Source organism: Bos javanicus, chromosome 12 (assembly GCF_032452875.1).
Source record: "Bos javanicus breed banteng chromosome 12, ARS-OSU_banteng_1.0, whole genome shotgun sequence".
Lineage (NCBI taxonomy): Eukaryota > Metazoa > Chordata > Mammalia > Artiodactyla > Bovidae > Bos > Bos javanicus.
The window spans coordinates 60,482,842-60,627,020 of NC_083879.1; the positions used below are offsets into that span (position 1 = coordinate 60,482,842).

Sequence of the window (144,179 nt, forward strand, 5' to 3'; positions counted from 1 at the left end):
CTCAACAGTCTTCTCCAATACCACAGGTCAAAAGCATCAATTCTTCTGTTCTCATCTTTATAGTCCAACTCTCACATCCATACATGACCACTGGAAAAACCATAGCCTTGACTAGATGAACCTTTGTTGACAATGTAATGTCTCTGCTTTTGAATATGCTATCTAGGTTGGTCATAACTTTCCTTCCAAGGAGTAAGTATCTTTTAATTTCATGGCTGCAATCACCACCTGCAGTGATTTTGGAGCCCAGAAAAATAAAGTCAGCCACTGTTTCCACTGTTTCCCCATCTATTTGCCATGAAGTGATGGGATATGATGCCATGATCTTACTTTTCCAAATGTTGAGCTTTAGGCCAACTTTTTCACTCTCCTTTTTCACTTTCATAAAGTGGCTCTTTAGTTCTTCTTCACTTTCTGCCATAAGGGTGGTGTCATGTACATATCTGAGGTTATTGATATTTCTCCTGGCAATGTTGATTCCAGCTTGTGCTTCTGCCAGCCCAGCATTTCTCATGATGTATTCTATATATAAGTTAAATAAGTAGGGTGACAATATACAGCCTTGAGGTACTCCTTTTTCTATTTGGAACCAGTCTGTTGTTCCATGTCCAGTTCTAACTGTTGCTTCCTGTCCTGCATACAGATTTCTCAAGAGGCAGGTCAGGTGGTCTGGTATTTCCATCTCTTTCAGAATTTTCCACAGTTTATCATGATCCACAGAGTCAAAGGCTTTGGCATAATCAATAAAGCAGAAATAGATATTTTCCTGGAACTCTCTTGCTTTTTTGATGATCCAGTGCATGTTGGCAATTTGATCTCTGGTTCCTCTGCCTTTTCTAGAACCAGCTTGAACATCTGGAAGTTCATGGTTCACGTATTGCTGAAGCCTGGCTTGGAGAATTTTAAGCATTACTTTATTAGCCTGTGAGATGAGTGCAATTGTGCAGTAGTTTGAGCATTCTTTTGCATTGCCTTTCTTTGTGATTGGAATGAAAACTGACCTTTTCCAGTCCTTTGGCCACTGCTGAGTTTTCCAAATTTGCTGGCATATTGACTGCAGCACTTTCACAGCATCATCTTTCAGGATTTGAAATAGCTCAACTGGAATCCCATCACCTCCACTAGCTTTGTTCGTAGTGATGCTTCCTAAGGCCCACTTGAGTTCACATTCCAAGATGTCTGGTTCTACATGAGTGAATCAAGGCAAATTGGAAGTGGTCAAACAGGAGATGACAAGATTGAACATCCACCTTCTAGGAATCAGCGAACTAAGATGGACTGGAATGGGTAAATTTAACTCAGATTACCATTATATCTACTACTGTGGACAGGAAGCACTTAGAAGAAATGAAATAGCCATCAGAATCAACAAAAGATTCTGAAATGCAGTACTTGAATTCAATCTCAAAAATGACAGAATGATATCTGTTTGTTTCCAAGGCAAACCATTCAATATCACAATAATCCAAGTCTATACCCCGACCAGTAATGCTGAAGAACTGAAGTTGAACAGTTCTATGAAGACCTGCAAGACCTTCTAGAACTAACACCCCAAAAAGATGTCCTTTTCATTATAGGGGCCTGGAATGCAAAAGTAGGAAGTCAAGAAACACCTGGAGTAACAGGCACATTGGAGTGCCTGTTGGAGTACAGAATGAAGCAGGGCAAAGGCTAATAGAGTTCTGCCAAGAGAGCTGATTTCAATAAAAAAGTGAATATTTATCTTTTATATTACTGCATCAAGTATGGTTTAAAATGTGTAGCACAGAAGTTAAAGATGTATTAAATTAATCTAAATCATTTCAGAAAACACAATAATTTTTGCTGAAGTAACATTTTTATTATTGTATCTGCTAAGTCGCTGCAGTCGTGTCCAACTCTGTACGACCCCAGAGACGGCGGCCCACCAGGCTTCCCCGTCCCTGGGATTCTTCAGGCAAGAACACTGGAGTGGGTTGCCATTTCCTTCTCCAATGCATGAAAGTGAAAAGTAAAAGTGAAGTCGCTCAGTCGTATCCGACACTTAGCGACCCCATGGACAGCAGCCTACCAGGCTCCTCTGTCCATGGATTTTCCAGGCAAAAGTACTGGAGTGGGTAGAAGTGTTAAAATCTGGGGAACTCGCTGGTAGTCTAATGGTTAGCACTTGGCACCTTCTCTGCCAGGGTTTGGGTTTTGTTCCTGGTGAGAGAAATAAGATCCTCAAGCCAAGCTATGAGGCAAAAAAAAAAAAAAAAAGTAAAATCTCTAAAGTTCAGCAAAAGTTTTATACACCATTATCTAGCATACACACTATTTCAAGTTCTGATGAGGTGGACAAAACTGGAGCCTATTATACAGAGTGAAGTAAGCCAGAAAGAAAAACATCAATACAGTATACTAATGCATATATATGGAATTTAGAAAGATGGTAACAATAACCCTGTATACGAGACAGCTAAAGAGACACTGATGTATAGAACAGTCTTGTGGACTCTGTGGGAGAGGGAGAGGGTGGGATGATTTGGGAGAATGGCATTGAAACATGTATAATATCATATATGAAACGAGTCGCCAGTCCAGGTTCGATGCACGATACTGGATGCTTGGGGCTGGTGCACTGGGACGACCCAGAGGGATGGTATGGGGAGGGAGGAGGGCAGAGGGTTCAGAATGGGGAACACATGTATACCTATGGCAGATTCATTTTGATATATGGCAAGACCAATACAATATTGTAAAGTTAAAAAATTAAATTAAATTAAATTAAATTAAATTAAATTAAAAAAAAGAAAATCATATAAGAAAACATGATTGACATTTTTTAATTTTTCTGCATTAAATTCCTTAGAAAAATGTCCAAAAAATATTGTAACATCAGAAATGTGTACTTCTGTTATAATAATGAACTCAACAAATTAAGAACAGAGCAATGATGAAAAGTAGTTTTTTTATGAAAGTCAGTGGACAAAGTAAAAGTGATCAGGAAATCTTAAAGGACAGTATTACTTTCTCCTTCACATGAATTTTAAAGTACGGTATAAATTGTTCATGTCAAAGTATACAGAAATCACATTTTAAAAAACTTCATTATAAGATCATTGATTTTCTTTGTCATAAAGGAATTGATTAATGAAAAACACTTCCGGATTTCTTCTTACTATCTTGAGACTTTCCATTTCAATATATTTAATAAATGCTGACCACGGAGGCTAACACTGAAGTTAAATCACTAAACCTTTTAAAATCTAATCACTAAGAAGCCTTAAAGATTTGCCCCAAATAGTTTCTTGTGCTATAGATTTTACTAAATGCACTGGTAATTCGAAACCTAAGTGTCAATTTTAAAGACAGTCTGATTTTTTTGCATTTTGATTAATGACTTGTATTATCTCATACTATTAAGTCAAATGCTTTATAGTCTGGAAACGGCTTTATGTAAAAAAAAAAAATAAGTCAAATGCTTATGCTTTAATTTCTTAACATAGTTAGTTATATATTTTAAATAAATTAACCAAAATTTTTACTTATGATAAACCCCTGGACATTGACTGTAACCTGGTTATAATTCTGCAAGCATTACCTATTGTTTATATTTATCATAGAGCAAACATAATTTAAATACACTGGAATTCCATTTCTCACATAGCAGATCAGCAAAAATCCTAAATTTGGCAATACAGACTAAAGAACCCTGACTAATACAATTTTGAGACAAGATTGTGAATAATTCACTATAATTCGACTATAATGTTTCTAACATTTTCAAAAACTGTGATAGTTGAAGGGTCTAGACTTTGTAACTATGTTCCAGGTATCTCCTGCTGGTGGAGCACTGGTGATTGCACTAAACTGACTTTAGATTCAAGACATGAAATTCCAAGTATCTAACTAAAAAAAATTTTTTTTTCCAGGATGATTTCTGCCCAGCCTATTCCCTGGTTTGAGGGGATGGAGAACTGAAGTATCATGAACACTGTGCTTCATAAAAATCTGTGGAAAAAATGGCTACTGTTTAAAAAATTATATAGGATTTAGTTTAAAAACCATATTAATGTCAAAAGACACATTTTCAAATGTAGTAGAATGTAAGTATTTCTAGTATTCTAAGGTGTAAATGTATCAATATATTTTTGCCAGAAAATGTATAAAATTTGTATATACATTGTATATACAAGTGTATAAAATTTGCTTACAGCTACATTTTATTCAAGGCTACAATACAAAATAATTTAATAAGCATTCTTGGTAAATTTGGCCAAAATTAAGCATCAGAGAATCTGGGTGTTGAAAACAGATACCAAGAAGAAATAGAAGGGCAGTAGGTTTAATGGTGAACTTACCTATAAAAAGATAAAAATGAGAGCAGGAGTATGCTGGGAAAGCCTTCATAAATCATCCAAGTCTGTCAGTGTTTGCACTGAAAGGGGAAAGGAGGACAAATTGGGAAGCTAAGCAGATGAGCATCAGACTTCAACACAGCTCTGAGGAAGTCTCAGCCAGACCAACTGGGATGCAGATGCAGTTTGCCCATGGAAGACTCACAAATTGGGCACAAATGTCAGTCACAGACTGAGGGCACCTTGGAAAGCTTGGCCTCTGATCAAATGTATTGGGAAATCCTGAAGACATAGCAGCTGGGTAGCTGTTGGATATGTGTAGTCTTCAGAGTTTATTGGCAATTTCTTGTAGAGAACTGAATTGCATTCTACTATGGCTGTGAAACGTTTACTCATTAGTATGTAGAAACATAAAGCATCTGGTAGAGATGTGTAATGAGTGCCATGTCTCACCTTAACGGCAGCTGAGTTGGTTAAAAAATGTGTAACTATTTGATTTTTTCACATTCCTATTATACAAAGCAAGGGTTCTCAAGGTTTTTTTTAGTTGTTTCTTTGTTTTTAATTTTATAGACCACCTTTGAGAGGCAATTGATTCCATGAACAACCACAGATGTATTTATTTTTACAATATTAATCACATGACAACTATCTTAGTTTTAACAGTTCAAAAAATGCCTTTTGTGAGGAAACAACTGATTGAGTATGGTCTGTTTTATATTAAGTATCTTAAATGTATTATCAACTCCTTCAGTATACTAAAATATGAAAAATTATGTGTATTAACATAACTCTGCATTATGCATAACTAGCATTAACGTAACTTTGCTAATCATCTTGTGAATCTTTGTCTTGATAATTATCTTGCTTACATAGATATGATCATTATTGTACCTAATGAAACATTATATTTTTTTTAGCTTAAGGAAAAATAACTAAATTACGGCTAGTATTATAGTCATCATGTGATAACTGTAGGTTTTCCAAATGCTTAGTAGTAAGGCAATGAATATTTCAGTGTATTTTCAAGCATTAAGTTTTATGATAATTTTGTTTACTTTTTAAAAATATGTCTCTAAATATAGAATAATGAAACCATTTCATTTTGCCTGCTTGAAAGGTTAAGGGTGCATTTCTGGCATAATCTAGATGATCAAGTTAGTTCAGAATACTCAGTATTTGCTTAATGCTGAACTAGTTTTTCTTTAAATTTCAGTTTGCATTCTGTAATTCTATAGATCAAAAAAGTAGATGTTCTTAGAATGTAAAATATTAAAATCATCTTTTCTTTTTTTGATACCTAAATGTTTTTTTTTTAGTTGCTATTATTCATAGTTAAATAGCAAATTGAATAGTTGCTTTACAGTGTTGTATTAGTTTCTACTGTATAACAAACTGAATCAGCTAAATGTTTACATATGTATGGGCTTCCCAGGTGGCACTAGTGGTAAAAAACCTGCCTACTAATACAGGAGATGTATGAGATGTGGTTTGATCCCTAGGTTGGGAAGATTCCCTGGAGGGGCACATGGTGACCCACTCCAGTATTCCCACCTGGAGAATCCCCATGGACAGAGAAACCTGGTAGGCTACAGTCCATAGGGTTGCAGAGTCAGACACGACTGAAATGACTTTAGCACACACACACACACACACACACATACACACACACATACACACTCCCTCTTGGGCCTCCCTCCTACCCCCCCATCCCACCCATCTAGGTCATCACAGAGCACCAAGATGAGCTTCCTATGCTTTATAGCTGGTTCCAGCTAGCTATGTATTTTATACATGGTGGTATATATATATTGATCCTAATCTCCCAAGTTGTCCTTCTCTCCCTTCCCCAAGCCCTGTTCACATATCTGTTCTCTAAGTCTGCATCTCTATTCCTGGAAATAGGTCCATTTGTACCATTTTTCTAAAGTCTACATATATACATTAAATTACCCTTTTAAGAATAAATTGGACTTTGCTTATGTCATATCAGTTACTTTACTTTTGATACTTCCTAATATCCACTTTGGTCTATTAATGTTTAAAATCTAATTAACAGCATTTTGGTTTTTTGTAATTATGAAGAAATAGTAATTTTATCCGTAATGTGTGACTCATAATTAAAATACTACCTCAACAGGAATGAGCCATAGATTTATCCAAGTCCCATCCCACTTGAACTTTCATGTTAATGTCAATAAAAACCAATGCAATACTGTAAAGCAATTATCCTTCAATTAAAAATAAACAAATAAATAAAATGTTACCTCAATCCAGTAGAAACTTGATATGGAGCACTTAGTATCATAGGTGATATAAATGAATTACATAGGTATGTAATTAGTATATATTATAATTATAATTACAATATAAAATTTGATTATAATTATTACTGGTATAATATATATATGTATGCATTTATTCCCTATATATGGATCTATGAGATATACATGGATCCATACCTAAGACATATCATCTCCTCACGTAGTTATAATCTTTTTTGTTTGGTGAGAGAACCAGAAATCTAACCTCATAGGAAATGTCCAGTATACAATACGGTACTATTGACAGCAGCCTTCATGTTGTACATTGGATCTCTAGACTCACTCATCCTGTATAACTGCGGTTTCACACCCTTTGACCATGCCCCCATTTGCCCACCTCCTAACCGCTGGAGAAGGCAATGGCAACCCACTCCAGTACTCTTGCCTGGGAAATCCCATGGACGGAGGAGCCTGGTAGGCTACAGTCCATGGGGTCGTGAAGAGTTGGACTCAACTGAGCAACTTCACTTTCACTTTTCACTTTCATGCACTGGAGAAGAAAATGGAAACCCACTCCAGTATTATTGCCTGGAGAATCCCAGGGACGGGAGCCTGGTGGGCTGCCATCTATGGTGTCTCACAGAGTCAGACACGACTGACGTGACTTAGCAGCAGCAGCAACCACTGGTAACCACCATACTATACTCTACTTACTTAACTTTTTAAGATTCCACATATATGGCTTATTTCACTTCACCTAATATCTTCCAGGTTGTTTAAACAAACAACCTAAATTCTGAATATAGTATGATTATTATATAGATTGACTTCAAAGCTTAGTAGGACATTATTGGACACATAACATTAACTCTTCTGATGGGACCACCTTTGATTTGTGTGTGTGTGTGTGTGTGTGTGTGTGTGTATAAATTTTTTTTTTAGGATAATGGTTCCCAAATCAAAACAGACATTGTCAAATTAAGTAGGCAAGGCTTAACCAGACATTTTATCCACTTCTTCCCTAAAATAAGTTATTTTAATGCAAGAAAGAAGAAATGTTTTTCACTTTTAAAGATATGAATGTTACTTGGAAAGAATATTATTATTCCTTAGGAAGTGACCTTATTAAAAAAATCCCACTTTCCTTTCAGACTTAAGTACTCCATGTTGTCACTTTTTTGTGTGGGGATGAAGAAACGGGGGAGGTATTGTCTTTAGCAGTGTACATGTGGTCTTAGTTAGAATGCAAATCTTGTCGACCATTGTCTCATATGTTGATGCTGTAAAACTGAGAGTTCTGAGTTTAGTAACAAAATCTGTCCATGAAGGAAAAAACAAAATATGGGCACTATTATTAAGCACTCACTCTGGCATAGTCCAAGCTTTGTTTCTATTTTGTTGATAGATTTGAAAACATCACAGGCTGCAAAAACAATAGGACTAACATTTTCATCATGCATATTATATTAGCCGCATTGTTTAAAACAACAAAAAGTACTGCTTGGAGGCCAATTATGGAGATCACAGTCCATACAAACTAACTAATTGCAGCATACTCTTTAGATCTCACTATTTCCAGAAATAATAAATATGCTGAGAGCAAATAGAAAATATAAATGATCAAAAGAAAAAGATAAAAATAATAACCCCAAATCCTCATCAGACATCTAAAATTTTCTCCTGGAAAAGTGCAGTTTGTATATAATTGTATATACAAAACCTAATAACCAAAAGAGATTGGAAATGTATTCTTTTGTTTTAAAGTTCAGTTCAGTTCAGTCGCTCAGTTGTGTCTGATTCTTTGCGACCCCATGAACTGCAGCACGCCAGCCCTCCCTGTCCATCACCAACTCCCGGAGTCAACCCAAACCCATGTCCATCGAGTCGGTGATGCCATCCAACCATCCCATCCTCTGTTGTCCCCTGCTCCTCCTGCCCTCAGTCTTTTCCAGCATCGGGGTCTTTTCCAATGAGTCAGCTCTTCGCATCAGGTGGCCAAAGTATTGGAGTTTCAGCTTCAACATCAGTCCTTCCAATGAACACCCAGGGCTAATCTCCTTTAGGATGGACTGGTTGGATCTCCTTGCAGTCCAAGGGACTGTGAGATGGATTAATTTTGATATTTGGCAAAACTAATACAATTATGTAAAGTTTAAAAATAAAATAAAATTTAAAAAAAAAAAGTCTTCTCCAACACCACAGTTCAAAAGCATCAATTCTTCAGCGCTCAGCTTTCTTCACAGTCCAACTCTCACATCCATACATGACCACAGGAAAAACCATAGCCTTGACTAGATGAACCTTTGTTGGCAAAGTAATGTCTCTGCTTTTTAATATGCTGTCTAGGTTGGTCATAACTTTTCTTCCAAGGAGTAAGCGTCTTTTAATTTCATGGCTGCAATCACCATTTGCAATAATTTTGGAGCCCAGAAAAATAAAGTCTGACACTGTTTCCACTTTTTGCCCATTTGCCATGAAGTGATGGGACTGGATACCATGATCTTCGTTTTCTGAATGTTGAGCTTTAAGCCAATTTTTCACTCTCCTCTTTCACTTTCATCAAGAGGCTCCTTAGTTCTTCTTCACATTCTGCCATAAGGGTGGTGTCATCTGCATATCTGAGGTTATTGATATTTCTCCCAGCAATCTTGATTCCAGCTTGTGCTTCTTCCAGTTTTAAAGTAGCCAATGCCAAAACTCATTTTTTTTTTTTTTGCTGTCTTGTTTTGACCCATTACATTCTTCATTTTTATTGCTAAGCATTTTACTGGCTGCTTTTGTGTTCGTCTTTGGAGTATTTCAAACATATGGGGTTAGATTGTGTGTTTATTACTATTAAAAAACAGTGTTATCTGTTAATATTCTTGAAGTATTCATTTATATCTTTGCAAAAGGATTTTTATCCAATAAATTTTTCATATTTGAAAATATTAAATAGGCTGATCATTTCAGAATCGTTGCTTCATTGTTTATTAACCAAATTGCTTTTGTGTGTTGTTGTTGTTGCTAAGTCATGTCTGACTCTTTGCGACTCCATGAAGGTTAGCATGCCAGGCTTCCCTGCCCTTCACCATATCCCAAAATTTTTTCAAACTCATGTCCATTGAGTGCTGATGCCATCCAACAATCTCCATCCCTGTCTCCCCCTTCTTCTGCAGCCCTCATTCTTTCCAGCATCAAGGTCTTTTCCAATGAATCAGTTGTTCCCATCAGGTAGCCAAAATATTGGAGCTTTAGCTTCAGTATCATTCCTTCCAATAAATATTCAGGGTTCATTGTGTTTAGGATTGACTAATTTGATTTTTTTTGGTGTCCCAAGGGGCTCTTAAGAGTCTTCTCCAGTACCACAATTTGAAAGCATCAGTTTCTCAGTGTTCAGCCTTCTTTATGTTCCAACTGTCAAATCTGTACGTGACTACAGGAAAAACCATAGCTTTAACTATACAGACCTTTGTCAGCAAAGTGATGTCTGTGTTTTTTAATACGCTGTCTAGGTTTGTCATAGTTTTTATTCCAAGAAGCAAATGTCTTTTAATTTCATGGCTGCACTTTTAATTTCATGGCTGCAGTCACCATCTGCAGTGATTTTGAAGACCATGAAAATAAAATCTGCCTCTTTTTCCACTTTTCCCCCATCTATTTGCCATGAAGCGATGGAACAGATTCCAAAATCTTAGTTTTTTGAACGTTGGGTTTTAAGCCAGCTTTTCTCTCTCCTCTTTCACCCTCATTACTGAATTTTCATCAGCTAGTGGGGACTTTCTGAGGCTCCCTCTATCAGCCTTGTGGCCTTACCCACAAGGTAAGATCTTTCTTATATCTGAAATCTCCACCAGGCCACTGTCTTCATTCCTATCCTCATCTTCAGATAACACTCCATTTTCCCCTTTCTCATGTAAACTCCTGTTTATTTTGTGAGACTCATTGTTAATATCTGGTTACTGAAAATTTTTCATCCATTTTGGTCTAGTCAACTGTTATTTCTTCATATAATCACTGAGATATGTTCACTCTTCAATTTTATCATTATTACACTGTATGTGTATTTGATCTGCTCTTCATAGGAACACGAAAATATCCTAAGTGCAGGAATCATATTATTATTCTGAAATCTCAGGGCTTAGCACAATTCATTCCTTGAATACAAGAAACAGAATAATAGAGCATATCAATAAATAGAACTTTTACATAGCTTCAAAGTGGTTGTCTCATAAATAATATCAGTAAGAGTTTCCAAGATTAGCCATAGAGATGCCATTTCCCACCAGCCTCATTGTAGGAACAGTATCTCATTGTAGATGAAAACTTTTACTTCTAACCACACATGATGGTCAATAACCATTGACAATGAAAGTGCCCCTTGTCATCTGGGGGTATCAGTCTGAGCACAGTGGTTAATTATAATGTCACTGAATAATCAGAAGTATGTCCTTGATCTTGGGCAAGAGCTCTTCTCATTATTCTTGGAGCCATGTTGAAAAAGAGAGTAGAATATGATTACCCTCTCACATCCAGGATTAAACTATCTCTATGACATAGTTCAGATAGTCCACAAGTTTATACCATTATAAAAGCCTCCACTCGGTCACCCTGATACCATCCCTCTATTGCATTTTGTTTTTATGTATGATGAAACAAGTGGTATTGGATTACTGGTATATCCTGAGAGAGAGATATCCTGATGTTTCTAAGAATGCTTCATTCAATATTTTTGCTGTTGGAGTGATAGGTTAACTAAGGAATATTAGATTCAGACAGAGTTTAAGAGATAACTGTAAAATAGTCAAATCCCTTCATACTCATTTTGGAAATAGGTGAAATAGACTATTCTATTTGGTTTCTATGCCAGAAAGTTACCACAGCAATGTAGAACTGATAGAAATACATTTCTCTAAAAAAGTGTGTTTTATGCTGAGATGGGAGTTACTATGACAAGTAATAATTTATTTTCTAATTATCATTTATTTACATATAACATATATCTTTAAAACACAGAATTTTTAATGTATAAAACAAAACTGAAACACTGTCATCTAAAATACATTTTAATAAGTGTATACTAGTAAATAATAATAGCTAAACATTGTTGCATGCTAGTATGGGTCAGGAATAGATGTTTTAGATAGAGTCTCACAATTAAAGTAACAAGGATGCCATGAACTGGATTTTACTTTAATTTCCACTGTGTTTAAGGCCATTATATCACTTTTCATTTCTACAAGTATAATTATAACATTACCCTCACTCCATTTTTCCCTTTGTAGAATAATACAAATAATATGACTTATTAAAATTTTCTAAAGTGACTGGTGCAAATACTAAAATCAATTTCTTTGGAGAATTGAAAATAATTTAATGCACCTCACACTATATTAGTCTTTCCATCATATCGGAGCTAAGTTGTAAAAGGAACATCATGGGGAAAGTAGGATTTGGGGTGTGGTCAGAACAAAATTGGAGCTGTTTGCAAAGGAAAAATCCCAAAGAGTATTTGGGGTTATTTTGGGTGCTTGATACCATTAGTATTAATAATATTATTATTTAAAATGTATTAATAATAGTTATATTAACAGCAAGTAATTTTTGAAGTTGTTCAAATAAATTCAGTTTTTACAGAGGAATTAAAATCAAAAGAATATGAAGTCAGGAGTGAGTCATCTCTTCTTAATACTCAGACATTTTGGCATATCTGGAATGGCTATTGGGAGAGTATTGATGCCTCTGGCAATACTTTGATACATATTCTCACTTTATTACAGTGGATACACAGCGTTTAATCAGATAATAAACTAGCTTTCTTCTGTCACCCTGCCAGCCACTCTCTGCCTCAGTTTTGTTCTTCTTTACAGAATTTAGAATTCTCTGGAAATATTTCATTGTAACATTTTGTTTGTTGTTGATGTCTCCTCAAATATATGTAAGGTACATGGGCATTAGAATTATTCTGCTCTTGTTTACTACTCTATCCTTGGTGCCATGGCCTGACATGTACTTGGTGCTTCATATTGAGATGTTACAAACATGTTCAGTGTCACACAGCTGTTAGTGGCCACCAGGATTTTAATAGCAGACCTTCACCTAGAGTTACTGGATCATTGGTTCAGGACACTAATCTGTATCTCATTCTATGTTGAGAGAGTTTGAGGATATGTCATATCTCAATTTAGGCCTGCTTATGTTATAACTTCTCTTATTTTGAAATCTATATGTTTCATTTTCTTCTCTCCCTCTCTCCACTTCATATTTCACTGAGCTCTTCAAAGAATTCAAGACAGCTATGTCTGCATTTTCCATTTCTGGCAGGGCTTTACTCTGATGTGTCTATCACATGCTTCTAACAAGTACTCTATTTTCTATTCATGAAATTGGGTGACAATGTATTTACTTGAGTCTAGACAGGGTTGTTACTCGGTTTTGAGTTATTATTGGTTTCCCAAAGAGTTTCTCTAAGGGTAGTTTGATTTGAATGCAGAGCAAGTAGCAGATATTAAACAATTTTCAGTCTTAGTACATAATATAAATATGTAATCCTTGGTCACTGAATTATTTGAACTCATGTTTATGAAGAAAATATAATACACTTAAAGACATAATTTCTGTGTTAGGCCATGTTTATGTGATCTCTGAAACTTCCCACTTCAAAGACTCAAAGGGTCCTTTGTGAGTAGAGGCAGGCAGATCATTTCATTATCAGGCAATTACATCAACACATCAGGATGCCTTCTGAATGCAGACTGTTCATGTCCTTCTGTCTACTTTCCAGCTGGCATTTTTGGACACTCCACTGAATTTTTCAGTTTTTCATCACTTCAACAATACAGTCTATTTACCATCTCACATTTTTGAAATCTTTCCTGTATTACAGGCTCAAATGGCATAGATACAAATTCTCTCAATTTTGTATTCCAATAATACTGTTGGCTTTTCATTGAAGACAATTAAACATGTCATATTATCATTGTAATGTCATTGTACCAGTGTACTTTCCCTTAAAAAGGCATTTTTTCTCTTAGGTAAAGAAAATGGATTATTGTTAATATTTAGTTTGATATACAGGCAAGGCTGCACACAGAGGATATTTCCTCTTTGACTATAGATATATTATTGATGAAATAAATAAGGTTATTATTTTTTAGATATTATAATAAAAAGATATTTGTTTCAGCTATATTTAATACTTTATTACAAAATAAAAGGCATTGGAAAGACAAAAAAATGGTGTTCTAAGCTTCTACTTTGGATGATAATATGATTCCCTATTTTTGTTTTATCTTGTCGTGTTTGCATTTTGTTTATCTTGTTTGGAAGAGGAAAGGATTGTTTCTAGAAGTCAGAGATCAACACATATTATAATGTATTGTATCTCATTGAAACCAAAAGTTATATGTCACCTATACATGTAATACAGAGAAGGCAATGGCACTCCACTCCAGTACTCTTGCCTGGCAAATCCCATGGATGGAGGAGCCTGGTGGGCTGCAGTCCATGGGGTCGCTAAGAGTCGGACACCACTAATTGACTTCACTTTCACTTTTCACTTTCATGCATTGGAGAAGGAAATGGCAACCCACTCCAGTGTTCTTGCCTGGAGAACCCCAGGGACGGGGAGCCTGGTGGCCTGCCGTCTCTGGGGTCGTACAGCGTAGGACACGACTGAAGTAATTTAGCAGCAGCAGCAGCAGCAGCATACATGTAATAGCAAAGAGGTGTCAAATAAAGGTCAATAAGTAGTCTGAATTTAGTGTAGACTACAATTAATTGCCTTTTTGAATGCCACTCCTAAAATAATTTTATTAAGATGGAAATTATACTTTGAATGGAATCACCAGATATTTTTTAAAGTGCCAATAATTAGAAAGTATCATATAAAGTGTTTAACTAATATATTTTTTCATATAATATAGAAGAGCTATCCTTGTCCTTTCAAGATGACATTACTGTCATCTTGAAAACAAGACTGAAAAAAGCTATTCAGTGGTAAAATCTGGAGCACCTTTTATCATTTTATAAGGGTAATTTCCTAAAGGATAAACTCAAATGGGTACATTGTTCCTAAATATTGAACTGAGTGAAAGAAATAACTGAATGTTAATCTTAGTACTGCTGCTGCTGCTGCTAAGTCGCTTCAGTCGTGTCTGACTCTGTGCGACCCCAGAGACGGCAGTCCACCAGGATCTTCTGTCCCTGGGATTCTCCAGGCAAGAACACTGGAATGGGTTGCCATTTCCTTCTCCAATGCATGAGAGTGAAAAGTGAAAGTGAAGTCGCTCAGTCGTGTCCCACTCTTTGTGATCCCATGGACTGCAGCCCACCAGGCTCCTCCATACATGGGATTTTCCAGGCAAGAGTACTGGAGTGGGGTGCCATTGCCTTCTCTGCAAATCTTAGTACTAGGGTTCATTAAAAGCCCATTGTTTATTGATTATCAGTATTTAACATCATTTCTGGAAAATTAAATAAGACTTATTGGACAATCCAGTCATTAAAACATGGTTGTTTCTCATTCTTGTTCCATAGCCACAGCCTTACCACAACCATACTGAGTGTTCTTCTATTTACTTGATTATCCATTTATTTGTTTTATAATTCATTTAGTATTTCTGGTAAAAATCACCCACATCTTTCTCAGGAATTCACTAGAAAGAGTAGTATAGAAGCCACACATACATCTCTTTGTTGTGTTAACATGGCTGTCATTTTCCTGTGGTTAAAGACTATTGTGTCATGGTCATAACACATAGTTACTGTTCAACATATAATTGTACATTTGGATTTATATGAAATTAGCTATGTTTAGAGTACGTCTAGATGTGGTGGTTAATTGCTAATCTATGGCCATGTTAAGAGGGATTCATGATAGCCATTGTCTACATAAAATGAAAAGAAGAATGTCAGAAATGCCATTGTGATTCTCAGGAAACAGACCCAATGGGGTAGGATGGGTCATTTCTTTGTTCTTCTGGGAGTAGGGACAGCGTGGGGTAGGGACGAGCAGTTTCTTCCCCACATGGTTCTGATTTCCTTCTATATAGTGCCATCAATAATTTAGTTACTGAAAATTTCTCCTGGATTCTGTCATGGGAATACTAGTCAGTAGTCTCAGTTTCCAGAATTACTACCTCTATCCATTCCTTTCTGTGATTCTAAAATATTTTCAGTGAAAGAGAAGCCATCAGATATGCTAAACTGCTGATACCTACAATGAGGACTTGCATTATTTTATAAGATATCCTCTCAGTCATCTAATTCTAAACAAGCTGTACTGCAATAAAGTGTTTATATAATGTTGAACTACCCCAACATCCTATGTATATATTAATATTAATTTCCTTTTAAAATCAATATTTATAAAAATCAGTACTTAAATCTGTAAGTCCAAGAATGGTAATAAATGTACAGCTTGCATAAAAATAAAAACTATGCCCAAGGTTGGAGATGAAATTATTTTTGTTTCTAAATAGAAAAGCTCAATATAAAAATATATAATCCAAGTTTTGACTTCCAGTTTGAATAATTCAACAATATCAGAGTGCATAATTCCTGTGGAGAATAGTGTATTAAAGTTTGATGTCTTTGAGTTAAAAATCATGCTCTCAAACCATTAAGTGCAACAATGTTCCATATATATATATTTAATATAAGAATACAATGTTTAAAGGTGATTTTTTTTTCTATTCCAATAGAATATTTGCAACTCTTCATAGTTTCACTCTCAATTTTCCCTTTTTTGCCTATTTATTCAAATATGTCTTTAGTATATACCTTACTGCTATGATGTATTAGTTATCGGATATATAGTAGTGAAACAAAAATATCCTGTCCACATTGAACTTACATTCCTTCATTGAACAATTTTTGAAAAGACTATTTAATGGGACTTCTAATCAGGTATGTTTTGAGTTAATAAGTCATAATTATTGAAAAAATTTATTTTACTGCTCTGAACTCATATGACATTAAATAATCCTTAGGTATTTGTATAGATTTGAATCTCAGACTTTATGTGTATCTGGTACTTTAATAACAGTTTCTGAATATGAATTTCATGAATGTATAAAATGAAGAAAGTAATTAGGAATAGTACTCTAAAGTTCAGACCTACAGTAAACATTTGAATCATTATAAAATACATTATTTGAGATTAAATCCTAGTAGTATTTACTTTGATATATCTATTTCTTGGAAGAAAGATTATTTATAAGTATATTAAGTATGATATTATTCTTTCCATTTTAGAATTTCTGGAATCTTATAGCCCTGGATTTTACACATTCTCTGACCAGTGAGCTTAATTTATAATCGATATCTAATAATGATTCAATTTCTTGATAATCTCTGCCCACTGATATTGACTCTATCCACTGTAACAACTGAATTCATAACTATGGTCAAGTGTTCAATACTGGATGATTTTTTAATATATATTTCCATTATTTTTGAACAGTGCTTTATCTATCTTCTTATAGAGGGCAAGAAAAGTCACTTGATACATTTTCTGAATAAATTTATTTTAAATATGCTAAAACCCTGGAACATATTTTATTATCTGAATGAAAATGAAATAAAATAGTTTTAAACAAGATGACATATATTATTTTATCAAAGTATAAAAATATATATGGCGTGAAAGTTTTACAAATACCTCTCATGTTATCAGACAGGTTTAGCATGTAAAAGTTAAGGCTAAAATTGGAAATTCAGTAACATTCCTAAGAATGGCATGTAAACAAAATCTAACTGAAGGTTTGAAAGTTCTACTGATAAATACATGCCAGATTAAGATTGAGAAAAGATGTTAGAATAAGAGATTGAAACTACATCAACTTCATACGAGTGTAATAACACTTCAAGAATCCGAACAAATATAATAAAACAAAAATTTTTGTTAAAAATTAATGTTATTCAAATTAAATCTAAGGATTAGGCTAAGGTAGTTTTGAGTGAAAATGATATTAAAATTGGTGATTATGTTCAAATTAATTTCTTAGATGATCAAACCACCAGTTCTTTGGTAGGTGCATATTGTACATAATAAACTGAGTGTAGTAATTTCTAGAATGGATGTTGTTCAGATGCTAAGAAGAATGCAAAGCAATTGTATCATCCACATTTCTAAGATGTAGATCTTATGTGAAGTGTTCTGATTACAAACTAATAATAAGTGAGGGATGGTATGGGGAGGGAGGAGGGAGGAGGGTTCAGGATGGGGAACACATGTATACCTGTGGTGGATTCATTTTGATATTTGGCAAAACTAATACAATTATGTAAAGTTTAAAAATAAAATAAAATTTAAAAAAAAGAGTGTGGGAGGAAATTTTGGAATTGATGGATATGTTTATGGTGTAGATTATGGTGATGATTTTGTTTATCTCCAAACTTATCAAGTTGTACATATTAAATATGTACAACTTTTTGTATATCAGTCATACTTAATATAGAGGTTAAAGCAATTGGCTCTAAAGGAATGAAAAAAGTGTGCATAAGGATGAAGAATATGCTTTGGATTTCTGTAGTTACTTTTTAAATGGTGGAATATATTTGTATGATGATGGAAGAGTAAGCAAAAATTAAGACATGATAGCTTAATGTTAGGTAATTCAAATAAAATTATAAGTGCTAGGTTTTATAAATCACTATAGAAGGTTACCAGACCACCTGACCTGCCTCTTGAGTAACCTGTATATATGCAGGTCAGGAAGGAGCAGTTAGAACTGGACATGGAACAACAGACTGGTTCCAAATAGGAAAAGGAGTACGTCAAGGCTGTATATTGTCACCCTGCTTATTTAACTTATATGCAGAGTACATCATGAGAAACGCTGGGCTGGAGGAAGAAAAAGCTGGAATCAAGATTGCCAGGAGAAATATCAATAACCTCAGATATGCAGATGACACCACCCTTATGACAGAAAGTGAAGAAGTACTACAGAGCCGCTTTATGAAAGTGAAAGAGGAGAGTGAAAAAGTTGCCTTAAGGTTCAACACTTAGAAAACTAAGATCATGGCATCTGGTCCCATCACTTCATGGCAAATAGATGGGGAAACAGTGGAAACAGTGGCTGACTTTATTTTTCTGGGCAACAAAATAAGTGCAGGTGATGATTGCAGCCATAAAATTAAAAGACGCTTACTCCTTGGAAGGAAAGTTATGACCCACCTAGACAGCATATTAAAAAGCAGAGACATTACTTTGCCAACAAAGGTCCATCTAGTCAAGGCTATGGTTTTTCTGGTGGTCATGTATGGATGTGAGAACTGGACTGTAAAGAAAGCTGAGCACAGAAGAATTGATGCTTTTGAACTGTGGTGTTGGAGAAGACTCATGAGAGTCACTTGGACTGCAAGGAGATCCACCTAGTCCATCCTAAAGGAGATCAGTCCTGGATGTTCATTAGAGGGACTGATGTTGAAGCTGAAAATCCAACATTTTGGTCACCTGATGCAGAGAGCTGACTCATTTGAAAAGATTCTGATGATTTGAAAGATTGAGGGCAAGAGGAGAAGGGGACGACAGAGGATGAGGTGGTTGGATGGCATCACTGACACAATGGACATGGGTTTGGGTCGACTCTGGGAATTGGTGCTGGACAGGGAGGCCTGGCGTACTGCAGTTCATGGGGTCATAAGGAGTTGGACAAGACTGAGCAACTGAATTGAACTGAAGTTAACTGATGGTAGGTTAATTCATGGATAAGAAAATTGAGAACTTTTATTATTTATGCGATTTAGAAAGTGCCAAAAATACCATATTTTGGTTGACAAAATAGATCCAATAATCTCACAAAGGAAGTCCAGAACACAGTGATGACTATGTATATAAATAAATAGATGAATCTTGCTGCTGCTGCTGCTGCTAAGTCGCTTCAGTCGTGTCCGACTCTCTTCGACCCCATAGACGGCAGCCCACCAGGCTCCTTTATCCCTGGGATTCTCCAGGCAAGAATACTGGAGTGGGTTGCCATTTCCTTCTCCAAAATAGATGAATAAAGGTGAACAAATCTCAGAGCTGTGTAGCTTATATTTGAGTAATATTTTGAGCATAGAGCAACAATACATAACAAGGATTTAAGTGTAAGCAAAGTTTGGATGAATCATTTCTCTGGAGCCATCAGTTTAGTTCAGTTCAGTCGCTCAGTCGTGTCCAACTCTTTGCAACCCCATGAATCTCAGCACGCCAGGTATCCCTGTCCATCACCAACTCCCGGAGTTCACTCAGACTCACGTCCATCGAGTCAGTGATGCCATCCAGCCATCTCATCCTACGTAGTCCCCTTCTCCTCTTGCCCCCAATCCCTCCCAGCATCAGAGTCTTTTCCAATGAGTCAACTCTTCGCATGAGGTGGCCAAAGTACTGGAGTTTTAGCTTCAGCATCATTCCTTCCAAAGAAATCCCAGGGCTTATCTCCTTCAGAATGGACTGGTTGGATCTGCTTGCAGTCCCAGGGACTCTCTTCTCCAACACCACAGTTCAAAAGCATCAATTCTTCGGCACTCAGCCTTCTTCACAGTCCAACTCTCACATCCATACACGACCACTGGAAAAACCATAGCCTTGACTAGACAAACCTTTGTTGGCAAAGTAATGTTTCTGCTTTTGAATATGCTAGCTAGGTTGGTCATAACTTTCCTTCCAAGGAATAAACATCTTTTAGTTTCATGGCTGCAGTCAACATCTGCAGTAATTTTGGAGCCCCAAAAAATAAAGTTTGACATTGTTTCCACTGTTTCCCCATCTATTTCCCATGAAATGGTGGGAACAGATTCCATGATCTTCGTTTTCTGAATGTTGAGCTTTAAGCCAACTTTTTCACTCTCCTCTTTCACTTTCATCAAGAGGCTTTTTAGTTCCTTTTCACTTTCTGCCATAGGGGTGGTGTCATCTGCATATCTGAGGTTATCGATATTTCTCCCGACAATCTTGATTCCAGCTTGTGCTTCTTCCAGTCCAGCGTTTATATGCTTTAACTGCATGTAAGTTAAATAAGCAGGGTGATAATATACAGCCTTGAGGTACTCCTTTTCCTATTTGGAACCAGTCTGTTGTTCCAGTTCTAACTGTTGCTTCCTGACCTGCATATAGGTTTTCAAGAGGCAGGTCAGGTGGTCTGGTATTCCCATCTCTTTCAGAATTTTCCAGTTTATTGTGATCCACACAGTCAAAGGCTTTGGCATAGTCAATAAAACAGAAATAGATGTTTTTCTGGAACTCTCTTGCTTTTTCCATGATCCAGAGGATGTTGGCAATTTGATCTCTGGTTCCTCTGCCTTTTCTAAAACCAGGTTGAACATCAGGAAGTTCACGGTTCACATATTGCTGAAGCCTGGCTTGGAGAATTTTGAGCATTACTTTACTAGCGTGTGAGATGAGTTCAATTGTGTGGTAGTTTGAGCATTCTTTGGCGTTGCCTTTCTTTGGGATTGGAATGAAAACTGACCTTTTCCAGTCCTGTGGCCACTGCTGAGTTTTCCAAATTTGCTGGCATATTGAGTGCAGCATTTTCACAGCATCATCTTTCAGGATTTGAAATAGCTCCACTGGAATTCCATCACCTCCTCTAGCTTTGTTCGTAGTGATACTTTCTAAGGCCCACTTGACTTTACATTCCAGGATGTCTGGCTCTAGGTCAGTGATCACACCATCGTGATTATCTGGGTTGTGGAGATCTTTTTTGTACAGTTCTTCTGTGTATTCTTGCCACCTCTTCTTAATATCTTCTGCTTCTGTTAGGTCCATACCATTTCTGTCCTTTATCGAGCCCATCTTTGCCTGAAATGTTCCCTTGGTATCTCTAATTTTCTTGAAGAGATCTCTAGTCTTTCCCATTCTGTTGTTTCCCTCTATTTCTTTGCATTGATTGCTGAAGAAGGCCTTTTTATCTCTTCTTGCTATTCTTTGGAACTCTGCATTCAGATGCTTTTATCTTTCCTTTTCTCCTTTGCTTTTCACTTCTCTTCTTTTCACAGCTATTTGTAAGACCTCCCCAGACAGCCATTTTGCTTTTTTGCATTTCTTTTCCATGGGGATGGTCTTGATCCCTGTCTCCTGTACAATGTCACGAACCTCATTCCATAGTTCATCAGGCACTCTATCTATCAGATCTAAGCCCTTATATCTATTTCTCACTTCCACTGTATAATCATAAGGGATTTGATTTAGGTCATACCTGAATGTCTAGTGGTTTGGAGATAAGTGGAGAAATAACTCCAGAAAGAATGAAGGGATGGAGCCAAAGCAAAAACAATACCCAGCTGTGGATGTGACTAGTGATAGAAGCAAGGTCCGATGCTGTAAAGAGCAATATTGCATAGGAACCTGGAATGTCAGGTCCATGAATCAAGGCAAATTGGAAGTGGTCAAACAAGAGATGGCAAGAGTGAATGTCGACATTCTAGCAATCAGTGAACTAAAATGGACTGGAATGGGTGAATTTAACTCAGATGACCATTATATCTACTACTGCGGGCAGGAATCCCTCAGAAGAAATGGAGGAGCCATCATGGTCAACAAAAGAGTCTGAAATGCAGTACTTGGATGCAATCTCAAAAATGACAGAATGATATCTGTTCATTTCCAAGGCAAACCATTCAATATCACAGTAATCCAAGTCTATGCCCCAATCAGTAGTGCTGAAGAAGCGTTCTATGAAGAACGGTTCTATGAAGACCTAGAAGACCTTTTAGAACTAACAGCCAAAAAAGATGTCCTTTTCATCATAGGGGACTGGAATGCAAAAGTAGGTAGTCAAGAAACACCTGGAGTAACAGGGAAATTTGGCCTTGGAATACGAAATGAAGCAGGGCAAAGACTAATAGTTTTGCCAAGAAAATGCACTGGTCATAATAAACACCCTCTTCCAACAACACAAGAGAAGACTCTATACATGGACATTACCAGATGGTCAACACTGACATCAGATTGATTATATTCTTTGCAGCCAAAGATGGAGAAGCTCTATACAGTCAGCAAAAACAAGACCAGGAACTGACTGTGGCTCAGATCATGAACTCCTTATTGCCGAATTCAGACTTAAATTGAAGAAAGTAGGGAAAACCACTAGACCATTCAGGTATGACCTAAATCTGTAGCCATATTTGTGTTTTAATCTCACTGTTTTATAATGGGTAAGTTACTTAAATTTTAGTATCTACTTTCTTCTGTTTAAAATGCAAATAATAATTGTGCGTATATTGCAGATCATTGTAAAATATAAATGACATTGGACCTTGTACATTGTGCGTCCTTAGTCGATCAGTCGTGTTTGCCTCTTTGCGACCCCATGGACAGGAGCCCTCCAGTCTCCTCTATCCATGGGGATTATTCAGGCAGGAATAATGGAGAGGGTTGCCATGCCATCTTCCAGGGCATCTTCCCAACCCAGGCAGGGATCAAATCCCAGTCTCCTGCATTGTAGGTGGATTCTTTACCAGCCGAGTTATCAGGGAAGCCCTTGTACAAATTAAGATCTCAATATATGCTAGTTGTTTGTCATTACATACTTTTCATACCTGCTTTAATCTTTTTATATATATATATATATACACCATCTTTATTGGTTTTCATAAAATGTCTGCTGTCTTCCTAACAGACTCCATGTTCCCAGTACTTCTATTGCTACTTATGTGAGAAAAATTATATTTTACAGCTATATCATGCTACCAAACAATTTGTTATGTTAGGCTTTTTGATAAGGTGTTGCAAAGTTTTATTGTCTCCTCTCTCTTTCTTCCTAAGTTCACAAATGATGGGAAATTCCACTTATTGTGAAATGTCCAGTTTCCCTCTTGGGGATCTTTATGGCAAAGAAAATAGAAACACAAACCATGACCTGTCTAATACTATGAAGAATCTTCCAACTATATCAGCTTCAAGCATCTCATCAATGCAGTCTAAATATCTAGCAATTAGATTTTAGAACTGATATTTCTCTCTTTTCAACTCTGGGTTTACAACTCCACAGTCTTAATGCGAAGCATTTGGAAGTTTGGCTCTATGATTTTTCTTCAAATTAACTTTCTATAACAATGCTGTCCAATGAAACTGTCTGTGATAATGGAAATGTTCTATAGTTCTGCCTTTCTATATGACAGCCACTAGTTATATGAAAATATTGAACATTGAAATGACTAGTGTGACTGAATAATTAACTTTTAAATATTATTTAATAGGGAAATGGATGGGGAAACAGTGGAAACAGTGTCAGACTTTATTCTTTTGGGTTCCAAAATCACTGCAGATGGTGACTGCAGCCATGAAATTAAAAGATGCTTACTCCTTGGAAGAAAAGTTGTGACCAACCTAGATAGCATATTCAAAAGCAGAGACATTACTTTGCCAACAAAGGTCTGTCTAGTCAAGGCTATGGTTTTTCCTGTGGTCATGTGTGGATATGAGAGTTGGACTGTGAAGAAAGCTGAACGCTGAAGAATTGATGCTTTTGAACTGTGGTGTTGGAGAAGACTCTTGAGTCCTTCGGACTGCAAGGAGATCAAACCAGTCCATTCTGAAGGAGATCAGCCCTGGGATTTCTTTGGAAGGAATGATGCTAAAGCTGAAACTCCAGTACTTTGGCCACCTCATGCAAAGAGTTGACTCATTGGAAAAGACTCTGATGCTGGGAGGGATTGGGGGCAGGAGGAGAAGGGGATGAGATGGCTGGATGGCATCACTGACTCGATGGACGTGAGTCTGAGTGAACTCCGGGAGTTGGTGATGGACAGGGAGGCCTGGCGTGCTGTGATTCATGGGGTCACAAAGAGTCAGACACGACTGAGCTACTGAACTGAACTGAACTGAACTGAATATTGTTTAAAAGATAAGTTTAAAGCAACACACATACCTAGTGACTACTGGATTGGACTTAAAAGTTCTAAAGTTATGGTCTTCAACTTTTAAAATGGTACTTCTAATATATCATTTTTTAAGCTTGACTGAAATAGAGGGTTATTCTCTAAATTGAGAATCTTTCTACTTGACCATCATGGTTATTGATTCTATACAAAATAACTGATATGACTGCTAATCTTTTCCCACCCTTAGCAAACACTTGGAATTTTATTGATGATATTAGCTCATGCATAAGCCCAACTGTATTACAAGAGACTCTCAATTTCTGTATCTATGCTTGATGTTTTGAATGATTTTAGCCATTTTGAAGTGTGTGTGTTTGTGTGTGCATGTGTATGTGTATACATGTTCAAGACATGTTGAGGGGCTAGTGATGATGACAGTCGAGGAACAGAACTAGTCTTAAGACTGACTTTACCTGCAGAGATTTCACAGACTATTAAGCAGAGATTCTGAGGAAATTGACAAGGAAATTATCCAGGCTAAGGACATCCAGGCTAACATATACATGACAGGGATATCCAGGCTAAGAGAACATCAATTTCATGTGCTTTTCACATTTCAGTGCTTATTTAGTAATGCCTTTGTTCTTTGCTAAATCAAAGTTTCTGAACATTTCTGAGGGAAAATAAATAATACAGCTCGTTAAAGTTATCTTTTATTGTTACATATTTTTGTTTTTGTTTCTTTTTTAGAAATGTGAGATGTATATTTATGTGTTAACTTCCTAAGATTTAAACAACCCAACTCTTTTGCCTGTTTTTAGGTCATTTCCTCTATTGCAGTTGCTATTGCCTGCACTTTAGACCATAGCCAACTTCTCATGTGTATCACACGTTGCAGAAAGAGGTACACTTATGCTATAGCTGAGGATGGTAGATTTACAAGTTTTGTGAGAGAGTTGCCCACGGTCAGCATAGAAAAAAGACAGTAAGAGTGGAAACCCTAGCACTTTGCTCTTTAAGATCAATTTAGATAATAGTGTGAACCAGCCTGGGCTTCCCAGGTGGTTTCTGCCAATGCAGGAGAAGCCAGAGAGGCCAGTTCAATCCCCTGGGTGACGAAGATCCCCTGGAGGAGGGCATGACAACCCACTCCAGTATTCTCGCCTGGAGAATCCCCATGGACAGAGGACCTTGGTGGGCTACAGTCCAAAGTTTAGCTAAGAGTCAGACATGACTGAAGCTACTCAGCAGGCAGGCACACATGACCCAGCCATATTTATTTAGTGGGTGTCCCAACCTAGTTTATATCCAAGGCAGTGAGTCCCTAGTTATTGTATCTGATTTATAATTATTTTGGAAAGTTATCATTTAAACAAACTAGATAGTCACTTGGCCTGTTAACTGAGAATCTGGACAATAAAAATGAGTTTACAAGGAATTATTTAAGGTGATTCCTCCAAGGAGGCCTTTACCATTTCTTTGGTTCATAGAACTGGACTTCACAGAATGATAGTAGAAAAAAATAAGTGATTAAAGCATAAAATGCAAAGTGATGACACTGCTGCATAGAATAAAATAGGTTCACAAATGGGGAGTTACAAATCACTGATTCTCTGCATCCCTGAGGATGAATTGAAAAGTACTATGAACACTTGTCAGAATATAGATTAGCTCTTAGAATAATTTTGTATTTATATTCTACACTTCCAACTTTTAGCAGACCATAGTAGCAAAAGCTGAATAATAAAGACAATAATGAAGTACATTTGTTTTGTAGGTAACTAGAATATGTCAAATATAAGTGGAATTAGATTCAGGAGCACTAATACATGCTGTACTGTGATGTATTTTATGGAGACCTGTAGAGTGGCAGATCCTCATCAAGGAACAGAGGCCAATTCATTCTCAACATCGTGGGTCTGCAGGAAGCGTCCATTAAACCAATATTGAGTTTGCCTGAATAAAAATGAGTAAATTTGCCTGTTTTAAAATGTGATAGACAGACTTCTTTTTTTTTCTTTGGTCTAATTTCAACATGGTTGCTTTTACAGTATATTTCAAATAAACCTCTGATATTCTTAGGTATATTTGTTCACAGATATTCCACATATATCCACTGCAAGTGTAAAATATGCTAAAGAAACTGCATCATTTGGCATTTTTGTCTTTTACTCTCTATCATCTCCCTTCTCATCCTAAGTTTGGTTTTTACCTATTACAATTCTCCATAACATAAAATTATAGAAAATGATTGTAAAGATTATCATTCGTCTATAGTGAAGAATGATTCTTTATATACATTTGTAATATTCCATAATATACAGGATAGAAATAAAATACAGTATGCTCTTTGCAACCATAAAAGTCAAACAGGAGGGATATCATCCATCCTGCTCCCTGTGTATGTAACAGGATAATGCCTTTTGTGCAGGATTATCTGATAATTATTTTTTCAAAGATGCTCTTGCTTTCTCTCCTTATTGTCTAATTCTGAAATATGAACATATTTTTCCCAGAAACAAGTTGCCAAGTAAAGGAGGATATTTACATTTGAAAATCCTTTTAAACTTTTTGTGAGTTGCTGAAATTCAGGAAAGTATGAAGCCTGTTAAGTAGCAGCAGGAGGTGAACCAATTAGGATTAATATATTGAGTGATGCCTAATTCAGGCATGTTACTAAGGACCATACTTTTCTCTGTCATGTCAAACCAATTATTTCAGACATAGTGGGATCTTTTACTTTATAAATGTCTTTGCTAGCCAAAATAAAATGTTAACAGATACCTATAATTAATGTTTTAATTCACTGTGTGCAGTAAGAAAATAGAACCTATAAGAAAACATTAAGAAGAAAGTTATCTAACAGAAGAGCACTTTGCAGTTTCTCATTTCTCCATGAATTATGCCCATTGATCTGGAATATTTCTACACAAAGAAGTGGAAGATATTATGTAAAATAGCTGGTAACTTTTCATAGAGGGAAATGATAGCAAAGAGAATTTTATGATACCATTCATTTGTAGTTGAATATTTAAGTTGCTGTATAATTTATTTCACATGCTTTCCCTTTCTCCTCTACACTTATTCAAAGCTTTAGAAAGCGTCGACACTATTAGAGAATAAAACAAAAGTGACTTTAACTTGAGGATTCCTTTATTGATTTCTCATACTCTTCCCCCTCAGTTCCACCTACCTATTCAATTTCATAATTTTAGGGTTCTGGGATAATATCCACCCACAGCCTCACTTTCCCAATATATCACAAAAGTTCAGAGAGACAAAATGAAGCACACAGACATACCCAAAGCAATCATTATCCCTGTTTTAACTCTTCTTTATGAAATAAAATTAATAAATATGAATATTTATAGCCACATCACTTTACTAAGATGTAAGGGATAAAAGTAAGAGGATAAAAGAGTTTGTGTACATCACAAACTGCCCGTTCAGGCAGAAATAAAACCTCTTAAGATTGGGTGCTGGGAGCAAGGGCATGAGGGTTTGTTTACTTGTCTATAAATTATCTTTCCCTAATATTTACCTGGGCTTCTCCCATTTCTTTGATTAGCAGATTTATATAGTAAGCTCTATATTAAATTTCCAGAGTATCAACAGCCTCCTCAAATTTAACATGTTGCAAATATTTCATATTCCACTGCACTTGACAGCCACATGGTACAAATAGTCTGTATTGATTATCACAGCTTCATGCAATCATTTTATTTTTCTAGATGGGAAAGTGAGAAGCTCCAGATTGTCAGGCCTCTGAGTATAAAACAGATTTTGATAATTCAGGCCATCTTTTAATCCTTGTTGGCTGCTTCTGTTTCCACTGAGTGTTATTAAAGTGTAATATTCTTGACTGCAATATGCCCTTCTTCAGCTTCATGAGTGTGGAAGAGCAAGGGCAGGTCAACAGCATTGGTGATGGCTTCTCCATCTGGCTTCCTAATCACTGTTTTGCATCTAAGCATGTCTGTACTTCAGCTTCTAGAAACCAAAACAGTTGTGCTGGTCAAAACAGGGGCAGAATTTTTTATTCCAGCAATGATTGAAGAAAGAATATTTCCTCACAACAGCTGTAAATAGGTAATATCCTAATAGTTTTAGGAGTCATTCCTAGAGGCTCAATCTAGCACTTAAATTTAAGCCCTTCCGATACACTCTGGCCTGTTAAGTCCCTTTCTGCCTGAAGTTCTATAGTGTAATTTCCATGTGCTGCTTGCTGTTGTTCAGTTGCTCAGTCATGTCCGACTTTGCAATGCCCATGGACTGCAGCACACCAGGCTTCCCTGTCCTTCACTATCTGCCAGAGTTTGCTCTAACTCGTGTCCATTGAGTCAATGATGCCATCCATCCATCTCATCCTTTGTCTTCTTCTCCTCCTGCACTCAGTCTTTCCCTGCATCAGGGTGTTTTCCAATGAGCTGGCTCTTCACATTAGGTGGGCAAAGTAGTGAAGCTTCAACTTTAGCATCAGTCCTTCCAATAAATATTCAGGGTTGATTTCCTTTTGGATTGACTAGTTTGATCTCCTTGCTGCCCAAGTAACTTTCAAGAGTCTTCTCCAGCACCACAACTCGAAAGCATCATTCTTCAGTGCTCAGCCTTCGTTACGGTCCAACTCTCACTTCCATGTGCTGCACTAGACTTTCTCTTCCTCAACCCAGACTTCAATGCAATTCAACTGTTTCAGTTGCTTAGGTATAATTCTTAGAGTCATACTTGACTCCCTTTTTCTCTTCCTCATATACATATAGCTATCCATCATATTGGCCAACATCCCTCTGAAATCAGTCCTGAATCCCACCATATTTTGCCATCTCTACCTTCACTTCCAGTGTTAAAACCAAACTCAGCTCTTTCCTTCATTATTGTAATGACTATCTAACTGGTTTCTTTGCTTCTAATCATGCCTCCCTAAAGTCTCCCTTCTATTCATCATGTGCTGCTGCTACTGTTGCTAAGTCGCTTCAGTTGTGTCCGACTCTGTGTGACCCCATAGATGGCAGCCCATCAGGCTCCCCCATCCCTGGGATTCTCCAGGCAAGAACACTGGAGTGGGTTGCCATTTCCTTCTCCAATGCATGAAAGTGAAAAGTGAAAGTGAAGTCGCTCAGTCGTGTCCGACTCTTAGCGACCCCATGGACTGCAGCCTACCAGGCTCCTCCTTCCATGGGATTTTCCAGGCAAGAGTACTGGAGTGGGGTGCCATTGCCTTCTCCGATTCATCATGTAGAGTGGTACAAAAATACCAGTCACATGCCACAAATGTACATAAAACAACACCCTCTCACCACAGAATTAATTCCCTAGCCACTTTATCTTGTCTTGTTTTTCTCCATAGCATGTATCACCTTCATATATGAGATGTTTACTCAGCATCAGTCTATTGACTAAGTAATCTTTGCACCCCACCCCAAAACTACAAGCTATATGAAGTAAGTAGCAGTTTAATGTGTATACTGATCTACCTCAGCATCTAGAGCAGCTGCTGATTTATCTTTTATATTATTGAAGTTTATATTCATTGAATAAATGAGTAGCAGACTTCCACTAAATTCTTCTAATGACTTCTCATCTCCCTAAGAATGAAGTACATGGTGTCTTTATTTCCTCCCTACAATGACTTATGTGTTCTTGGCTTCTCCTAACACTCTTACTTCATTCCTACCTTGTTCACTCTGCTGCAGCCATATGAGCCTCACTATTTGTCTTTGATAGGCTGGGCAATGGTCACTTTTGCCTAGAATTCTCTTCTTCTTGGTATCCATGTATCTGACCCTCTCACTTCTCAGTATTTTAGTATTTTCTGTTTACAGAAGACAGCACTTTAATATATTCTTTGAATCCTTAGTCAGGGAAAACATATTCTGATTTTAAATATACTTTAACTAGAAGCATGTGTAATATTATGCTTATCCTATGTAAGCATATGGAAACCCTCAGATAGGCTGAGAATGATTGTTTAGGGCAATATTTTCTGCAACAATGCAGACAATATATCAAATGGATTTTTAGCTTTGTAAAATGCCAAAGGAAGAGCTGAGACATTTGATAATTGCCAGAACCTTTCACTGAAAGCTCACCAGGACCATGAGTCATTGTTTAGGTGACAAGATGTCAGAATATGACAAGATATTCCTGTTATATAACATGACAAGGAGCTTAACCCAGTTCTAATGCTGAAAAATATGAGTCAAAGTAAAAATAAAAATGAATAGGTCTTCCTTCATTTCTTTGATGAAAAGATATCAAAGGACTCTATAAAGTACTTCTATTTTCAAAATGCACAAACTCAGAACCTGAGCCAAAAAGTAGGAGACTTTATAAATGGAGAGTCAAATGTTCTTTTAGTAGTGTAACAGCAATGTTAAGACAAATCTGGAAGAAGAACATAGCTCTGTTGAGCCATGAGGAAATTGCATTTATTAAAAACAGAATGATTTTGTGGAATAAAAATTAAAAGTTTAGAAATAAAGCATCTTTAATAGATTTACTCAATTTCTTTGAATTTATTTAAAACGATGTTACTATGGGAGAGGAATACTTGCCTGCAGAAAATAGGGCATTTCTTATATACATTTAAGCATACACATTTAGCATGTACACATTTTTCAAAATATAAGCCTTATGATGAAAAACTTCAGTAAAGACAAATAAGCTTGTTAATGAAATGAACTACATGATTTGTTAAAAATGACTGTGGCAGATCAACTCATGTTAAAGCTAAGACTTTCAGTTTTTACTATTAGATTCATGAATTAATAAGAATATGTATGGCTTACTAAATCAATGTTTTGCGGTAATTATGAGTTTAAAGTCATTTTCTGACCATTAAACAGCTGCTTCCATTACCTAGTGAAGTAAAGGATTAATTTACATTATATACCAAAACTTCCTCTGCCTCTGTTAGGATAATTCCAGATAGTCATAGGGAAAACACCCTAAGATTATAATAATAATACATGTGAAAGCAAAAATGATCAATTAGATGAGTATTTGAATATTTTAGAAAACCAAAGGGCTTTTGTCTATGTATTCTGCATTACCCAATCTTCCAGATTTAAGCTTGCTTTTTAAAATATAATAATGTCCTCAGCTTTGGGGAGTTTAATGCTCATTGTGATGCTTTTCCAGTCATTTACCATTCATAGAGAATTTGATATCAACAACCACACTGTCCTCACAAATCTGTGTGTGCTAAGTTGCTTCAGTCATATCTGATTCTTTGTGACTCTATGGACTGTGGACTGCCACGCTCTTCTGTCCATGGGGATTCTCCAGGCAAAAATACTGGAGTGAATTGCCGTGCCCTCCTCCAGGGGATCTTCCTGACCCAGGGATCTAACCCATGGCTCTTATGTCTCCTGTATTGGCAGGTGGGTTCTTTACCACCAGCACCACAAGGGAAGCCCCCTCACAAGCAAGGTCTTATTTAAATGTTATAGGGCAGACACGACTTTTCAAGGGGTCTAATCTTCTGTCACTAAAGACTTTATATATTCCTTCAGGCAATAAAAATGTTATCTTTTGTTTATACTAAAATTTCTTTTTTTTTTTCCTTCAAGACATTTCTAGAGTCTCCTAGTAAAATTATAGCTACTTGATTAGGTAATACCATAAATATTTTTCAACTGACACTTTTGTTTGAATTAGTTTACAACTGAATGAGAGAAGGAAGAGAGAATAAAAGAATGGAAGGAAGGATACGAAATTGTCTGATTTTTATTTTTTTAATTTACTTTACATTGGAATATAGTTAATGAACAATATTATGATAGGTTTAGGTATATGGCAAAGTGAGTCCTTTATACATATCCTAGTATCTACTCTTTTTCAAATTATTTTCCCTATTATTTTGTTACATAATATTGAGCAGAGTTCCCTGTGCTATCAAGTAGGTCCTCATTGGTTATTCCATTTAAATAGAGCGGTGTGTACATGTCACTCCCAAACTCTCTAACTATCCTTTCTTCCTACCCTCCCTGCCCCTGGTGCTGCTGCTGCTGCTGCTAAGTTGCTTCAGTTGTGTTCAACTCTGTGGGACCCCATAGATGGCAGCCTACCAGGCTCCACCATCCCTGGGACTCTCCAGGCAAGAACACCGGACCTAGTAACCATAAACTCATTCTCTAAGCTTATGAGTCTGTTTCTGTTTTGTAAATAAGTTTGTTTGTATCATATATTTTAGATTCTATATGTAAGCAATATCATACAATATTTCTCTGTCTGACTTACTTCTTTTGCAGTTCATTCATTCAGCAAAGATTATTTGTGATCACCATAACCCTGTCCCAGGCTAGAAGCTGGTGACAAAAAGCTGAACGATATATGATACCTGCGCCCAGGTCCTGAGAGGACAAGTGTCACATGAATGTAAATACAAATGTTGGGTGGTCGTACATCATCTGAAGTGTTCCTTAATTTTCCTTTCTCTCCTAGGGTGGTCTCTCTATCCCTACCTCACCTAGATACTTACTCTGTGTTTTAATATTTTTACTAGCCTTTCAAAATCTTTCACTTCTATGCTACAACCAGCACATTAAATATCCCTATCATTTCAAATCCACTCAATACACCATTTCCATTTAACTGCTTTGGTTTAAAAGATTAGAAGAAGAACATGTGATAAAATCCACAACTAAAATGTTATGAAAGGATGCAAGAGAGACATGAAGTGTTTCGTTTTCCGTATTAGTTCATATATTAAAGAAGACACTTGGTCTAACACAATGGTGATGAAATATCAGGAGATTTATCTGAAAGTATGTATTTCTACACCTCAGTAGTTATAGTACAGGAGCCTGATTCCCATCCTACTTTCATCTCCATCACAAAATTATTGACCTAAATCAGCCAGAACAATGAGTTCCACACGTGAAAATTCAGATCTCCAAAGAACTGTCTAAAATGTTCATTTCTAACTATATCTAGCACTAGAAACACTAGAAATAAAAGTGAATTAAGTAAAACACAGATTATTTGCTTATGCTAACAATACTGTGTATGCTCTTTAAAACTAAATCATTATACCAAGCATAAGTGACTGGCTAAACCACTAATCTATCTTACTGAAACAACCCAAATAGGGAAAATGAACTTAAATCTTTCAGGGTGCAACAGAAAACAAGCAAAACTAAGACAACAAAATCAAGCCAGATAATTCAATAGAGGGAATTTAACAGGAGAATTAGATTACAAGATTTGCAAAAAAGATGAAAGGGCAAAGATGGTGAGACATAGAAATCAGTAACAGTCTAAAGGCGATGGCAACCCACTCCAGTACTCTTGCCTGGAAAATCCTATGGACAGAGGAGGCTGGTAGGCTGCAGTCCATGGGGTTGCTGAGGGTCGGACATGACTGAGCGACTTCACTTTCACTTTTCACTTTCATGCATTGGAGAAGGAAATGGCAACCCACTCCAGTGTTCTTGCCTGGAGAATCCCAGGGACGGGGGAGCCTGGTGGGCTGCCGTCTATGGGGTCGCACAGAGTTGGACACGACTGAAGTTACTTAGCAGCAGCAACAGTCTAAAATCCTACAGGCACAGAACTCAAGACTCAGACAGTGGTGTGGGTATTATCAGAACTCAGAATCGCTAACTATCCTGTAGATTTCAGATCCACACAAAGACTTCTCTGAGGGGAGGTGAAGTCACTGTCAGAGATGCTATCTGAAGTGGAAAGGGAGAGGGGACCTTGGCTTCCCCTCATATTCTGTCCTCAAATCTCCTGTCAGAGCCTCCCAGAGGTGGAGTTTAACTGAAAGCTAGTTGCTAGGAATCCAGGAAATCTAGTTTGCAAGGGTCAGCTTTAGAAACAGAGCAGAACAAGGGTTTCACAGCAAACAACAAGAGATTATCAAATTATCATTTTAAGAAATGGTGACATTTTCTTCTAATTTTTGAAATCTTTCAGGATATTGAGCTTCTTTTTTGTTTTTTTAATTTTATTTTATTTTTAAACTTTACATAATTGTATTAGTTTTGCCAAATATCTTTTGTTAATACTATCATAAATGAGTTAACTCATATTCTGAAATGAATTGTGTCATTTTTAATGAAACTTTTTTGTCAGCTTGATGATTTTATTTGTTAGCTAGTCATCAAATACTCAAATTATTACCAATAGAAGTACATATTGTCTACTGGCTTGAAACTCAGAAAAGCCTCCCAGTTAATTCATAAAGTAGGACATTGGTGCTCTTTACACTAGGTCTGCACCATTCTTATTTTACTCTTATGAATTCTTGTCTTGTTATACTCTCCCAAGCATCAGTCACTGGATTGCTCTTGCCCTGGTTCTTTCCCATTCTAAACCTCATCAAACTTTTACTCTGAAACACACTTAAACCTGATTTTCACTTTGGAACATTTTCTCCACAAACATTCTCTCTGGCTTAGGACTGAGTCCTCAACTGAACTTCCACACCCTCAGAGTAGGCTACGTATCTGTCCTTCTCAAAGAAGTATGTTGATCAGTCTTTCCCCTAGCAAATCATTTTCTATATAGCTAGAACCAGTTCTTAGTTTCTTCTTTTTTTGTTGTATTTTGTTTACTTTGCTAGAATTACAAAGTTCCCCAAAACAGAGACTGTCTCTGTCTTGAATTCCAAGGAATCCATCCTTAGCACTTAGGAAATGCTCAGCATCTAAGGAGGCTCCATAAATATTTATCAAGTGAATAAATAAGTGAATGAACAAATTGCCTATGGTGGAATTTTCAGATCCTACATTATTTCCCACACCTGATCTAGCTCTGCCTGCTCCCTTAAAGTCCTGCCATCACTAGCAATGAAAGACAAGTTTTAAATTGATTGTTTTACTAGCAGACCACTATCTGGATCATGCACCCTCTCCTTTTGTCTCTGAAGTGCATAAGATCATCTGACTCTCTGCATTCTACTCACACAGATATTTCAAGAAAAGTTCTGAAGATCTTTTCCATAGAACCAGTAACTTAGACTCAAGCTGGTATCATGAACTCAGTCAATTTTCAGATCAAATTTTTTCCAAAACTGAGACAAGTATTTAAGCGGTTATTACCTATTTATGGGTTTCCCTGATGGCTCAGCAGTAAGAAAAACCCACCTGCAATGCAGGAGACACAGGAGATGAGAGTTCGTTTGATCCCTGGGACAGGATGATCTCCTAGAGGAGGAAATGACAACTCACTCCAGTATTTTGGACTTCCCTGGTGGTTCAGATGGTAAAGTATCTGCCTGCAATGCAGGAGACTGGAGTTCAATCCATGAGTTGGGACGATCCCCTGGAGAAGGAAACGGCTACCCACTCACTCAAGTATTCTTGCCTGGAAAATTCCATAGACACAGGAGCCTGGCTACAATCCACGGGGTAGTAAAGAGTTGGATACAACTGAGTGACTAACATTCTCTCTCTCATACCTGTTTATATATTGTTACTTGGCTTCTTTTGGGCTTTTCATCCAGGTTTGTCTAACTTCTAAGGCATGCATTCTCCCCTTAAGAAAGGATGAATGGTAAGATCAAATAATTCCAACATTTTCCTCTTGTTATTGTTTAGTTGCTCAGTTGTGCCCGACTCTTTGTGACCCCATGGACTGCAGCATGCCTGACCTCCCTGTCCTTCACTAACTGCCAGAGTTTGCTCAGATTCATGTCCATTGAGTCAATGATGCCATCCCACTATCATCCTCTGTCGCCCCCTTCTTCTGTCCTCAATCTTTTTCCAGCACCCGGGACTTTTCCAATGAGACAGTTCTTTGCATCATGTGGCCAAAGTATTGGAGCTTTAGCTTCAGCATCAGTCCTTCCACTGAATATTTAGGGTTGATTTCCTCTAGGATTAACTGGTTTGATTTTGCTGTCCAACGGACTCTCAAGGGTCTTCTCTAGCACCAGAGTTCAAAAATATAAATTATTTGGTGTTCAGCCTTCTTTATGGTTCAACTTTCACATCAGTACATCACTCCTGGAAAAAAACATTTTCCCCTAGAGTTGATTTTCCATTGAGCTATCATCCAGAACATTTTTTACATTTTTAAAAATTTAACTGCAGTAATAGTACTGATTTAAAGACAGAATTCAAGTTGCTAAAAGTGGTTTCCCTCCAAAAACAAACAAACAAAAAATAATTATGAAAAGACAGGAAACCATGCCAATATTAAGGAGAATAAAGCTATGATGAATGAACAGTAGACTTCTATATTTAGCTACTGCATGTCTAGTTTATATAATAAATAAAAGTATGCCTTTTTTTAACTTATGTGACATGTATCTTTAATTTCTGCTTCTTGGAAAAACAAAACTCCTGTGGATTGCATAGTAGTAGCTTGTTGCTTTCCCACCCCTTTCCAGTCTGTAGTCTCTCATGCCACATGTGGGTCCCATCTCAGGTCCCTTTCCATCTCACTGAAACTTCCGCCCTGCTATCTTCCTAACGGGCTTGGCTCATGTCCACTCTTCTTTAAGCTCTGGCTTGTGTCTTACTTTCTTCTTGGCTCTAAGCCCTGTTCCCACCATCTCAGGCCTTCCAACTTCGGCTCCTACAATAATCCTCAGTACACTTCACCTCTAACTCCAGATTTACATTCTCTTCTGGCAAGCAACTACACAATTCTCTGCCCAAACCCAGCTTTCTCATATATAGCATCATTTAAATCTCAGAAATTGATTTCTAAAACTTGCAGCTCTACAGAGAATATTCCTTTCCAAATTATTTTATTACTGAAACTACTCAATACAATTTTGACTTCCAAATACAGTTCTTTGGGCAAGACACTCAATAACCTCAGAGATGGCTAAATCCCATATTTTTCCCACTTCTTTCCCATATTGTTCCTTCCTTTAAATGCTCCATTTTTTTCTTGACCCAGACACTTTTAATCACTTCCAATATTAAACTTTAAACTTCTCAGGCATACATCCTACCACAATTATTATTCAAAATTGAACTCTTTTCAACACCTATCTAATCCAAATTGTACCTTGTTCCTTTCTATTTTCAAGTTCCCAAGTCCTTGTAACACATTTCCCCCTCTCACAAATTCCATTCTTCTTCCCACAGGCATTCTCTGGAACCTGGTATCTTCTTTTCTGTTATTCTGATTATTATTTTTCACTTGCACTGTCCAAAAAAAGCAGCCAGTTTTATACTCTTTGTTTGGTTTCACAGAAGAGCTGTGGTTTCCTTTTCCTGCTCATTTACTTCTGTGCTCTTAATCCCACAACCTGGGTTCAGTTCCACTCACACAGCCATCTCAAAAAAAAAAGAAGAAGAAGAAGAAGAAAAAGAAAAGAAAGAAAGAAACAAAACACCCAGATGCTTAATGGTTACCAAAAGTTGCAAAAATATTGTATATGGACTCCCAAAGAGGGGTAAAACTCTTTGGGGGTTTGTGATATGCAGTGTTCTCTGAAGAATGGAGGTTTCCCTGGTGGCTCACTGGTAAAGAATTCACCTTCAAATACAAGAGACAGAGACCTGCAAGACATTCATCTTGCTTGGATCTAAGGACAGAAGCAAAGTTCTTCATTTCAAAACAAGCAGAAGACTTGCCAGAGGACATTCTCTGGATGAATGGGCATGTCCACACTGGGGCAAGGTGGAGGTGTTGGGGAATTACCGCAACACACAGGTGTTGGGGACACTGATGCAGGAACTCCATAGATACTGCAGATCCTTCACCTCTCACCTGGGATAGCACTACATTGGTCTGTGTGTGAATTTTTAGAAGGTGAATCAGTTAACAGCAGCAGTACCTTTCCCAGTGTGGGGTACCGTATTTCTCTCTCTTTTTCACCTCACTTTTTCACTATTTGCCTTCTGCCTGTTGACTCATATTAAGTTGTCTACAATAAAATCTGCTTCTGAATTCAAAGAGGACCACTGCCATTCCATTCTTGGCTCCATCCAAGTCAGCACTGAAGGATTGACTTAAAGTCTGAAAAAAAAAAATCAGGTAGCATTAGAGACTCATAATTTTGCTGGTAAACTAACAAAAAAATGAGTATTACTATTTTTTTTCTTATGGCATAAAAACGCTACTACATATATTATGTTCATTATCCTACATTGCTTAAATCCATTGTTATTGTTATTTGCGGTCATATTTATAGTCAGCCTTCTTTCTATGCAGGCATTCATGGCCATGTTTGCCGTATTTAAATGAGAATTTTGTGTGTGAATGGATTTTGTTAAGATAGAATTTCTCATTAGACACTTTGAATACCTGATATGTATCAAATATCATTCTAAGGACTTTGAGCAAATTTCCACATTTGATCATCAAAACAATCCTTTGAGATAGATATTGTCATTATCCTAATTTTGCAAAAGAGTAAACTGAAGCCAAGAGATAATGAATAGCATGGCCAAGGGATGACAGCAAATGGTACAGCCAAGAATCAGTGACCCACTTTTCTGCCTCCTAGGTAACACTCTTCCCTTAGTACCACGTGCTCAACCATGACAATGTGTACTTATATATTTTCCAGTAAAACTCTAAGATATCCAGGGGTAGAAATCACCCAAGTAAAGAGATTGTTTTTTAACATATTTAACAAAAACACCAACAAAATTCCTATTTTTCATATATTCTATTTCATGTTTTTTATATATATATATATTTATATCATATACTATTTCTTCTTTCATATATTCATCTATGTGATTTGCAACAAAATGCATAGCATTTAGCCCTTAATTGGTTTCATTAAGAAATCCCAACCTTACAAGCATTTTCTTTTTTTTTTTTAATTCATTCATTTATTTTAATTGGAAACTAATTACATTACAATATTGTGGTGGTTTATGGCATACATTGACATGAACCAGCCATGCATGTAACATGTTTCTCCCCATTCTGAGCTCTCCTCCCACCTCCCTCCTCATCCCCACACCCTGGGTTGTCCTAGAGCACCAGTTTTGAGTGTCTTGCTTCATGCATTGAGCTTGAACTGGTCATCTATTTTACATATGGTAATATACATGTTTCAATGATATTCTTTCAAATCATCCCACCAGCACCTTCTCCCATAGAGTCCAAAAGTCTGTTCTTTACATCTAAGTCTCTTGCTATCTTGCATATAGGGTTATTGTTACTCTTTCTAAATTTCATATATATGCATTAATATAATGTATTGGTGTTTCTCTTTCTGACTTACTTCACTCTATGTAATAGGCTACAGTTTCATCCACCTCATTGAAAGTGATTAAAATATGGTCTTTTTTATAGCTGAGTAATATTCCATTGTGTATATGTACCACAGGTTCTTTATTCATTCATCTACCAATGGACATCTATGTTGCCTCATGTCCTACATATTGTAAACAGTGCTGAAATGGACATTGGGGTTACCTGTACCTCTTTCAATTCTGGTTTCCTCAGTGTGTATGCCTAGCAGTGGGATTTCTGGGTCATATAGCAGTTCTATTTCCAGTTTTTTAAGGAATCTCCACACTCTTCTCCATAGTGGCTGTACTAGCTTTCATTCCCACCAACAGTGTAAGAGGGTTCCCTTTTCTCCACACCCTCTCCAGCATTTATTGTTTGTAGACTTTTTGATGGAAGCCATTTTGACTGGCGTGAGACGGTACCTCATTGTGGTTTTGATTTGAATTTCTCTAATAATGAGTGATGTTGAACATCTTTTCATGTGTTTGTTAGCCATCTGTATATCTTCTTTGGAGAAATGTCTGTTTAGTTCTTTGGCCCACTTTTTGATTGGGTTGTTTATTTTTCAGGTATTGAGCAGTTTGAGCTCAATATTGTATATTTTAGAGATTAATTATTTGTCAGTTATGTCATTTGCTATTATTTACTCCCGTTCTGAAGGCTGCCTTTTCACCTTGCTTATAGTTTTCTTCATTGTGCAAAAGGTTTTAAGTTTAATTAGGTCCCATTTATTTGTTTTTGCTTTTATTTCCATTACTCTGGAAGGTGGGTCATAGAGGATCTTGCTGTGATTTATGTCAGAGAGTGTTCTGCCTAAGTTTTCCTCTAAAAGTTTTATAGTTTCTGGTCTTACATTTAGATCTTTAATCTATTTTGAGTTTATTATTTGGTTTCCTTAAGAAATCCCAACCTTGCAAGCATTTTCTAATTTCTTTTTATCATTAATGTTTTTTAAGGTTAAAAGGAAATGTCACGTTGTAGAGTACATAGAATTTATCTGGAAAAAATATTCTATGTTGGATATCTTGAAACCATCAGAGATAGTTTCCCCTGTATGTATATAATCACCTGGATTCTACCTATTTCAGCCAAATCCCTTCTGGATCTCCTTGAAAAAGTACCCTTGAAGCCTCTCATTCTTCCCATAGAACATTAACGTAATACATTGATGAAAATAATGTTTCTTCCAAATGAGTTTGGTTAAAAAATAAATCAATTATATTCGGAAAAAAAGTACAAAAACAACAAAATTATTCAAATTAAAAAAGCAGAAATATATGTAGAGTGATAAATATAAATGGTACCTACTATGTGCCACATAGTGTCCTATAATTTTACACAGATTACCTTACTCAATGCTAATGAAGTGTCTTTGAGTTTGGCAGTATTGCTTACAACTTCCAAGAGTGGAAATTGAGAAATCTGAAAGATTTGCCATAGTATCTGCCACTTTATATTCTATCTCAGGGGAACAAACTCTGATACCTATAGTGTAAGGCACACAGTAATTGTCAACTAGCCAACTAATTTTAGACTATTGATTATGATCAAGTAGTTTTACAAAAGCAGTGTACCCAGTTATTCTCATTTTTATTCTAGACTTTTCCCTCTATATCACAATGTCTTATCCTATCTTTGTATTTTATAAACAAAAAATGAAAGCCCTATATACATCAGCTGATTACATGATTGTTCATAAAATAATTCTTGAAAATTAATAATCAACAGAAATTCAAGGGAATGACAATAGAAATGACAAGTAATCCATTCATTGATGTAAAATTAGCTATAGGAAATTAATTCAACCCAGCTAATAAAATATGATATTTTATTATGAATATATAAGAGGAATAATTAATGTTCACAGACATTCATCCATGCCAATATAAAGGGTTTTAATCTTTTTTCTTTTTCTTTCCATCTTTCTAATATTTCTTTAAACATAACTCTGCAATATAATGAATTTACTTTCAAGTGGATATACTTGAAAAATAATACATCAGGTCATGCATGGTCCATCCTGAATAGAATTAGGATTTAGCATATTTTTTTTAAATTAAAGTTGTCAGGAAGAAACATAATTATGTCCCAAATGAGAAAAATTCAGTATAGGAAGCAGAGTAATGGGAGAAAAAAGTAAGATTTACTATTATGTGATAAATACTTGCAGATTGGCAATAAAGACCCAAACTGTCAGAGTGAAAGAGAAGAGTAGCAGAGCAGGCAGTCAAAGGCTGTTGCTTAAAAAAGAAAAGTAAATGTTACAGTCCAATCTTAATGATATTCTTGTGGCCTACATTTTGTGCTGAATCGTGTGCTACTGAAGCTTGAAGGAAGATGGTCTTTCCTTGGCAAGTTCTTCCCTGAATGACTGTTAGACGTAGATGTGACTGTCCGTAGATCAATGACTTAGAAAGAATTTATACATGTAGTACATCTACATATGGTACTTTATTCTATTTAGAGAACTCAAAGACTGGTTTTAGTGTTTTAAAAAAATAGATTTCACTCTGCATCATAGTGGAATGTATCAAATATGTAGCAAAATTTAAAGTATGTATTCTGCACATATATATCTGTGTGTTTATACATATATGCATAGTCATAACTTTAGAATATTTAATTATTATTGATAATTATACCCCCACAATAATAACTCTAAGAATATTATCAGAAAACATAGTTTTTGTTGTATCTAAAAACCTACAGATGGTTATAGCAAACATAAGTACTTTATATTCACATTTACTACTTAAGAATTGTTTAAAAATATAGGCCACTTTTCCCCCTACAAATTGGTTATTGCTATTGGTTGTTTTAGTTATAGTGCAAAAATTAAAATCACAGCCCTTCCAGAGCTGTGTATCTCCTGTAGCTGAATTTATTGTTGACAAAGTAATCTAAAGGTTTTGTGAAGCCTCATTGTCTTTCTGGGCTGGCCACCTCCAGGTCATTGCTGTACAGACAGGGAAATGAGAACAGAGAATGGAGATCCTGTTGTCCAGGGATGTGGCTTTTGGGGTCCATCCAGTGGTCCTATTGTCCCTGACTGGAACAGCCTCTGTTGCTTGCCAGTATTTCCTGTGCTGGTTCAGGGCTACCCTTCTCCAGGAATGGGGGAAAAATAGGGTGGAGTTAGTATTGAGTTCGGAGAAGGCAATGGCAACCCACTCCAGTACTCTTGCCTGGAAAATCCCATGGATGGAGAAGCCTGGTAGGCTGCAATCCATGGGGTCGCTAAGAGTCGGGCACGACTGAACGATTTCACTTTAGCCTGAATAAAATATAAATTAAAGGACTTATATATAAAAGCTCCAACCATTTGTCTTCAGTGAGCAGGCCCAGACTGAGCGTAGTATTTACATAGAAAGTGTTGCAACCTGGTTGATCCAGGAGACACTTTCAGCAGGTGATTCCCTGTGATGCTGTAGTGAAGGAAGGAGAGTCAGAGTCACCTTTGAGACAATTGTGTAGAGTCTTAACTCATAAGAAAAAGTGAGAACCAAGCAGCAAGATTAAAGCTAGAAGGCCCAGAACAAGAGTTGAATCCATTTTGGTGACCTGAAAAGGCTATGGATGGCAAAAGTCCCTGAGCTCTCATTATGAGAAGCCCAATGCCTCTCCATTGAGAAGCAATAAATCAGGCCAAACACACACGATGAAAGAATTCCCTCAAGGGTGGACACTGTTATTTATGTGACATGGTTCTGATTTTTTGGAATAGCCTCACAAACAGTTCCAGACAGATAAACGATTTTCCTATCAATCACAAAACTGGGCATCTATTTAGATTTTGCCTTCTAGCTTAACTATGTCTAATAACATATATGATCATTTATTCAATATCTGTGACCTCAAATGAATAAACATGTAGTTTTTTTCCATAAATGATTTTTTTATTTTTCCCTAAGCTTCTGGAACTTCAGGTCAAAATTTCAAGAATTTTCAAAAGTTTCCTGAACTTCAAATAAGATTAATGTTTCAGGAAGCTGTACCTTAACCTCATATCTTGACTATGCATTTCAGCTGGCACTACATCATAGAGCTGAGACGTGTTTGCACCTTACTTTGAGAAGCACAGCCAGATGTGCATGGTAGCCTAGCAGAGTGAGGGCTTACGCTTAAGCAGGCTAGTGTTCCACTGAACTATTATGACAAATGACTGGGTTTTTGATATTTCAAATATTTTTATCTTGTATCAAATATGCAAAATATAGGATATCATTTATCCATACTTACTTTTGATTATATTTATACAATTTATTCTCAATACCATTTCAATATTTCAAACTTGAATCATCTTATACTTCTACTTCATGTTTTTAGTCTATACTCCATGCTTTTTAATTAGATGTAGTTGATATTCATATCCTATGCTTCCCCAATAGCTCAGTGATAAAGAATCCACCTACAATACAGGAGATGTGGGTTCAATCCCCGGGTCAGGAAGATTCCCTGGAAGAGGAAATGGCATCCCATTCCAGTATTCTTGCCTGGGAAATCCCATGGAGAGAAGAGCCTGGCAGGCAACAGTCTATAGTGTTGCAAAGAGTCAAACATGACTGAAGCAATTGAGTACACACACATATGCTCAAATACAGATTCCTAGGTTCCATTCCTTGAATGATTTTCCTTTCCCTCATTGGGCTTAATCCTACTCCGTTTTGTAGGAACATGGTTTCCAAAGAGATAATTAGTGGTGTTCACACTCAACATCTACACAAGTCACCAACACACATATACTCCTATACATGACACAGGCACCCACATGCATACTCCCTGTGTATAACTTGCAGATGCACATGTGCCTAGTCTCACAATCGCACATTCATTGTGTGACACATACTATTCTACATACCCACTTGCTCACAGGCAGACAAGTGCCTGAAGTACATGAACAGATACCCAACCACACACATGAACATGCACATACTCGATACACCCTGCCAAACAATGAAGGTTTGTAAGGTCTCAGTAGATTCTTAGGACTTTTTTTGTTCTATCATACATAGTGGGAACCCATGTAATATTTTTCTTGACTAGCATGATGGTCATTTTAAAATTTTGAATTAATAGGACAGACTAAAGTTTTTTTGTCATAAATATGTAAGTATTACCAATTTAGTTTTTTATTATATCTCTTTTTCATCTCACATTTTTGCCATCCGAATCCCAAGATAAACTATAAGACAGTCTATTATTCAATTTGACAACATATGAGTGATTTTCTTACTCTTTTTCCTCGGCTTGTTATACACATGTTTTTTAACTGCATTAACACATTTTCAAAACTGAGTTCAAACGTCATTTCTGTGACGTTTTTACTAACTTCCCTAGATTCAATTCATTGATTTATCTCTTTTTTTTGGCTTAGAGTTTGTTGATTCTTCACTTACAACTCTTGCGATGTTGAATTTCAGTCAATTTTGCATATTTGTGTCCTTTGCAAGATTTTAGACATCTTGAGACCCAAAATAAGCATGTTTGTAACTCCTGTTGCTCAGAAGAATATTTGAAAGGCATTTAATGAATATTTATTAAAATAATGGAACATTTAAAAGTTTGCAGTTTAAACTGTATGTGGGTTTATTTATTAAATATATCCCCCTTTTCAGAAGATACTGTATTGAGTAGAGACATTGTATTTGTTCACTCGCTGTGGTAAGTCCTAATCTAAACATGTCTCGTTATGTCAATTATATAGTTTCCTCATAGGAGTCATATTTTTATTGGGACTTAAACACTAAGTCATAGAACAAAGGGTGTGTCTCTATACTCGAAAAACAGATAAAATTAGGGTGAAAAATAGAATGTTTCCTAAATGTGCATATCTGTGATCCAGGCAATAGTTTTACAAGTAAGCGTGGTATTTTTAATCCCTCAGTAGAAGATCACCTTTACAATCTGTCTGTTTCATTATAGTTTTCAGTTTTTGCCTTCAGTTCAGTTCAGTCGCTCAGTTGTGTCTGACTCATTGCGACCCCATGAACTGCAGCACAACAGGCCTCCCTGTCCATCACCAACTCCCGGAGTTTACCCAAACCCATGTCCATTGAGTCGGTGATACCATCCAACCGTCTCATCCTCTGTCATCCCCTTCTCCTCCTGCCCTCAATCTTTCCCAGCATCAGGGTCTTTTCAAATGAGTCACCTCTTTGCATCAGGTGGCCAAAGTATTGGAGTTTTGCCTTAATGTTTACTAAAAAAGAATAGAATTAGTGACATTAACATTAAAATTATAAAAACCGAGAAGCAATAATGAGACAGTGGAATAGAAATTGGACAAAAGTAGAATTGTGTTATGTTCTTAATAAAGATTCCCTTACACATTTCTGGGCTTCCCTGGTGACGCATATGGTAAAGAATCTGTCCACAATGCAGGAGACCTAGGTTCGATCCCTGGGTCAGGAAGATCCTCTGGAGAGGGGAATGACTACCCACTCCAGTATTCTTGCCTAGAGAATCCCATGGACAGAGGAGCCTGGAGGGCTACAGTCCATGGGGTCACAAATAGTTGACAGGACTGAGTTACTAACACTTTCACTTAACACATTTCTACAATAGCAGCAATAACATCTTCACTCTAATAGGCTGTCAGGAAAAAAAAAAAAATCAGTTGCTTTGTGCATACTTGATAGCCCTATTACATTTTTCTGGCACAATTTTGTTCAGTTAAAATAACTTTCAAGAATTTTAATGGAAGTTAATTGCAATCTAATTTATACTTTTAAAAATTGAATTATGTTCCTACATCTATAATTCTACTGGACACTGTAGAGCTTTATAAATGTGTTACTGTGTGTGAAAGCCATTTGGAGACCTTGATTCATTGTTAATTATCTGGCATAAAGTATTTATATTCAACAGTCAATACTTTATGGTTTTCTTGCCCTCTACAAAATACACTTTCAAAACGGAATTGCTGATGCTACAAACAGGCTTCATATATTCATCTTTTTTTAATGTCATTTTGTGAATAGTAATGAAAATCCCCCCAATCAGTATAAACACAGGCTTCAGAATGCCTTGTAATTTCTTAAACTTCTGTGAGGCTTAGATTTTTTATCTAGGGAAAAGTATTTAATGAGTTGAGTTTCATTCTAATTGAGGTAAAACTAGAGTAATAACTGGTGACTTCCTGCATGTTTCTTATGTTCCTTGGGCATCAGTTATTTTTATGTAAAGTGCTTTAGAGATGGCTGCCCAAGACTTAATTCCAGACTTTAATGAAATAGGAAAATATCATACTGAACTGAACATCTCACACTTCAGTAAATTAACATTTCATTCTCTTTTCTTCCTGGCTGCAGGATAAAATAAAGAATTTTGTCTAACCATATGATTTTCTGCAAAGGATTGAATCAATGAATTACCACTCAATAACAATTGACTTTAAGCAGTTTTCTGTTTGCCACTTACCAATCATTGTCCATCTTTAAAAGGATAATTGTTTTTCCTCAAAATAAGTAATTCTGAAAAATGGAGAGAAAACTATAGATTTTGAAGTGATACAGAAAGGGTTTGTATGTGAACTCTGTCATTTATGCTAGATGACAACTTTGATTTTGGGGAGATAATGTCTAAATTTCAATTTTCTCACTTATAAAATATTCCTACTAATGAATTGTTAGTGAAGGACTTCGCCATTGGCTCAGCAATAAAGAATCCTCCTGCAATGCAGGAGATGTAGGTTCAGTTCCTGAGTTGGGAAGATGGAAATGGCAATCCACTCCAGTATTCTTGCCTGGGAAATCCCATGGAGAGAGGAGCCAGTGGATAAGACTCCGCACTTACCTTGCAAGGAGCACCAGTTCAATCTCTGTTCAAAGAACTAAGATCTTGCATGCTGTGAGGTGTGGTCAAAAATTGAAAAAATTAAAAATAATGACCCAGAAATTACACAATGGGATCCACTACCATCTCACTGGCCAGAGCTCAGTGATATATCAATATTATCGAAAGAGACAACTGGGAAATTCAGTGTACAGCTGAGAGATGATTTGAAAAACTGTAACTGATATTCAATTATTTGGTCTAAATAGCAACACTTAGGCCAAATGTAAGGGGGTAAGAAGTCTTTCCCAAAGCCTCTCTACATTTATTATAAGTGTATAATTTCATTTTTATCCTGTTTCATATATATTCATGTTACAGTGCATTTGTTTTTCTTCTCCTTGTGCATACCGACTTGATAAAATTATTTTATATTTCACTGCCATTTATACTCCGTGTAATCTCAATGTACTCAGTTGTCCCTGCTGCTAAGTCGCTTCAGTCATGTCCGACTCTGTGCGACCCCAGAGACGACAGCCCACCAGGCTCCTCCGTCCCTGGGATTCTCCAGGCAAGAATGCTGGAGTGGGTTGCCATTTCCTTCTCCAATGTTCCTTCTCCAATGTTGTTCCTAGTAACAGTCATTTTCACCTTCATTCTTCCTTGTCACAGTGAATGTGAATGCACAGGTGGTCCTGTGAGCCACTACAGCCCCATCTCTCTATGCAGACATCTCTTCCTTTTTTCTCTTTTTATATATGTTCTGATATAGTTCAGCAAGTACATCTAGAAATTTTCTTGGAAATTCTGTGTTGATTTTATATATCAAAAAATCTTATACTACATGTCACAATGTGCCTACCAACAGCTCATGTCATACAATTTAACCTGAAAACAAAATCAGCAGAAAGAAAAATCTTTCTCACTAGGGACTGCACAGTTTCAGGTCTTGTCCTCCTTTGGCTTATCTTGGATTCAGTTCAGTTCAGTCACTCAGTCGTGTCCGACTCTTTGACCTCATGAACCGCAGCACGCCAGGCCTCCCTGTCCATCACCAACTCCTGGAGTTCACCCAAACCCATATTCCTCGAGTTAGTGATGCCATCCAACCATTTCATCCTCTGTCATCCACTTCTCCTCCTGCCCTCAATCTTTCCCAGCATCAGAGTCTTTTTCAAATGAGTCAGCTCTTTGCATCAGGTGGCCAAAGTATTGGAGTTTCAGTTTCAACATCAGTCCCTCTAATGAACACCCAGGACTGATCTCTTTTAGGATGGACTGGTTGGATCTCCTTGCAGTCCAAGGGACTCTCAAGTGTCTTCTCCAACACCACAGTTCAAAAGCATTAATTCTTCGGCACTCAGATTTCTTTATAGTCCAACTCTAACATCCATACATGACCACTGGAAAAACCATAGCCTTGACTAGACAGACCATTGTTGGCAAAGTAATGTCTCTGCTTTTTAATATGCTGTCTAGGTTGGTCATAACTTTCCTTCCAAGGAGTAAGCATCTTTTAATTTCATGGCTGCAATCACCATCTGCAGTGATTTTGGAGACCATAAACATAAAGTCTGACACTGTTTCCTCTGTTTCACCATCTATTTGCCATAAAGTGATGGGACTGATGCCATGATCTTAGTTTTCTGAATGTTGGATTAAACATTGGCAAATAAGTCAATGAGCTTTGAACCATAGGCTGTATGGGTTATATAGGCAATTCTCTATCTACACACAGGCAGTCATCTCCACATAGTCCATGTATATGTCTGTTTTTCTATCAGCATATTTAAATGCATATACATAGTTTTATTTTTGGTTTATCTCCAGTAGAGAGGGTTAAGGAATTTTTTCGCCTGAGGTTCATACTTCTGTTCAGATTTTCTCAGCTTTTCATTAATGTATCTTCTCTCTCCTCGTGAAACCTCATCACATTTTGTGGACATGTGTCTTTAGGCTCTTCTTTGTTGTCACAGTTTCTCAGATATTCCTTGTTATAGATGCTGTTATGAATTTCTCAAATTAACACATGTTAAGTGGATTACAGAGTGTTGGATGGTGAGATTGGTTTAACAACCGACCATAAGGGAAATTGAAATAGAGAAGTTTATTACTCACAGGCCCTGGGGATAGTTCCCTGTCATGCCTTGAGGGGCCACATGGGGAATCAAGGAAGAGCGCAAACACAGAGAGAAGACCTGGAGCACATGACTTTATTAAGGTTCCTGAGTAAAGTGCTTTGTCTCCTGGACTAAGACTGGATTGGTCAATTCACATCCAAAATGCAAAGTTTTGGTAGCCCTAAGGGAATCATGGGTTTCCAAGGTGGTGCTAGAGGTAAAGAATCCACCTGCCAGTGCAGGAGACAGAAGAGACATGAGTTTGATCCCTGAGTTGGGAAGATCCCCTCAAGTAGGAAATGGCACCTTACTTCAGTATACTTGCCTGGAGAATCCCATGAATAGAGGAGCCTGGCGGGCTACAGTCCATAGGGTCGCAAAGAGTCAGACATGACTGAAGTGACTTAGCATGCACCCATTCAAGGGAGTCTTAAGATTCACAGTAGGGAAAAGCATTTGTAGGTAGAGAGAGGAAACTGTGGACATGAAGGGCTGTTGAAGAAATGCTATCAGGGCTTACATTTTCTTGTGACTCTGCAAGCTTCTACAGAGGGCAACTCAAGTATAAGTAGGTGGGCAGCTCATTTGGGCTCTTTATGGGCAGCTTGGGGCTCCCTGGTAACTCAGTGGTAAAGAATCCACCTGCCAATGCAGGAGACCGGGTTTGATCCTTGGGTTGGGAAGATCCCCTGGAGAAGGAAATGGCAACTCACTCCAGTATTCTTAACTGGGAAACCTCATAGACAGAGGAGCCTGGTGGGCTACAGTCCATGGGGACACAAAAGAGTCTGACATGACTTAGTGACTGAACAGCAATGGGCAGCTTGGCTAAAAAAAGTTGCAGCCAAAACAGCAATACCAAGGAGTAGCTTAGCTAAATTCTCAACAAATGACCTTTTAAATGATGGTGATTAAAGATTATTAATGATGGTTTTAAAGATTACCTATCAGATATTTTACAGAACCCCCCTCAATCTAGAGTTAAAATTTAATCTTCTTCAGTTTAATCTTTTTTTCCATTCTTTTTTCCATTCCATATCCTTTGTCTCTTAAAATTGTCAATTCTGATGTGACCAGTGTTCATTTTTGTTTAGATATATTCTTGTAAAGTGTGTAAATGTTGAACATTTTATATTTGATTAAAGCACCTTTTTCTTTATTTGCTTTAGCTTGATTAATATCTACTATTTTCCCATATGGTTTTCAGTTGTTTCCCTCTGTTAAATTTCTGTTAATATATCTTGTGTGTGTTTAATATTAGTAGCTGCTTTTTTTTCCAGCTTGATTGAGGTAAAATTGACAAATGCATATTGTATACTATTAAGGTAAAATATGATGATCTAATATAGTATATATTAGTGAAATGATTACTGCAATAAATTTAATTAATATCGATCACCTCACAGTTACCATTTTTGGTTTGCAGTAAAACATTGAAGATCTACTTTCTCAGGAATTTCAGGTAAACAATATTCTATCATTAACTATAGTCATTATGCTATACATTAGGTCCACAGAACTTACTCATCTTATTACTGAAACTTCATACTTTTTGCCTATTATCTCATTTCTCCCACCCCCTAGTCTTCAGCAGCTACCACTCTGGTCACTGCTTCTATAAATTCAACTTTTTTAGATTCTACATATAAATGGGATCATGAGTCTTTTTCTGACTAATTTTACTTAACATAATTTCCTCACTATTCATGCTGTCACAAATGGCTAGGTTTTCTTTTTTTTTTTTTATAGCTGAATAATATATTATACTGCAATATTATGTATATATATACACACACATTATATATATACTATATACATATATACATTATATATACATGTGTGTACATATATGCATACATTATATATACATTCTATAGTATAATATTTTCTTTACCTACTCATCCATCAATATAGGTTGTTTACAGGTCTTGGCTACTGTGAATAAACATGAAAGTACAGTATCCAAAAAGTGGGGTTACTGGATCAGATAGTAGTTCTGTTTTCAGTTGTTGTTCTAGAATATTTATTCAAAAAAGTTTCCCTTTAGATTCCACTGTTACTGACATTTTATAACGTGCCTTCTATTTTCTTGAACATATTAATCACGGATATTTTAAAGTCCATGCTGATAAGTCAATACTAGTAACATAGGTTTGTTTCTATTTTTTAAAATATTTCTCTTGATTCTTTATGTATCATTCTTAGTGAGCTTAGCTTTAAAAAAAAGAAAAAAAAAACTGTATTTCAGAAGGTTTTATGTTTCACCAAAGATGATTTTTTGTTGTTTCTGATATGCAAAAAGGACATTTTATCTAGTCAAAAGTTTTGAGCAATTTTGAGGTTATATTTCTGTCTTTGTAAGGTCTTATTCATCCTTATGCACAGAGTAGAGCAATCTGGTCAGTCCAATGGAGGTCTGAGGTATTTGCCAATGCCTCTTACATCTTGGTCAACACTTTCTACAAAACTTCCTACCTCAAATCAAGTGTTGACTACAATATATATAAGCAAGGCAGAATATTGGGCTAAACTCAGACTCCCCTTTTCTTCTGCAGTCCTAATGCCTTACTGACCACGACTTCCCTTGAATCCATGACAGGATTGAAAGTTCTGCTTACCTACTGCTTTGTACACAGCTCTCTACTCAGGAACTTCTTGCAGAGCATTACAGACTAATTGAAAAATGTCTGGAATAAAAAGTCAGAGTAGCAGACTAGACCCACCTCAGTGTTCCTCCTGTCTCCAGAGGTACAGATCCTCAAGTTCCAGCTACATTTGTAGCCAAACATCTTGTTATTTTTAGACAAGAGTTAAACTTTTGTAACCAAATTATACCTTCCAGAAAAGGAAGTCTGTTCCCTCACATTATTATATGTCCTAAAATCTTTATATATACTATTCCTTCTATCTGGAATACCCTGTCCAAGTCATTCATTTCCCTGGTATTTTCTAGACTATCAATGATTGTTAAAGTGTCATCACTTGGAATTTCTTTGACTTCATTTATGAATAAGTGCCCTATCCATATGCTGTCACAAAATGTTGCAGACATCAGATCAGATCAGATCAGATCAGTCGCTCAGTCATGTCCGACTCTTTGCGAACCCATGAATTGCAGCACGTGTTTCTCATATATCTGACTGTAATTACTTATTACCTTTTACTTGAGACCAAGGTAATATGTAAATATACATATGCATGTGCTGTGCCATGCTAAGTCACTTCAGTCACGTCTGACCCTTTGCTATGGACTGTAGCCCACCATGTTCCTCTGTCCATGGGATTCTCCAGGCAAGAATACTGGAGTGGTTTGCTTTGCCCTTCTCCAAGGGATCTTCCTGAACCAGGTATCAAACCTGGATCTCTTACATCTCCTGCTTTTGCAGGCAGATTCTTTACCACTAACACCAGCTGGGATGTCCATGTATATATACAAGTATATGTAAATATATATATAATTATATTTATTATCTGTAGGAATATATATATTTATGCATTGCATATAGTTTATTTCTACAGTTATTATATATTTATATATAATGCTACACTCAAGTAAAAGATGAATACAGTCATGTATCATTGTAATATAACATCATATATAAATATAATACATATAAAAATACACATGTATCTTTATTTTAATTATGCTATCACATTGCTTAAAATAAGGTGTGTTTTAAAACAATGTCTTTGAATCTGTGATGAATCTGTGATGATTAAAACCATCATGAAAATAGAAAAATGAACATAGATATCATTCATAATGTTTAAATAATTAGTACAATGGACAAAAATAAATTGATATCCACAGAGGCTTCATTAACTATTGGGGAACATTTTCAGACTGAGAGATTAGGATATTAATAGTCATAGACACATAATGTTGTTCATTAAACATTGCACCTGAACAGATATTTCAGATCACCTGTAGACAATAAGACCAATCATTCTCCAATTTTCAAGAAACCCAAGGAGAAGTTACAGCAGGAGCTAATCAACTGGTAGAAAATTATTCTAATGAGCTTCAGAAGTGTTGTTTTCATCTCTTTTGTGGCTTGATATATTTCATCTCTTACTTCTATCTAAAATAGAATCCATCTAGCAAGTTTTTATGTTCTTTATATTTTGTGATCTCATATTCTAGTTCCTGGGGATATAAGAGTAAATAAACTATGATAGACAAAATATATGTTTAGAATATAACATCATACAAAGTGATGTGGATTTGGGAAATTTTAAGGAAGGAAGGAGAAAAGGAGTTGGGAAATTTTATTTTAAAATACTGAGGGGTGGGGAGAAGTGTCAATGAAAAAAAGTCACAGTTGAATAAATACCGGTAGAAGGCATGAAAGTGAGTGATAACAGTGAAAGGAGGAAAGAGCTTTCTAGGCAGTGGGAACATAGGAACATACCTTTAATTCAGTCACTCTGTCCTCCTTTAGAAACTCTGATCCCTTACTATTCAGATAATAGATGGGAAAATATAGCATGCAGAAGGCACTTCTGCTTCTTAAACTTTTATGAACTAAAATGACACATCATTTCTGTTCACTTTTAATTGGTGATAAGTAGGCACATGGCCACTTATGTTGCCAGAGATGTGATTAGACTTGGACATGACTGAGCGACTGAACTGAACTGAGAGATGCTGGGAAATGTACTCCAGCTCTGTGCCTGAGATGATGGAGTGGGATTAAAAGCTTGATGTAGTAAAAATGGGCTCCTCTGCATTGAGAGAGGTATTGTTATTGTCTAAATTTAATACATTTATTGTTTTCATTTTTACTTTCTAGAAGAGATTTTTATTTAGGGAAAAAATTGCAAAGATAACAGTTGCTCTTTTCAACCTCATGGACAGCATCACGCCAGGCTTCCCTGTCTCTCACCGTCTCTCTGAGCTTGCTCAGACTCTTGTCCTTTGAGTCGGTGATGCCATCCAACCATGTAGCCCTCTGTCATCCCCTTCTCCTGCTTTCAATCTTTACAAGCATTACAGTCTTTTCTAATGAGTCGGTTCTTCACATCAGGTGGCCAAAGCATTGGAGTTTCAGCTTCAGTCCTTCTAATGAATCTTAATCTTGATTTCCTTTCAAATTGACTGGTTTGATCTCTGTACAGTCCAAGGGACTCTGAAGAGTCTACTCAAGCACCACAGTTCAAAAGCATCAATTCTTTGGTACTCAGCCTTCTTTATGGTCCAACTCTCACATCCATATATGACTAATGGAAAAAAAAAAAACAGCTTTGACTATATGGACCTTTGTTGGAAAAGTAACGTCTCTGCTTTTTAATATGCTGTCAGGGTTTGTCATAGCTTTTCTTCCAAGGAATAAGTGTCTTTTAATTTCATGGCTGGAGTCAACATCTGCAGTGATTTTGGAGCCCCCAAAAATAAAGTCTGTCACGGTTTCCCCATCTATTTGAATGATGTGATGGGATCAGATGCCATGGTCTTAGTTTTTTGAATATTGAATTTTAAACCAACTTTATCACTCGCTTCTTTCACCTTCATCAAGAGGCTCTTTAGATCCTCTTCACTTTCTTCCATAAGGGTGGTGTCATCTGTATACCTAAGGTTATTGATATTTCTCCCAGCAATCTTGCTTCCAGCTTGTGCTTCATCCAGACTGGCGTTTTGAATGATGTACTTTGCATAGTAGTTAAATAAGGAGGGTGACAATATGCAGCCTTGACATACTCCTTTCCCAATTTGGAACCAGTCTGTTGTTCCAAGTCCGGTTCTAACTGTTGCTTCTTGACCTACATACAGGTTTCTCAGGAGACAGATAAGGTGTTCTGGTATTCCCATCTCTTAAAAAAATTTCCACAGTTTGTTATGATTCATACAGTCAAAGGCTTTAGCATAGTCAACGAAGCAGAAGTAGATGTTTTTCTGGAATTCTCGCTGTTTTTCTATGATCCATTGGCTGTTGGCAATCTGATCTCTGATTCCTCTCCCTTTTAAATCCACCTTGAACATCTGGAAGTTCTTGGTTCACATACTGTTGAAGCCTGGCTTAGAGAATTTTGAGCATTACTTTGCTCGTATGTGAAATGAGTGCAATTGTGCAGTAGTTTGACCATTGTTTAGCATTGCCCTTCTTTGGGATTGGAGTGAAAACTGCCCTTTTCCAGTCCTATGGCCACTGTTGAGTTTTCCAAATTTGCTGGCGTATTTAGTGTAGCATTTTAACAGCATCATTTTTTACGATTTGAAATAGCTCAGCTGACATTCTATCACATCCACTAGCTTTGTTTGTAGTGATGCTTCTAAAGGCCCACTTGACTTCACACTCCAAGAAGTCTGGCTCTAGGTGAGTGATCACACCATTGTGGTTGTCTGGGTCATTTGATTTAGGGAAAAAATTGCAAAGATAACAGAGATACTCTCATATACCCACACCCAGTTTCCTCATTTTTTAATATCCTACATCACTGTGTTGCATTTGTCACTATTAATAAATAGCTACTAATAGATTAACTAAAGTCCATATTTTATCTGGATTTCCTAAGTTTTCTATTGTCTTTTTTTTTCCACTATTGCAAAGTACCATATTATATTATGTTGTCATGTCTCCTTAAGCAACTGTTGGCTGAATTTCTCAAATTTTTCTTGTTTATGATGACCTTGATAATTTTCAAACATCTTAGATAGGTATTTTACAGAATATCTGTCAGTTGGGATTTGCCTGCTATTTTTCTCATGATTTAATCAGCTAAGTTTTGAGAGAAAGACCAAAGAGATAAAATTTCATTCTCATCCCTTCATACCAAGTGTACACATTACCCAGATGGCTTGTTATTGTTATGTGAACTTTGGTTATCTGATTGATTAACCTTCATCATTTGGCCTGTTATTTTTAACAAGATAAATACTAGCATATGTGCAAAATTTGGGGGAAAATAGGGAAGAAAGTGGAAAATGGCAAAGGTAAGATAATTAGGGAAGATAGTATTAACTTAGACCACATTTTAAATTGTGCTCTTTATAAGCAGCAAGGACAGGTCGCTCATAGAAACTGGGGGAAAGAGAGGATAGGCAACACATTTCTCTTTTCTTAGGGAAATGGAAACAAAATCAGCAGCTGAGTGTGTGGATCGTGTGGCGTATGCTGAATGTTTCTGGACAAATGAGAAAGAATGTGGAATTTTAAGTCATCTGTCTTTATTTATCAGAGAGTGTACTGATATCTGTGTGTCTTGTATTTGTCTCACACAGATATGTTCATGTATGCAAAACTGAAAGTCAAAGTGAATCATGAATGTATTATACTTATTTCAGGTATTGTTTTCAACTGTATGGTGCCTATGTTCACAGGGTGTGTTTGTGTGTGCATCTGTCTTTATATATATTCATTGTAATCTAATGGCCATTACTTAGATATTCACCTATTCACTTGATTGAAAATGAGTCTGACTCACACCATGAGGGTTCACACCTATAAGAGAAACAAAATATTTTGTAATAAAGAAATAAGCCAATTCCTACATTACAACACAGATACTGAAATCCAAGTGCCATGAATAAAATATCCTTTTTGTTGTGATTGTGTGCATATAACCCATGGCATCTTATATATAATTTATGCAAATATATATTTCCACATTAATATTTTATCTGAGAAGTAGGTTTTGGTAAGCCTTTTAATGGAACTTCCCAGGTGGCGCTAATGGTAAAGAATCTGCCTGCCAATGTAGGCAATGGCACCCCACTCCAGTACTCTTGCCTGGATAATCCCATGGATGGATGAGCCTGTTAGGCTGCAGTCCATGGGGTCACTGAGGGTCGGACACGACTGAGTAACTTCACTTTCACTTTCACTTTCATGCATTGGAGAAGGAAATGGCAACCCATTTCACTGTTCTTGCCTGGAGAATCCCAGGGACGGGGGAGCCTGGTCGGCTGCCGTCTATGGGGTCGCACAGAGTCGGACACGACTGAAGCGACTTAGCAGCAGCAGCAGCTTATGTGGAGACATAATAGACACAGATTAGATCACTGGGTCAGCAAGATCCCCTGGAGGAGGGCTTGGCAATTCACTTCAATATTCTTGCCTGGAGAATGTCATGGACAGAGAAGCCTGGCGAACTACATTCTATGGGGTCGCAAAGGGTCAGACATGACTGAAGTAACTTAGCAGCAAGCAGGCAAGCCTTTTAATGGTGATATATCAAAGTATCTTGAAATTTATATCTAATCCTAAATCATAGCTTTAATTTAAATATACTTTCACTTTTGAAGAGAACACTTTTATCTAATATCAAAATGAAAACGTATGGTTATTATAACTTATGGAAACCCTTGTTTTTTCATGTGGAACATCTGTTTACAAATGAGCCTCTGTTGCCATATTCATTGTAGTTTTCCTCTTTTATATGAGAGACACTGTGAGAAATGGGAATTGTCTGAAACTGGAGGTGAATGTAACAACCAAAAATGTCACGTGAATTTGTACAATCAAAATAGATTTCAAGGACATGACAGCTTGGCTTTAGGACAGTTGACTACGAGGAAATTAATTTCATTTTTATATCTTGAATCATTGACAGTCAAGTGAAATTTTCTCAAAGGTTATATATAGTTTTTGGTTGTTTTTATCCATATAACACCTTTATTCTAAGAAAGTAAAAGTTTCTTTGATATCTAACTCACATAACTCTCTTTGAAACATAATAATATCATTTCAAATGATTTATAATGATAAATATTTTTCATTATTTATATAAAATTTTTCATTGACTTACTAATTTGAAAAGATGAACAGATACGCCTAAAATTGTTTATTTTGCATTTTTATTTTGAAATTATATTTTTTCAAAAGTAAATTGTTAATGTAATACATAAGAATATAATTCTGCTAAATTAAAGGAAAGATAACATTTAATTTATAAGCAGTATGAGTATGAGACAATAGTGAGAATTAGTACTTTCCTTCCAATTAAAGAAAAGTCTGTCCCAGTTACACAGATATAAGTAACACAAAGAATATTTTGGTTAATATTTTGAGAATACTTAAAACTATGCATTCTTAGTATATTTATGTTGTTCAAGGAGACATATTACAATTGCTCTTGTGTACTTGAAGTATCCTTGAAACCATATCCACACAATTCTATCTTTAATATAACCTTGGCTTTCACATTTTTAAAAGAAGATATTTTAAGCACTTTTTACACTATTTGGCCACATTCTTAGAAATTTTGTCAGGATTCTTGAAGCCAAAAAATGCTTCAATAGACATTATGTAGTCTGTATTTTCTCTTCCTCTCTACTTTCTTTTTATTTTCTTTCTTTCTGTTTAACACATAAACTGACACCCTAGAAGTATAATGTGTAACATTAGATATGTTATCCTGACTATATCAGGCAGATTCCCAACAATCCAAGCCCTAGACAGAATGTTTAAAGAGACAAACTACTTACATTTCCATTCCACAATGGAAAGCTGAGACAACTTGAATGACCCTAAATATCTTATGCCATGTATCACTGTTCAACTAGCTCTATCATTTTTTTTTCATTGAATTATGACCATTGAGCACCCTAGTAAAAATAAACACATAAAGATTTTATTTTTTCTTTTTCACAGAAATTCTGTGATTTTGTTTTTTTGTAGTTCTTCTTTGTATCCTTCAGAAGGACTTTGCTTCCTCTTATTCAAATCCAAGCCCCTTTCCATTTTCCTTAGGGATGTGATTTACATAGAGAATTTGATTATTCTTTAAATAGTATCAGGGTAATGCAGACATACTCTACTGCTCTTTGAAACAAGGAGTGTGTTTATACTCTACACTGAGTAGATTACTGAGCTAAAGATAAGAGATACTTGCAATTCCGATATGACAAAGACCAAGTTCTCCCTATCCTTGGAGTCTCAACATGAAGCTGCCATATTTTATGCTACCATGTGGCATGGTTCATTTTACTACTCTGCTTACAGGAGTGGGGATAAGTGAGAGAAAGTCAAATAGGAAGGAAATTGGAATCCTTCATGGTCTTCTGGGTCCCAGGCACTATAGTAAGTGCATAAAATGACACTTTTTATACAATAGCTCTCATGTAAGGTGGGCTTCCCAGGCAGTGCTAGTGATAAAGGACCCACCTGCCAATGCTAGAGACATAGGAGATGCTGGTTCGATCCCTGGGTCTGGAAGATCCCCTGAAGCAGGCCATGGCAACCCACTCCAAAGTTTCAGACACAACTGAAGCAACTTAGCACACATGTAATTACAATAGTCATTCTTATATTGATTTAATTTTGAGAAAGTGTTAGGTTTATACATGGTAGTTATTTCCCAGATGATGCAAGAATTGATTAACAGATCCAGAAGGCAAATCTAGGTTTTACTGGATTGGCAACAATCATTTTTCCATTATATCATCATTCAGAAGGTAAGGCATAATCAGAGTATGATGAGGGTGAGTATTAATGTCCAAAACTATGCTTACTAAAGCTGTATGTGTTCAACAATTTCTTATATTAATATCTACACATGAACATGATGTCAGTTAAGAACAAAGTAAATGTTTGAGCAATATTTGAGGAAATGCTGTAAGAGTAGCCAATGAGAAATTTAGAGAGGTAAGCAAATGCAAATGATAGCAAATAAGTTTCATTCCCTTACCCCCACAGAGCACTTGAGAAGGCTCCAGCATCAAAGGGCACCACACCCTGGAACACATATTCAGCCAGCTGAATGTTGGAAGCTGGTTATTCCTGTGAAGGGACAGGGAGATGAGTATTTCCATCTGTTTTGTATAGCACACTTACTTGTGCTTAAGGTGGAAAATTGACCTCAGTGTGTGCAAAATCCAAAGTTCTTGAATGGGATGATTTATTCCATTTAAAAAGAGCAATGAAGTAATTGATGCATTTTAGTGATTTACTCCTTAAAAATCCAAATTTATAACTACACATTGACATATTCTTTCTAGTTTGATTATCTCCTATAACTGCTCAAATGCATGCAGTAAATTACTGATGTTTCCTTAATTTCCCCAAGTACACAATTAAAGAACAGCACATGCACAGAGATGCACACACATATACAAATTAAAAAAAAAAAAAAGTTGCTTAAGGCAATATCGAGGACACAATTTGTGCCAATGGGATTTCTTGTCATCAGTCACTACAAAGCAATATTGATTGTTTTTTGCTGTGGGAACCACAGAAGATGAGATCCCAAAGTTATCCTCTAGGAGAAAGTGATAGTTTATATTTTCCAAGATCATCTTTCTTTAGTTTTTGGTATCATAAATGATAAATTTGAAAATATAATGGTAAATAAGTCACAATAATTTCAGTATACAATATAATTTTTAATTCTGATACTACTTTGTTACATAAAAAGTCCACTGATTTATTTTCTGAAAATAATCTAGGCAAATTTAGGTCAGTTGGTGCATGAATTAATTCATTCAATAAACACTCATGAAAAAGTAATTAATGCCATACACTCTTCCAAGGACTGGGATACAGCAGTGAAAACAAACTCTGTTTCTTGAGCTTATGTTTTACTTGGTATGATAGAGAATAGACATATATATGACATATGTTGTGTGATTAGTGCTATAAGTAATTTTGCAAACAGATGGGGATGAGGTTGTACAGAGGGTGCAAAGATGTCTTGTAGTCAGGGATAACTCCTCAGAGAAAAGTATATTAAGCAAATTCCTCAATGGTGTGAGTAAGCAATGAACCTCCCTAGAAGAGTAAGGTGAACATGCTGTCTTCCCTTGTCTTCCTTTTCATGGTTGGAGACAGTAAATGATTCTAGTGATTATATTGTACTTTGTCAGTGTTGTTGTCCTGAAGAAGATTGTTAGACAGTATTGTGGAATGTTCTATCATATTGCTGAGCACTCAGTTATGTCTGACTCTGTGCGACCCTATGGACTGTAACCCACCAGACTCCTCTGTCCATGGGATTTTCCTGGCCAGAATACTGGGTTGGGTTACTATTTCATCCTCCAGGGTATCTTCCTGACCCAGGGATTGAACCCGAGTCTCCTGCGTCTCCTGCATTGGCAGGCAAATTCTTGACCACTGAGCAACCTGGGAAGCTTAGTATATAAAGAGTATCTATTTGTTGAATGGTCCAAAGATCCTCTTTGAAATCTTCTGGGACAAAATTACATCTTTCTTCCTTTAAGCAGCTGTTCCAGTTTGAGCAGATCCAAAGAGTCTTCCTGAAGGCAACATTTGCTTCATTCTTAAGCTGCTGTGTCTGGGAAGGCAGAGATAGTTTTCCCCTCAGTATCTAAAAGACTCACAATGTTTTCATTTTATGCTTTGATCAAATTTGAGCACATTCATTTAATTCTTCACAATTTCACTTTGAATAAAATATGTTTCATTATTCTTTTAGCTTTTGTTAAGGAGTTTCATAATACATAGTAACACAATATTTAGCACTCTAGTTTATGTAAAGTTGATTTTTGAAGATATTATTTATTACTTCAGTGTTCAAAATATAAAAAAAGTTTGTGAAATTTTTACTTTAGAGCATATTTTTAGTTTTTAAAAAAGTTTATATTTCCTAAAGCACTAGTGTGCTTCCTCCATTTATGATCAAATAGACTGCATAAATAATACAATTTCTCTTTTTTTCCTTTCCCACTAACATCAAAGCCAAATGCGAACTTCAGGCATGGTAACTTTTCCCTTTCTCCTGATTTACCATTTCTATTTATTTATTTTTTTACTTAATTGAATCTTATTTTGCTTTAAGCTGTCTCAGAAGTTTTGTGCAAAGAGTTGGGATAGTGCATGCATACATAATAAACAAATTAACCATTTCCATTTGTTGTTGAACAAAAAACCTAAATTCTGAAACTTATTTTTCTCATAAGCATGTATGTTTTTAGTTTACTTTTCAAAACATTATTGAGGACCTATGAACACATATTTAGCATGCTACCTATTTTCCATATGAAGATTTATTCAGAAGTTGGTATAAGTTAATATTAAAAAATGATTTAACATAACTTATAGTGATAATTTGAAAGCTAGTCAATCAAGTATTTATTAAATAACCATGAGCAAATAATGGTAGTATCTCCCTTTTTATTAATTAAATAAATTTATTTGATTTCTAAAATTTAGATAGTACTGTTTTTCGAAGTGCTAAAAATCCAATTAAATCTAACATAGCATGTATGTGAAACTCAAAAAGTACAGACGTTTGGAACTATCATGCTACTGTTATGGGGAAGAAAATGAGGAATTAAAAATTAAAATGAGATCCATTACAGAGTTGCATATAGTATTTCTTTGTCAGAATGGTCACTGTCCATGAGTAACTTCAATTAATTATGTCATATAATATATACTATATATATATATATATATATATATATATATATATATAGTGGCTAAGAACATGGACTTTAGATACTGGAAGTTCTGGGTTTGAATCCAGGTTTGCCACATGTTAGCTGTACGATAGAGGTTCTGCTTCACTGTCTATGCTAGAGCCTTTGAATGTGTGGATCACAACAAACTGTGGAAAATTCTTCAAGAGATGGGAATACCAGACCAACTACCTCCCTCCTGCAAAACTTGTATGCAAGTCAAAAAGCAACAGTTAGAACTGCACATGGAAGAATAGACTGGTTCAAAATTGGTAAAGAAGTGCATCAAAACTGTATATTTTCACCTTGTTTATTTAACATATGTGCAGAGCACATCGTGTGAAATGTCAGGCTGGATGAAGCACAAGTAGGAATCAGATTGCTGGGAGGAATATCAGTAACCTCAGGTATTACCTTACCTGCCTCCTGCAAAACTTGTATGGCAGGTAAGAAGCAACAGCTAGAACGAACATGGAAAAATGGACTGGTTCAAAATTGGAAAAGGAGTATGCTAAGGCTGTCACCCTGCTTATTTAACTTACATGCTGATTAAATCATGAAAAATGCCAGGATGGATGAAGCATAGCTTCATCAAGATTGCCAGGAGAAATATCAATAACCTTAGATATGCAGATGGCACCACATTTATGGCAGAAAGCGAAGAGGAACTAAAGAGCCTCTTGATGAAGTGAAAGAGAATGAACAAGCTGGCTTAACACTCAACATTCAAAATTCTAAGATCATGGCATCCAGTCCCATCACTTCATGGCAAATAGATGGGGAAAACAATGGAATCAGTGACAGACTTTATTTTCTTGGGCTCCAAAATCATTGCAGATGATGACTGCAGTCATAAAATTAAAAGACACTTACTCCTTGGAAAAAAGCTATGATAAACCTAGCAAGCATATTAAAAAACAGAGACATTACTTTGCCAGCCAAAGTCCATCTAGTCAAAGATATTGTTTTTCCAGAACTTATGTATGGATGTGAGAATTGGACCATAAATAAGGCTGATAGCCAAAGAATTGATGCTTTTAAACTGTGGTGTTGGAGAAGACTCTTGAGAGTCCCTTGGACAGCAAGAGATCAAACCAATCTAAAGGTAGTCAACCCTGATATACATTGGAAGGAGTGACGCTGAGGCTGAAGCTCCAAGACTTTGGCTGCCTGATGCAAAGAGCCAACTTATTGGAAAAGACTCTGATGCTGGGAAAGATTGAGGGCAGGAGGAGAAGGGGATGACAGAGGACAAGATGGTTGGATGGCATCACTGACTCACGGTCATGAGTTTGAGCAAGCTCCAGGAGATGGTGAAGGGCAGGAAACCTGGAGTGCTGCAGTCCATGGGGTTGCATAGAGTCAGACAGGACTGAGTGACTGAAAAACAATAAGAGGTAATTTATTCAATTTCCTCAGCTATATAATAGGGACAATATTAGTCGATTTATATGGTTTTTATTGTTTAAATGGAATAATTTATGTCTATTCGTAGTAGAGGCCTCCAAATTGGTTCTACAGAATGTAGATATTGGTAGATTTTACTGTCAAAATAAAATAAAATATCTGCAATATGCTGCTCCCCATGAGCTACTCAAAGTACAATAAAGTGATTTTTTTTTAATTTCTTGAATGGTGTCTTAAGCTTCTCACATGCCCTCATTTGTGAGGCAAATGTCATCAGCCTTATTCATCCTCTTCCACGCTTTCCCCTATGACTGTCCTCCATTCCATAGCAGCCAATGATTATGCCTGTTAACTGGATGCAGGTCATTCCAGGAAGAGATATAAAATATAACCTGAAATCCAAATTTGTGACAATAAGTAACCCTGCATTTCATATATTTCCAATCCTGACTAAAAATGTTCAAGTATTATTTTATAGAATAATTTATTTCTTTCTCTTTCTAGGAAGGGCAATGTATTTTGATTTATTCTCAAAGCCCTACGTATAAGTAATATTCCAGGTCTTGGAGTATCATGAGTACATTTATACACAACTGATCTTCAGGGGAGAGCTTCCATTGTAGCTGAGACAGTAAAGAGTTTGCCTCCAATGCAGGTGACCTGGGTTTAATCCCTGGGTTAGGAAGATCCCCTGGAGATGGAAATGGCAACCCACTCCAGTATCCTTGCCTGGAGAATTCCATGGACAGAGGATCCTGGCAAACTACAGTCCATGGGGTCTCAAAGGGCCAGATACAACTGAATGACTGAGGGAAACCACATTTGAGTTTGTTTCAGAACCCTACCTCCCTTATATATTTTAAAACAATATTAAATATTGTATTATATATTGTAATAAGCTAGATATAAAAGCAATATACTGTTTTCCCCTCAAATAATAAGCCCTGTTGAGAATAGCATTCTGATGAATAAACTCAACTGATGAATAATGGGCTATCAATTTCCCATGACTAATCCTTTCTTAATCATATTTAAAATCTAATTTGTAGCTTCTCAGAAGTTGATAATCAGAGAGAAAAAGGTTTGGTTTAGTTTCTTAGGTTGTTCGCTTGGCACAAGTTGGAATTTAACTGTCTTTTTTTTTTTTTCCAATACTTTGAATATATCGTGCCATTCCCTTTTGATCTACAAAAATTTCTGTCAAAAAAATCTGCTGATAGTCTTACAGAAGTTCCCTTGTTCTTAACAATTTTTTTTTCTTACTGCTTTTAACATTCTTTCCTTGTCTTTAACTTTAACATTTTTAATTATAATGTATCTTGGTGTGGGTTTCTTTGGGTTTATTGGTTTTGAAAATTCCTGTGCTCTATGAACCTGGATGTCTGTTTCCTTCCCCAGCATTAGGGAAAATTTTTAGCCATTTTTTATTCAAAGAGTATTTCAGCTTCTTTTTTTTAAATTATTTTTTATTGAAGGATAATTGCTTTACAGAATTTTGCTGTTTTCTGTCAAACCTCAACATGAATAAGTCAAAGGTATACATATATCCCTTCCCTTTAAACCTCCTTCCTGTCTCCCTCCCCACCCCACCACTCTCAGTTGATACAGATTCCCTGTTTGAGTTTCGTAATGTAAGTTTTCATGTTACTCTTTCCATACATCTCTCCTCCCCTCTCTGCATGTCCATAAGTCTGTTCTCTATGTCTGTTTCTCCACTGTTGCCCTGTAAATAAATACTTAAGTACCATTTTTCTAGATTCCATATATACAAGTTAGAATGTGGTATTTATCTTTCTCTTTCTGACTCACTTCACTCTGTATAATAGGTTCTAGGTTCACCCACTTCGTTAGAACTGACTCCAATGTGTTCCTTTTTATAGCTGAGTAACATTCCATTGTGTATATATACCACAATTTCTTTGTTCATTCATCTGTCAATGGACATCTAAGTTGCTTCCATGTTCTGGCTATTGTAACTAGTGCTGCAATGAGCAATGGGATACATGTGTCTCTTTCAGTTTCGGTTTCCTCAGGGTATATGCCTAGGAGTGGGATTTCTGGGTCATATGATTTTTTTTAATTTATTTATATTAATTAGAGGCTAATTACTTTACAATATTGTATTGGTTTTGCCATACATCAACATGAATCCACCACGGGTAAACACGTGTTCCCAATCCTGAAACCCCCTCACACCACCCTCCCCATACCATCCCTCTGGGTCATCCCAGTGCACCAGCCCCAAGCATCCTGTATCCTGCATCGAACCTGGACTGGCAATTCGTTTCTTATATGATATTATACATGTTTCAATGCCATTCTCCCAAATCATCCCCCCCTCCCTTCCCACAGAGTCCACAAGACTGTTCTATACATCTGTGTCTCTTTTGCTGTCTCGCATACAGGGTTATCATTACCATCTTTCTAAATCCCATATATATGCATTAGTATACTGTATTGGTGTTTTTTTTTCTGGCTTACTTCATTCTGTATAATCGGCTCCAGTTTCTTCCACCTCATTAGAACTGATTAAAATGTACTCTTTTTAATGGCTGAGTAATACTCCATTGTGTATATGTACCACAGCTTTCTAATCCATTCATCTGCTGATGGACATCTAGGTTGCTTCCATGTCCTGGCTATTATAAACAGTGCTGCGATGAATATTGGGGTATACATGTCTCTTTCAACTCTGGTTTCCTTGGTGTGTATGCCCAGCAGTGGTATTGCTGGGTCATAAGGCAGTTCTATTTCCAGTTTTTTGAGGAATCTCCACACTGTTCTCCATAGTGGCTGTATGGTGGTTTTATTCCTAAGTTTTAAAGGAATCTCCATACCATCTTCCATAGTGGCTGTATCAATTTACGTTCCCACCAACAATGCAAGAGTTGTCCCTTCTCTCCACATCCTTTCCAGCATTTATTGTTTATAGATTTTTTGATGAGGGCCATTCTGACCAGTGTGAGGTGATATCTCATTGTAGTTTTGATTTGCATTTCTCTAATAATGAGTGATGTTGAGCATCTTTTCATGTGTTTGTTAGCCGTTTCTATCTCTTCTTTGGAGAAATGTCTGTTTGGGCCTTTTTCCCACTCTTTCATTGGTTTGTTTGTTTTTCTGTTATTGAGTTGTATGAGCTGCTTGTATATTTTGGAAATTAATCCTTCGTCAGTTGTTTCATTTGCTATTATTTTCTCCCATTCTGAGGGGTGTCTTTTCACCTTGCTTATTGTTTTGTTTGCTGTGCAAAAGCAGCACAAGAAGTTTAATCAGGTCCACCTGTTTACTTTTGTTTCTATTTCCATTACTCTAGGAGGTGGGTCATAGAGGATCTTGTTTTGATTTATGTCACCAAGTGTTCTGCCTATGTTTTCTTTTAAGAGTTTTATAGTTTCTGGTCTTACATTTAGGTCTTTAATCCATTTTGAGTTTATCTTTGTATATGGTGTTAGGAAGTGTTCTAATTTCATTCTTTTACATGTAGCTGTTCAGTTTTCCCAGCACCATTTATTGAAGAGGCTGTCTTTGCTCCATTGTATATTCTTGCCTCCTTTGTCAAAAATAAGATACCCATAGGTGCATGGGTTAATTTCTGGGCTTTCTCTCTTGTTCATTGGTCTATATTTCTGTTTTTGTGCCAGTACCATACTGTCTTGATGACTGTAGCTTTGAGTATAACCTGAAGTCAGGAAGGTTGACTCCTCCAGCTCCATTCTTTCTCAAGACTGCTTTGGCTATTCAGGGTCTTTTGTATTTCCATATGAATTGTGAAATTTTTTGTTCTAGTTCTGTGAAAAATGCCATTGGTAATTTGATAGGGATTGCATTAAATCTGTAGATTGCATTTGGTAATATAGTCATTTTCACAATATTGATTCTTCCTACCCAGGAACATGGAATATCTCTCCATCTGTTTATGTCAATTTGATCTCTTTCATTAGTGTCTTATAATTTTTGGTGTACAGCTCTTTCATCTCCTTAGGTAAGTTTATTCCTAGATGTTTAATTCTTTTTGTTCCAATGGTGAATAGGATTGATCTCTCTTCTTCTGGGACACCTATAATGTGAATGCTAGTTCATTTGATGTGTCCCATAGGCCCCTGGAAATGTGAAAGTGGAAGTCACTCAGTTGTGTCTGAGTCTTTGTGACCCCATGGAATATACAGTCCATGGAATTCTCCAGGCCAGAATACTGGAATGGGTAGCCTTTCTCTTCTCCAGGGGATCTTTCCAACTCAGGGATCAAACTCAGGTTTCCCACATTGTGGGCAGATTCTTTACTGCTGAGCCACAAAGGAAACCCAAGAATACTGGGGTGGGTATCCCTTCTATCCCTACCCCTTCTCCAGTGGATCTTCCCAACCTAGGAATCGAACCAGGGTCTCCTGCACTGCAGGCAGATTCTTTACCAACTGAGCTATCAAGGAAGCCCAAACTTTCCCTAAGTCTTATAAAATATCAACATATAAAGGGAGCAGAGAGAACTTAATAATCATTTTGAAATTGTCATATCATTAACATGATTTTCTCCAAATAGTGAATATAAGAACAATAGAATATCAAACCAGAATTTGTACTTGTTTTTTCCTTTTAGATTTTGTGTGTATGGATGTTTATATTTGTTTCATTCTGGGTAATATAATTTTTTTTTCTCTAACCTGCCTTTATCACCTGGCTAGATAATTTAACATCTCCAGAGAACTGTTAGCTCTGGAAAAAACTTGCTGTCATGATAAATGCAAGGAATTGTTCCCTAAATGGTTAATCAAGGAGACAAGTCAAGCCAAAAATTGTTAAATAAGTGACAATGTCTATTTAAAATATGTTAGCCCCTAAAGTTATCTTCATGTTTGTCTTTCCTATTCCGATTGGATGAGTTCTACTGCCTTGTATTTGAGCTAACCAATCCTTTCTTCTGCTTCTTCAAGCCTGCTGTTGAACTCCTCTAATGCAATATTCAGTTCAGTTATTGGATTCTTCAGTTCTGTGACTTTTGTTTGGCACTTTGTTATATTTTCTCTTTGTTGAGGTCCTCACTGTGTTCATCAATTCTTTCCCCCAGTTCAGTTAGCATCTTTATGACTATTGTTTTGAAGTCTTTCTCAAAATTACTTACCTCTATTTCACTCTAACTTTTTTCCTGAGGTTTTATTTTGTCCTTTTATTTGGAACAGATTCCTCTTTTCCTTCATTTTGCTTGACTCTCTGTGTTGACTTTTTTTGTTGTTTGTTTTTTTCAGTAGGTGAAACAACCACCTCTCCCAGACTTGAAGGAATGGACTTATGTGGGAGATAAAACTTGTCATTCAACCCTGCCTCACCCTTTTGCTGTTTTTTATGTTTTTTCAAATTTTTATGTTTTTCCAAGCAGTATATTATATTTTTAATAGCCACTAGTGGCAACAGTTGAAGGTGTACCAAAACTTGTCGGTATCCCTAAGGGAAGTGTGTTAGCACCTAGATCCATGCTGTTTGGGAGACAGATCCTCAGGCAACAGCTTTTAATAGCATGTAAATATATACAGTTCTGTGGGACTGTAAACATAAGCTCTGCTGGCCAGGGGATCTGGCAGTGCCTCCCGGGTGGCAGTCACAAAAATGTATAAGCTCTTTTCAGGGACAAATGCATAATGCTGGTGAGCTGGAGTAAAACAGAGGGAGAGGATCATAGCCTAAAACCCTTGAGAGCAACCTTGCAGTCCAATGTGCTGTGTACTGTGCTTAGCCGTTCAGTCTTGTCTGACCCTTTCTGACCGCATGAACTGTAGCCCATAAGCCTCCCCTGTCTGTGAGGATTCTCCAGGCTAGGATACCGGAGTGGGTGGGTTGCCATGCCTTCCTCCAGAGGATCTTCCCAACCCAAGGATTGAACCCAGGTCTCCCACTTGCAGGTGGATTCTTTACCATCTGAGCCACCAGGGAAGCCCTTGTCATCTAATAGATGTGAGCCAAACCTGAGACCTGCCCATCAAGCTAAAGCTCCGGGACAGGCAAAGAGGTCTTCACAGAAAGGCTGAGGGATGTGCCTCATCTGCTGTGTGAACAGTTCCCCAGAGCTGATAGCAATTGCCAGAATCCCAGGGAATGCAAGCAAACCCATCAGCCATCCAAACCTGGTGATCTAGGAGCATCCTCTGGGTGGCAGCTGAAAAACAGGGCATGAGACACAGAAACTCAGGGCACCAGACATAGAATCTCAGGGTACCAGACATGTGTATAGCTTCCCTCCAGGAGACACTGGCACTCTAGGGTACAAACTAGAGAGAGTGTAAGGATAATGCCTGCCATCCAAGGTCTCTGAAAAGGATTACAGTCAGCCCCTGAATGTGTGTTTAATTAGAAGCCTGAGGGTTAGTTAATAGATCTTCTTCTTAGAAAAACTGAGCCAGTTGCCTCTTGTTGTGCCCTGGAAGTATAGCTGGTTAAGAACTCTGTTGGTCTCAGTCTTGCAGGATGACAAATGTAAGCCCCACTGGCTGCCAGAGCCAGGTGATGTAGAGGTATCTCTTAGTAGAAGCAGCAAAAATTGGGATGTGCGACAGGGAAATGAGCTGTTTTCTGGGTGACATCAATTATTAAAGTCCTGTGGGACCAGAAATGCAAGCTTCTCCAACCTCCAGATCTATCCCTTGGGCAACAGCCACAGATATTGGGACACCAGATACATGTTAAACCTCCCTCCCTGGAGCTGCTGGTGCCCTAACAAAGGGAAAGCATGAAACTGGCACCCACCAGTCTCTAGTCCCAGAGAGTTTTCCAGCAGGTTTGTAAATGTATGTGTTAAATTAGATACCTGCTAATCAGAGGAGTGGGAGAAGGAAATGGCAACCTACTCCAATATTCTTGCCTGGAAAATCCGTGGACAGTGGAGCCTGGAGGACTGCTGTCCATAGTGTCACACAGAGTTGGACACGACTGAAGTGACTTAGCATGCATGAATGCATTAGAGAAGGAAATGGCAACCCACTGCAGTATTCTTGCCTAGAGAATCCCAGGGACAGAAGAGCCTGGTGGGCTGCTGTCTATGGGGTCGCACAGAGTCAGACACGACTGAAGTGATTTAGCAGCAGCAGCAATCACAGGAGTAGATCTGCTCCTCAGATCCACACCTGAATATAGGCAGGTGAGCCTTCACTCAAAGTCTATGCACGATCAGTTGCCTCTGACCTGGACACTGGGGCAGGGTACATTTGAGCTGGTGAGCCCATTAAGAGCTTCTTCCAGACTGCTAGTCTTGTGAGTCTCAAGAAATCAGCCTTGTTGGTTTTCAGCATTAGATTTGGTGGGCTCATCTCTCAGGGGCAAGTCCTAAATGCCCAATATGGGGTTTGAACCCTTCACTCCTTCAGGAGAAGTGTGGAGTTTTGAATCTCTGCATGTGGGTTTTTGGTGAGACTCCCTTCCAGCTTCTCCTACCCACTTTGGCATGGTTTCCTTCTAATTGGCTTGATATGTAGTCATCACCCAGCCAGGCTTTTTTTTTTTTTTTTCTTAAGAGGAAATTGTTCTATATGTAGCTGCTTGACTCAGTGGTTATAGATGGAGTTGAGTTCAAGATCTTTCTCTGTCACCATCTTGAATCTCATTGACTTTGAATGTTTTGTTCTATTTTTTTAATGAATTGGCTAATAGGAATTTAATACATATTCAATTGTGTTATTTATAAGTGGACTTCCATGATGGCTCAGATGGTAAAGCAGTCTGCCTACAATGAGGGAGACCCGGGTTCAATCCCTGGATTGGGAAGATCTCCTGGAGAAGGAAATGGCAACCCACTCCAGTACTCTTGCCTGGAAAATCCCATGGATGGAAGAGCCTGGTAGGCTACAGTCCATGGGGTTGCAAAGAGTCGGACACAACTGAATGACTTCTTTCTCTGTCACCATCTTGAATCTCACTGACTTTGAATGTTTTGTTCTATTGTTTTAATGAATTGCCTAATAGGAATTTAATACATATTCATTTGTGTTATTTATAAAGTACTCAAATATATTCAAAAGAGTGAGTGAAAGCATTTCTTAATTCTTTTAAAGAGTAAAAGCTTTAACATTGAATTAAAATATATGTTGTTTCTGAGGTTAATTTCACTTCTAAGATATGTAAAGCAGTAATTGTTGAAAGAGATTTAGTATTATGCCTCTGTTCTCCAAAATCTTTATGTCCTAAGTTTAGGGATACCACAGAAAAGAACTGAAAAAAAAAATATTTAGGTGAATATTACTGGAAAAAAACTTTCTGATTTGTAGTGTTTGTCCATTACTACAGTATAAATACTTCTACAATGGCCAATGTCAAGTTACTGACATAATGTCCTAAAAGCGGAATTGGAAACAAAAAATGTTGGACACAAGTATCTATTCCACCCAAAATGTGCCTATTAACTAGAAATATGATATATGATACAATTGTTTTTGTTTTAATGTAATTTTATTTCAAGTAAAAATATCTGATATTTCATGTCCATGTTTTTGAAAATCAATATATCAGTGTTTTATAATACTATGAATTTTAAAGAGAATATATAGAGAGTAGTTCATATAAATCTCTGAAGCAGCTTTCTGAGGTTTCAGTGACAAGTTGATTTGCTTTTTTCTTTAAGCAAAGTTACGCCAGGAACCCAAGATTATAGGGATTTTTAAAAAAAATATTTATTGTGATATATATTTATCAGTTACCATGTATTATCCATCTGGTTTCTTTTCAGGTTTCTGCATATATCTCTAAGGCACATGTGATCGAATCTTTTCCATACATGAGATATTAAGATATATAAGGAAATATTAAACATATTATATGATATCTTAGAGATCACATATAACACACCTGTTCAAAATTTTAAAGATGAAATCACATGAGAGTTCATGATATGAAACCACTGACATATAGACAGAAGTTGCATCCACTTCCTCGCTCAGATCAGTTTGTATCAGCCTAAAATACCTAGAAACCAAAGTATAATTAGATTTGAACTGACTTAACACAATGGTATTTAGATAAAAAGTTAAGCGTAGAGGGCTTTGCTCATCTGTAGTAGCAAGTACCTCACATTTTTTAACACTCCTTTTTGTTTGAGGGTTTGGGTTAACATTTGCAGCTCGATCATTTACGCAATTACTAAATAGCTTGGCTCAGAAATTTCACTTCCTCAAAACAGGCTGAATCAATTAAATAATTTCCTCAAGCTCATGTGGCATTTTATTATAAATCCATTATTCAGAGCCACATGATCCTAGCTTTTTTTTTTTTTTTTTCCAAAATGGTTCTTAAAATCCAAGTCACTAATAGAGAAACAAGTCCTACAAAGTCCTCTGGAAGCTCAAACCATTGTTTAATAGCTGACCTCACTGGTGGATTTCACACAATTGTTTCTACCATATATACTAATTTAAACAGAACATATATATAACTATTTTTTAATCTTTAAAACATGTAACATGTCCCTTATCAAAGTCATTCTTGAAGTTAATCTGTGCATTTTATTTATTTTTTTCTATATGCTCTGTGCTTTTCTCAACAAGTAAATAAGTGTGGTTTTACCTTTTTTCTTATTTTTACTTGAACTTTGCTTTAAATAGTTCAGCTCTGGCTTTTATTCATAGAGAGTAGATTGACTAAAAGTACTATTTTGGACCCACTTAAATTATCAGCAAATTAATTTGACTAGAATTTATAGTCAGAATGGTTAAAACAAATAGCTTCAGTCAAAATAAGGACATTATAGTTTAATCATTTGCATGAGGTAAATTAACTTAGAGAAATAAATTGAAATAATGTGTATTTATTCTGCAAGTGTATGTATGGAAGTTTTATATTGGTGGATTGTTTAGAGACTGTTTCTGCCCTTTTTGTTGTTTTTTTTCGATCCAAATATTATTTCTTTTAAGAACTTAGAATCAGATTTATAAGATCTCGCTGCCTTTCCTAATAGGGCAATCCATCTTAAGATCTCTAAAAAAAATGTATCCTTTATGTTAACAGACAAAATTTTTCCCAAATGTATCCATGTTCTGATCTGAGAAATCTGTTAATATCCTATCTTACATGGAAAAAGGGGCTTTGCAAATGTTGTTAAGAATCTTGAGATGGTGAGCTTCTTCTGTCTTATCTAGGGGCCCAAAATAAGCATGAGGATCCTTATAAGTGAAAGAGCAAAGTGAAAGAGATTGCAAGATAGAAAAGCAGATGTGAGGATGGAAGTAGAGCTTTGAGTATGAACAGCCAAGGAAAGTGGTCAGGCTCTAGAAACTGAAGAAGACAAGGAAAAGGGTTATCCCTGAGAGCCAGAAGAAGGACTCAGTTTAGTTCAGTTCAGTTGCTCAGTCGTGTCCGACTCTTTGCGACCCCATGAATCACAGCATGCCAGGCCTCCCTGTCCATCACCATCTCCTGGAGTTCATTCAAACTCACGGCCTTCGAGTCGGTGATGCCATCCATCCATCTCATCCTCTGTCATCCCCTCTTCCCCTTGCTCCCAATCCCTCCCAGCATCAGAGTCTTTTCCAATGAGTCAACTCTTAACATGAGGTGGCCAAAGTACTGGAGTTTCAGCTTTAGCATCATTCTTTCCAAAGAACACCCAGGGCTGATCTCCTTTACAATGGACTGGTTGGATCTCCTTGCAGTCCAAGGGACTTTCAAGAGTCTTCTTCAACACCACAGTTCAAAAGCATCAATTCTTAGGCACTCAGCTTTCTTCACAGTCCAACTCTCACATCCATACATGACCACCAGAAAAACCATAGCCTTGACTAGATGGACTTTTGTTGGCAAAGTAATGTCTCTGCTTTAGAATATGCTATCTAGGTTGGTCACAACTTTTCTTCCAAGAAGTAAGTGTCTTTTAATTTCATGGCTGCAGTCACCATCTGCAGTGATTTTAGAGCCCCCCAAAATAAAGTCTGACACTGTTTCCACTGTTTCCCCATCTATTTCCCATGAAGTGATGGGACCAGATGCTATGATCTTAGTTTTCTGAATGTTGAGCTTCAAGCCAACTTTTTCACTCTCCTCTTTCACTTTCATCAAGAGGCTTTTTAGTTCCTCTTCACTTTCTGCCATGAGTGTGGCCAACCCAGGTTTGACTTCCAACCTCCAGAACTGAAAGATAATAGATGGCTATTGTTTTAAGCCACAAAGTTTGTGGTAATTCCTTAAAGAGTAACTTTAAATAAATGCATCTCTGCTGCAAACATTTCTGGTAGTTCCCAGAAGAGGGGATAGTTAGGTAACATTACTGAGTCAATGGACATGAATTTGAGGAAACTCTAGGAGATAGTGAAAGACAGGGGAGCCTGACATGCTGCAGTCCACTGAGTCACAAATAGACACAATTTAGTCACTGAAAAACAACACCTTAACTGGTGCTTATAGAAAAGGTTCTCATTTTTGGTTTCCTCAACCCTCATTTTATCATTTCAGTTGACTCTGTTTGGTACCAGTGACATTCTTCTATTGTATAAAATAACGTCTACTGGGCAACAATGCTGTTTGGGTTCATCATCACTGTCATTTGAACATTTAAACATCTGTTTTACATCATAGACTTGCCCTGACACTGCTAGTACTTTCTTTATGTCCCCATTGAGTATTAATTCTTGCTGTATCAGTACTCTTTATAAAAAATTGTCCTTCTCCTGTGCATAAATAGACAGATACACAGAGTCTCTTTATTTTACTCATAGAATTACTACACTCCTCCAATGGATACAGCTGAGCTCAAGATAGGACTGATTGCAGGATATCCTACCCTGAACTTGCTCTCATTTGGACTTTTATCTGGTGCCACATAGAATAAATACAATGCTTCTTCCTTATGAGAGCTTCCATCACACCTGATGATATGATTTCAAGCACTCACATCAGCATGACTGCTCCCACAGAACATCCTTGACTATCCGTCTTCTTCAAGCAGGACAACTGCAGAACCATACAGGTAGAGTCTGAACCACACAAACCAGAAAAGTGCTTCCATCTCCACTGTTCTGAACTATATAATCCTGTTAATACTTCAAAATTGCACATTAAGTTATATAGATAATGAACTTAAAACATCAATCAAGAGGACTTGAAGTCAACTAAATCATTAATATTTTTTATAAATATTCAGATTTTACTAGTTCTGTTAGAAATCCATGTTTTTTTTCTTATCCCAATATTTAAAATTGTGTGCTATATATTAATAAAATATTTGATGACATTTTTTTCTGTTGAGGAGAAATGCCTTAATTCTCCCAACTTCCTTCTCTCTCACACAATCAATTCATTAAATGTCAAATGATTACTAATGAACAAGAGTGATTATAAAGATGATATCCAATTTACATTTTGCCTTCCCAATTACATTAAATATAATTTAATTAACTAATTAAATGAATTAAATTGTTTCATAGAATGAGAGATTATTAAATAGTAAGGATTAAGAAAAACCCTGATTTACAGGAATACTGGAAATAGAAATTTTTATAATTGAATTGTCTGTTTAAATTATTGAGTTAAATACTCTATTCACTGAAAATATTTGACCAATATATTAAAAAAATACATAAATATGAACTTATTGAAATCAGTAAGATAATTATTTAAAATATTATTAAAAATTTACACTTTTGCTTTAATTTTTCAGTTTATGAGTTTAAAAATTTAAACGAGTATAATTTTTTACAGTCTATATAAATATATACATACTATTTTATAAGTTTTTTAACTTTATAACTTTTTTATAACTTCTAGAAAAGAAGACTCTGGAATGAATATCCACATTGGATGAAGAATTTGAAATTCAGGTGAGTTAAATGCCTTTCTCAGATAATACCATCAGAACAAGTTCTCAGAGCTTTTGAGTTTTAGACCTATGTTCTTTGAGCAATATGTTACTGACTTTCATTATTAAGCTAAGCCACTAACATGAAGTTACATTCTTGCTTCATTTTCATTTTTCTTATATGAGAAGTATAAAAAATTTCTAAGTGATGAGAGATTTTTATAATTAGAATTCAGAGTAATTGAGATTGTATGTGATTAACAGTATTCAATGATGTATTGGATATTCAATATCTATATCTATATAGATATTTATATGTATATGTATATCTATTGTATTGGATATTCAATATGTATATGTATACCTATATCTATCTATCTATATAGGCCATGCCACATGACTTGCAGGATCGAAGTTTCCAGACCAGGGATGAATTCTGGGCCCCTGCAGTGGAATGTGGAGTCCTAACCAATGGACCTCCAAAGAAATCCCTAAGATCTATTTTTAATACAATTTTGCAAATAGTATTTTTGCTTAGAAGACAAATGCATAACAACTAATTTTTTTCTGCAAATCTGGCCTTTAACATCTAAACATTGTACTCCACAGAGTATATGCAGCAGTGCAGTATGTGCATTCTAATAGAATTTGACAATTTTAATACTGAACTACATTCATATATTCCCACCAAAAATGGAGGTCAACTTTGTGTTGTTTAGAATTTTTCTTTTTTTTGGGTGTTGTTTTTCTACTTTTAGAAGCATCATTTTGAACTCCCACTCCATCAGATTCTGTTCATTCAGAACAATTTTTAAGAAAATCAACTGAGGTTTTAAGATTACCATTTTCTTTTTATTTATTTATTTTATTTTTTAACTTTGCAATATTGTATTGGTTTTGCCATATATCAACATGAATCCACCACAGGTATACACGTGTTCCCCATTTCCTTTTTCCTCTCTTATATTACCTGTAATTTCATGATGGTAGAAGTGAATCATCACTACAGTAGTGTTAGAATTCATTTTATTTTCTCATGGCACAAATTCTTTTAGTGTAGCAGTTTGTGGGAGACAATTAAAGGAGGGATTATCTGAAATTGTAGGATTTGTTCATCAACTATAAATGCAAGTGTAAAAAAAGGGTTGTTTTAGACCCATTTTAAACTCTACAATATCAAAATTGTCGATTCAATTGATTTTCATGCAGCTTTTCAATAGTATAGTGCAGATTCTAAAGACAGATTAGTTAAACAAGAGCCTTGACTCTACCATTTTGCTCACTCTTTGACCAATTTGCTTAACCTCTCTGCCTAAATGTCCACAACTGTAAATTGAAGATAATAATAGAACCAACTTGGCATCCTACAGAAAAACTCAAACAGAAGAATACATTTGAATCAGTTTTAATGAGGTGGATGAAACTGGAGCCTATTATACAGAGTGAAATAAGCCAGAAAGAAAAACACCAATACAGTATACTAACGCATATATATGGAATTTAGAAACATGGTAACAATAACCCTGTGTACGAGACAGCAAAAGAGACACTGATGTATAGAACAGTCTTATGGACTCTGTGGGAGAGGGAGAGGTTGGGGAGATTTGGAAGAATGACACTGAAACATGTATAATATCATGTATGAAACGAGTCGCCAGTCCAGGTTCGATGCATAATACTGGATGCTTGGGGCTGGTACACTGGGATGGCCCAGAGGGAGGGTATGGGGAGGGAGGAGGGAGGAGGGTTCAGGATGGGGAACACATGTATACCTGTGGCGGATTCATTTTGATATTTGGCAAAACCAATACAATATTGTAAATTTTAAAAATAAAATGAAATTTAAAAAAAATTAAAAAAAAATAAATATGCCAACCTGCAATACTTAGAAACTCTTGAAAATAACAGCCTTAAATGAAGAATAAGGTGGTCTGGTAGTCCCATCTCTTTCAGAATTTTCCACAGTTTATTGTGATACACACAGTCAAAGGCTTTGACATAGTCAATAAAGCAGAAATAGATGTTTTTCTGGAACTCTCTTGCTTTTTCCATGATCCAGTGGATGTTGGCAATTTGATCTCTGGTTCCTCTGCCTTTTCTAAAACCAGCTTGAACGTCTAGAATTTCATGGTTCATGTATTGCTGAAGCCTGACTTGGAGTATTTTAAGCATTACTTTACTAGCCTGTAAGATGAGTGCAATTGTATGGTAGTTTGAGCATTCTTTGGCATTGCCTTTCTTTGGCAATTCTTACAGCTGTTAGGAGTTTATTTTATAAACAGACAAAACAAAATTAAAATGATAAATCAAGTGGTGAATTCTACAAGTAGGACACTGAAAAAATAAGCGTATGTAGCATAAGGAATCTGCAAATATACAAATACTAAGACAAACAAATAAGCAAATAACAATAACAAAGAGAACAAATCTAATCCCATCTGATAATGGTAGTATTTGAATATTTTACATTTTTCTATTGTACTCTCACCTTAGAATTTTATGCTTCTCTTGAGATATCTACAAATCAAATATTGTACCATTATAATGGACATGGAACATGGAAATGTTTATATAATGAACATCTATGAACATGGAAAATATCTGCTTTAATAGTATTGTCAAGTCAGTCCATAAAATTTCTATTTTGAGGGGGGACATGTATATCTTATCGCTTTTGACCATTAAAGAAGTGGTATCTTAGTACCTTTAAGGGCAAATTACTTGAATGTCTGGTGATCTAATAATCTAACATTCAAGTGTTTTGTGTTTATTTTAAATGAAAAGAATGAGAAAACAACTATAGTAAACTCTATTTTACCATCCTCTACCAAATAGAGTCATTAGAATAACTATCACACAACACTGTCTCCTTAAACCAAACAGACCAAAACCCTTATATGGTGAGTGCTCATTTTTATTGCTTTTATAAAAAATAAAATATGTCCAATTGGGAGCTGATGAATGAGGCAAATGGTTTCATAAGGAATGAAACAGCATTTTCATTCATAAGGAATGAAACAGCATAAGGATGACAACAGCAGCATCTTTCTTTTAACCATGGAGCTATGTCCAAAGTCAGAATGTGGGTGGCTGGGGATGTAATATCTAGTACTTTTCATTCCTATTCCTCACAAAGAAAAATTGAAACTAAAAACTGTACATAATGCATTGCAAAAGTAGTGTAGATGGCAAAGTTAAAAAAGTATCAAATAAGCCCTGTATTAAATAACTGTCAAATTGCCTTTTGTACTTAAAATATTACTGCCTATCCATATGCCATTTATGATTTCCCACTTTAAAAAAGGATTTTTTTCAGCCAAGCCAGACTGACTCTCAATTATTTTATAAAAGGATGCTTCTTTTGTGTCTAAAACATGCAAGAAAACTCCACATCTGGTCCTTACATAAATAATTGATGAGCTTTTCCTTTTCTGCACAAGAGTATAGTATAAATTTGAGAATGAGAAAGTAGCCTTACATTTCAAACACTAGAATGGGACAGAAATGAGGCCTACTTTCTCATGTTTAATATATGTGTTAATGATGACCATAATGTAATCATAAATGGCATTTAATAGGCTGTATTATTTTATTTTAAGCTAAGTTCAAAAGGTGATTTAACAGTCATTTAATACAAGGCTTATTTACTACTATCTTTTATTTTTTTCTAATTTGATGTGAACCATTTTTAAAGATTTATTGAATTTGTTAAAATATTGCTTCTGTTTTATGTTTTTGTTTTTTGGCCATGAGTCAGGTGGAATCTTAGTTCCCTGAATAGGAGTCAAACTCACACCTGCTGCATTGGAAGGTGAAGTCTTAACCACTAGACTGCCAGGAAAGTCCCTGATCTATTGCTTTTCAATAGGGGGTAAGGTAAAAAAAAATCCTAAGATAATCCATAACCTTCCATTTCATAAACAGTCGCACTGAGTATCTAATTAATAGAATCTATCTTTTAAAATTGTGTCTTCCTTTTTATTTATACTTACTTCCAGTTTATTCTGATTACCCCATACTTTCCCTTCTTCCTTCTCTGTAAATTGGTGTTATTTTTTTAATTCTTCTTCTTATAGTTGACAAATACAGCAATTCTAGGTGTTACAACCACCGGTGATCATATTCAGAGGCAAAGAAATAAAAGAAAGAAAAATAATTAACTTATTTGGTCTACTTTTTAAAGTATGAGATAGCCATATATTTCACCCACCCCAATAATCTATCTCTGTAACATATGTCTTGTTACATTGATTTGGTAAAAAAGGCCACCATAGTATCCCAAACCCATCACTGCTCAGGGAAATGGGAATAGCATGATTGATTTAGACTTGTTTGAAATTTGTCATTTATCAAAGATAGGGACATCTTTGATGAGCTATGGCTACCTGAAGGAAATATACTGGCTTATGACAAGTGAAGAAGTTGAATATTTTACGTGTAGACACTAAATAATGTGTATTAATATAGAGAGCATAACCTATCATTTAAAATTTAGATGATTTTATTAAATCCAAGCTCAAGACTGAAGTGATGTAGGTTCTGCACAGGAAAATTTTAGCTGAAGAAAAGAGAGTGTTCCAAGGAGAATATATAAGAAAACAGTCATTAGTCTAAATAAGAGTCAGTACTGCAGAAGGTTAGAGGACGAAATATGATGATATTTGACAGAGTTCTATTGGATAAATAGATAATGTATATTCAAAAAAACTTCTCAACATATAACATCAGAAAAAGACAGATCTTAGGAAAGTTTTCAAGATTCCTGTGATTTAATAGAGGACAAATCAGCATAAAAAGCAAATAGTTTCAGATAAATAAATAATCTTGATGTTGAGACGAAAACCTGGAAGAGAAGAGCAAGCTAGAAAGTTAAATTTTTCATCATTGGTAATGAAAAAAGGAGAAACTTCAATTTTATAGCAAAGACAAAGGTCAAGGAACAATCACTATGTGGGTAATCTACAAATATCTAAATAAATTATCTGAGATATTAAGTGGTCAGGAATGAAAGTCACTTGCATCCCTGATAGTGGACACAAGGAGCTGCAAAACCTGGATCAGGATGAGGCTAAAACTTGAGGTTATTATTTTTATTACCATGACTATGAGAAGAAATGACATATAGAAAAGCAGATAGCACCTGAGCATCCCTGAAGTAGAGCCTGAGATGGCAAGAGAGATGAACAGGTCTAGGCTGGTGAAGAAGCTCATAAAAGTATTGCATAGACTTTTGACATATGGTAGAGTTTACAAACATATTTAAATAACCACCATCCATTTTTTACAATATTGGAGAGTACATTAATGTGTTTTATAGTTTCATATGTGTCTTAAAGACAGAATTTAATATCCATAAATATACTTGCATAGACTTTTGACATCCTCTAAATATATAATACATTATCAGTACATAATTTCCCTGTTTATAATGCAGTATGATGTACATGCAATTTTTTTTACACCTTCAGATAAATAATGTGCTTATAATACTTGAGTAAATTTATTAATAAAATTAATGTTCATTCTTAAACTTAGTATAGCATGATTTACCTTGTTATCAACATTAAACAATTACACATTTTAGAAATAATTTATATTTTATTTGTAATGCTCTATTAGAGCAATATTCTATTTATAGGCTCAAATTAAATTTTCTGGGCATTTTGCCCACATACTATTTGTGTTTATCTCCATACTCTAAAAATTGAAGGGCAGCTTGCTATGAAAGAAACATAATATGTAACACACATTCAAAATATATAAACTTACTATATTAGAAAATAATGCAGTATAATAATTATCATATAAAAAGTATATCTAGCTCTTTTAACTCTCTATGACCCATCTCCTAGAGTAATGGAAATAAAAACAAAAGGAAACAAGTGGGACCTGATTAAACTTAAAACCTTTTGCACAGCAAATGAATCTATAAGCAAGGCAAAGAGACAACTCTCAGAATGGGAGAAAATAATAGCAAACAAAACAATTGACAAAAGATTAATTTCCAAAATATACAAGCAGCTCATACAACTCAATACCAGAAAAACAAACAACTCACTCAAAAAGTGGGGAAAAGACCTAAATAGACATTTCTCCAAAGATATATAGATGGCTAACAAACACATGAAAAGATGCTCAACATCACTAATTATTAGAGAAATGCAAATCAAAACTACAATGAGATATCACCTCACACTGGTCAGAATGGCCATCATTAAAAAGTCTACAAACAATAAATGCTGGAGAGGGTGTGGAGAAAAGGGACCACTCTTGCACTGTTGGTGGGAAAGTAAATTGATACAGCCACTATGAAAGATCATATAGAGATTCCTTAAAAAAACAGGAATAAAACCACCGTATGACCCAACAATCCTACTCCTAGGCATATACCTTGAGGAAACCCAAATTGAAAAATACACATGTACCCCAATGTTCATTGCAGTGCTATTTACAATAGCTAGAACATGGAAGCAACCTAGATGTCCATCAACAGATGAATGGATAAAGAAACTGTGATATATATACAAAATGGAATATTACTCAGCCATTAAAAAGGAATGCATTTGAGTCAGTTCTAATGAGGAGGATGAACCTAGAACCTATTACACAGAGTGAATTAAGTCAGAAAGAGAGAGATAAATATTGTATTCTAATGCATATATACCAAATCTAGAAAAATGATACTGAAGAATTTATTTACAGGGCAGCAGTGGAGAAACAAACATAAAGAATAGACTTATGGACATGGGGAGGGGGGAAGAGAGGGTGAGATGTATGGGAAGAGTAACATGGAAACTTACATTACCATATGTAAAATAGGTAGCCAACTGGAATTTGCTGTATGGCTCAGGAAACTCAAACAAGGGCTCTGTATCAACCTAGGGGGGTGGGATGGGGAGGGAGATGGGACGGAGGTTCAAAAAGGGAGGGGATATATGCATACCTATGGCTGATTCATGTTGAGGTTTGACAGAAAACAACAAAATTCTGTAAAGCCATTATCCTTCAATAAAAATAAATAACTTTAAAAAAGAATATATCTAACTCTTTTAAAATGAACTATGAGAGTACGTATATTCCTCTCTTTATATCAAGGACCAGTATAGTAATGAGAGCTGAGAACTATATTTTTCTGACATTCAGAGAACTTTGTAGATCAAAGGGCGTCTTAGATATCAATTATTTAACACTGCATACTGCCATTGCTCTGGCTACAGCTGCCCGAATCAGAAAATGTAGGACAATCATCGATGGGCTAAGCAATGGCCTAAGTGTGATCAGAGAGAACTCTTCCTAACAGCATTCTTTGACCTGACATAAGCAAGGTTACTGGAGCAGGGAGCAGTGTGCTCTGCCTGCTGGAGAAATGTGAGGATGGCCAGCTTGTCCATCTGGGCCACTGGAGATATTCTGGGGCCGGAGCAAAATTCCTGACTTCCTTCAAGTTTCAGCATGAGCGGCTGAAGTGATGACCTATTTTTCTTTATTAATCCTCATAAAAAATTCTTAACTGAGACAGCCTTTATTTCAATCAGATTCTTGGCAGCCTGAAAGAGCCTACCTAACACAGTCAATATTTAATTCTTCGTTTTCCACACACTTCCTCAAATGACAGAATGAAATTTGAAACTAAGAAACTATAAATTTTTTAACTGTTAAAGTATAAATATCAAAATTCAAGATATGGAGGAACACAGTTTTACCAATTTAAGGGCTAAATAATTTTTAAATTTAAACATTATTTTGAAGTATAAATTTCTTGTGTTCAAAACAAAAAACAGACCTCTGATTTGGTAGGAATGTCTATATACTTCTTATTATCTCATGAAAGAAGCAACACATGCTGTCCAAAGAAAGACATTATTTTTGCTCATAGTAACTTTTCAAGTCCAAAGTGCCCATAGACAAGAAGCTTTAAATCACAAGTTACAAGTGATGTCTTTAACAGAAAGTTTATAGTGGATCCAGAACTTCTTTTATAAGCGTCTTTTCCTATGATCACCCGGGATAAAAGGCAAGGAAATAGTATTGAAACCACATAGTCTGCTTTTAATTTACTCTATATTTTTATCTCCAATCTTACTGTCTGTGAAAGGTATTTTGGAACTATCTTTTCTTTCCATGTTTAAATGTTTAACAATGCTAGTCCTCAAATTTCTGTAGCTTCATTTTCTAGTTGTAACTATAACTTAACAGTTTGCCTAACAAACAACTTACATGGTTTATTCCTGTGCCTGAACTTGAATTGTCTACTCTAGAACATTTTCTCCAACTCAAACATTACACACTTCACATTTTTAATGTATAGATTTAGTTCCCTCAGAAAGGCATTTTCAAAAAAAGAAATAGTACTTCAAACTGTACAATTTAAACTGTCCAATATTTCAAGAATGAAACATCACAGCTAAAAGGATGATATAAAAATAAGTAAATGAAAATATTAAGGACAATGCAAACATTCTGACAGCTCATACAAATTATATATTACTGATGTCTATCTGGATTTTATCTCTAAAAGTTCACTGTGTATTTCTAAAGGTGTCATATAAAACTATTTAAATTTTAAAAATCTCTTTAATCAAATGACAAGCATATTTCATTTGATTCATTTTATAAAAGGCCAATCATTTGGGCTTTTATGCAGCCATAAATGGTGCCAAAGTCTAAAAAATTGTTTGTCACAATTAGAAGCAAAATACCACACTTTTAGTTTAGCTATGTGCATCCAAATCCTTTTACTATCTAATGTTGGGTGCTAATATCTAATTTAGAATTTAGTCTTCATGAAGGCTGGGTTTGAGCTGAGATCTAGTGGTAGGGGACTTGAGTACTATTATTTGTCTTCAGGCTGCTGTAAATCTATCTGGGAAAGTAAATCATGGTGTGGTATTCTAGGAAATGAGACAGGCTGGAACCTGGCACCCTTTGCTACAGTATTTGTACCTGAACAAACCTCTTCTCCAGCAAAAAAATTAAAAGAAACTATATGGGACATGTGCAGAAAATCTAAACCACACCTCTAGTTGACCCCTTGATATACCCTTACCCTCAACCAGTTTAAGGAACAAGCTTGCCCCCACCATAGGGAGCCATTGAGCAAGGGAACAAGTTGCTTGTTTTCACTCCCTGTCTGCTGCAGCAGGGGCTGCAATAAAACCTTTCCTGAATTTCTTGTCTGGCTTCTAGTCAATTTCTATTGATTGGGGAAGGCCAAGAACTCTGTTCGTTATTAGAAAAAAATCAATTAAAATTCTGGATAGACCATCCTAAAGGTAGTCAATCTGAAGGAGACAGCAAAGATGGAAGCCTAGTTTTAACACTTATGGTATATCTTTTAGGCAAGCTAAGAAGTGGGAAAAGGGAAGCAGGGCACAGAGTAATAATTATTTTTTTTAAGGGTGGAGAGACTAAGGAGAAATTTGAAAGAAAATCCTTGACCTTGAGGAGGAAGCAGTTAAAAGCACACAGACTTACTGTAAACCAAAAGGATAGGGGAAGAGTCCCTGATTTTGAAACAAAAAGAGTAAATAGTAATGGGCTCTCAAAACTCACCTGGAAACATGGACTATTGCCAATTTCAGGGCTGGTAATTTCTAGTTATATCTTCAAATCAGAATGTGCCTACTTGGTTTGGCAGGCATCGGTCTTTTCACGGAAAGAGCATAATTATGTTTCAATTGTAGCTTATTTAATTCAACATTATAGGCTGGGCAGCACACAGCTGTACAATGTGATACAGTTAAAAGGTTTAGAAATTTTCATTTTTTACAAAATCTACGATAAAATAGCTTTTTGATTGCTACCTTCCTCCGATATGAAGATTCCATGCTCAGTTTAAAAAAAAAAAAGAGAGACTACTCAAAGGATAAATATGAACAGAATGTAGTAAGCATACCCTATATGCAAAATAGTTCCAATTAATGATTAGTATTTTTCTTTAAATTTTCTGTCAGTCTTTTACCATAGTTGAGATTTTATTTACTTCATATATTTTGATTTTCCAACAACTATTTTTTTTGGTAAGTTCTCTTCCCCTTTTTTCATTTCTAGGAAATATTTGTTGCCAAATGAGTTTACTTATATAGGGGTTCTTAGAATAGCCTCAAGGTATCACCTAGCTAGGGTTCCAGACAAATGACATCTCATCCACCCAAGCTCAAGGATATGAACATCCAATTAAAACAAACTGTAGCCACCACTTCCCTTATTCAGAAATAGTGTCTCAAATTATCTTCATCATCATTCTAATGGATCTCACATTCATGAGTGTTGCAGCATCTCCCCTCCTGACCAGTTCTGCCCTTTAGATCTTTGATTTTTTGACCAGTTCTGCCTTTTAGATCTTTGTTTTTTTTTTTGGCTGATCTTTGTTACAAAGTGACCAAGTAAATTTGGAGACACAACTATTAAGATTTGTTGTTGTTTATTTTGGCATCAATGTCATAGGTAGCAACAGGAACCGGTCTCCTCTGTCACAACTTTAATATTGATATCATGTGTAATATCACATCATACCAAAAGGCTGCTATAAATATTCACACTGATTAAACATCCCTAGTACGAAGACAAATCTCCTCTCCTATGGTCTCAGTGAAGTTTTCTATGGTCTCAGTGAAGTTTCAACTCTGAGTGTTGTTTAGGCTCAGTTTCTCTGACACCATCTAAAAACAAACCTTGAGATATTCTAGAGGAAGCATTTAGGTAACCCCACATTCAGCACCAGACAATCAAAATTCCACAAGTATGTTGATTATTATGCAGTCATTTCATTAAAGATTGAAAATCAAGGGCTTGCTACATTTTCAAAGCTATTTCATTAAAAGGTAGAGACCCTCCCTACAATACTTTATCCAATCTTCTTAATTTGGTTTCTCGTAATTTTATCAAGGAAAGCACATTTCTAACAAATATTATGCTTCAAGTGTTGGTCAGAGAAAAAAGATGTCTGAAGATAATCTCTGAAATATGGACTTTTGACTGACAGTCTCAATATATGCATTACTGATTAGTACTACTGTCTCCCCCAGAAGTATAGATCAAACCCTCACACATGTGCATTTTTAGCATATCTGTACTTAAATATTTCTAATAAATTATGGGTTATTTAGTATTCTCCCACATATTAGGGCAATCTCTCTGTGGAGTGCAACTTCCTGAGTATCTCATCAACATTGACATATACAGGGATCTAGTCCACGATGTTCTGCTTAAGACTCCTGCCTAGGTGGAGGAATAATAAGACAGAAAGCATGGACAGATAGCTGATGCTTCTGATAACGGATTATTCCTTTCTTCTCAAGAATATGGGCATACTGTCCAGCCTCTCTTGCAGTTAAGTTATCAGTTCAGTTCAGTCGCTCAGTCGTGTCCGACTCTTTGCGACCCCATGAATCGCAGCACGCCAGGCCTCCCTGTCCATCACCAACTCCCGGAGTTCACTCAGACTCACGTCCATTGAGTCGGTGATGCCATCCTGCCATCTCATCCTCTGTCGTCCCCTTCTCCTCCTGCCCACAATCCCTCCCAGCATTAGGGTCTTTTCCAATGAGTCAACTCTTCCCATGAGGTGGCCAAAGTACTGGAGTTTCAGCTTTAGCATCAGTCCTTCCAAAGAATACCCAGGACTGATCTCCTTTAGAATGGACTGTTACAGCCAGTGACAAATTCCAACCAAGGAGCTGAATATGACTTATAGGTGACTACAGATCAGACAGTAAAAATTTCCTCCTTCCCTCTTACTCTGCTTATTGTGAGGTACTTGTTGAGATGATCATATCACAAAACAATGAAGCCTGGTCTCTGAGAAATACATGGAGAAGAACTCCCCTTTTGTCCTCATTGGAAATATGGCGTGACTGAAAACTGAAATGTTCATGTGTTGAACCACAGAGATTTCAAGGTTAATTTGCTTTTATAGCAGAACTTGCCTATCCTGATTTACATAGAGGTAGATTAAAATACATAAAATTAATAGGCCGTGTTAGTTTTATTTTAATTTAATAAAATTTTGGAGAAATGATGCACATGCATTTTTGAGTTTCACTGTATATATCATCTATTGCACAATGAACTACCCTGAGGATTTCCATGCCATGATTTACATATAAAAATTAAAACCTGATGTATTTTACTTGTCTGCCACTAATCACCATTTTAAAAACTAAGAAATCAATTGAGAAGCATACACACACACAAAATAAAAGTATAGATATTTGTAGTTTCATAATCATTACCAATGTATTGTATTCAGACCTCTAGAGAGAGGTGAACATTCTATGAAAAACAAAGCAAAACCAAGCACAGTCCTCTGGTGCATTGAATCATAGTGCAGATCTTGAGAAAGAGTATGGGATTTAACCCGGTGGATAACATTTTTCATTTTTAAATTAATCCAATCCTTACTGACCCATTTCAGTGGAGAAGTTATGTTGCTTTGGAGATGCTGGAGATATTTAATTAGCACTGATTCACCCTTCAAAGAGCACACTGCTGAGACTTACTGGCACATGAAATAACTGATGCCTGCTACAAATTTTACAAGAGTTCCCCACTCCCTTTCCAGTAGAGTCAGGGCACGTACTCATAAACCAATCTGCTTCCCTAACACTCTTTTTCCTGAGTGAGTAGCATCCTGACAAAGGGATTCTGAGGGACTCCTGTGCTTTTTGCTTCCTCTTTCTCCAGAGCTACCTCAAGTCATTCCAGGTCTCACTAGTTTTTTATTGATTCTCTAGGATATTCAATTAATTCTTCTTTGGCATATGTCATAAACTGGCCATTTTCTGTTGTTTGAAATGCAAATATCAGATCTGATATAGCCAGATTCATTTTTTCCTCTGTAAGAGAGCCTTAACACTGACCTCCAGGCTGATGAAAGAGCCAAGAGAAAACCTGAACATAGCTGCATGGTACCTAATTTCCATTCAAACCACAGTCTTCTCCTAACTCCTCATTTGTATATTTTTTAATCTCTCAATAATGAAGTAATTTTAGCAGACCACATTAATATTTGTCTCCAACAGGTGCTGGATAAAGATCTTATAATTTCATTTCATTCTCACTTTGAATTTTATTTGATAGGAACAGTTCATACAGCTGCCACTAAATCCTGTCTGACTCTTTGAGACCCCATGGACCATAGACTGCCAGACTCCTCTGTACATGGAATTTCCCAGGCAAAAATACTGGAGTGGGTGGTCATTTCCTCCTCTGGAGGATCTTCCCAACGCAGGGATCAAACTTGCATTTCCTGAGTCTCATCCTTGGCAGGTGGAATCTTTTACCATTGAACCACCGGGAAACCCAAGTGTTTGCAAGGGCAGAAATAAATAGTTAAAACTGAGGAAACAATTGTACACTGTCATATTTTTTAGCATATAGTATATACTAAATACAAAATAATATATGTAGAATAAACATGAATTACAATAAATAAATAACATTATACTTCCCTTCAGTTTAAGAAAGAAAATATTATAAGCAAAGAATAATTATTGATTCAGAATTGTGCATAAAAACATCTAAGGAGAACCAAGATAAACTGATGCAAGGCTTATGCCCTCAAATTTGAAGCAAAGTATACATTAACTGCTGTTAAAGTGTATCTGAATTAGACAATATGAACATTCCTTATTAGATTAAGACTATTAAACACTTAAGTTTGATTTCCCTTCCCGCAGGAATAAAATTAGTAAGTACAAACATTAACTGAACTAGGTTTAAGATTGTAAATTATTTTAATTAAAAATGATTAAAAGCCTCCTCACAACCTCCACCCCTCCCCTCACCACCAAATTACTGGGATCTAATATCCTGTCTAGTCAAGGCTATGGTTTTTCCAGTGGTCATGTATAGATGTGACAGTTGGACTGTGAAGAAAGCTGAGCGCCGAAGAATTGATGCTTTTGAACTGTGGTGTTGGAGAAGACTCTTGAGAGTCCCTTGGACTGCAAGGAGATCCAACGAGTCCATTCTAAAGGAGATCAGCCCTGGGTGTTCTTTGGAAGGAATGATGTTAAAGCTGAAACTCCAGTACTTTGGCCACCTCATGCGAAGAGTTGACTCATTGGAAAGGACTCTGATGCTGGGAGGAATTGCGGGCAGGAGGAGAAGGGGACGACAGAGGATGAGATGGCATCACCGACTCAGTGGACATGAGTTTGTGTGAACTCCAGGAGTTGGTGATGGACAGGGAGGCCTGGCGTGCTGCGATTCATGGGGTCGCAAAGAGTCGGACATGACTGAACAACTGAACTGAACTGAATATCCTGCTCACTTTGAAAGTTGTTCAGTCGTGTCCACTCTTTGGGACCCCATAGACTGTAAAGTCCATGGAATTCTCCAGGCCAGAATGCTGAAGTGGGCAGATATTGTTCTCCAGCAGATCTTCCAACCCAGAGATCAAATCAGGGATTGTACCCAGGTCTCGCGCATTACAGGTGGATTCTTTATAAACTGAGCCACAAGGGAAGCCATCACAGCAGCACAACATCACAGCAGCAATAATAAGAGTTCTGAAGGAGAAATTAAAGAGTTCTGGGAGGTAGTTTCATTTCTGTATTTGATGGTATGAAGAATTGAATTAACAGTTATAACTTCACAAATGCATAAGAAAGTGAGATCACAATTGTTACCATCATCAGTGCCAAAAATGTCATAGAAAGAGACAGAGTCAGAGATAGAGTGGAGAGACAACACTAGTCCTCAGTAGTAAGTGAGTTATTGCTTTTAAAACTGTATTGAAACTACATGTTTTTCACAGTGAACTATAGGAATACATTATAGAAAGTAAAGACAATTAAAATTCTCTTTACCACTGAAACATATAGAGGAAAAAGTGAAGATGCACTGGAGTAGGGGGTGGCAAGAATAAGAAAAAGATAAGAAACACTAGTAAGCAAATAGTAAAGTTTCTTCAAACTAACTTTCAGCCATTCATGGTTTCCCCAGCCTCTAATTATTTTTCCCCTGCTTTTACAGTTAAAACAAGCTGGTTAAAAGTGCCACAGTAAGATCAATATATATATATATATATATATATATATATATATATATATATATATACACACACACACACATATATATATATATATATGTCACTCAGTTGTATCAGACTGTTTGTGATCCCATGGACTATACAGTCCATGGAATTCTCCAGGCCAGAATACTGGAGTGGGTAGCCATTCCCTTCTCCAGGAGATCTTCCCAACTCAGGGATCGAACCCAACTCTCCCGCATTATAAGCAGATTCTTTACCAACTGAGCCACAAGGGAAGCTCAAGATACAATATAGATTATAGATTGTATGTATTAATCACAAAATTATTCATTAGTATTTTTATTGTATTGATTGTCATATTTTTAAAACAGGGAAAATCATGTCAGTTTGAAACCAAAACAAGTGATATTCACATCAAGATAGAATTTTCAGGGAGTTTAAATTACACTGAGGTTCTGCCTCTTTCATATTTCAAAATCACTTATATGGGAGGTGAGGGAAATCAAGAAATGTGTTTTTTAATTTAAGGATAGTCAGTTCAAAAAAGAGAGAAAAACTTAGTTTTCAATTTATTAAGTAAAGACAGTTTTTTTTTTTAACTGCAAGTTTTCAGGATCATATAGAGCAGCATTTTTTTAACTAACTCTCAAGTCTCAGAAAATAAAATTTCAGTAGGTATAATTGATATATTTGCATAAGCATAGCTAGTAAACATATTTTTATTGCAAAAGATTGATTACACTGTTTTGCATCATCAATTAATGTCTATAGATGTTTACTCTGCTTGTTTTATTATATCCCTAGTAATACAGGGAACATTGCAATCCAAGTCTGTACCCCACTGTGGGTTATAATATTTTATTATCAGGGAAAGAACAAACATTTGCAGTATTTCTTTATTCTGACTTCTGATACTGCAAATTATGTAAAATTCTTTTCCACTCACTAATATACTTGTATTGACATTAATATAAAAACCTGTCTTTCAAGTCATTAATATTCAGTAAAGCAATGTTTAAGATTTTACAAATCCCTATATTTATAGGAGTGCTATCTTCATGTACAGTATATAATACATATTGTAAGTGGTAATTTCATCTATATTTTATATATTAAGATTTAATAAATTGGTTCAAGTTATCTGTTAAGAAATGAAAATATCTGAGCACTAATATGGAAGTTTAAAGCTATTTTTATTCACTTTCTAAGAACCTTCTCTCTTTATGACTCATTTAAAAAATAAATTTTGTATTTATTTTTTTAATTTTTCTTTTATATGGAGTATAGTTGATTAATAATGTATTTTTTTTCTAATTTTATTTTATTTTTAAACTTTACATAATTGTATTAGTTTTGCCAAATATAGTGATAATTTCACATGTACAGCAAAGTATTCAGTTGTATATGTACATGTATCTATTCTTTCTCAAATTCCTCTCCATTTAGGTTATTATAGAGTATTGAGCAGAGTTTCCTGTGCTATATAATAGGTCCTTATTGGTTATTTATTTTAAATATAGCAGTGTGTAAATGTCAGTCCCAAACTCTCAATCACCCCAGTCTTTCTCCTGGTAACCATAAATTTATTCTCTAATTCTCCAAGTCTGTTTCTGTTTTGTAAGTTCATTTGTATCTTTGTTTAAGATTCCACATATAAGTGATATCATATGATATTTTCTTTCTCTGTCGAATTTACTTCACTTAGTATGATGACCTCCATCCAGGACCAGCTATGTTGATGCAAATGACACTATTTCATTCTTTTTAATGGCTGAGTATCCAGAGAAAAACATAGCTTGAAAAGACACATGCACCCTAATGTTCTTGCAGCACTATTTACAGTAGCCAGGACATTGAATTTTATTTATGCAACATAAATATCCATCGACAGATGAATGGATAAAGAAAATGTGGCAGGTTTATATGTAATGGAATATTATTCAGCTATTTCAAAAAGTATTATAACAAAACCCTTTTGGTTTGTACTTTAAAAAATTAACCTTTAAAAACAACTTCTGTTTCACCACCCATTCTGCTAAAAGCTAGTTTGTTTTTCTTCTCCAGCACCCTGAAACAAGAACAATTTCATTGATTTCATTAATGTAACAATTTCATTAAGTTACAATATGTAACTTAAGATATTAATAACTGCTTTCCTGGTGACTCAGATGGGAAGGAGTTTGCCTGCAATGCAGGAGACCCAGGTTTGATCCCTGGGTTGGGAAGATCCCCTGGAGAAGGAAATGGCAACCGACTCCAGTATTCTTGCCTATAGCATTCCATGAATAGAGGAGCCTGGTGGGCTATAGTCCGTGGGGTCGCAAAAAGTCGGACACGACTGAGCAAGTAACACACATGTTAATGACTGTATAATGACAATTTGCTGACTCTCTGATATAAAAATGATTACTGGTTGCCTCAGGTGCTGAAAAATTAATATGGTACAGAATCTATGAATTTCCTCAGCTAAATTCTTAGCTATTCTGTTTATCATGCTTTTCCTAAAGCGATTTTACCTCTGTAAAATAGTTATAATAAAAGATCATGCATGTGTATTGATTTTATTTAATATCCTAGGTTTTACATACATTATAATTTTAAATATAATACAATTTTATTCTTAATATTTTTAATTATTTAAATTAAATATTTTAAAATAGTTCATATTTCTACAAGGGATGAGACAAGTCAAAGATATCTATATAAAATCAAAATACTTGAAAGAAATACTATCTCAGAAAATATTTGCTGAACACCAAATGTGTGTACAAATCTGAGACTGCTACTTTGTTCAAGGATTTGTTAAGTCTTACTCTAGAATTATATCATGTGCATGCAGGCTAAATCATTTCAGTTGTGTCTGACTCTTTGCGACCCTATGAATTGTGGCCCACCAGGCTCCTCTGTTCATGGGATTTTCCAGGCAAGAATATTGGAGTGGGTTGCCAAGCCCTTCTCTGGGGTATCTTCCCTACCCAGGGATCAAACAAGCATCTCTTATGTCTCCTGTATTGGCAGGCAAGTTCTTTACCACTAGAGCCACCTAGGAAGCCTCCTAGAATTTTATCATGGGGGCAAAAATGCAACCTCAAATGCTTACAGAGTCAATCACGTGCTTATGATTGCCAGGCACTTGAGTCTGGGGTGCAGGTCAAATTAGACTAGGTTCTTAGGCAAGTCATTGATTTGGGAACCAGAACACCTGAGAAGAACCAGGCAAAAAATTAAAATTCATGCTTTTGACACTTGTATTTTTCATATTGTTCCAATATTAGAATAATAGCTTTGATTTATTTTTTTATACTAACCGTTTTCTTATTGATTAGTTTTCCCAGAAATAATTATTTTTTTGGATTTGATATCCTGACACTGAATCTCACATGAATTTAATCCCAACATGAGAAATATATTTCATACAATAACTTTGTTTTCTTTGAAGCACTTTATTTTTGTCAATCACATTTTTTTCTTGCAATTTTCTGAAAAAGTAGGCAAATGATTCTTAAATTTTGGAAATTAGCTATTAACATTTTTTCTCTGTTCTCCTTTTTACTTGATAACTTAGCCTAAATTAATCATTTAGATAATTAATTGATAAGTTATCTTAATTGATAATTTAGATTTCTATATTGAATATTATATTTTTCAAATTTTTGAGAGCAATGACTCATCCTTTCTAATTTCTCAGGTAGTTAAAATGTATTATTCCAGATTCTTTGTACATTATTTGCCTCCTTCCCCTGACCCAAGACTCTTTGAGATTTTTCTTTATTTTCAGTGACCTGAAGCCACTTTTGTACATATTGCTAGACACTAGGTAGGTGTTCTGAAACATATTCCTTTCAGCTTGGAGAATTTTTTGCTTCCCTCCCTTACATTTGTTCTTTCTGAAATTAATATCATTTGGATTCTATATTGAAAATTTAATTTAAACTTTTCTTCATTTCTCCTTCCTCTTTTTTGTTCTTGGGCTCTTCTCTCACGAGTACTTCTTTAATTTCAACTAAGTTTGACATTTCACTCTCTGCATTGATTCTGTTTTCCACAAGTTTATTTTTTAAGTTCGTTTTCATATTCATTTTTTATATTGCAGGCTTTTCTTAAATAATTGATGGCCATTGGCTGTATGTTACTATGTAGGAGTATTCAAATGTTGATATAAACTGTTTATGTCTTTGTAGAGCTGTTGATTAGTAGATTTCTTTAAAGGATTAATGGGCAGGTACAATGATATTTCTGTTAGGGGTCTGCAAATATCCATGTATGTAGATCATCATTTTGGGTGATTTAATGACTTGAGGTAAGATATGCTCAAAGATATGTCTGTACTCTTTTATAGGCTTAACACCAGTTGTTGAGGTTGGTCACAGTCTCCTTTCCCTCATGTATGACAGGTCATGTGTCTCCAGTTACTGGAATTTGTGAGGAGAAGTTCTAAAACAGAAATAATTTACTTCTTGTTAACTTCTTTTACCCCACGTTTAGATTTCGGTTTTATCTTAGGTTAATTTCAGTAGCCCATATTGTTCTATGAAAAAAAAAATACTGCTTGTTTTCTTATTGTGGAACAAAGATAAACATTTGTGACCACCAAACCCTGTTTCCCATGCCCTGTTGCATTTATTAATTTATGTATTTTTGAGGCAAATTTTAAGGCATGTGCATTTCTAATGTTATCTCCAGATCTGCTTCTTGGTCTTATGCTATGCTTTTAAATCACCTGCTTGCAAAGGTCTCTAGCATTGATTTGCTTTTATTTTAAATATTTCAATGATCTTATTCTTTGATTTCTTAGGTCACACGCAGTTGAATATTATTTTATTCTTTCAGTAAATTTGATTTGCTGTAGGCATAAAAATGAAATATATATCTTTGGAAACATTTGATATAATTAAATTCAAAACTAAATCCTTTAAGATTATTTTAATAATTTCATTTTTCTTGTTTAGTTGCTAAGTCATGTCTGACTGTTTTTAAACCCAATGGACTGCAGTCCACCAAGATCCTCTGTCCATGGGATTTTCCCAGCACCAATACTAGTGTGGGTTGCCATTTCCCTTCTCAAGGGGATATACCTGACCCAGGAATTGAACTCACCACTCCTGCCATGTCTCCTGCATTGCGAGTGGATTCTTTACATCTGAGCCATTAGAGATCTTAAAAATGTGTTCACCTAATTTTAATTCCTTCCCCAGGCTCACTTTTGAGCCACACAAGATTTCATTGAATTCTTAAAACTGTTAGAAGCGAATTGAATCTTTGAAAAGACTCATCCTATTCTCAAGTACCAACTGAAATAGCCACACCAAGCATGTCTAACACACAGATGTTAACAAAGTCACTATGTTTGATGCAAGTCAATTTCATAATTAAACAGCCCTAACTGCTGAAATACATTTTATTCATTATTTATATTTTTATTAGATATCTTTTTATTGGTGTGTCTAAACACACCAAGGTTAACAAAGTCATTTTTGTTTATTAAACAGCCTTAGCTGATGAAATACTTTTAAGTTTATTTTATAAATGAAGTCTGGAGGCAGAAAAGTCAGTTAATATTGTTATTATTGGATTGTCTAATAAAAGTTGATAAGGTCTGGAACAGGGATTTGCAATATATGCCATGGGTCATATCCTGCTTTTATAAAGAGTGTTTTATTGGAACATGCCCAAGATTGTTTTGTTATGTGAATCATATATGTTTTATGACATTTTAATAACTATCAAAGTAAAATTGTCAGGGAATGCAAACAGTAATTATTTTCTTAAGCTTTTGCGTTGATTAGTAAGCTATGCTTAACTGAAAGGTATTCTGGACAAACTGAGGGATATAATTCAAAACAAGTGTGACTAAAGGTGATTTTTTTAAAAGAATGTTTTGTGGTGAAAAAGAGACACGATGGTTATAGCAGATACTGTAAAGAACATCTTGTGGGAATTCCTGGTGGTCCAGTGGTTAGGACTCCACACCGTCACTGCCAAGGGCATGGGTTCAATCTCTGGTGGGGGAACACAGATCCTGGAAGCATTGTGGCCAATAAAATTTGATGTGGAAAGAGCAAAATATAATGGTTAAAAAAATTCTTAATGTTTGCCAGTGTTATAGGTGATGTAATTCCACTATCTAAATTCATGCTTTACGTTATGCAATACTTTAAGGACTGATGCTTTCTTGTAAATTTATACATTATGATGTTAAAGACTATCGAGTTGGAAGATACAAACAGACAATGATTTTGTTGCAATAGCATTTCCAGCACTAGGGGAGAAAGCATAGACCAAGTCTGGTTTCTTAACTCTGTGAGACATTTGTGTCTGCTAACTGACTTTCCCCAAAGGAAAAGTAAATTCTCTCTTATCTTCATGACAGGAGATAGCTGTACATCTTGGAGCACAGAACTCAAGGAAGTTGGGTTTTTACTCCTCCTACAGATATTGGAAGATGGGGAGCTATCTTCCCTGATAATTTCACTCATGGATCCCATATGCACAGAGGAAAAGGAGTAGAGTTCACTAAAGTTGATAAAAGTAGTAAAAGTCATCACTATTGGCAAATGAGTCAGTCCATGTGGGAAAACTATAGAGAATAATTAATGAGTCATGCTACTTGAGTGCAGACGCAAGTCACTGTACTTGTAGCATCTGTGACGCTTGGAAAGTGAAATGATTCATCTTGCTCACAGCTTCCTTTTCTGTGAAATGTGAATACTTCTATGCATCCACATCACACAAAAACTCATTTAATCTATACAATCACCCAGAGAAATGTTATACATATTATCCCTATTTTATAGATAAGAAAATGGAGACCTATAGAAGTTAAGTAACAAATGAAAACACATTTGAGATTGAGTCTGGCTCAGAGCTGTGTTGTCTAATATGTGGACACTAGCACTTGTGATTATATGAATTTAAATAAATAAAAATTAAATATTCAATATATTAATCAAAGTACCCACACTTCAAGTGCTCCACAGTAGCACGTGAGGCTAGTGACCGCCACATTTACAAACTTTCTGAGGTGTTTTTTTTTCCCCCCCTGAAAATTTTAGTGAACAGCACTGCCAGAGCCTATAACCATAGCAAAATTTTATCTCTGCAAGGAAAACAGTCAAGTGTCCAACAAATAGCAACTGTTCAGTAAAGCTTTATCTCCTTTTGTTCTTCAAGGACAAATGAATCTTCCATCAATTGAAATCCTTCAATAAAAAAGGTATATACTTCTTCAAACCCAAGAATTTCATGGGAAAGAAAACACAAGTTTCTGTAAAATTAAGTTTACAAAACTTTCCTCAGAAGGCAAAACTACAATTTATTTGCTTGTATGATAGTCAACCACTAATAAGAAACAGTGACCTTTAATCCCATCACTTACCCTGGCTTCTGGAATGACATGAGTTTGTGTTAAATATTTCATTCAAAGGTACTATAATTTCATCAAGCAACATCTGCCAAATGTTGCTCTCTCTACTATTATTACAACTGGTAGAAAATGAAATCCCTACTATCTGTCTCATCTTATTTAATTTTTGAATTTCGGGAAATTGCATTTGTTCTGCCATTTGGTATCAGAGCTAAATATAAGTTTGCTTGAAAACTGATCAGCAGAATAGTTCCTCCCCACTCCCCCAGCCGAGTACTGAATTCTGACCTATAAGAGCCAAATGAGAAATATTTTAGGTCAAATTCTAGTGCAAAGCTGAAGTCTATCCCTCCAGGCTCAGCAATTTCTTACCATAGGCAATAAATTCAAATTTTTAGGACACTGGCATAATTTCTCCTTACACCTACATATTTTCATTCTTTCCAAATTTTTGTCTGCCATTACTCTAATTTTTAAACTGGGATAATTTCCTAAAATATCAATTTTGAGATAAAATGTGGGCCATCAATAAAACTAATTGTATATAACATAATTTTAAGATAACTGGACCTTCAATTAGGCAAGTACATTTCAGTCAGTCAGTTCAGTCGCTAAGACTTTCACAGAAAAGAATGAGAAGAGAGCATCTATTTTACCAAGATATTGGATAGAAGATAAAATATATATATAGTTTTCATAACTTTTAATATGGAGAATGTAAACCATGGAAATTATGCCATTTTTTAATGGGACATTGAAAAAATTCCCAGTTACACTGAAAGAAATTGTCTAGAGTGGCCCCTCAGAATTATAGGGCTATGAAAGCAACAGTTATTAGGGAATACAACACAAAGGAGAAATGGAATATAAGGAAGCTTGATATGAACCACCCAAGAGACTCAGATTTAAACCAGAGGAAGAAAAAGATGGCCAATAGTAGTCAACTTTCAGAGACAATTAGTGACAGTTCCTTTACTATTTTTCAGCCTTTGATTCACCAAAAATGAACAAGAAAAGTTATAAGTTCTTCTTGAATATAAAGGCATAGATTATTAGTAAAACAGTGTGTTTCTTTCTAGTATCATGAGCACTGGTAGTTTTACCTGAACAAAATGATTTATTTCTCTTTAAAATAGCATCACTTTTTAAATAGAGAACTTCCAATACACAAAGAATATATATTCACACAATATTGTTGCGGAATCCTTATGTGTCTTCTCTCTAAAATCAATGAATATTTTCCCCTATAATTTTGAACCTTGGATACATCATTATATTATGTTTAAAGGTATTTTATTTTCAATGCCATTTCAAAATGTATATCTGTACTCAAAAGAAGTTTAAACTATATAAAATTAACAATTTAGTTATTGTATGTTAAACATACACATTCAAAATTTATGACAACTTAATTTGAGCATACATTTAACTTTCAAACAAAATTATTATTTTGAATATAGTAGCTTTGTAAAATAATTGTCTTTTACTTCTAATTGTTTACAAGATTATCTATAGGAGTTTAGTATTTTAATCAATTTACATCCTTTTTTTTTTTTTAAGAACTTTAAATCAAAATGCCTATAGTTAGTCCTTTAACTATGCTTATTTTTCCAAATAAAAAAGCTACAATGCATACTCAGGGTAAAACTTAATAAGGAATAGGAAAACAATATACATTTTGTAACATTTCCACAGCTGAAGAACATTTTTGTCTCTGGCATTTTGGTATATTTATTTTCAGAGATAGATTCAAAAAGGGTAAGCCAAATATAATTTTTAAGTATTTCTCCTTTACTGAAGTATATATAATAGGGATTGGAGAATTTTGAGCATTGCTTTGCTAGCATATGAGATGAGTGCAATTGTGTGGTAGTTTGAACATTCTTTGGGACTGGAATAAAAACTGACCTTTTCCAGTCCTATGGCTAATGCTGAGTTTTCTAAATTTGCTGGCATATTGAGTGCAGTACTTTCACAACATCCTCTTTTAGGATTTGAAATAATTCAACTGGAATTCCATCACCTCCACTAGCTTTATTCATGGGGATGCTTCCTGAGGCCCACTTGACATTGCATTCCAGGATGTCTGGCTCTAGGTGAGTGATCACACCATCATGATTATCTTGGTCATGAAGATCTTTTTTATACAGTTCTTCTGTGTACTCTCGCCACCTCTTCTTAATATCTTCTGCTTCTGTTAGGTCCATACCATTTCTATCCTTTATCGAGCCCATCTTTACATGAAATGTTCCCTTGGTATCTCTAATTTTCTTGAAGAGATATCTAGTCTTTCCCATTCTATTGTTTTCCTCTATTTTTTTGCACTGATCGCTGAGGAAGCCTTTCTTATCTGTGTCATTCCATGTTCTGAGTAACTCTGTTTTAGTCAAACTGGTTTTAAAAGATTTATAGGTTTTTAAAGTCTCTATACAAAATACAGAGATTATTTTAATAAACCTGTTGTACTCATTACTCAGCTTTCAGCAGTTATCAGATACATGACTAAGCTTGTTTCTTCTATATCCATACCCTCTCACCTGTCGTAATTGTTTTGAAGTTAGTTTCAGACCTCATATCATTGGATCTTTATTTTTGATGGCTGCTAAGTAATATATTTATTCTACTTACCACAATTCCTTTATCACTGTTTTTTTATTGGATATTTTAGGCAATGTCAATATCTATTATATTTAGATATTACTATTTTAAAATGCTTTTGAAATTTAAAGATGGAAAAGCAGAAGTTTCTAGTGATAAGTGCACATATATTGGAATAAGACTAATATCAATTTAAATATTAAATAGTAATACTGAGACACTGGAACGGTCACCTCTGTAAACCTCAATTCCTCATCTATGAAATGGGAATTATCTTTCTTTTTTTTTTGGCTTATATAGTTTTTCTTTCTTTTTAAAATTATTTTAATTGGAGGATAATTACTTTACAATATTATAATAGTATTTGCTATACATCACCATGCATAAGCCATGGGTGAATATGTCTCCCCCAATCCTGAATTCCGTCCCACCCCCTCACCACCCCATCCCTCTGGGTTGCTCCAGAGCACAGGCTTTGAGTGCACTGTTTCATGCATCAAATTTGCACTAGTCATCTATTTTACATATGGTAATCTACATATTTCAATGCTTTTCTCCAAATCACCCCATCCTCACCTTCTCTCAGAGTCTGTAAGTCTGACTTTTATATCTGTGTCTCTTTTGTGGTCTTGCATATAGGATCGTCATTACTGTCTTTCTAAATCCATATATATGTGTTAATACACTGTACTGGTGTTTCTCTTTCTCACTTACTTCACTCTGTATGATAGGCTTGTTTCGTCCACCTCATTAGAACTGACACAAATGCATTCTTTTTTATAGCTGAGTAATAATCCATTGTATATGTGTACCACAACTTCCTTATCCATCCATCTGCAGATGTATATCTAGGGTACTTCCATATCCTAACTATTGTAAGTAGTGCTGCAATGAACCTTGGGGTACATGTGTCTCTTTCAATTCTGGTTTTCTAGGTGTGTATGCCCAGCAGTGGGATTGCTGGGTTGTATGGCAGTTCTATTTCCAGTCTTAAGAAATCTCCACACTGTTTTCCATAGTGGCTGTACTACTTTGCATTCCCAACAACAGTGTAAGAGGTTCCCTTTTCTCCACGACCTCTCCATCACTAACTGTTTGTAGATGTTTTGATGGCATACATTCTGACCGGTGTGAGATGATACATGTATCATTGTGGTTTTGATTTGTATTTCTCTAATAATGAGTGATATTGAGCATCTTTTCCTGTGTTTATTAGCCATCTGTATGCTTCTTTGGAGAAATGTCTGTTTAGTTCTTTTGCCCACTTTTTGATTGGATTGTTCATTTTTCTGGTATTGCTCTGAATGAGCTGCTTGTATATTTTGTAGATTAATTCTTTGTCTTTGTTGTTTCTTTTGCTATTATTTTCTCCAATTCTGAAGGCTGCCTTTTCACCTTGCATATAGTTTTCTTCGTTGTGCAAAAGCTTTTAAGTTTAATTACGTCCCATTTGTTTATTTTTGTTTTTATTTCCATTACTCTGGGAAGTGGGTCATAGAGGATCTTGCTGTGATTTATATTATAGAGTCTTCTGCCTATGTTATCCTCTAAGAGTTTATAATAATTTCTGGTCTTACATTTAGATATTTAATCCATTTTGAGTTTATTTTTGTGTATAATGTTAGAAAGTGTTCTAGATTCATTCTTTAGCATGTGGCTGACCAGTTTTCCCAGCACCACTTGTTAAAGAGACTCTCTTTCTCCATTGTACATTTTTTCTTCCTTTGTCAAAGATAAGGTGTCTGTAGGTGCATGGATTTATCTCTGGGCTTTCTATTTTATTTCATTGATCTCTATATGAAATGGGAATTAAGTTACTGTACTTATCTAAGAGAATTGTTGTAATAAATAAACACATATTACAGTTTCTGACACAGATAGTTGACATTGTCTATTGAATAATTCTATCTTAGATTCTCTGGCCATATTTGTGGAGGAAAATAGTTAATCTGATATGAAGACCTTTATTACTCAGGCTTAAAAAAATGAAATAACAGCTTATCATTATATCTATGATTTTACAAAGAAAATAAACAGAAATAAAGTTATATTTATTTAAACACCTTTGAAATATTTTTGGTGTCCAAATTTAGCTTTAACAATCGTTGTTGTTCATTTGCTCAGCTGTGTACAACTCTTTGTGACCCCATGGACAGCAGTATGCCAGGATTTCCTGTCCTTCACCATCTCCCAGAGCTTGCTCAAACTCATGTCCATTGAGTCAGTGATACCATCCAAATATCTTGTCCTCTGTCATCCCCTTCTCCTCCTGCCTTCAGTCTTCCCAGCATCCCAAGGTCTTTTCTAATGAGTCAGTTCTTCACATAAGGTGGCCAAAGTGTTGGAGCTTCAGCATCAGTCCTTCCAATGAATATTAAGGGTTGATTTTCCTTAAGATTGGCTAGTTTGCTCTCCTTGCAGTCCAAGGGGCTCTCAAGAGTCATATGCAGCACCACAGTTTGAAACCAACAATTCTTTGCCACTCAGCTTTAACAATAAATAACTGCAAATGATGTTTTATAAAGTATTAACTGTAGATCCTCTTTATATGCAAGTCCATGCATTATACTTGATAGAATATTTAGCAATTTATATTTTTTATTTGATGTTATTGGAGAATAAATGCAAACTAGGACTCATTGCTTTAAATTATTTTGAATTTCAGTTGTCTATTATCAAAATTCTTAAATTCAGGGAAAATGTTGCTCTAGTTATTTCAGTAAAAATATTTTATGATATATGAAATAGTCATTTGGAGGTTTTACAAATTGTAAAATAGACTTTTATGTCTGGAAACAGTCTCTAATTTGATAGAATTGGTAATTTGGAGAGTTTTTTGTTATAAATGTAAAAGTGCCAATGGTTCTTTTCTGAAGACAAAGAAAATGAATTTTTGGTAAATCAACTTGAAGCAACACGTCTAAAGGAACAAAGAGTAATATTCAGATCAGTCGCTCAGATGTGTCCCACTCTTTGCGACCCCATGAATCGCAGCACGCCAGGCCTCCCTGTCCATCACCAACTCCCGGAGTTCACTCAGACTCACGTCCATCGAGTCAGTGATGCCATCCAGCCATCTCATCCTCTGTCGCCCCCTTCTCCTCTTGCCCCCAATCCCTCCCAGCATCAGAGTCTTTTCCAATGAGTCAACTCTTCGCATGAGGTGGCCAAAGTATTAGAGTTTCAGCTTTAGCGTCATTGCCTCCAAAGAAATCCCAGGGCTGATCTCCTTCAGAATGGACTGGTTGGATCTCCTTGCAGTCCAAGGGACTCTAAAGAGTCTTCTCCAACACCGCAGTTCAAAAGCATCAATTCTTTGGCGCTCAGCCTTCTTCACGGTCCAACTCTCACATCCATACATGACCACCGGAAAAACCATAGCCTTGACTAGACGAACCTTTGTTGGCAAAGTAATGTCTCTGCTTTTGAATATGCTATCTAGGTTGGTCATAACTTTCCTTCCAAGGAGTAAGCATCTTTTAATTTCATGGCTGCAGTCACCATCGCAGTGATTTTGGAGCCCCAAAAAATAAAGTCTGACACTTTCCACTGTTTCCCCATCTATTTCCCATGAAGTGATGGGACCGGATGCCATGATCTTAGTTTTCTGAATGTTGAGCTTTAAGCCAACTTTTTCATTCTCCACTTTCACTTTCATCAAGAGGCTTTTAAGTTCCTCTTCACTTTGTGCCATAAGGGTGGTGTCATCTGCATATCTGAGGTTATTGAGATTTCTCCCAGCAATCTTGGTTCCAGCTTGTGTTTCTTCCAGTCCAGCGTTTCTCATGATGTACTCTGCATATAAGTTAAATAAGCAGGGTGACAATATACAGCCTTGACGAACTCCTTTTCCTATTTGGAACCAACCTATTGTTCCATGTCCAGTTCTAACTGTTGCTTCCTGACCTGCATACAAATTTCTCAAGAGGCAGATCAGGTGGTCTGGTATTCCCATCTCTTTCAGAAATGTCCACAGTTTATTGTGATCCACACAGTCAAAGGCTTTGGCATAGTCAATAAAGCAGAAATAGATGCTTTTCTGGAACTCTCTTGCTTTTTCCATGATCCAGCGGATGTTGGCAATTTGATCTCTGGTTCCCCTGCTGTTTCTAAAACCAGCTTGAACATCAGGAATTTCACGGTTCACATATTGCTGAAGCCTGGCTTGGAGAATTTTGAGCATTACTTTACTAGCATGTGCAATTGTGCGGTAGTTTGAGCATTCTTTGGCATTGCCTTTCTTTGGGATTGGAGAGTAATATTACTAAACTCAACTGAAAATTTTTCATTTTGTCCATTGAAGAATGTGTTGTTATAATAGCTTGTAAGTAATTTTAAATATTTATATCATAGAGAAAGTGACTAAAATACATTTATATATGGTGGATATATCAAGTGAGTCCTATTGGCTGTAGACTAGAATTCTGGTTCAACCCAGACTAATAGCAAGCCTGTAAATAAATCATTTATACTATCTCACTGTCATTTATCTATAAAAGAACTGAGTCCTTCCAATGCTCTTAAAAATTGAAAGCTTTTAGACATTTCTTTTTCAGACCTAACACATTAGGTTATAGATATTCCATGAAATACCTATCTTATAGAACATCAATAGATACGATTTTTAAATGTCTCAAGACAGATTGATAAGGGAAAATGACTCATGATTCCTACTGATAGTATTGATAGCTAAACTAAAATCAGTGTATAATCCATGCTATGTCTACCAAAATAAACCGCAAATCTTCCCTTTCTTAATCTTTTATTTCTTAGAAGGCAGTCCCTGGCTTGTGGCCAAAGATACCTCATAGAGTCGATATGAAAACATCCTTGACCCAGTCCCCACACTGGGAATTAACGAAGATGCTGTGGGAACACACTGATGGAAAGTAAATTCATCTCTGCCCCCAGGGACTACTTCTGGTAAGAACGTGGTTTAGTGTGCCTTCTTTTGGTGGATGTATCTCTGTTACTGTAGAACTAAATGAGGTGATTAATGACCCAGAGAGGAAGATGCTTGAAGACAACTTTGTCTCCATCTAGACCCTGTTATGCTTAATGGAAGATGGCCATTAATCTATGTACATTTGTTTCTCTATTCCTCTGAGATAAAATATCAAGAAAGACTGGTTTATACATCCTCAATTCAGACACTGATTACATATTTGTGTGAAGAAAGTGTCATGGGCCATCTTTTCCAAATCAGAGGAAGGTCCAAGTTATCTAAACAATATTAAAGATAAAGACAAGCAGAGTTTCATAAATCATGCCAAACAATAGAAAAACAAGACTTTCAGTTCAGTTTAAAAGTGGAACTTAGAAGCAGAAGGGGAGTGTTGTTATAGAATTACCAGACAGTAGGATCTTCTACTTAAGAAGTGTAAGTCAAAAGGTAAATTATTTCAAAGCAGTTTAAGTTCCTGTAATATGTCCAAGGGGACTGGTCACCATCAAACATGAAAAATAATGTCAAAGGGCTCTGATGAACTGATCACATTTGTACACGGTTTATCCTGTCCAGGCTCAACTCAATTATTTCTCCCAAAGGATCCAGAAGGGAATTTGGTACCAGAGAGTCAGTCTGTACATAGCTTTGCATTTCAAAACAAAACAGGGTGGCAATTTTGATTAGGTGTTAACGTTAGTACTAAATATTATGCAAAGCCATTGTTACTGTTTATGCTGTTTGTGCAAAGAACATCTGTGAAGGTCTGGTTTATGACAGTTTAATCTTATGTAATACAATTCTATAAGGTTAGCTATACAGGCAACTGAAATACAAGAGCAAGGCAAGTTAGGGTCATACAAATGATTTAAACACTAAGTCAGCAGTAATGGGCTCAGAAACATATTATTATGGGGATTAATTTATTCTTAAAGATTGTATGTTACTTCCTTTGATTCAATTATATTGTGTCAACTCTGAGCATCTCCACGTGTATAGATGAGACAGATAGGTTGTTTATTACAAAAAGATTTGGCAGAACTAAAAGTGAAAACACTTAAAAATGCAGTATGTAATATTAGCTTATAAAAATAATTTATAAATGTATTACTATAACTTTATGCTTCTGATAATATAGTTTATTTTCTAGTTCTTACAAATATTACCATAGTAAATATGATGTTAGCCTATGATGTAATTCCTAGAAATATTGCGTTAGGGAATTGCCTAATTTAAAAATATCAGACTCAAGTTTTCCAAGGTATTTTAGAATAGGAATAGGAAAGAGATTTTACTTTTTAAATTCAGTAAAATGAATTTTTCGGTAGAAAAGGAAAGGGATTGTATTTTTTTAATTCCATAAAAGGAAGCCCACAAGCCATAGAAGTGCAAGTAGAATGGGAAAGGGACTGTACTTTTTAAATTCAGCAAACGGGAGACACAGGCCATAGAAATGCAAGTAAATGCATATTTACAAATTATATACTTCACATTCTGTGAGCTGCAAAAGCAAAAATTAAAACTCTGCCAGGGGCTGTGATGGTATGCCTGAAAATCTTATGTAGACAAGCTGCAAAATAGCAAACAGAGAATATTTGTTTTTGGTTTACTATGTGTCTGGCCCAGTATTAACCTTTTAATCCTAGTTTCAAGAACCAGATTCCCAAGAAAGATGTGTGGATGGATACACATCTTGTATCCATGTATAATTGTTTATGTCAATATGACTATGCATACATGCATATTCAGTTCCTCAGGAGTGTCTGACTTTTTGTGACCCCATGGTCTATAGCCTGCCAGGCCCCTCTGTCCATGGAATTTTTCAGGCAAGAATACTGGAGCAGGTTGCCGTTTCCAGGGAACCTTCCCTACCCAGAAACTGAACCCATGTTTCCTGCATCTTCTGCATTGCAGGTGGATTCTTTATCTGCTGAGCAATCACCATGTGTGAGACTATTATCTCACACAATTTTGTGTTATCTTATATTGTCAGAGGTACAAATCAGCTTTTACTTGCAGAGAATAAGATATACTCTAGCTAGCTTTATGATAAAGGGATTTAATAAGTTTTATAAAACATATATACAATACTCCCACATTGTTGGGAGAGCTGAAGAGAGAGATGTTAGCCTGGACTTCCTGAAATAATTCCCAGTGTCTCAGTACCAACCAGGATGCCAAAGAAGCTGTTCCTTCTGCTAAAACTAAAAAAAAAAAAAAAATTGCAAAGACTCAAGAAGCTGCTTCTTTAGCATTTAGTACTAGAATCTTGCCTTTCTTTCTTGGCTGACCAGAGTAATGAATATATCTATCTCACCCTGTCTCTCTCAGTTTTAAGCAAACTCAGTTTTAATTCGAGTTTCTACTACTGAAGGGATTGCTTTGCTAAAATTTAAGTTAGATAGAAGTTTCAAGGCCTTCTTAGAATTTAGTATTTTAATGCTGTGATTGCTGCACTATAGAAATGCAAGCAGGAAGGAGTTTTAAATAGGATTGTCTTTAAACAAAACTGTCCATATATCCTCCATAGTAAAGTAACCTCAATTAACTATTAGGTTGGTGTAGAAGTAATAATGGTTTCATACCCTGAATTTTACATCATAATAGCTAGGCTCAATCACATCTTTATTAATCAAAATAGGAACTATTACAATCAACACCTTTTTTTTTGCCAATGACAAGTAAGTTTATTCCTATAGCATAAAAATCCATGCTTCAGAATTCAACGAACACTTGGAAAGCATTTTCTGTGTCCTGCTACTTGTGGAAGCATTTTCCCTGCAAAAAGTTGTTGAGATGGTTAAATAAGTGGTAGTCGGTTGGAGATAAGTCAGGTGAATGTGGCAAATGAGGCAAAACTTCGTAGTCCAGTTCATTCAACTTTTGAAATGTTCGTTGTATGATGCACAGATGGGCATAGTTGCAGAGAAGAACTGGGCCCTTTCTGTTGACTAATGGTGGCTGCAGGTATTGTAAATTTTGGTAAATCTCATCAATTTGCTGAGCAGACTTCTCAGATGCAATGGTTTCACTGGAATTCAGAAAGCTGTAGTGGATCAGACCAGCAACAGACCACCAAACAGTGACTATGACCACCACCCCCCCCACGTTTTTTTTGGTGCAAGTTTGGCTTTGGGAAGTGCTTTGGAGCTTCTTCTTGGACCAGCCACTGAGCTAGTCACTCTGTGTTGCCATATAAAATCCACTTGTTGCACATCACAATCCAATTGAGAAATGATTCATTATTGTATAGAATAAGAGTAGATGACACTTCAAAATGACAAATTTTTCAATTTGTGGTCATCTCCCAAGGCACTCATTTATTGAGCTTTTTCACCTTTCCAATATGCTGCACATACCAAACATCCATAGAATGGTCGAAGCTCAGTCCTTGGGCAACTTCTTAGGTGGTTGTAAGAGGATCAACTTCGATGATACTCTCAGTTGGCCATTGTCAGCTTCCGATGGCTGGGCACTATGCTTCTCATTTTCAAGGCTCTCATTTCCGTTGCAAAATTTCTTGAATTACTCTTCACTCTATGTTCATTAACAGTTTCTAGGCCAAATGCAAAGTTGGTGTTACAAGTTGTCTCCACTGCTTTATGACCCATTTTGAACTCAAGTAAGAAAATCACTCGAATGTGCATTTTGTCTAACATCATTTCCATAGCCTAAAATACATATAAAATAAACAGAAAATAATAATGCATTAACAAAAACACAAAGCAAGAGATGCACATTAAAATAATGCATAACATAACCACATTTATTTAAAAATATATTCCAATATCAAATGGCAAAGTTCAACAATGTAAAACCACAATTACTTTTTCACCAACCTAATACATGATTGGAAGAATCATTTCACCTCCATATACAAATCTCGACTACATCCTTAAGTCAGTCCCCAAATTCCTACTGAGTTGATGTAGAGGATTAATATGGACTATTTTTTAAATAACAAAGGAAAAATCATATTTTCCAGAGATAAAAGAAGCATGTCAAACATATCCATCATTTAGTCCCCCCATGATTTTGATGCTAGTTTTGTTTTAAGAGATATTTCAAGCATGGGATTAACTTCCCAAATGAAAGCCACCCCTTGTTCCATATTATTGCAAGGGCGATTAAGCAAAGAGTGATCCAACGTAGAAAAGAGTCAAGAACAAGAATAGAAAGATGCTTCATTGAGCCATAAAGAGAGCTACTAATCCGCTTATATTTTTAAATCACTTACTTGTTTCCCTAGGGATTCCTGGATAATGACATTTGCCACTTAACCATAGAGTATAACTCATCTTCTAGGGAGTTAGAATGAGGTGAATAAAACAGAAAACCTTAAACCTTCCGTAGAGATTAGAAAGCTTAGAAAGCACAAGAATCAGTAAAGGGAAAAGTAACATGGAACTTTTATATTTTATTAAATAAATATTAGATAACATAGAAAATTAAGGTATCAGATAAATTTCAAGTATTAAACTTTGCTTTAGAGCCACATTATATTCTATAAAATTATGGTGGTTGCCTTGTCATTTATTTATTAAATATCTATTGATCTTTATATAGCAGCTTCTATGCACACATAAAGCACATGGAACATACAATCTAGCCAAGAACGCAGACTTCAAAATTATTAAACATGAAAAATTTAAATGCATTAAAATGAAAGTCATATAGAATCACAGAGGCATAACAGATCATTTAAAATTTTAAATATCACATAAAATTTCCCATCATGTGCCTGCTATATAATAGGTGTAAATAAATCAATGAAAAATAGAAAATGTGCAAATAGAATTTATTCTTATATATTATAATCTAACATCTAGAAACATATAAAGCATAACAAAATAAGTATTAAATCATCATTACATACATATTTTTAAGGTAAGTGCACACTGCAAGATGTGGAGACTTCAGTTGTGTGGCTGGCTTTGCAAACAGGGTGAAGCTATAATAGAGGAGGAATAAATAAATTTCTAGAACCTGGATAACTACCATTGATATGAAACAACTTAGATGTTTCTGTAATACACAAAAATTAAAGAATATTTGAGTTGCAATGTGAAAGTATTCTAGATCTATCCACTCTTTATAAACTTCAGTATTTTTCATCCTAAGGAGCCCCTTGGAAATTTGCCACATCTGGACAACTGAAAACGGTTAGAATTTCTATTAGTTAGCCAAGTCCATTGTCTCTGTAAGCCTCTATTCACATTATAAAAGGTTTCACCAAAATGTCCATGAAACTGTACGGCTTCTTTTTCTTTTCTTTTTCTTTTCTCTTTTTCTTCAGGATTCCCATCTGTCCCATGGAGTTCTCTGTTACATCCTTAGGTAATCTGGGAACCAACCTATTTTCCAAAACAAAGGCTACGACTCATTCACTATTATTACACAGAACTCAGATGTGTAATTTAAGCCTTTTCTTGTGAATCCCCTGAGGTAATTTCTCACCATCCTTACTGAGGTGACTTGTTCTGTGTCCAGTTTATTGAAATTCCCCAGACCCAGATGGGTTGATAGCCTGATATTTTAGAATTTTGCCCTTATTTACTTTCATTAAGTAGAGCGAGTGTTTTTGTCTCCCATCTCTTTTACAGGAATCATGAGTGTTAAACTGTGACCATGACTGCCCAGTGTGTAGAATACCTCAGAGAAATATCATTTTGACAATTCTTGTTAACAATGTGAAGTTTAGTAAACTGTAATGTTGGGGAAAAAAGGACTCCAGAAATTGTTTGTCCCTTTGTATGTCTTCCATTAATTAGAAGGAATCAGTGGACCTCAGTAAAAATTTGAAAGCATATGCCCTCAAATCAAAGGTCATGGCTGCTTTAGACCAATATGTATCTGTATAAAGTATGGACTCTTCCAGCATTATATGTAAATAGTGGGGGTTACTGCTTCAGTATCCTATTAATTCAGTACTAATAGCTGTACTGAATTTCATACCATGATTTCTTTCTCTCAAAACTAGGCCATAATTTTCCTCCCTCAACCTCAAAATTATTCCCATCATTAATCTCTATGCTTTCTTTATCAAAAGAAGAATAAAAAGAAAAAGGGACTGAAATCAATCCTCTCCCAGTATGTTTTTTATTGACATTAAATCCCATTGTTTATATTTAATTTTATGGAATCTATGATTAATTTATAATATAATTGGTTATATTATAATTATAAAATCATTACTAACTGTAAATCCTATTGAATATTTTACAACTTAGTGAATAATAACACAATATAGATATGTTAGTGAAGAAATTTACATAAAAATTTAATTTCATATCATAAAATTAAAACATATTACCTGAAAGAAAACCTCCCCTTGTTGAGAACATGTTTTAATAATTTAGTGAAAAGGTTTTGTATCTTGCTTTGTGACTTTGCATTCATTTTTTCATTTGTTTATCATCTCTAAAGTGGGTATTATAAGAAAATTCATATCCCAGTTTGCTATAATAAATTAAATTCAATGCAATATTAAAAGCTTGTACTTTAAATGTGTACACATAATTTACTCAATAATTATTAGATATTACAAAAATGTTATTATTAAAGTCTTCTAGGTTCATTGTTTACTGTTAATGTCATAGGGAATCTGTCTCCAGTGATTACAACTTAACTTATTTTGAAGGACAGATACAGCAGTCATGTGTATCACTTTCAAGTTACATAGTTTCTATTGGCTTAGCCCACCTGGGCATCTACTTTATAGGCATGATTGTACTTTTGTGTGTTATCAGTGGGTAGATACAGTAGTTCATAGAAGCTAAAGTAAAATATTTATAAGCAAGTCACAACACAAAATCAATTTTTGTTTTTAGTTCTGTCAGAACCTAGACTAAGGTAGTCACTCCAGTTCAGTCACTCAGTTGTGTCTGATTCTTTGTGACCCCATGGACTTCAGCATGCAAGCTTACCTGCCAATCACAAACTCCCAGGGCTTACTCAAACTCATGTCCATTGAGTCAATGATGCCATCCAGCCATCTCATCCTCTGTCGTCCCCTTCCCCTCCTGCCTTCATCTTTCCTAGCGTCAAGGTCTTTTCCAAAGAGCCAGTTTATTGCATAAGGTGGCCAAAGTATTGGACTTTCAGCTTCAGCATCAGTCCTTCCATGAATTTTCCGGACAGATTACTTTAAGATTGACTGGTTGGGTCTACGTGCAGGCCAACAGACTCTCAAGAGTCTTCTCCAACACCACAGTTCAAAAGTATCAATTCTTTGGCACTCAGCTTTCTTTATAGTCCAACTCTCACATCCATACATGACTACTGGAAAAACAATAGCTCTGACTAGACAGACCTTTGTTGGCAAAGTAATGTCTCTGCTTTTTAATATGCTATCTAGTTTGGTCATAGCTTTTCTTCCAAGGAGCAAGTGTCTTTTAATTTCATGGCTGCAGTCACCATTGGCAGTGATTTTGGAGCCCCCCCAAAATAAAGTCTGTTTCCATTGTTTCTCCATCTATTTGCCATGAAGTGATGGGACCAGATGCCATGATCTTAGTTTTCTGAATGTTGAGCTTTAAGCCAACTTTTTTACTCTCCTCTTTTCCTTTCATCAAGAGGCTCTTTAAAGAGTTCTTCTTCACTTTCTTCCATAAGAATGGTGTCTTCTGCATATCTGAAGTTATTGATATTTCTCCCAGCAAGCTTGATTCCAGCTTGTGCTTCATCCAGCCTGGGATTTCACATGATGTTCTTACTCAGCATTTAAGTCAAATAAGCAGGGTGACAATATACAGCCTTGATGTACTCCTTTCCTGATTTGGAACCAGTCTGCTGTTACACATCCAGTTCTAACTGTTGCTTCTTGACCTGCCTACAGATTTCTTGGGAGGCAGGTCAGTGGTCTGGTATTCCCATCTCTTAAAGAATTTTCCACAGTTCGTTGTGATCCACACAGTCAAAGGCTTTGGCATAGTCAATAAAGCAGAAATAGATATTTTTCTAGAACTCTCTTGTGTTTTTGATGATCCAGTGGATGTTGGCAATTTGACCTCTGATTCCCCTGCCTTTTTTAAATCCAGCTTGAACATCTGGAAGTTCATGGTTCATGTACTGTTGAAGCTTGGCTTGGAGAATTTTGAGTGTTACTTTCCTAGTGTGTGAGATGAGTGCAATTGTGTGGGAGTTTGAACATTCTTTGGCATTGCCTTTCTTTGGGACTGGAATGAAAACTGACCTTTTCCAGTCCTATGGCCAAAGCTGAGTTTTCCATATTTGCTGGCATATTGAGTGCAGTACTTTCACAACATCCTCTTTTAGGAATTGAAATAACTCAACTGGAATTCCATCACCTCCACTAGCTTTGTTCATGGGGATGCTTTCTAAGGCCTACTTGACATTGCATTCCAGGATGTCTGGCTCTAGGTGAGTGATCATACCATCATGATTATCTTGGTCATGAAGATCTTTTTTGTACAGTTCTTCTGTGTATTCTTGCCCCCTCTTCTTAATATCTTCTGCTTCTTTTAGGTCCATACTATTTCTGTCCTTTATTGTGTGCATCTTTGCATGAAACGTTCCCTTGGTATCTCTAGTTTTCTTGAAGAGATCTCGAGCCTTTCCCATTCTATTGTTTCCCTCTGTTTCTGTGCATTAATCACTGAGGAAGGCTTTGTTGTTTCATTGCTATTCTTTGGAATTCTGCATTCAAATGGGTATATCTTTCCTTTTCTCCTTTGCCTTTCACTTCTCTTCTTTTCATAGCTATTTGTAAGGCCTCCTCAGACAACCATTTTGCCTTTTTGCATTTCTTTTCCCTAGAGATGGTTTTGATCCCTGCCTCCTGTACAATGTCATGAACCTCCGTCCATAGTTCTTCAGGCACCCTGTCTACCAGATCTAATCCATTGAATCTTTGTCATTTCCACAGAATAATCATAAGGGGTTTGATTTAAGTCATACCTGAATGGTCTAGTGGTTTTCCGTATTTTCTTCTGAGTTTTGCAATAAGGAGCTCATGATCTGAGCCACAGTCAGCTCCTGGTCTTGTTTTTGCTGACTGTATAGAGCTTCTCCATCTTTGGCTGCAATGAATATAATCAATCTGATTTCGGTGTTGACCATCTGGTTATGTCCATGTATAGAATCTTCTCTTTTGTTGTTGGAAGAGGGTGTTTGCTATGAATTGTGTGTTCCTTGGCAAAACTCTATTAGCCTTTACCCTGCTTTGTTCTATACTCAAAGGTCAAATTTTCCTGTTACTCCAGGTGATTCTTGACTTCCTACTTTTGCATTCCAGTCCCCTATAATGAAAAGGACATCTTTTTTTGGGTGTCAGTTCTAGAAGTTCTTGTAGGTCTTCATAGAACAGTCCAACTTCAGATTCTTCAGCATTACTGCTTGAGGCATAGACTTGGATTACTGTGATATTGAATGGTTTGCCTTGGAAATGAACAGAAATCATTCTTTCTTTTTTGAAATTGCATCCAGGTACTGCATTTCAGACTCTTGTTGACTATGATGGATACTCCATTTCTTCTAAGGGATTCTTGCCCACAGTAGTAGATATAATGGTTATCTGAGTTAAATTCACCCATTCCAGTTCATTTTAGTTCACTGATTCCTAAAATGTCGACGTTCAGTCTTGCCATCTCCTGTTTGACCACTTCCAATTTACCTTGACTCATGGACCTAAAATTCCAGATTTCTATGCAATATAGTTCTTAATAGCATCAGAATTTACTTCCATCACTTGGCACATCCAAAACTGGGTGTTGTTTTTGCTTTGGCTCTGTCTCTTCATTCTTTCTGGAGTTATTTCTCCACTGATCTTCAGTAGCATATTGGCCACCTACCAACCTGGGGAGTTCCTCTTTCAGTGTCCTATCTTTTTGCCTTTAATACTGTTCATGGTGACTGGTGTGCTTCAAAACTGGATGACAGTCCAGTGTGCCTCAAATAGTGTCTGGATATTAGTCCACCCTTATTGAAATCAGTGTGAATCTGTATATTCAGATCCCATTCTTCTTCTTTCTAACTCACACGTAGTGGGATGTCCAATGCTTATTTCAAGGCTTTTCCCACTAAAAAGCACACATGCCATAATTTCCTTTGCGCCTGAACAAAGTACATTGAGTGCTGAGTCTTTATCTGTTGTCTTCTATGGATTCTTTGTTTGTCTCCAATTTGCTTTACAAAATTCTGGCTGGCCGACTTCCTATCAAAACACATTTGAAATAGCTCACTTCTTCTAATGCAATAGCTCTTTGTAGAAATATGCTGGACCTGTAAATCATGTTCTCTTGATTGCAGTCAGTTTTCCTGGTTCTCTGTGCTAAGGCTTCTAGAGAGAGAGGCACTTTTTATTTTTATTTTTTTTAATTTATTCAATTGGAGGCCAATTACTTCACAGTATTGTAGTGGTTTTTGACATACATTGACATGAATAAGCCATGGGTGTACATGTGTTCCCCATCCTAAACCCCCTCCCACCTCCCTCCCCATCTCCTCCCACCTCCCTCCCACCGCCCTCCCCATCCCCTCCCACCTCCCTCCCTGTGGGTCATCCCAGTGCACCAGCCCTGAGCACCCTGTCTCATGCATTGAACCTGGACTGGCCATCTGTTTCACATATGATAGTATACATGTTTCAATGCTATTCTCTCAGATCATCCCACTCTCACCCTCTCCCACAGAGTCCCAAAGACTGTTGTATACATCAGTGTCTGTTTTGCTGTTTCGCATATAGGGTTATCATTACCATCTTTCTAAATTCCATATATATGCATTAGTATACTGTATTGGTGTTTTTCTTTCTGGCTTACTTCACTCTGTATAATATGCTCCAGTTTCATCCACCTCATTAGAACTGATTCAAGTGTATTCTTTTTAATGGCTAAGTAATGCTCCATTGTGTATATGTACCACAGTTTTCTTATCCATTAGTCTGCTGATGGACATCTAGGTTGCTTCCATGTCCTGGCTATTGTAAACAGTGCTGCAGTAAACATTGGGGTACACGTGTCTCTTTCAATTCTGGTTTCCTCAGTGTGTATGCCCAGCAGTGGGATTGCTGGGTTATATGGCAGTTCTATTTCCAGGTTTTTAAGGAATCTCCACACTGTTCTCCATAGTGGCTGTACTAGTTTGCATTCCCACCAACAGTGTAAAAGTGTTCCCTTTTCTCCTCACCCAGAGAGGCACTTTTTAACCAAAATGGTAATGGTTTGAAGTGAAAAAAGGAGTCTTCCATCCCATGCCATTTAACATACAATCTGAGTAAATCTCATGTACTTCTAAATCAGCTATATTTTATTTATTATTTTTTTTTTATTTTTTACTGTTTAATCCTTTTACACATCTTCCCTGGCAGCTCAGGTTGCAAAGAATCTCCCTGCCATGAGGAGGACTTGGGTTCAATCCCTGAGTCAGGAAAATCCCCTCAAGAAGGAAGAGAATTATATGGACAGAGGAGCCTGTCAGGCTACAGTCCATGGGGTGAAAAAAAGTTGGACATGACTGAGTGACTAACACACACACACACACAATCACTTTACAACCAAAATTACAAGGTTACACCCTGGTGGCTCAGACGGTAAAGCGTCTGCCTACAATTCAGGAGACCCAGGTTCAATCCCTGGGTTGGGAAGATCTCCTGGAGAAGGAAATTGCAACCCACTCCAGTATTCTTGCCTGAAAAATGCCATGGATGGAGGAACCTGGTAGGCTAAAGTCCATGGAGTCACAAAGAGTCGGACACAACTGAGAGACTTCACTTTCACTCATGCATTAATCTAATTTCCATTCACCAGGGTTTGAAACCAACTACCTCTCTGACTTTTCTACTGTTTTAATAACATGACCGGAGCTGTTCTTCCTCAGTGAGATTTAAATATCTGAGACAGCTTTAGGATTTCCGATAGCTTTGAAGCAGTATCTTTGAATTTCACAAATTTGATGAGAATTTTTTTTTGATATCCATACCGTAATCTCTACTGACACAGAACCATCATAGCTCAGGCCTTTGAAATCTTGTGTTCTGTGCCTGTGTCCTTCATGAGTGTTACAGCCTCCTAATGAGTTTCTGCATCAACAATCTTTCTTGTATTGTGGCATCACATTATTTTTTTCTAAAATATTATTCTATTATGGGTTTTAGCATCAGGCTTTAAATGCAGTTTTATAATGTTTAGATAATTGAATGCTTCAAGAAGCTCTTTGAAAAAATCATATTTTTCAAAAGATAAAATTTAACAAACCACTCATTGATTTATTTTGTCCTTTTGTAATATTAACATTTCTGTGCCAAATGATTTTTGAGTAAATATCCCACTTACCTTAAAAGTGCTATATTTTCTACTTAAAATTAAGCTACTGATGGCCGTCTCTATGTCTCAGGCATATTGTTTGCTATCATTAGCATGAACGTGATATAGATGTTCATTACACATCTTTTTTTGCCAAATTTTATTAAATTAAATGAATAAATCAACCAGTTAGCATGTTGAGATCTATTCCACATATTTTCCCATTATAACAATAGAAAAGGGAAAATTTATCAAAGTAGTATGTATATATCAGAGCTATTTTCATAAGAAAATACTATCTTATCTTCAGATTTAAATGAACAGCTAGCACCATTCATTAAGTATCTTGAGATGACAAATAGATTAATAGTAGAGTGCAAAAAGAAATACTAGGTAAATATAAATTAAAAAAAAAAAAAGCTGTTACTTACAGATTGTGGAGCTGTCACGTTTTAGGATACTCCTTCAAAATGTACAGTTACTCTTGGTCAGATATGAAGAGCCAAAGTACTCCAGAAGGATTTTCAGAGCAGCCTTTTCCCTTTATGGCTTCAATATATATTTAGATATAAGAATAAACTATTGCTGTTGTTTAGTTGCTCAGTCCTGCCTGAATCTTTTGAGACCCGATGGACTGTAACTGCAATCTTCCTCTGCCTATGGGATTTCCCAGGCAAGAATACTGGAGTGAGTTGTCATTTCCTTCTCCAGGGGATCTTTCTGACCCAGGGATTGAATCTGCATCTCTTATGTCTCCTGCATTGGCAGGAGGGTTCTTTACCTCTAGTGCCATCTGAGAAGTCCAACAATAGTGTAGTGTAATAATTGATAAATAATTAGTTGTTCAGTTCATTATTAGTTAAAAAATATGATATTGGCCAAATAAATATCTCAGTACAAAAGTCCATTTTTATGTCACTACAAAGTAATTTTTCTTTTAATATTATTTGCTTCTTGACCTGTTTGTATTTTATATCTCAGGGTTTTTCCCTACCAGAGTAATTAGTCTGGGATACCTTGAACCAGAGCCTAACAAAAAGTCTGCTGCTGTACTGGTGACTTACATGGAAATGTGATTCCAAGAATCACTCAGAGAGGGGTTTGGAGGGACAGGGTTGTCAAAACAATTCAGCATACAAGGATCTTTATCCAACTGGCCCCTGATTCAGGTGCCTGGAATATCACAGAAAACTTACGAGATGCTTTAAGAAATGTACCAGGGTACTGTTCACCTGGGGAAAGAAAGGCTGAAGCAATTTTTTTTCATCAACTTTTTTCCTTTACTTCCATCTTTCCTGCAAATAAGAACACATCACATATAAAGTTGGCCTCACTTCCAAGTGTGAGTACCAAGTAGATTTATAAGGGTTGCCACATTTCTGTGTTAGATTAACCTGAGATCAGAAAGAATAGCTAAGAGGTTGTTAGTTTGCACCTATAAAGAGCTTACTGATGCATGTTTATGAGTCAAATGAAGGATGGAGAACATTTGAAATGATGCTCTGGGAAAGAGAGACCCCATCCCTATATCACTTCATCTACATATTTAGTCATTAAATTCTCCATCCATTACAAGTGGTGGCTTTCTCAGTCTCTAAAAAGACTAAATGGACAAGCTAAAGACCCCTGCTGCCTGCAGCTTGTCATGAGGCCTTGACTGAGAGCAGTCATCTCAAGTCTTTACCAGCCATTGAAATCTCTCTTTCCTCAACTTGCTTTTTGGGTAGTGAAGGTTTCTTGCCTTTCTGGAGGACCAAGACCTTAACCCACAAAATATCTTTTTTATGAAAGTACAGTTGATTTAAAAGAGTGTGTTAATTTCAGGTGTACAGCAAAGTGATTTAGTTATATATATATAAATTTTTTCAGATTATTTTCCACTGTAGGTTATTATAAGATATTGACTAGAGTTCCCTGTGCTAATCCGTGTTGTATATGTAATTTATGTAGTTTTTATCTGTTAACCCCATACTTCTAATTTATCCCTCCCCACTCCCTGTTTACTTTTGGTGACCAGGTTTTTTTCTTTTTTTAATCTGTAAATCTGTTTCTGTTTTATAGATAGATTTATCTACATTATTTTTTAGATTCTACATATAAGTAATAGCCTATTTGTTTTTCTCTATCTGTCTTACTTCACTTAGTATGATATTCTCTAGGTCCATTCATGTTGCTTAAAATGGCAATATTTCATTATTTCTATGGCTGAGTAATATTCCAGTGTGTGTGTGTGCACACGTGTGCATGTGTGTGTATAACATCTTCTTACACCAATTCTCTGTTAATGGGCATTTGGTTTGTTTCCATGCCTTGGCTATTGTAAATTGTTCTGTTCTGAAAGTTAGGGTTCAAGTATCTTTCTGAATTAGTTGTTTTCATTTTTTTCCATATATACCCACAAGTGGAACTTCTGGATAATATGGTAGTTCTACTTTTAATTTTTTTAAGGAACCCTTACATAGTGGCTGTACACATTTATATTCCCACCAACAGTATACAAGTCATTTCCAAAATATCTTAAAACTTCATTTCCCTATCTGGGTGTCAGGTTTGGGTGGTTGTAATTTCTGTTCACACCTACCATTTGTCCCATGGAAAACATGGAAAAATAAAAAAAATGCTCCAGTGAATCTCGATCATTTCAGGCATGCCACAACCATCTCTTATTATATAGAAACAACTCTAAAATGTTGTTGAAATTAGCATTACTTTTGTCATCACTGTAGTAACTCCGGTATTTACCTACTAGTCTATGGGCTTCCCTAGTAGCTCAGTTGGCAAAGAATCCACCTGAAATGCAGGAGACTCCTGTTCAATTTCTGGGTCAGGAAGATCACTGGACAAGGGATAGGCTACAAACTCCAGTATTCTTGGGCTTCCCTTGTGGCTCAGCTGATAAAGAATCCACCTGAAATGCAGGAGACTCCTGTTCAATTTCTGGGTCAGGAAGATCACTGGACAAGGGATAGGCTACAAACTCCAGTATTCTTGGGCTTCCCTTGTGGCTCAGCTGATAAAGAATCCACCTGCAATGCAGGAGACCTGGGTTGGATCCTCTGGCCTAGAGAATTCCATGGACTGTATAGTCAGACACAACTGAGTGACTTTCACTTTCACTTTTCACTACAGGAAGAAGACCAAAGTGATAAGACAGTGATTCTTTCTTCCAGTTCAGTGGAGCCCTTAATATTTCCCCTTGGAAGTGTTCTCCTTGAAAAACAGCACCTCTGATATGAGCTCCTAAGGCTGTACAGATAGGGTGCATACATTGTGCAGAGATTCTCAGGAAGTGATCAGGAGAGGTGCTAACCCTACCTACAACTTCTGTCCTCTGAATAAGGCCCTCTATGTCAGTGGCTGATTCAGCATATCCTTCCATTTGTTGAACAATGCTCAAGACACACAGGGTGGCACAGGTGCCATCATAATAGGTGGCAGTATATTCCCAGCTAGCATCGACAACACATTGCTCAACCCTTTCTGTGAACTAGGTTTGACATTTTCTTCCTGATTAAGTGGTCAAAGGTATTTCCACATAATCCATATGTTTGAACTGAAAGAGGGGTATTTGTCCAACAGGAATATTTGTCAAGACATCAGTGCCAAATGTTCATGTAATTTATTTGTGCTTTTTGGGACTGATTGTGCCTGATCCTCTTTTTGACATTTCCGTCATACAGTGGATTACTGCTGCACCTGGATAACTTAAGATTTAGAGGGTTTTATGTTAATCAGCTCATGATAGGAAGGTCTGATTGCACAGTCACTTGGTGTCCACAGGCCACAGTTATTATCTTCCAAAGACTGGTATTAGGCCAGGAATTCATTTCAAACTGAGATCTGTTCTCTACTGCAGAAGGCACAAACAAGCTTTAATACCTTAAGGATTTACACAGAAATTTTCTTAGTGAGGGCTTCACAGATATACCACACAGCATATTTATCCAACCACAAATACCTCTGGCATCACTAGATCAAGAGAAAGTGTCTGTATCCCAGACCTGCTGCAGAGCAGCTCTCACTATGTCTTTGATGTTGTTTATTATTGCAATACCTTCTAGGGTACCATAATGCTTCTGATGCACAACACTGACTAGTGAGCAGAAATTATCCACTGAGAAATTCCCTTCATGTCAGGAGACCAATAAAAGGGTGTGGGCAACTACTGAGCATTTCAACACTAGTTATACACGAAGGGGAGAAATTAACCCTAAATTGATCACAAAACATCTTTCAGACTCAGTGTGAGATGTATCTAAAATAGAACTCTACTTTGTATCTAGCCTTCATAATTCCTCTCTCTAATTTTAGACAATAATATTTTATAGATGTCCTTTTATTAATGTCTGTTAAGACACCATATGCATTAGTCCTCAAGTTTTCTGGTTATTCCCCTTTGCCTAGTGCACATTAATTTGGTAAATGGCTACAGCGTTTGTTTAGGAGATGATCAGAAGAATGTACACACACATATGGTAGGATTGCCTGGTCCTTTTCAAAAAGTCCAATGCCTGCTCAAATTTCTATGCCACTGACTGCTATCAGGCTCTATCTTAAAAGATACTGATTTTTTATTACATATTCATAAAAATATTTTATACAAGTCAAGTAACATTCTGGTCACTGTCCTTCTTTTTCACCCCTAAAACTACATTGTTTGTTAGTTGTAACTGATATATTGAGGAATCTTCAATTCACTGAAACTGTTAATGGGCTTTTTTATGTAAAGTATAGACTTCTTAAAATACTTTAGCATGTAATTTTTAAAGGATCATATTGTTGATTGATCATGACATTTATTACTATAAACTATAGGTACTTATGGGGACTTTCTTAGACAAGACAAAAATCATAATCATCAAGCATTGAAAACACAACATTGACTATTTCTCCCTTTAACTCTCTCCCTATTGGCCAATGGTCTGAATCTACTATAAGAAGGCACATAAAAAAAAAAAAAAGAAGGCACATAGATTTTATTATTTACCTCATGTTCATCATAATTTTACCTGTATAATAAATAGTGACTTTAAATCATCCATTGACTTTTCATGCAATTTCCTTTTTAAGTTTAGTTCCTGTTGATTTAAAATATTCCTTTTTTGAAATCTATGCTTCAAGGAGCTAAAAGTTCATGCAGTCTGTACTTTGGTTTCTCTGGATATCATTAGGCTAAGTGGAATAATACTGACTTATGGTTACATTTGTCATGAGTTGTTTATGCTTTTAGTAAGTACATGTATTATAAACATCCTGTACCTTTTTTTTTTTAATCAGACATCATTCATCTTGTTTTAAAATTATCTAAATTCACAAAAATGTTTATAAAAACTGATTCAAATTTTACAACTCCAAATGCATACACTCAATTACATAATACACTTTATTTCAAGACAGTTTTTTAAAAAAGTAACTACTCTAGTTTCTTCTTTATATAATGCATCATGTAACCTACTCACACAAAGGTGAATAATTCACAGTGTAGAGAAGAGTGCACCTCTAGTTTTCTCTACCAGATTTGGAAAATTGCTTCTGACTCTGAAAATAACATTATGACATGTTTTCATTGAAGATGATATATAACTGTTTTACTGTATATCCTTTGGTGAACTGTAGTTAGATTTTAAAGCCAATTACTCTTATTGGTTTTGAAATTCCAAATGGATAATTTATAATTAAATTTCTAAAAATATACTTGTCTGTATTGTTTAATATTTACTTAAAATATGAAATATTAACGTTAAATAAATTATATAATTGATTTAATAGTAAATGAAATATTTCATGTAAATGTTGAAAATATTCAATATGAAAGTTGAAGCTACAAATGGACGGCAGTTTGTAACTGCATACGATTGAACTGAACTGAACTGATAACTAGCTGACGTCATTCTGAGATAATATGAATAAAATTGACTCTAGGAAACATGTTTCAATACAATGGAAAATGCTTTTGGTATTCCTACTTATTTCATCAAATATTAAATATTTCTTTACTTTTCCTTATGATTTTGTTTAATATGTTAAATAAGCACTCTTTTAGATTTAAATGTCCTTAGTTAATAGAAATTGGAATTGATGATTGCATTTTTCCTAGAAATTAATGTGATCTTTTTAAAAAAAATCAATGAAATTATAATGGGTGATATCAATTACTTTATTTTTATAAAATTATGATTTTTATTTAGATTATAAAAGTGTGTTTAAAAGTATGATTTATTTTGATATCTTTGCTAGAGCAATTTGACCACTAAATATCTAACTGTCAATATGATCTATGTATAGAGAAATGGAGATTAACATAGATGTGTAATTTAGCATAGGGCCTAAGTTTATAATTTAGCATAGGGTTTGTTTGTGTGTTAGTCAAATAATATCATATATGAGAGCATATCAATTATTCAATACATCTAAAGATTTAGATAGTGAATAATATTGAAGTACAAGGCAATGAAAAATCATACTAAAAAATAATCAACTCTGAAATTTTACATGAATCATCACTAGTGATTTACTACATGAACATGTATATACAGATATCTATGTATGTATGGGTTTCCCTGATGGCTCAGATGGTAAGGTGTCTGCCTGCAGTGCAGAAGACCCAGGTTCGATCCCTGGTTGGGAAGATCCTCTGGAGAAGGAAATGGCAACCCACTCCAGTACCCTTGATTGGAAAATTCCATGGACAGAGGAGCCTGGTAGGCTACAGTCCATGAGGTTGCAAAGAGTCAGACATGACAGCAACTTCACTTTCACATGCATGTTAGCAGTTAAGAGTTTTTTACAGGTCATCTACAGATTAACACATAACAGAGCATGGCAACCCACTCCAGTATTCTTGCCTAGAGGATCCCCATGGACAGTGGAGCCTGGGGGGCTATAGTCCATAGGGTGACACAGAATTGGACACAACTGAAGCAATTTAGCAAGCATGCACATAATATAATCAGGGTGACATTTTTGATATATATTCAAGTATTTTCATCTATTTCAGCCTTAAATGTCTGATATGTGTTACTTTTATTTTTTGAGAATTTAAAATATATGCTCATCACTTTAAGGTTTGCTTTTTTTTTAAATAAATATCTCACTGGATTGAAGGTACTTACCTCTTTAACTGAGTACTCAGTGCTCAGTCACATCAGACTCTTTGCGACCCCATGGACTGTGGCCGGCCAGACTCCTCTGTCCAAGGGATTTCCGAGGCAAGAATACTGGAGTGACTTGCCATTACCTCCTCCAGGGAATCTTCCTGACCCAGGGATATGAACTCTCTTCTTCTGTGTCTCCTGAATTGTTAGGCAGACTCTTTACCACTGAGCCACTTACCCTGAATTGTTAGGCAGACTCTTTACCACTGAGCCACTTACCACTGGGAAGCCCCAACCTCTTTAACTTCTCTCTATTGACATAATATCTTTAACTTAAATGAATGGCAACTCAGAATACATTTTAATGAAGGTATTCTCAAATTTAACATCCTACTAAAATGTGCAAATATATCAACTCACAGCAAGAGCAGTAGCCAGAGTATCATCTTTTCAGCTGATCTCCAAATCCCAATTCCCACAAGACAACATAAAAGGAACAGATGATAGCCATCTACAGTGAGTTGAATTACAAGAGATGAGCCTTGAGCTTATGGAAGCTGAACATTTTACAGTGGACTGTATACAAGTCTTCCCTCTACTTAGAGGAAGACATTATCTCTGACTTCTGACACTATTTGCTCAAAAAATATTGTTGACTAAAACTTCCGGAACAAATGAAAATCAGTTCCTCCTTAGGAAAATGCAAGAGAACAATGAAGAATTGCCATACAACAACTGAGAAATTAACATCAGAGAATTCTCTACTACTCTGAAGTTAGTTTGCCATGTAGTCTTCAAAAGCTCAAAGAGTTCTAAAATCTAGGGGATTACAAGTGACAAGGCAAAAAAGAACACACCACCAGCTAAATACTTTTACATACTCAAAATTATTAAAAAGTTTTGTGATGACTTATTCTGTTTTCATGTAAAATTATCTATACATTCAAGCAATTTCTGCTTGTATTGTATTGGAAAAATGTTGCATCTTGTTAGAGCACAATTTTGAGTGTATACCAAAACAAATTCCAAATATATATCTGTTTCATACATGCTTCTATTAAGACTATTGTTTTTAGAAAAATACTGTGCTCTTCTAAATTTCATATTCACATTATCAACCTCAAAGCAAATAATTATATTTTTTATGTTGGACTTTTACCTGTATTTACAATAGCACTCATAATATTATGAGATCGTATTTACAATAGAATGAACTTTATTTCAGTACATAGATTAGATGAAAAAATGAAATCCTCATTAGTAAAGAAAAAATTTCATTTCAATATTCTCATGACATAGATGTAAGCTTTGTATAATTCACCTCTTTGTAATATTATTCTGGTAATGCAGCTGGCATATTAGCATCCATTTTTTTTAATACATCCACACACACACATACACACACACATTCAAAAAATGAAAATAAAGCTTGTAATCACAAACTGAAAATAAAGTAGCTCATTTGGCCTACATGAAAAACTAAGCTTCCCATCAGTTCAGTTCAGTTCAGTCGCTCAGTCGTGTCCGACTCTTTGCGACCCCATGATTTGCAGCACGCCAGGCCTCCCTGTCCATCACCAACTCCAGGAGTTTACTCAGACTCACGTCCATCGAGTCAGTGATGCCATACAGCCATCTCATCCTCTGTCGTCCCTTCTCCTCCTGCCCCCAATCCCTCCCAGCATCAGAGTCTTCTCCAATGAGTCAACTCTTCGCATGAGGTGGTCAAAGTACTGGAGTTTCAGCTTTGGCATCATTCCCTCCAAAGAAATCCCAGGGCTGATCTCCTTCAGAATGGACTCGTTGGATCTCCTTGCAGTCCAAGGGACTCTCAAGAGTCTTCTCCAACACCACAGTTCAAAAGCATCAATTCTTCAGCGCTCAGCTTTCTTCACAGTCCAACTCTCACATCCATACATGACCACTGGAAAAACCATAGCCTTGACTAGACAGACCTTTGTTGGCAAAGTAATGTCTCTGCTTTTGAATATGCTATCTAGGTTGGTCATAACTTTCCTTCCAAGGAGTAAGCGTCTCTTTAATTCCATGGCTGCAATCACAATCTGCAATGATTTTAGAGCCCCCCCAAAATAAAGTCTGACACTGTTTCCACTGTTTCCCCATCTATTTCCCATGAAGTGATGGGACCAGATGCCATGCTTACCATGATGACATATAAATACACTTTCCTCAGATTTACATGTTAAATTACTGTGATCTGCATAGACTTTTTAATATAAGCAATAAATAGTGAGGTAAATGCTGAAGCATTTTCTGTTTTTCATCTGCTCTGTGATATTCTCATTTCTCTATGATACAGGCTACATGGCATCAACTTTGAGAAACAGGAATTCAGATGGCAGTTTTCCATTAAACATGCTATCCTCTTTCATTTCTTTTTCAGTTTATTATTGTGCTGTCAAAAATAACTTCATTACAAAATAATGAAATGTTACTATAAAAATGCATGCATGCTAAGTTGCTTCAGCTGGGTTCAACGACTGAGCAATTAACACATAAACCCACCCACTCATATTATAGACCAGAAGGAATTAGTTTGTTTGAACTGAACACATCTAAGAAACTTTCTCTAACTAGTTAAAACTGTCTTTAAAGAGGAGGTTCTCAAATCCAGGTGGCTTATGTTAATGCAATGAGGTTTTAATAACACCTCATTAAAAGCTGAAAATTTTTATACAAAGTTTAAGCTGAGCTAAGCACTGGTACAGCAGTCATCAAAAGGGACTTTCTTCAGCTAACTGGGATGTATGTTAACTTTATGATTGGCTTATAATTGATAGTAGCCACAGACAATTAATATTCATTATCATACTTATCATTAGTGACTTTTCACTTACATTACTTTAATTTATATTATGATCATATTTTATACGTACATTTTCCTTTCTGTATTTCATCTTGTTTCTACTTCTCATACAATATATTCCATATGCTTCCCAAATTCCAAACATCTATGAGTCACCACCATTTTCAGTTAACTTTTAGTGCTTTGCTCATTTCCTAGGCCTAGAAAAGCATTACTCTAAATGGACAACAGATTCCCAATAAAGTGAAAACAGCAAATTGAGCAGTCATCAGAAATACTAGTGTATAAAAATGTGATTTGGGTGAGAGAAGAAATGATGATTTAGAAAAGATATTGTGTAACAACAGGTGATTAAGAAATCAGGGAATTATCTGTTTTCTGAACTCTGTTCATATCTAATCAAAGTCTATTTGCTTTTTGAAAACTTACTGAATGTCTTACAAGAGGTATTTCAGATGAAGAAATAGATTTGCTTTTAAATTTCAGTTCTAGTATTGACTAACTTTTCCCTTACAAATATTAATTCATTTATTTATAAAGTGAGATTGCTGATGGCCTACTACATAAAATTGCTTAGAGAATAAATGAGATGAAGTATGTCACCCATTTAATTCAGTACTTGGCTATTATTAAAATGTAAAACTTTTACTAAACCTTTAATCATCATTTTCCATGATTGTATAATTGTACAATTATGTATACTTTCATATACATATGAAAGTACATACATATACACATGAATGCATACTTATGTATACTTTCTACACTTTCTAGATTATTGGAATAAAAGTACACAGTATTATTTATCCCTTTTTATTGCTACTATCATTGAATCAATTCAATTTTTCATCATATTTTGCCTAGGTTTTTGTTATAACCTTCAGTTGGATTTTTCTGCCTTGCTTTCTCACTGAGTTATACTTCAGTTTTCAGGCAGCTACATCTCAAATTACACAGATAATATCATTTAACTCATATCATCAATCCTAATGATTCTTTATTACTTTTAGCAGTAAATTAAACATCAAAAAATATCCTCTGAGTGACTTTAAGGGTCATTTGCAGTTATTTATTCGTGTTGGCATTGATTTTAAATGAAATGAGTACTACGTATGTGTCAGATTGTGTTTTACAGATTAGATCGGGAAGATCCACCAGAGAAGGAAATGGCAACCCACTCCTGTACTCTTGCCTGGAGAATCCCATGGACAGAGGAGCCTAGTGGGCTACAGTTCGTGGGGTTGCAGGAGTCCAACATGACTTAGTGACTAAACCACCACCACCACTAGAAAAGTCAGTAAAAAAATCCACTCATTGAGTTACCTAATAAAAACATGCTGGTGAGACTGTGGGGTATCAGGAAAGAATAAATCACACTTTATAGAAAAGGTGGTATTTAATTCTATCCCTGAGAAAGGGATTTTATTTACCAGAAGGTAAAATATGTGAAGAAACCAGTCAAAGAAGATCAAACCAGTCAATCGTAAAGGAAATCAGTCCTGAAACTCCAGTTCCTTGGCCACCTGATGCAAAGAGCCGACTCAGAAAAGACACTGATGCTAGGAAAGATTGAAGGCAGGAGGAGAAGGGGACGTCAGAGGATAAGAAGGTTGGTTGGCATCATCTGACTTGATGGTCATGAGTTTGAGCAAGCTCGGGAGTTGATGGGCTGGGAAGCCCAGTGTGCTGCAGTCTGTAGGGTCACAAAGAATCGAACATGACTGAACAACCGAACTGAACTGAAGCATGTGAAACACCTAGAAAAAATAAAATGTAAACCTAGTCGAGGACAAAGTGATTGGAAATAGTAGAAGATTATAAAAATGAGTTGCAAACACATGATGGCAGGTGTATGATGGCAAGTACTTTCAACAATTTTATTATGTAATCTCTAGGCAGAAAAGAATTGAAGCCAAGGATGATATTAAATTATGAAGCGTAGGAAAGCCCACTACAACCAAGCATTATGATGTTCAAAAATCTCTAATACCAAGGTTGAGAAACCTTGAAGGGTAGAAAATGTAGGCAGTGATTTTTCCTCTTCCTATCCTCTTCCTGACTGATGTACAATAACTAGGGAATAGGGGAGATTCTATTCCAAACCTCTTTGACATCCTATATCTTTAACAACTTGTCAGATATCATTAGGCTTGTAGTTAATTGATCATACAATAGTAACTGGGCTTCCCTGGTGACTCAGTGGTAAGCAATCTGCCTACAATGTAGAAGATTCAGGTTTGATCTAGAGGAGGGCAAGGCAACCCACCCACTGCACTATTTTTGCCTGGAGAAGCCCATGGACAGAGGAACCTGGCAGATTATAGTCCATAGGGTCGCAAAGAGTCAGATACAATTGAAGTGACCTAGCAGGCACGCAGGCACAGTAGTGACTAATTGGCTGCATGCCCCAAATGCTAATGCTGCAACTAGATCACTGGAATAACTTGAGACTTGCCGTACTATGGCAAACTGTTTAAGAAAATATTAATTATTATGATTATTATGATTACCTGAAATGAGCTCTATTACTCAATCTATCCTTAAAATTTGCATCTCACGATTTAAAAGTATGTAATTTTGTTGTGATTTCCAAATGATTCTTTCTAAAGTTTTTTTTTTTTTTTCCTACCCAGAAAGGAGATCTGTAGCACCAGCTCTGGGTTTCGTCTGGGGAAAAGAAAATATAATAATAATAAATTGATCCAGCTATGTGATTCATCCCACAGAGATTTTGAGAAATAATTTTCCCTTTTTTCTGTCTTTTTATTTATTTTCTTATTTAATTGTCTATTGATGAAGTATCAAAGGCAATTAAAAAAGTGTTTACTCTCAAGAAGGAGCAATTGATTATATGCATACTGGAAGCCAGGGAACAGAAATGCTCTGTGATCAGCAAGTTAGTAAACTCATCAATAATTTAGATGCAGCCTAAAGGCTATGGACAGATATTTGTTATGAACTGCTGATTTGAAAAATAAATGTATTCTATTCTGAATGCTTGCAAGATTTCAGCTTTCAAGTCAGGGCATGTTGCTAAGAGACGGAAGCAGCTATAGCAATTTCCGCACCCCTTCTCCTTCCCCTTCCGTACCAGGAAGCACCTCATGCTTTACTTGATGGAAGCTTTCCTTTTAGTTTTAAGATTTCAGTCTTTTGTTTTTTGATTTTTCAAAAAAAAAAAAAGACAAAACAGAAAACCCCCTCAAACTTCCCATGTGCTTCTTGGCCGTAAAGGTAAGAGAAGGTAATCATGGTGAGTTGATCAAGGTTATACCCATGTTTGATTTCCAAGTTCTAAATGCCAAATGACAGTTACATAGAAAAGTTACATTTGAGGCATTAGTTAGATCATTATGTCCTATAGCAGGATTTAAATAGTAAATCTACATCTTTTTATTTTTTTGTCTCCAAAATCACTTCTACAAAGGCTAAATATGTTGAAAATTATGCACACATACCGTTACTTTAAAAAATGTAAGATTAGACAATTATGATAAAAAAAAATTCTTCCAAAGCTTATGACAGCCAATATTCCATCCCTCAGAAGATTTGTATAACTATTAAAAGGAGAGGCTACAACATTGGAGATTCAGCACAGATTGTATGTAAGGACTATGAGCTGCAATATCCTTATCTCTTGAATCTTGAGATTTAGTTTTAAGAAAACATAAACAAGTTAAAATTTATGAAATTAAGCAGCATCAATGTTAAATTTCATCCAATAAAAGATAAGGAATGCAACATAAATAATTGAACTAATTATTTTTGAGTAGGACTAGTTTTAGAAATCTGTATGTAGGTCAAGAAGCAACAGTTAGAACTGGACGTGGAACAACAACAGTTTCAAAATTGGGAAAGGGTGCATCAAGGCTGTATATTGTCACCCTGTTCATTTAATTTATATGCAGAGAACATCATGTGAAATGTCCGGCTGCATGAATCCCAAGCTGGAATAAAGATTGCCAGGAGAAATATCAATAACCTCAGATATGCAAATAACACCACCTTTCTGTCAGAAAGGAAAGAGGAACTAAAGAGCCTCTTGATGAAAGTGAAAGAGGAGAGTGAAAAAGCTGGCTTAAAACTCAACACTCAGTAAAACCAAGATAGTGGCATCCAGTCCCATCACTTCATGGTATATAGATGGGGAAGCAATGGAAACAGTGAAAGACTTTATTTTCTTGGTTTCCAAAATCACTGTGAATGGTGACTGCAGCCTTGAAATTAAAAGATGCTTGGAAGAAAAGCAATGGCAAACCTAGATGACATATTAAAAAGCAGAGACATTACTTTGCCAACAAAGATCCATATAGACAAAGCTATGATTTTTCCAGTAGTCATGTATGCATGTGAGAGTTCAACCATAAAAAAGGCTGAACACTGAAGTACTGATGCTTTCAAACTAAAGTGTTGGAGAAGACTAGAAAGTCCCTTGGACTACAAGGAGATCAAGCTAGTCAATTCTAAAGGAAATTAATCCTGAATTATTCATTGGAAGGCCTGATACTAAAACTGAAGCTCAAATACTTTGGCCACCTGATGCGAAGAGCCAACTCATTGGAAAAGACCCTGATTCTGGGAAAGATACAAGGCAGAAGGAGAAGAGGATGAAAGAAGAAGAGAAGATTGGATGGCATCACCAACTCCATGGACATAAGTTTGAGCAAACTCCAGGAGAGTGTGGAGGACAGGGAAGCCTGGCTCGCTACAGTCCATGGGGCTGCAGTAGTCAAACACAACTGAGCGACTGAATAACATCAAGGACCACTTTATTGCCAAACCATACTGTTGTAGGCTAGGATGTGTTTTTTGTTATCAACCATTTCAGAAGAGCAGTTTTCTTTATGTGTCTATCTCTAGTATTCCAGCCAATTGGCAATCTCTGTTCATATACATAGACAGACACACACATATATAATATGTGTGTGTGTAAATACTAATTTTTTGGCTGCATTGGTATTAGTTGCAGCACACAGGATCTTTCATTTGGTTCACTGACCCTCTAGTTGAGGCTTGAAGATTCAGTAGTTGCAGTTCGTGGGTTTAATTGCCCTCCAGCACGTGGGATCTTAGTTCCCAAACCAGGGATCGAATTCACCTTGCATTGAGTCTCTTGCATTGCAAGGCAGATTCTTAACCATTGGATCACCAGGCAAGTCTCTATGTCCTTTAAGGTAAAAATAAGACTACAGATTCTACTCCAACCTAGATTAAATATAATTCTGGACCAGACAGGACAAATTATCATAAATTGACTCTTATTAATTCACTTTCTTTGGAACATTGCTATGTGGAGATACGTTCCTGGAGTAGCAAGCATTTATAAGCCAATAACTGGAAAGTTGTAAACAGCAATGTATATTAGTAAATTTTTATTCTTTATAAATAAATCTCTTAAAAATATCAATAAAATTTTCAGAATATAATTGAATTCTGAAAGTACACTGCCATGCTTACTATTTGGATGGTTCTTAGATAACTAACAATTTCAAAACAAGAGAGACCTACTTAAATATATTGGCCTTTGAACTTTGTTCATGTTTGTACACATTTTTGGGGTACATAATAGCTCTCAGTTCAGTTCAGTTCAGTTCAATCACTCAGTCGTGTCCAACTCTTTGTGACCCCATGAATTGCAGCACACGCCAGGCTTCCCTGTCCATCACTAACTCCCGGAGTTCATTCAGACTCACGTCCATCGAGTCGGTGATGCCATCCAGCCGTCTCATCCTCTGTTATCCCCTTCTCCTCCTGCACCCAATCCCTCCCAGCATCAGAGTCTTTTGCAATGAGTCAACTCTTTGCATGAGGTGGCCAAAGTACTGGAGTTTCAGCTTTAGCATCATTCTTTCTAAAGAACACCCAGGACTGATCTCCTTTAGAATGGACTGGTTGGATCTCCTAGCATAATAGCTCTAGTAACTAGAAAAAAGGTGTCTGGGGAGTGGTTTTGCATCTTTGGAAAGAAGGAATTTAAACTATTCTTAGTTTGTTCTGGCTGCTATCACAGAATGCAAAAGGCTCGGTGGCTCATGCACAATTAAAATTTATTTCTCACAGTTCTGAAGACTGGGGAATCCAAGATCAAAGCACTAGCATATTGGCATCTGGTGAGTCCTCATGGGGTGTGTGTGCGTGCTGCCGCTTCAGTTGTATCTTACTCTATGTGACTTTGTGGACTATAGCCCTTCCCAGGCTCCTCTGTCCATGGGATGCTCCAGGCAAGAATACTGGAGTGGGTTTCCACGCCCTCCTCCAGGGGATCTTCCTGAGTCAGAGATCGAACTCATGTCTCTTATATCTCCTGCATTGGCAGGTAGGTTCTTTACCGCTAGCGCCGCCTGTGAAGCTGGGAGTAAGCAGCAAAAGAGCTTTCTGGAATCCCTTGTTAAACCACTAATCCCACACATCAGGGCTTCGAGTTCTGGACTAATTACCTTCCAAAGGCCCCACCTCCAGTTTTAAAGTATAGAAGGAAAAGATATTTTCCACCCCTCCAATTTCAAGGAGGAGTCAAATTCAGAAAATTGGGGAAGAACAAGAGAAAGAAAAGCAACTGTGTTTTTTTCATCAACAACATGAGCTTTAAAATGAAAGAGACATGTTTTTTTCCCCCTCATCTTCATTTAAATCTGGGCTTCCCTTGTGGCTCAGTTGATAAAGAATCCTCCTGCAATATGAGAGACCAGGGTTCGATCCTTGGGCTGGGAAGATCGCCTGGAGACAGGAAAGGCTACACACTCCAGTATTCTGCTTGGAGAATTCCATGGACTGTATAGTCCATGAGGTTGGAAAGAGTAAGACACGACTGAGCAACTTTCACTTTCATTTAAATCTAGATAAGTGACAGGGAAGCCTCATGTTTCACTCATCCTTTCAGATCCCTGGAAGCTTAACATTCTTTATGAGTAAATTAAATGACTTATATTATGTGGTGGTTTTGGGAACAGAGGAGAGAATCTCAAAAACTAATTTCTCTCATCTTTGAAATACTGTAGCCACTGGGAGAGTGTCTTACTATCCTTACTCAGTTGGAAAAGACACTTTGAGTGTGGAGGGATGGAGAGCTTTCCACAGCTACAGTATCACCCTGTGCAAGTGAGCATCAGCACACCCCCAGCAACATAATATATTACGTCCATCAGGAAACTCGGGTTGATCCCTGGATCAAGAGGTTCCCCTGGAGTAAGAAACAGCCTCCCACTCCAGTATTCTTGCCTGGAAGAATGCCATGGACAGAGGAGCCTGGTGAGCTACAATCTTTGGGGTTATAAAGAGTCAGATACAATTGAACATGCACTCAACACAAGGGTGTTTCCAGGTGGTAAAGAATCTGCCTGCCAATGCAGGAGACACAGGAGACTCAGGTTCCATCCTTTGGTCTGGAAGAGGAAATGGCAGGAGGAGGAAATGGCAGGAGGAGGAAATGGCAGCTCATTCCATTATCCCTTGTCTGGGAAATCCCATGGACAGAGGAGCTTGACGGGCTACAGTCCATGCGGCCACAAAGAGCTGAACACAACTGAGCAACTGCGCATGAACACATACTTTTCTCTAAGAATCTTGATAGTTGTAAAGTTGTGAGAGTGGGATGGGTTTTCTTTGCAAATTAATTTGTGATAGGAAAAACTATTTCAAATATATTTTCATAATCACATGTAATACAAAATAATGAGTTGAAGATGAAAACTGATTATGAATGCTCAGGAAAAAACAGGTTTATGGATTTACTGCATCAATTTCCAATTGTATTATTAGTTTTGCAAATGTACAGCGCCATCATAACAGAGTGACATCATCAGAGTGACATCATAACAGAGTGATAGGAAGAACCTGTATTTAAACATCTAAGTATTTAACTCAGTTACAGATTATCAACTACCATAGTGTATTGCTCTTACAAACAATTTAACTATTGTTACAAATCATTGCTTTATATGTATACTTGTATCAGTTATACAACTACATTTAACGAATCCTTGCAGGTTTTTAGTCAGGATTCTTCCACAGTTGGTTTTGAGTCTAGAAGTATGGTACTTTATTGTCCTGTCCGTAAAAAAAAAAAAAAAAGAAAGAAAGTTACAACAAATTGCTCAATATTTAGGCATTATGCTATTGCATTTTCTGTACCTTATTTTATTTTTAGTTGACAGTGTGTTGAAACACATAAACTTTTAATTTCTTCCTAGAATTTGTAAATAAAGACCTAAAATTCTTGTGCTGCTTTTTCTTTAAACATTGGGAATCCTGATGGATCTGTTTCCAAGAAAGTTGATATAAAAAACTAATGATTCCAAGTAGTAAATACATAAGATAGTAGAATATTTCTCTCCAAAATTTTTGTTATTGTTGTTACTCCTGTTGTTGGTGTTTTGGTTTGATTAATTTTCCATTCAGATAAATTGACCTACCTCTACAATGAAGTTTCCTGGAATATCTCAGCTTATATTGGGATTATATAAATGTGTATGACACAAAGAAATGTCCAAGAGCGTGTGAACCTGCTGTTTTTGCCAAGAAGCCCTCAGGGAAAGAATTTAGCATGTTTAGGACTCAATCTTTATAGAGATAGGCATAGGTCTGCATCCTGGCTCTTCCTGCAAGCCAGGAAAAGTTTAATTTTCCAGATTCTTGGTTGGCTAACTACTCTGTCATTGAGAATTATGATCTCTGGTAATGGTAGACCTATTAAATGGTAAAAGAAAGAGAAAGTCCTTAGCACAGTGCCTCAAGCACTCAATAAAAACTTGAATTATGTCCCTAACATCTGGGTTTCAGATTGCTGGTTCCTTTGAACAGACTTCCAGTATTAGGATTCTCTTGGCTATTTTTAGTCTTTGTACCATATCTTTTGGGTTTCCCTGAAGGCTCAGTGGTAAAAAAAAATCTACCTGCAGTAGAGGAGACCTGTGTTTGATCTCTGGGTCAGGAAGATTTTCTAGAGAATGGAACGGCTGTCCACACCAGTATTCATGCCCAGAGAATTCCATAAACAGAGGAACCTGGTGGGCTACAGTCCATGGGGTCACAAAGGTTCAGACATGACTGAGTGACTAATACACCATCTCTTTTAATTGTTTTTCTTGATTTCTCATATATTGTTCAGTGTAACAGTGATTTAGAATTCTGACATCTGGACATAAATTGATGCTTCTCTGACAATCACTGATAGTTAAGAAATGCTTTGGATCAGTAGTCATCTTTCACAATGGTTTCATTTATCACTAAACCTGTTTATGTTTACCATGAAACGTCCTTGGTTATAATAACATTTGGGGTGTCTTTTGAAATGACAATAACAACACAATTTGCTTATATTATTTGTATAAGGACTTTTGACTCTTATAGCAAAAAGTTTTCCTCTACTTTCCCTTAAATTTATTTATTTAGCTATTATAAAACATGAAGGAAATGGCAACCAACTCCAGTATTCTGGCCTGGAGAATCCCACGGACAGAGGATCCTGGCAGGCTAGAATCCATGCGGTCGCAAGAGTCAGACACAACTTAGCTGCTAAACCACCACCACTACATAAAACATGAAATAATTTCATATTATTATCATTATCATTTTGATTGCTGCTGCTGCTAAGTCACTTCAGTCGTGTCTGACTCTGTGTGACCCCATAGACGGCAGCCCACCAGGTTGCCCTGTCCCTGGGATTCTCCAGGCAAAAACACTGGAGTGGGTTGCCATTTCCTTATCCAATGAATGAAAGTGAAAAGTGAAAGGGAAGTCGCTCAGTCATGTCCAACTCTTCACGACCCCATGGACTGCAGCCCACCAGGCTCCTCTGTCCATGGGATTTTCCAGGCAAGAGTACTGGAGTGGGGTGCCATCGCCTTCTCCGGATCATTTTGATTACTTTATACTGAAGTATATCTGATGAACTAGGATGATTAAAAGTGATCACAAATGATTATTCTATTATATCTTATCTTTTTCATGTTCAATTTAGCTTTAAAAATTAAACATTTATCTAATTGGTATTAGCTGTATTTAAAAAATTGAAATGCTATTCTAAAATTTGCATACAAACATGTTGGATATGAATGAAGGGCCCAAAAGATTCAGAAATTTTGAAAACCTAGTGAAATACATTACCAATAGAAAATAGTGTCTTTTTTAACCTGAGGCTTTGTGGGAATCAATTTAATCAAGAGCTGACTTCTGTAACCAATCTAAGTTTAGTTCAAAAATAAATAAGTGAAATTTAAATATATATATATATATACACACACACAGAGAGAGAAAGAGACTACATTTCTACATGTTACCCTTCCTTATAGTTTGACATATATTTACTATTTTTCAGGTACTTTTTCTGATTCTTTTTCTCTCATTAGGTATTTTCAAACATTGTGCATCCAAATACGACATGCACCATTTATTTACTTGTTTATATTAAAGTATAGTTAATTGTCACCCTGCTTATTTAACTTATATGCAGAGTACTTCACGAGAAATGCCAGGCCAGATGAAGCACAAGCTGGAATCAAGATTTCTGGGAGAAATATCAATAACCTCAGATATACAGATTATACCAACTTTATGGAGGAACGTGAAGAAGAACTAAAGAGCGTCTTGATAAAAGTGAAAGAGGAGAGTGAAAAAAAGTTGGCTTATAATTCAATGTTCAGAAAACAAAGATAATGGCATCTAGTCCCATCACTTCATGTCAATAGATGGGGAAACAATGCAGTAAGAGACTTTATTTTGGGGGGCTCCAAAATCACTGAAGATGGTGACTGAAGTCATGAAATGAAAAGATGCTTGCTCCTTCGAAGAAAAGTTGTGACCAACCTAGACAGCATGTTAAAAAGCAGAGACATTACTTTGCCAAAAAAGATCCATCTAGTCAAAGCTATGGTTTTTCCAGTAGTCATGTATGGATGTGAGAGTTGGACTATAAAGAAACCTGAGTGCTAAAGAATTGATGCTTTTGAACTGTGGGTTGAAGAAAGCTCCTGAGAGTCCCTTGGACTGCAAGGAGATCCAACCAGTCCATCCTAAAGGAAATCAGTCCTGAATATTCATTGGAAGGACTGATGCTGAAGCTGAAACTTCAATACTTTGGCCACCTGATGTGAAGAACTGACTCAGGAAAAGACCCTGATGCTGGGAAAAATTGAAGGCAGGAGGAGAAGGAGACTACAGAGATGAGATGGTTTAATGGCACCACCACTTAATGGACATGAGTTTGAGTAAACTCTGGGAGTTGGTGATGGACAGGGAGGCCTGGCCTGCTGCAGTCCATGGGGTCACAAAGAGCTGGACACGGCTGCACCACTGAGCTTAACTGAACTGATAGTTAATTTACAATGTGTCAGTTTCAAGTGTACAGCAAAGTGATTCCATTACACACACACACAGACACACACACACATATATATATCCTTTTCATATTTGTTTTCATTATAGATTATTATAAGATACTGATTATAGTTCCCTGTGCTATATAGTAGGTCCTTGTTTACCTATTTCACCTATACTTGTGTGTATATGTTAAGGCTTCCCAGGTGGCTCAGTGGTAAAGAATCTGCCTGTCAATGCAGATGACATGGGTTCAATCCCTGCGTTGGGAATATTTCCTTGAGTAGAAAATGGCAACACAGTCAAATATTCTTGTCTGGAATATTCCATGGGCAGAGAAGCCTGGTGGGCTACAATCCATGGAGTCACAAAGATTAGGACACAACTGAGTGACTGAGCACTACGAATGCGTATTAGTTAACCTCAAATTCTTAATTTATCACCCCTTGTAACTCTCTATACCCTTCAGTTCAGTTCAGTTGCTCAGTTGTGGCCGACTCTTTGCAACCACATAAATTGCAGCACGCCAGGCCTCCCTGTCCATCACCAACTCCCGGAGTTTACCTAATTCATGTGAATCGAGTCGGTGATGCCATCCAGCCATCTCATCCTCTGTCGTCCCCTTCTCCTCCTGCCACCAATCCCTCTCAGCATCAGAGTCTTTTCCAATGAGTCAACTCTTCGCATGAGGTGGCCAAAGTACTGGAATTTCAGCTTTAGCATCATTCCTTCCAAAGAACACCCAGGATTGATCTCCTTTAGGATGGACTGGTGGGATGTCCTTGCAGTCCAAGGGACTCTCAAGAGTCTTCTCAAACACCATAGTTCAAAAGCATCAATTCTTCGGTGCTCAGCTTTGTTTATAGTCCAACTCTCACATCCACACATGACCACTGGAAAAACCATAGCATTGACTAGACAGAACTTTGTTGGCAACGTAATGTCTCTGCTTTTGAATATGCTATCTAGGTTGGTCATAACTTTTCCTCCAAGAGGTAAGCATCTTTTAATTTCATGGCTGCAATCAGCATCTGCAGTGATTTTGGAGCCCAGAAAAATAGAATCAACCACTGTTTCCCCATCTATTTGCCATGAAGTGATGGGACCGGATGCCATGATCTTAGTTTTCTGAATGTTGAGCCTTAAGCCAACTTTTTCACTCTCCTCTTTCACTTTCATCAAGGGGCTTTTGAGTTCCTCTTCACTTTCTGCCATAAGGGTGGTGTCATCTACATATCTGAGATTATTGATATTTCTCCTGGCAGTCTTGATTCCAGCTTGTGCTTCTTCCAGCCCAGCATTTCTCATGATGCACTCTATATATAAATTAAATAAGCAGAGTGACAATATACAGCCTTGACATACTCCTTTTCCTATTTGAAACCAGTCTGTCCCATGTCCAGTTCTTTTTTCCTTTTTTTTTTTTCCATGTCCAGTTCTAACTGTGGCTTCCTGACCTGCATATAGGTTTCTTAAGAGGCAGGTCAGGTGGTCTTGTATCCCCATCTCTTTCAGAATTTTCCAGTCTATACCCTTAGTAGCTATAAGTTCGTTTTGTATAAGTCTATTCCTATTTTGTAGACAAGCTTATTTGTATCACTATTTTAGATTCCAATAGTCCTTTGACAGATGAATGGATAAAGATGTGGTATATATGAAATGGATATTACTCAGGCATACAAAATGAATGAAAGAATGTAATTTTAAGCAACGTGGATGGACCTAGAAGTCATCATACTAAGTAAAGTAAGTCAGACAATGAGAGACAAATATCATATGATATCACTTACATGTGCAACATTTGTTTTTATGCTAATGAGATAACAGTTCTTTTCCAAATATAGAAAATACTAGGAACCAATTATTCAATAATAATAATGATAATAATAATAATAACAATATAGTCTCCAAAAGAAAAAAAAAAGCTTGATCCTGACATATTGTTTTCCAAAACTTAATTTTCTTTGCTACTATAATTTAGCTATCTTTCTATTTCGTGTTTACTTGGAACTAAACCCTATTGAAAATTAAGGAGACATAGATGTTGATACAGAGTTAGATATACATAATAAAGGAGAGAAAAGAATAAATCACATTATGTTTAATTTTATTAAATGGATAAAACTTTAAAAGTGAAATATATGTTTAGTGAGAAGAAAATGATTAAATATTCAGCACCTTCAAATTTATTTAAGGCAATACAGTAGGAGAATTTTATTACACTGTGGATTGTATTCAGTGGTATACATTTTAGGTTACAAATTATACTTTTAAAAGTAGGCTTTCAATCCCTTCCCTCCCTGCAGTGTTATTTATATTATATTAAATAGTTGTTAGTTATATTCTAACTCATTTGCCAAACTCAAAATTATTTGGTGCTCATAATTAATGCAAAATATGTAGATACACTGAGAGATCACCATAAAGGTAAATCAGAATGTGCTATGTACTTAAGTAAAGGAAACTTACTTGCAGATTCTATTCCAGAAAATTGATAATACACAAAACTGAAGGAGAAGATGAATTATTACTGGCATGTAGAGCCCTCAGTGGGTTGATAATATTCTTAAGCATCATCAGGTATCATACACCATGAAATTTTCATAGCACTTTGAGATTCTGCTGGAAAAATTATTATATGTTTTTCAAAAGCTCACAAGCTTTACTTTATTGCCCTCAGCTGTGCAATGCTTTTGTCCCATGTTCCTTCCTTCAGGTCTACAATATTATATATACACATAAAATTCCTTTGATTTTATGGTCCTCATATTTATAGAAGGCTACCAAGAGAGTTCAGTGGAAAAACTTCTGGATTAGGGATTTGGGACATTCTGTGTGTGTGTGTATACTTTCCGGAAATAATATATTTTCCAAAGAAAAGTGAAGTAACCTCAGACTAGAGAGAGAGATGAGATATTTGGACTTGGAGGTTTGTTTTTGGAATGCTGTTTTAGACAGGGTGCTCAGGAAATACTTTTTCAGAATGACATTTTTGAACAGAGACTTAGAAATACATAGGGCAAAACAATACAAACATTGAAGGAAGACTATTCTAAATAATATGTATTTATTCTAAATAAATAGAATAAATGTAGAAATTTACATATGTACTCAAGAAACTGATGGAGTAAGAGTGATCATGGTAGAAAAATTAGCTGAAGAGACAGGCAGGGGTCAGAACATATAGATCTTTATAGTTGATAGTAAGGAGTTTTCATTTTAGTTGTAAAGCACTTTGTTGTAGGACTCTTCTTCGTTGAATGCAATGTATGGTTTATATAAGAAGGGACCACACTGATTGGTAGGGTATAATTCGTTGCTATGGTCTAGTGGCCAAAGATAATGGTGGTTCACACTCATGCAAAGGAAGAAGAGGAAGGAAGAAGGCAAAATTTAGATGAATTTTCCCAGGAGCACAATTGCTGAATCATATGGCAATTCTTAGTTTTCTGAAAAACCTGCATAAGATTTTCCATAACAGCTGTACCAATTTATATTCCCACCAACAGTGTAGAGGGTACCCATTTCTCCCCACTTTCTCCAGAATTTGTTATTTGTACACATTTTAATAATGGTCATTCTGACTGGTGTGAGGTGGTGCCTCATCGTAGTTTTGATTTGCATTTATCTATTAATTAGTGATATTGAGCATCTTTTCATGTGCCTACTGGCCATCTGTATGTCTTTCTTGGAGAAATGTCTATTAAGGTCTTCTGCCCATTATTCAATTGGGTTGGCTGTTTTGTTTATTTATTGATTGATTGATGTTGAGTTGTATGAGCTATTTGTATATTTTCAAGATTAAAACTTTGTGAGTCACATTGTTTGC

At 36.1% G+C, this 144,179-nt stretch overlaps 1 non-coding gene across 1 annotated transcript; it reads left to right on the forward strand.

Moving 5' to 3' along the window:
• The first annotated feature begins 125,673 nt into the window (after positions 1 to 125,673).
• TRNAC-GCA (transfer RNA cysteine (anticodon GCA)) lies at positions 125,674 to 125,745 on the forward strand. Its single transcript has one exon. It is a non-coding gene; the product is annotated as a tRNA-Cys (tRNA).
• Positions 125,746 to 144,179: the final 18,434 nt, after the last annotated feature.